The 121,356-nt window shown below is 42.1% G+C and overlaps 1 protein-coding gene, 1 long non-coding RNA gene and 4 other non-coding genes across 15 annotated transcripts; 2 read left to right on the forward strand and 4 right to left on the reverse strand.

The window, feature by feature from the left end:
* Positions 1-7,964: 7,964 nt before the first annotated feature.
* LOC128576134 (uncharacterized) lies at positions 7,965-8,384 on the reverse strand. The gene is made up of 2 exons (XR_008377250.1): positions 8,351-8,384; positions 7,965-8,239 (listed from the first exon to the last, which is right to left on the reverse strand). It is a non-coding gene; the product is annotated as an uncharacterized LOC128576134 (long non-coding RNA).
* Positions 8,385-25,207: 16,823 nt separating this feature from the next.
* On the reverse strand, positions 25,208-93,973 carry UBE2K (ubiquitin conjugating enzyme E2 K). 10 transcript variants are annotated; one of them, XM_053578156.1, is made up of 8 exons: positions 93,712-93,936; positions 64,390-64,517; positions 58,069-58,162; positions 53,385-53,443; positions 43,598-43,680; positions 33,215-33,314; positions 27,751-27,879; positions 25,208-26,696 (listed from the first exon to the last, which is right to left on the reverse strand). In XM_053578156.1, the coding sequence occupies exons 2-8, from the start codon at positions 64,504-64,506 to the stop codon at positions 26,622-26,624; spliced, it is 657 nt and encodes a 218-aa protein (XP_053434131.1). In that variant the 5' UTR covers positions 64,507-64,517; positions 93,712-93,936; the 3' UTR covers positions 25,208-26,621. The 10 variants fall into 10 exon arrangements, with proteins under 10 accessions (XP_053434131.1, XP_053434130.1, XP_053434133.1 ...); XM_053578155.1 differs by having other exon boundaries at positions 93,624-93,936; XM_053578158.1 differs by lacking the exon at positions 27,751-27,879 and having other exon boundaries at positions 93,624-93,973.
* LOC128576197 (U6 spliceosomal RNA) lies at positions 34,895-35,001 on the reverse strand. Its single transcript, XR_008377301.1, has one exon. It is a non-coding gene; the product is annotated as a U6 spliceosomal RNA (small nuclear RNA).
* A 4,695-nt stretch (positions 93,974-98,668) lies between the features above and the next one.
* LOC128576201 (U6 spliceosomal RNA) lies at positions 98,669-98,776 on the reverse strand. The gene has a single exon (XR_008377305.1). It is a non-coding gene; the product is annotated as a U6 spliceosomal RNA (small nuclear RNA).
* Positions 98,777-106,524: 7,748 nt separating this feature from the next.
* LOC128576181 (U6 spliceosomal RNA) lies at positions 106,525-106,631 on the forward strand. Its single transcript, XR_008377286.1, has one exon. It is a non-coding gene; the product is annotated as a U6 spliceosomal RNA (small nuclear RNA).
* A 1,381-nt stretch (positions 106,632-108,012) lies between these two features.
* LOC128576161 (small nucleolar RNA U13) lies at positions 108,013-108,113 on the forward strand. Its single transcript, XR_008377272.1, has one exon. It is a non-coding gene; the product is annotated as a small nucleolar RNA U13 (small nucleolar RNA).
* Positions 108,114-121,356: the final 13,243 nt, after the last annotated feature.

The following is a 121,356-nucleotide window of genomic DNA, read 5'->3' on the forward strand; positions in this document are numbered from 1 at the left end:
AGAGATTTTGTTACCCTTGGTAGAGTGCCATGGTGTCACAGCTCACAGCAACCTCAACTCTTGGGCTCAAGCAATTCTCTTGCCTCAGCCTCCCAAGTAGCTGGGACTGCAGGAGCCCACCACAACACCAGGATATTTTTAGAGATGGGTCTTGAACTTACTCAGGCTGGTCTCAAACCTGTAAGCTCAGACAATGCACCTGCCTCAGCCTCCCAGAGTGCTAGGATTGCAGGCGTGAGCCACTGCGCCCAGCTATGACGGCATCTTGAGCTGACAAGACCTTAGCTGAGGACATCTGAAATGAAGCGGAAGGCAAGGTTTTAGGGACTCCTTGTCCACTGCCAGAGATTAGTATGAAAACATAGAAGGAATTCAGGGAGGAAGCACTTCTTAGGACTGGCGAAGTCTGTCTTATTAATTGCATTTTTTTAGAACAAGTCAAAACCACATTTAAAGTCTTGTTCTTTGAGTTGCTAACAGCACAGTGTGTCTAACTTCCAGTTTCCCTGGATTTCTCATATTAGACTGAGGATGCTGGCTGGTGTAGAGCAGGGGTGTCCAACCTACTGGAGTCCACCAACTACATGCGGATTTTGTGAGTATTTTTCTTTTTCTTCTTCTTTTTTGCTTATCTGTGGTGTCAGATATCATAAAAAGTGGGGGCCCACGTCAGTCTAATTAAATGGAATGAGATTGGCTCTTCTCCGTGCCATGGTTATGCACTGTGCACCGCACACCAGCTCCAGTGTCTGTTGGTGTATCACTGTGCCTACTGCAGGTCACAGAGAATTTATGGCAATGTCCCCACTCTACCCTCAGCTTTCAACCTCTGCACATCTCCACCCTCTCCCAGGCTGTTGCCCTGTGCTTGTTAGCCCAATAGGTAAGTTTTCTGCAGTCTGGGTTTGTGTCCCAGGTCTAAGGGATGGGGTTTGCTTACGATCCTGACTCTCCCCCAGCAGTGTGGTCTGCCCCTACCCTAAAGTATAGGGATTTTTTTCTTTTCCCCCCAGCTACCTCTGGCCTTGCCCTGTGTGCTGGGTACAGGGTCACTCTCTTTCCCCAGCAACTATGGCCTCTGTGCAGAGTCCAGGCAGCAGCTGCTCACCTCCAGGGCCTGCACACTCTGGTCTCCACCCGTAGCAAGTCTTTTCCATGCCTGTTACCCTATTGAAAACAACCCTTTCTTTCTGTCTTTTTTTGGGGGGGAGGGTGAGGGACAGAGTGTCACTCTGTCATCCTAGGTAGAATGCCCTGGCATCATACCTTACAACCTTAAACTCCGGGGCTCAAGGGATCCTCTTGCCTCAGCCTGCTGAGTAGCAGCTGGGACTACAGGTGCCCGCCAAAAACCTAGCTAGTTTTTTTCTATGTTTAGTAGAGATGGGGTCTAGCTCTTGCTCAGGCTCGTCTCCAACTCCTGAGCTCAAGTGATCCACCCTCCTCGGCCTCCCAGAGGCCCAGAGGATTACAGGTGTGAGCCACCTCGCCCAGCCTGAAAACAATCCTTTGTGGTGAAGTGTTGGTTCAAAGCAAGGTGAATTTGGAATCAATGTAGGTAAATTATAGTAGTGATATTGTCAACCACTGTATCATGACCAGTTGCAGAAATGGGGATTGTGGCAATGAACTATAGTTTCTTTTTGTATGTTTAAAGTATTATGTTTAGGGCGGCACCCGTAGCTCGGTAGGTAGGGCGCCAGCCACATACACTGAGGCTGGTGGGTTCAAACCAGGCCTGTGCCAGCTAAAAACAACAATGACAACTGCAACAAAAAAATAGCCAGGCGTTGTGGTGGGCGCCTGTAGTCCCAGCTACTTGGGAGGCGGAGGCAAGAGAATCACTTAAGCCCAAGAGTTTGAGGTTGTGTGATGCCACGGCACTCTACTGAGAGTGACAAAGTGAGACTCTGTCTCAAAAAATAATAATAATAATAATAATAAAATGAAAATAAAGTAACATGTTTTCATGTTTTAGAAATAAATACAAAATTTAAAACATAATTATATATTTGAAACTATAGTCCACTTTCTGGACAAATATTCTGGAGTGTTTTTTATGTAGTATGTTTTGCAGTTAGCATTTCATTTTAGTCCACAGGTTACACAATATCTGGACAGGATCAGCGTATAAGAGAAACAGACATTGTCCAGAAATCCTAGAGCTGGACATGGTGGGATGGTACTTCAGTTCACCCGGTGGAGAGGTTGTGAGCACACTGGGATGGATAACAATTACATGCTTGTATAGATAGTCCCATTTGGTCTTGATTCTCTATTCTCTTCTCCCTGGCCTTAACACAACTATTTTACCATTAATTTATTTTACCTAGCTTTAAAACATGCCTCAGATCTTTTCTGACAGTTGTCAAGGAATAACTAAAAAAATAATCATTGGAAGGAGGTGGAGTAGAAGTAGATCCTTAATGAAAAAGACAATATAGTATAAGCAGAGCTGTTTTATATGTAATTCACTTTCTCTTTTTCTTTTTTTTGAGACAGAGCCTCAAGCTGTAGCCCTGGGTAGAGTGCTGTGGTATCACAGCTCACAGCAACCTCCAACTCCTGGGCTGAAGCAAGTCTCCTGCCTCTGCCTCCCAAGTAGCTGGGACTACAGGTGCCCACCACAACGCCCAGCTATTTTTTTGGTTGCAGCCGTCATTGTTGTTTGGCGGGCCCAGGCTGGATTCAAACCTGCCAGCTCAGGTGTATGTGGCTGGTGCCTTAGCCGCTTGAGCCACAGGCACCGAGCCTGCAGCCTTATTTATAACAACAAAATGTACAGATGATTCAAATATCCAATAAAAAGGAAGCATAAGTATATCAAGATGTAATAATATTGTGCTTTCTTTCCCAAATCTAGCTGATCATCAGAATCCTTTGGGGGAACTTTTATAAAAATACAAGTTTCTGGGCCAGGTGTGGGGGCTCACACCTGTAATCCTAGCACTCTGGGAGGCCAAAGCAGGAGGATTGCTTGAGGCCAGGAGGTGGAGACCACCATGAACAAGGGCTAGACCTCCCCCTACATAGACACTCCCATCCATTACTAGTCAGGTGTGGTGTTGACCCTTGCCTACAGTCCTAGCTACTCAAGAGGCTGAGACAGGAATTGCTTGAGCCTAGGAGTTTGAGGTTGCTGTGAGCTGTGGCACCCCAGCACTCTACTAAGGGCAGCAAAGTGAGCCTCTGTTGTCTCAAAAATAAAAAAAAAAGACCTCAGGGAAGAGCACTCCAAGCTAATGGAAGGACCTGAATCTGTAACAAGCCTGGCGTTTGACAAATAGCAAGAGGCCAGTATGTCCAATGTAGAACGAGCAAGGGGGAGCAAACGAGATGAGGCCAGAAGGTAGTCAAGAACAGAGGACAGTAAAGATACGTAAGGTCTTGTGTCTGCAATAAGGAACACGGACTTCCTTCTAAATGTATCTAAAAGCTGGCTCAGTGCCCGAAGCACAGTGGTTATGGCGCTGGCCACATACACTGAGGCTGGCAAGTTCAAACCTGGCCCGGGCAAGCTAAACAATAATGACAACTACAACAACAACAACAAAATATATAGCCAGGCGTTGTGGCAGGCACCTATAGTCCCAGCTACTTGGGAGGCTGAGCTACATGCTGTGAGCTACGATACCATGGCACTCAATGGAGGGCGACATAGTGAGATTCTGTCTCAAAAACTAATTATAATAAACAAATTTATAGCTAAAAGCCATTTTCAGCAGGCAACTACCATTAAAATACATTTTTTTATTAAATTATATATATACATAATTTACCATTAAAATATAAATATATATATCTGGCTGCTATGTGGCAGATGGACTGTTGGAGTTTAAGGAAATAGAGACCCCTGGCTTGGCGCCCATAGCACAGTGGTTGCGGCGCCAGCTACATGCACCGAGGCTGGCGTGTTCCAGCCTGGCCCTGGCCAGCTAAACAACAATGACAACTGCAACAAGAAAACAGCTGGGTGTTGTGGCAGGTACCTGTAGTCCCAGCTACTTGGGAGGTTGAGGCAAGAGAATCACTTAAGCCCAAGAGTTTGTGGTTGCTGTGAGCTGTGATACCACGGTACTCTACTGAGGGCGACATAGTGAGACTATCTCAAAAAAAAAAAAGAAAGGAAAGGAAAGAAATAGAGACACCTATATAAAGTATAGTTTGTTGTCAAACTAAATGTGACAGTGGCTTGCTTAGGGAAGTAGCAGACACAGGAAATAGAAACCAGAACCAGAATATATTTTGAAGGTTGAGTTAATAAAAGTAGCTGATGAATGGGGCAATAGAGAAAGGAATACAGGATGACTTTGGGGTTTTCACCTGAGCAACTGAATATTTTGGTACCATTGAACTACCTAAGCAAAGACGGAAGAAAAACAGGTGTAGGTGGTGGTAGAGGGGGAATAAGGCATCTATTTCTATTTATTTATTTACTTTTTTTGTTTGTTTTTGGCCGGGGTTGTTTGAGCCACAGGCACCGCCCTATTTATTTACTTATTTATTTATTTGAGACAGAGTCTTACTTTGTCACCCTTAGTAGAGTGCTGTGGCATCACAGCTCACAGCAACCTCCAACTCTTGGACTTAAGCAATTCTCTTGCCTTAGCCTCCCGAGTAGCTGGGACTACAGGCGCCTGCCACAACACCTGACTATTTTTAAAAACATCATCTCACTCTTGCTCAGGCTGATCTCAAACTCATGAGCTCAGGCAATCCGCCCACCTGGGCCTCCCAGAGTGCTAGGATTACAGGCATGAGCCACTGTGCGCGGCCCTAATTTAACATTTTTTATAGAGACCAGATCTCACTATGTTCCCCAGGCTGGTCTCAAATGATTGGCCTCAAGCAATCCTTCCACCTCAGCCTCCCAAAATGCTGAGATTACAGGTGTGAGACACAGCACCCTGCCCTTGTTCTCTCTTTAACGTGAAGATATTTTAGGCTGAAGTTTTAAAAAGAGCAAATGAATAATATAGGAGGAAGAGATGGATTAAATAAAAGAGCAAAGTCTTTGACTAGATGAGAAGGAAGAGACAGTCTATGACAACAAATGCACACAGGCAAGTGCATTTGATGAAATATTTGCTCTTTGCTTCAGTTTCTTAGTAATGTAAGAAATTAGTTCATTAAGTGGGGGATTAGAAGAAACCACTGGAGGTTAGAGGCAAGAGAGTTCAAGAATGAAATGATCAGGAAGACAAAGATTGAAGCTAATTGCAAAAGGTCCACTTGAGAATAGCGACTTTCATGACTCACGTGTGTAATCCTAGCACTCTGGGAGGCTAAGGTGGATGGACTGTTGGAGCGCATGAGTTCAAGACTAACCTGTGCAAGAGCCAGATCCTGTCTCAAAAAAAAAAAGCTGAGTGTTGTGGCACATATCTGTAGTTCCAGTTATTGGGGAGGCTGAGGCAAGAGAATCTCTTGAGGAAAGTGCCTGTGGCTCAAAGGAGTAGGGCACCGGCCCCATATGCCAGAGGTGGTGGATTCAAACCCAGCCCTGGCCAAAAACTGCAAAAAAAAAAAAAAAAGAGAATCTCTTGAGCCCAAGAGTTTGAGGTTGCTGTGAGCCATGACATCATGGCACAAAGTGAGACTCTAAAAAAAAAAAGCGAGAAAGGTGACTTTCACTTTCCAGTGGAACTATTCAGCACAACTGTGCTTTTCTCTGGGTCAGTTCTGCTATTTAGGTATAAAAGTTACTGTGCAAAGAACTGAGATATTGTTCTTGATTATTTTGGCGGGGGTGTTGGAGACATAGTCTCACTCCCACTCCTGGTAGAGTGCTGTGGCATCATCTCACAGCAACCTCAAACTCTTGGGCTTGAGCAATCTTCTTGCCTCAGCCTCCTGGGTAGCTCAACTACAGACGTGTGCCATAATGCCTAGCTAGTTTTTCTATTCTTAGTAGAGCCAGGGTATCATTTTTGCTCAGGCTGGTCTCAAGCTCCGGAGCCAAGGTGATCCACCTGCCTCAGGCTGCCAGAGTGCTAGTCTCCCATTTAGGTGGGACTACAGGTGCCTGCTGCAACGCCGGGCTATTTTTTTGGTTGTAGTTGTCATTTTGTTTGGCAGGTCCTGGCTGGATTCGAACCTGCCAGCTCCAGCATATGTGGCTGGCGCCCTAGTCACTGAGCTACTCACGCCAAGCCTGAATTTTATTTTATTTTATTTATTTCCACAAAAACTGAGTTTTAAAATATATGAGGCAAAAATAATAGATCTAGCCAGGTCCAGTGGCTGTTGCCCGTAATTCTAGCCTGAGGCAGGGTGATTGCTTGAGCTCGACAGTTCGAGACAAACCTGAGGAAGAAGGAGATCCCTGTCTATACCAAAAATAGAAAAATCAGGCAGCGCGCATAAGTCAGCCACATGCTCTGGGGCTGGTGGGCTCGAACCCAGCCTGGGCCTGTTAAAGAAAAAAAAAAATAGCCAGCCGTTGTGGCAGGCACCTGTAGTCCCAGCTACTTGGGAGGCTGAGGCAAGACAATAGCTTGAGCCCAAGAGTTTGAGGTTGCTGTGAGCTATGACACAACCGAACTCTACCAAGTGTAACAAAGTGAGACTTCTGTCTCAATAAAAATAAAAAAAATAGAAAAATTAGCCAGGCATAGTGCTGAGTGCCTGTGATCCCAGATACTTGGGAGGCTAAGGGAGAAGGATCTCTTGAACCTGGAGTCTGAGCGAGGCTGACATGATGGTAGTCTAGCCTGGGCAAGAGAGTAAGATGCTGGCTCAAGGAAAAAACAAAAAGAAAAAAAATCAATCTGAAAAAAATACTTAAGTCCACAATTATATTTGAAGATCTCAACACTATTTTCCACCTACTACTTCTGTCAATTCCTGAGCAAAAATTAAAAAGCATACTATTCTCTTTTTTTTTTTGAGACAGAGTCTCACTCTTGTTGCCCTTGATAGAGTGCTGTAGCGTCACAGCTCACAGCAACCTCAAACTCTCGGGCTCAAGTGATCCTGTTGCTTCAGCCTCCCAAGTAGCTGGGACTATATGCACCTGCCACACTGCTTGGCTATTTTTTTTTTTTTTTGGCCGGGGCTAGGTTTGAACCCACCACCTCCGGCATATGGGATCGGCACCCTACCCCTTTGAGCCACTGCTCTGCTTGGCTATTTTTTAAAGACGGGGTCTTCCTCGTGCTCACGCTGGTCTTGAACTCCTAAACTCAGGCAAACCACCAGCCTCTACCTCCCAAAGTGCTGGGATTAGAGGTGTGAGCCACCTGTAATTTAATTTAAAAATTAATTTAAAGAATTTATTTAATTTAGAAATTTAAAATTATTTTATGCTGATTAAAAGTATCATAACTGGAAAGATGGAGGCCTCGGCAGCGAGGGGTGTCATGGCCCTGCGTACGAGTATTAGTTGGCCCGTTGCTTTTGTTAGAAAAATTCCTGGGCGGCGCCTGTGGCTCAGTCGGTAAGGCGCCGGCCCCATATACCGAGGGTGGCGGGTTCAAACCCGGCCCCGGCCAAACTGCAACCAAAAAATAGCCGGGTGTTGTGGCGGGTGCCTGTAGTCCCAGCTACTCGGGAGGCTGAGGCAAGAGAATCGCTTAAGCCCAGGAGTTGGAGGTTGCTGTGAGCTGTGTGAGGCCACGGCACTCTACCGAGGGCCATAAAGTGAGACTCTGTCTCTACAAAAAAAAAAAAAAAAAAAAAAAAAAGAAAAATTCCTTGGGGGCGGCGCCTGTGGCTCAGTCAGTAAGGTGCTGGCCCCATATACCGAGGTTGGCAGGTTCAAACCTGGCCCCAGCCAAACTGCAACAAAAAAATAGCCGGGCGTTATGGCGGGCGCCTGTAGTCCCAGCTGCTCAGGAGGCTGAGGCAAAAGAATCGCTTAGGCCCAGGAGTTGGAGGTTGCTGTGAGCTGTGTGATGCCATGGCACTCTACCGAGGGCCATAAAGTGAGACTCTTGTCTCTACAAAAAAAAAAAAAAAGGAAAAGAAAAATTCCTTGGACTGCTGCATCGAATGAGCTGAGAGAACACTTCGCACAGTTTGGCCATATACGAAGGTGCTTTGTACTTTTTGACAAAGAGACTGGCTTTCACAGAGGTTTAGGTTGGGTTCAATTTTCTGCAGAGGAAGAACTTCAGAATGCACTACAACAGGAAAATCATATCATTGATGGAGTAAAGCTCCAGGTTCAAGCTAAAAGACCAAAAGTTTTGCCAGAGTACCAAACATCAGATGAAGAGAAAGATTAAGACTATTATACCTGGGCAGTGCCTGTGGCTCAAGGAGTAGGGCGCCAGTCCCAAGGAGTAGGTGGCGGGTTCAAACCTAGCCCTGGCCAAAAACCACAAAAAAAAAAAAAAGACTATTATACCTATAAATAAAGTTGACATAACTGAGAAAAAAAAAAAAAGTATCATAACTGCACCAGGCTCAGTTGCTCACACCTGTAATTCCAGTACTCTGGGAGGCCAAGGTAGGTAGATTGCTTAAGATCAGAAGTTTTTTTTTTCTTTTGGTTTTTTTGGCCAGGGCTGGGTTTGAACCCGCCACCTCTGGCATATGGGACCGGCGCCCTACTCCTTGAGCCACAGGCGCCGCCCAAGATCAGAAGTTTTTTTGTTTTTTGTGTGTTTTTTTTTTTGAGACAGAGTCTCACTTTGTTGCCCTCAGTAGAGTGCCGTAATGTTGTAGCTCACAGCAACTTCAAACTCTTGGGCTCAAGTGAGTCTCGTGCCTCAGCTTCCCAAGTAGCTAGGACTATAGGCACCCACCACGATGCCCAGCTTTTTTTTCTTTAGAGACAAGGTCTCACTCTGGCTCAGGTTGGTCTTGAACCTGTGAGCTCAGGCAATCCACCGCCTTGGCCTCCCACAGTGCTAGTATTACAGGCGTGAGCCACTTCGCCTGGCCAAGGTCAGGGGTTTGAGACCAGACTGAGCAGGAGCAGAGACCCGGTCTCTACTTAAAAATAGAAAAAAATATAGCTTGGCATTGTGGCAGGTGCCTGTTAGTCTCAGCTACTCAGGAGCCTGAGGCAAGAGGATTGCTTGAGCCCAAGAGTTTGAGGTTGCTGTAAGCTATGACTCCATGGCACTGGACCCAGGGTGACAGTGAAGCTCTGTCTTAAAAAAAAAAAAAAAGGCTTTTGACTGCTAAGCTTTTTCTGCATGATAATCATGCCCTGCTGGGATTGTTAAATATCCTCAATTTCAAGTTTTTAGCTTATTTCATTTACACGTGCTCACAGTAGCTCATTTCCTCCAGACTTACCCTTTCAATGGTTCAAAGCTGTCTAGATTTTGGCTAGGCCGTGGCCTGCTCCATATACAGGTGCAGTTCACACCCCTCCTGTTTGGTTTCTACTTTCCTGCACTGTGGAGGCTACCCTATTTTCTTCATCATTGTCAGGTTTATGTTTCATGCCCTTCTATTAACTGTGCTGTTATGAGAAATGAGGGACAAAGGCTTACCTGTTTTAGCTTTAATCAGAAGCTTGCACTAAATTGTTAATATGAGGGAAAAGGTAGAAAGAGGATGTTACAAGTGGTTTTGAAAATGTCACAACAGACAGCATAGGCCAGGGGTGTGGCTGTGACCTGGAATCCTACCAGAACTGAGGGAGGCTGAGGCAGGTGGATCCCTTGAGCTCAGGAGTTCGAGACCATTCTAGGAAAGAGTGAGATCCTGTCTAGGTGTTGTGACAGGGGTCTGTAGTCCCAGCTACTCGGGAGGCTGAGGCAAGAGGATTGTTTGAGCCCTAGAGTCTGAGGTTGCTGTAAGCTATGACACCACAGCATTCTACCCAGCGTGACAGAGTGAAACTGTCTTAAAAACAAACAACCAAACAAAAACAAAAAACCCCACACCAGGGCGGCACCCTGTGGGTGCCGGTCCCATATGCTGGAGGTGGCGGGTTCAAACCTAGCCCCGGCCAAAAAAAAAAAAAATCAAACAGGGTGGTGCCTGTGGCTCAGTCCGTAAGGTGCTGGCCCCATATGCCGAGGGTGGTGGGTTCGAGCCCGACCCCGGCCAAACTGCAACCAAAAAAATAGCCGGGCGTTGTAGCAGGCGCCTGTAGTCCCAGCTACCCCGGAGGCTGAGGCAAGAGAATCGCGTAAGCCCAGGAGTTGGAGGTTGCTGTGAGCTGTGTGACGCCACGGCACTCTACCGAGGGCCATAAAGTGGGACTCTGTCTCTACAAAAAACAAATAAACAAACAAAAACCCCACACCAGACAGGGTAACAAAATTGGAGCATGGATTTGGATGTCAGGAAGGTCTGAGTTACCCATCCATTGAGTCCTTGTCAGTTATTCATCTTGTTTCTTAAATTGTAGAATGAATATAATAAAAAAGCACTCCACTTGTTTTGAAGGATTCAGTTAGACAACATGTAATACTGGCTGGATGTAGTGGTTCACGCCTACAAACTTTAGAACGCCAAGGTAAGAGGATCACTTGAGGCTAGGAGTACAAGAACTGGCCTTGGCAACATAGCAAGATCCCATAAGCACAAAAATTTTTAAAGTAAGGTGGGCATAGTGATGCATACCTGTGGTCTCTGCTACTTAGGACACTGAGGTAGGAGGATCACTTCAGTGTAGAAACTTGAGGTTACAGAACACAATGAACTATGACTGCAGCATCACTGCACTCCAGCGTGACAGAGAAAGAATCTGTTTTTTAGTTTAAAAAAGAAAAAGGCCGGGTGCCTGTAATCCCAGCATTGCGGGAGGCTGAGGAGGGAGAATCGCTTGACCTCAGGAGTTCGTGACTCACCTGAGTGACAGTGAGACTCTGACTCATGAAAAAAATGGAAAAAACCCAGCCAGGCGCCGTGGAGAGCCTGTAATCCCAGCGGCTTCTGGAGGCTGAGGCAGCAGAGTGCCCGCAGCCCGAGGCTGAGGTTGCCGTGAGCTACCACGCCCACTGCACTCTGCTCAGGGGTATAGGGTGGGACCCTGTCTCAACAACAACAACAACAACAAAAAAAGGCAATTCTGAAAATGCCATCTGACATATAGCAAAAGCCCAGACAAATGGTCAACACATATGTGAAAAAATGCTCATTGTCCCTAATCATCAGAGAAATGCAAACCAGTATTAATTCCCATTCAGCTTGAAAAACCATAATGCAATGATGTTCCAGCTTTTTTTTTTTGTAGAGACAGAGTCTCACTTTATGGCCCTTGGTAGAGTGCCGTGGCCTCACACAGCTCACAGCAACCTCCAACTCCTGGGCTTAAGCGATTCTCCTGCCTCAGCCTCCCGAGTAGCTGGGACTACAGGCACCCACCACAATGCCTGGCTATTTTTTGGTTGCAGTTTGCCCGGGCCGGGTTTGAACCTGCCACCCTCGGTATATGAGGCCGGCACCCTACCGACTGAGCCACAGGTGCCGCCTGATGTTCCAGCTTTTTGCATTAAAAAAATTTTATATTCTCTATACTTCAAATATTTAATGTAAGTCATTATACTCAATATACAAAGTGTTATTTAAAGGCTCAGCACCTGTAGCTCAAGCAACTAAAGCACCAGACACTTACACCTGAGCTGGTGGGTTCAAATCCAGCCCGGGCCAGCCAAACAACAATGATGGCTGCAACCAAAAAATAGCTGGGCATTGTGGTGGGTACCTGTAGTCCCAGCTACTTGGGAGGTGGAGGCAGGAGAATCGCTTGAGCCCAGGAGTTGGAGGTTGCTGTGAGCTGTGATGCCACAGCACTCTACCCAGGACAATAGCTTGAGGCTCTGTCTCAAAAAAAAATAAAATAAAATAAAATAAAAATAAACTGTTATTTAAAGTATTCTGTACTATTTTTCCTGGCTACAATAGCTTATTTTTGAAGATAGTTATCTATTTTCAGGTTTTCTTCTACTTGTATTGAAGATCCTATTTTCACGTTGGTTATTAGCGTTGGGGACAATCTTTAAAAATATGATGATTCTCAAATTTGTTCATATCTTGAAGTTCACTTGGTAGGAACTCAGCCTTTTTTCTTTTTGAGACAGAGTCTCATTATGTCACCCTCCGCAGAGTGCTGTCGCATCACAGCTCACAGCAACCACAAACTTTTGCAATTCTCAAAACCACAAACTCAAGCAATTCTCTTGCCTCAGTCTCCCAAGTTGCTGGGACTACAGGTGCCCACAACAATCGGCTATTTTTTGTTGCAGTTGTCATGGTTCAGCAGGCCTGGACCAGTTTAAACCCACCTGCCTGTGTATGTGGTTGGCGCCCTAACCGCTGAGCTACAGGGGCCAAGCCAGAACTCAGCTTTTTCAATGAAAAATCTTCAAAGCTCTGAACCCCTTTGAAGGATTTTTTGTTTGTTTTCCGGACCATAGAGTATCCATAGGAAAGGATCTTCTCTATTCCTCCTCCCTGAGACTTAACTGTCAACACTGTAGAAACTAGGAGTCTACCAATATAATTAGTTGACTGACTTCTCTCAGTGTAAACAGTTTCACATCCTTAAAACAGCAATTTTCTTTCCATTTTAAGAGCATAGTATTAACTTAGTTTAATAGATTTAATACTATTGAAACTCCATTGAAATGACATTTAAAGGTAGAAATCTTTAAATGTAACCAGGCCCAAACCTAGGTTATTAGCTAACCTCTAAGTTAGTTAATACTAACCTAGCCAGATAGAAGGAATAGACTTTTAATTCATCTCCACTCCCAGTCCCCACACCACATCCCCACATTCTGCAGAGTCTGTTTCCAATTTCTAGTTTAAAGTTATAAGGAACAAATTAGATTGCTTCTAATCAGTACTTTTTTTTTTTCCTTTGGCGACATAGAGTCTCAAGCTGTCACCCTGGGTGGAGTGCCGTAGTGTCACAGCTCACAGCAATCTCAAACTCTTTCATTTTTCAATTTGGGAGGCCGAGGAAGGTGGTTTGCCTGAGCTCAGGAGTTCAAGACCAACATGAGTAAGAGCGAGATGCCATCTCTAAAAAATAGCCGGGCATTGTGGTGGGTGCCTGTAGTCCCAGCTACTCAGGAGACTGAGGCAAGTGAATCACTTGAGCCCAAGAGTTTGAGGTTACTGTGAGCTATGACACCATGGCACTCTACCAAGGGTGACAAAATACAACTCTCTCTGAAAAAAAAAAAAAAAATCCTAGCGATTTCTACCTTTAAATGTCATTTCAATGGGGTTTCAATAGTATTTAAACATTTGTAGTCTCCATCATGTTTTAATCAGAAGTCCATACACTTGGATAGGCACAGTGGCTCATGCCTGTAATCCTAACATTCTAGGAGGCCAAGGCAGGAGGATCTCTTGAGCTCAGGAGTTCCAGACCACCCTGAGCCAAGAGCAAAACCCTGTCTCTATTAAAAATAGAAAAACTAGCCCAGCATTGTGGCTTTGTGCCTGTAATCCTAGATACTCAGGAGGCTAAGGAGGATGGCTTGAGCCCAAGAGTTTGAAGTTGCTGTGGGGTAGGCTGATGCCATGGCACTCTAGCCTGGGCAACAGAGTTAAGACTTTATATATATATATATGAAGGGCTGGGCATGGTGGCTCACACCTATAATCCCAACACTTGGGAGGCAAGACCTCGTCTCTAAAAATAGCCAGACTCCTATACTCCCAGCTACTTGGGAGGCCAAGGCAAGAGGATTGCTCAAGCCCAAGAATTTGAGATTGCTGTGAGCTTTGACACCACAGCACTCTACTGAGGGCAAGAAAATGAGACTCTGTCTCAAAAAAAAAAAAAAATCCATGCACCATAATTTGTAATACAGAAAAACTGAAAACAATCTCATATCTATTAACACATATGGAAAATATGCTGACGCTATTCAATGGTCTCTGTAGAGTCATTCAAATGTTTATGTAAAGAATAAAGAATTATCATTGTTTTAAAAAGATGAATATATTTTATATATTAAACTAATACATTAATTATATAATTGTATTAATTATACAGTATTAGCACAATTGCATAGTAAATCAAAGGAAACAATACTCTAAAATATTAAAGTCAAGGAGGTACGGTTGGAGATTATTTTTTAAGTCTAATTTTCTTTTTTTTTTTTTTTCCTGCAGTTTTTGGCCAGGGCTGGGTTTGAACTGGCCACCTCTGGCATATGGGGCCGGTGCCTTACTCCGTTGAGCCACAAGTGCCACCCTAAGTCTAATTTTCTTGAAATGAACATATTACTAAAATTGCTTAGAGAAATACAGGCAAGCAATATAGCAGACAGAAAACCCAAGTTCTATGTCTGACAATGGCAGTCATTAATGTTATTTCTGGGCAAGTCAGTATCTCATTTTTTTTTTTTTTTTAATTTTTGCTGTTTTTTTTTTTTTCACACTTGTAACTTGACACCAAGGACCACAGTTTCAGATAAATATTAGTAGTATGAAAGCCAGGCCCAAATTGTGAGAACTGAAGAATAAAGAATAGGCTATGGAGTTGAGGGAAGAGAAGGAAATATAAGCATATGTAAACAGTGTAGGGGACAGAAATGCTAGAGGGAAGAACTTGAAAGCAAAAAAAAAAAAAAACCTAAATAAGAAATTGTGATTTTTGAAGGATTGAGCTGGTTGCCTCCTGCTGTAGTGGAGGGCACCCTCTTCTTCCTGGCTTTTGCATTTTTTTTTTGCAGTTTTTGGCCGGGGCTGGGTTTGAACCCTCCACCTCCAGCATATGGGGCTGGCACCCTACCTCTTTGAGCCACAGGCGCCACCCGGCTTTTGTATTTTTTTTTTTTGTAGAGACAGAGTCTCACTGTACCGCCCTCGGGTAGAGTGCCGTGGCGTCACACGGCTCACAGCAACCTCTAACTCTTGGGCTTACGCGATTCTCTTGTCTCAGCCTCCCGAGCAGCTGGGACTACAGGCGCCCACCACAACGCCCGGCTATTTTTTTATTGCAGTTTGGCCGGGGCTGGGTTTGAACCCGCCACCCTCGGCATATGGGGCCGGCGCCCTACTCACTGAGCCACAGGCGCCGCCCGGCTTTTGTATTTTTTATATCTGGAGATTCTATTTAGATACTTAAGTCTTTGCCTTTTTTTTTGTTTTTTGTAGAGACAGAGTTTCACTTTATGGCCCTCGGTAGAGTGCCGTGGCCTCACACAGCTCACAGCAACCTCCAACTCCTGGGCCTAAGCGATTCTCTTGCCTCGGCCTCCCGAGTAGCTGGGACTACAGGCGCCCGCCACAACGCCAAGCTAAGTCTTTGCCATTTTTTAAAAAATAGTCCAGCTCTTTAATTTTCCCTCCTACTTCTGTTTTTTTTTTTTTTGGCCGGGGCTGGGTTTGAACCTGCCACCTCCAGCATATGGGGCTGGCACCCTACCCACTTGACCACAAGTGCCGCCCTTCTCATTTTATTTTTATTTTTGGCTAGGGCTGGGTTTGAACCCGCCACCTCTGGCATATGGGACCGGCGCCCTACCCCTTTGAGCCACAGACGCTGCCCCCTCCTACTTCTCAATAGCATGCCTGTGGATCCAATATGTTCCTAAATCCTGCCTTGCTCTGAAGCATCTGATTCTAGGGACTCTTCACCAATATCTCTGACCTATGGGCCTGAGGAAAATATCCATCCTTGCAGATGTTTTCTACTGAGATGCCCCACACAGAGACTGCCTCTCCTCTTCCTTCTTCCAGAGAGCTGTTTACTCAGAACAGCTGATCTTCCACTAGTCCCAAAGTAAAACTACTAGAGAAGAGTGCAGTGATGAACAAAGATAAGGTCCAGGTCAATAAATACAAGACCAGAACCATGGTTTCTACTGCCCAGATGTGAGTACTAAATGACAGACTTGAGGGACAGAAACACCTTGGCCTCCAGTAGACACAAGAACTTTCCAACATCCCGAACCTCAGTTACAAACAGGCTAAGACCTGGTTCCAGAACCAGAGAATGAAATCTAAGAGATTGCAGAAAAACCATTGGCCAAAGAACAGCAACAGTATGACTCAGGCTCAGAAGGCCTGAGCACCCAAGGAATACCCAGGCCTCATGATTTGTATCACCAGGTGTGCCTGATGAACATATCTGGAGACATTCCAATGAGGAACAACCCTACCAGAATAACCAAACCTGGAATAGCCAAGTCTTGGAGCAACCATTTCTGGACCAGTCAGGCCTGGTGCACCCAAACCTAGAACTCTAAGGCCTGGACTGTGGAAAGGAACCTCTACCTACAGTTCCAGCAAAATTTTCTTGCCAATGATTTGGAAATTGTCTTGGAAGCTGCTGGAGAAAAACATAATGTAGCACAACACACCACTAAGTATTTTAGCTCCTCGCAAACCATGAATTCATTCCTCAACTACTCAATGATCATTCAGCCTGACGATGTGTGAAGATGGGTGTATTACTCATGTGGGCAGTGGCTGAATCCTTCTCATAGGATTTTTGTCATTTTAGAGCTAAGCATTCTGCCTCTATTCTGGTTCTCAGTGTGACTACTGACTGCATGATTGGAATCTAATTAAAGAGGTTCCAATCACCTTGGGTGCTACAGACAACAGGATAGCTATCTCTGGCTATAGATAAGTAGATATAATACTAGTTGGAATAGCTTTAGGATTTAGAATCTAACCACAAGAATGGTTAAGTAAAAAGTACAAAGGATGTAGAATATACACTATAACTAAGAAAATGCCAGGAAGGCTATGTTAACCAGTGTGATGAAAATATGTCAAATGGTCTATAAAACCAGTGTATGGTGCCCCATGATTGCATTAATGTACACAGCTATGATTTAATAATTTTTAAAAAGTACAAAGGTATGTGGATTATTCCCACTTTCTGGGATTGGGAGGCTCATTTGTTTTTCTTCTTACATTCTTAGTTGTGGCTGTATCCAAGGAATATGCCATATATCCATACGTTGTACCCACTCAGTGGGAAGCTACTGAATCCCTTTTCCCCTGCTTCTTAAATTTGAGATTTTTCTCTCTTGTGGATCTGTGATTGTTGACATCCTAGTTTGTTTTTTTTTTTTTTTGTAGAGACAGAGTCTCACTTTATGGCCCTCGGTAGAGTGCCGTGGCCTCACACAGCTCACAGCAACCTCCAACTCCTGGGCTTAAGCGATTCTCTTGCCTCAGCCTCCCGAGTAGCTGGGACTACAGGCGCCCGCCACAACGCCCAGCTATTTTTTGGTTGCAATTCAGCCGGTGGCAGATTTGAACCCGCCACCCTCGGTATATGGGGCCAGCGCCTTACCGACTGAGCCACAGGTGCCGCCCCAGTTTCTTTTTTTTTTTTTTGTAGGGACAGAGTCTCACTTTTATGGCCCTCGGTAGAGTGCCACGGCGTCACACAGCTCACAGCAACCTCCAACTCCTGGGCTTAAGCGATTCTCTTGCCTCAGCCTCCCAAGTAGCTGGGACTACAGGCGCCCGCCACAACGCCTGGCTATTTTTTTGTTGCAGTTTGGCCGGGGCTGGGTTTGAACCCGCCACCCTTGGCATGTGGGGCCGGTGCCCCACCCACTGAGCCACAGGCGCCGCCCTGTCCTCCTTTTCTTTCTTTTATAATTTCTCACCTGTCTCTTAATCTTACAATTACTACTATCCTAATATGGATGCCATAGCTCCCTTGTTCTACTCTACTCATGTTCCTTTCCTCTCAGTTCCAAAGCACTTTTACTTCAATGAAAGGGAGCCCCTTACCTATACATTCTTGCCTTGAAAGCCCCCATATTTTCTCAATGTTTTTGTACATTCATTACCACCCCTGCCCCAACTCGATTACTAAGTGACAATAAAGGCTGGGGATGAAAACAGGGAGTCACAGACCTAGGTATAATGAAGTAGAAATGTAATAAACGTACAAGGCCTAAGAGTTACTTGAAGAAGAATAAGCATATTACTCAGTGACCTGGAGATAACTTAATCAGAGGTGACGAAACTGAGACACTTGTTCTCTTAGCCGGGCATTGTGGCAGGCGCCTGTAGTTCCAGCTACTCAGGAGGCTGAGGCAAGAGAATTGCCTAAGCCCAGGAGTTGGAGGTTGCTGTGAGCTGTGATACTACAGCACTCTACAGAGGGCAACAAAGTGAGACCTGTCTCTAAAAAAAAAAAAAACCTGTTCTCAAACATATAACGTGTTCGTGTAATAAAAACATTTGTACCTGCCTAATATCCTGACATTAAAAAAATAAAACTGGGCGGCGCCTGTGGCTCAGTGAGTAGGGCGCCAGCCCCATATGCCGAGGGTGGTGGGTTCAAACCCAGCCCCTGCCAAACTGCAACAAAAAAATAGCTGGGCGTTGTGGCAGGCGCCTGTAGTCCCAGCTGCTCGGGAGGCTGAGGCAAGAGAATCGCGTAAGCCCAAGAGTTAGAGGTTGCTGTGAGCCGTGTGACGCCACGGCACTCTACCCGAGGGCGGTACAGTGAGACTCTGTCTCTACAAAAAAAAAAAAAATAAATAAAAATAAAACTGAAAAACTGTTCTCTGTAGATTACTTCTCTCTATATGGAACAGTATTAGAATGAGGAAGAGAATCACATAGGTTTTTCACTGCAAACTCTTACTGTTAATTTTTATTTATTTATTTTTTGAGACAGAGCCTCAAACTGTCGCCCTAGGTAGAGTGCCGTGGCATCACAGCTCACAGCAATCTCCAACTCCTGGGCTCAAGCGATTCTCCTGCCTCCACCTCCCAAGTAGCTGGGACTACAGGCGCCCGCCACAATGCCTGGCTATTTTTTGGTTGCAGCTGTCATTCCTTGGCAGGCCTGTGCTGGATTCAAACCCACCAGCTCAGGTGTACGTGGCTGGCACTTTAGCTGCTTAAGGCACAGGCACTGAGTCTTTACGACTGATTTTTAAGAAGAATGAACCACTTGGAAAAAAAATGTTTTTAAATGAATAAAAATCATTAAGAGCCAGGCACAGTGGCTTGGCCTGTACCCCTCCCGAGCACTCAGAGAGGCCGAGGAAAGTGGATTTGCTTGACATTAGGAATCTGAGACCAGCCTGAGAGCAAGAGCCCATCTCTACTAAAAATAGAAAAAACTAGCTGTGTGGGGTGGCACCTGTGGCTCAGTGAGTAGGGCGCCGGCCCCATATGCCAAGGGTGGTGGGTTCAAACCCGGCCCCGGCCAAACTGCAACAACAAAAAAATAGCCGGGCATTGTGGCGGGCGCCTGTAGTCCCAGCTGCTCGGGAGGCTGAGGCAAGAGAATCACATAAGCCCAAGAGCTGGAGGTTGCTGTGAGCCGTGTGACGCCACGGCACTCTACCGAGGGCGGTACAGTGAGACTCTGTCTCTACAAAAAAAAAAACCAAAACTAGCTGTGTGTGTTGTGTTGCTTGCCTGTAGTCCCAGCTACTCAGGAGGTTGAGGCAAGAGCATCTCTTGAGCATAAGAGTTTGAAGTTGTGGTGAGCTTTGAGGACTCCATGGTACCCTGCCCAGAGGGAAAGAGAGAGACTCTTTCTCAAAAAAAAAAAAAAGGAAGAAAAACATCAACCATACCATCTCACCAAGTAATAATCATGTTTCATTATAAAAATTTTGCCTTTTATCTGTTATGAACCTTAAAAAGGTTAAATTTCTTAATAATTTTCATGTTACTCACTGAAAAACTAATTCTCAGATGATCCAAATAAAACATGCACCAAATAGGGCGATGACTGAGGCTCAAAGGAGTAGGGCCCAGGCCCCACATTATCGGAGGTGTTGGGTTCAAACTGGGTCTGGGCCCCAGCCAAAAAAAACAAACAAACACCAAAAAACTGGAAAAACAAACATGCACCAAATAGGGCGGTGCCTGTGGCTCAGTGAGTAGGGTGCCAGCCCCACATACCAATGGTGGCGGGTTCAAACCCAGCCCTGGCCAAATTGCAACAAAAAAATAGCCAGGTGTTGTGGTGGGTCCCTTTAGTCCCAGCTACTCAGGAGGCTGAGACAAGAGAAGTGCCTAAGCCCAAGAGCTGGAGGTTGCTATGAGCTGTGACGCCATAGCACTCTACTGAGGGTGACAAAGTAAGACTCCGTCTCTTAAAACAACAACAACAAACAAACAAACAGAAGAAAAAACATGCACCCAATAAAACAAGTGTTAGCAGCCCTTTAAGTTTGATTATCCATTGCTAGGGCATGAGAGTTCACATGAATTCCACCTATTATCTTTTTTTTTTTTTGTAGAGACAGAGTCTCACTGTACCACCCTCTGGTAGAGTACCGTGGCATCACACAGCTCACAGCAACCTCTAACTCTTGGGCTTACGCGATTCTCTTGCCTCAGCCTCCCGAGCAGCTGGGACTACAGGCGCGCGCCCCAACGCCCGGCTATTTTTCTGTTGCAGTTTGGCCGGGACTGGGTCCAAACCCGCCACCCTCGGGGGGCCGGCGCCCTACTCACTGAGCCACAGGCACCGCCCCCACCTATTATCTTTGATTTTTAATACTTAAAGATCCATATGCTCACTTTAAGCAGCACATACACTAAAACTGGAATACAGAGATCAGCAATTAAAAAGAAAATTAACAAAAAATGTAGCAGTGATCAAAATTCTATCTCCAGGCATTAGAAAATTATAGGCCTGCTGTGAATTGGTTTTAAATACGCTAAAGACGCAGCTAGTTTTGCCATATAAAATAATTAGTACAAACATTGACAAAATAGCCTCTTCTACATCAGTATTAATGGAGGGTCATCCACAGATAACTCCCAGTCATTGTACCTAGGAAACAGACTTAACAGTCCCATCTCAGAAGTAAGGGGGACTGCCGTCACAGTTTTTTTTTTTTTGCCTATTTGTGTATGCAGAGCAACAAAACATACAAAAACAAAACATCAGTGGAGTCAGTCCCTGACTATCCCATCCAACTTTGGGATGTGATTTAACAAAGGATGGGTACGGGCAGCGCCTGTGGCTCAGTGAGTAGGGCGCCGGCCCCATATGCCGAGGGTGGTGGGTTCAAACCCAGCCCCGGCCAAACTGCAACAAAAAAATAGCCGGGCGTTGTGGCGGGCGCCTGTAGTCCCAGCTGCTCAGGAGGCTGAGGCAAGAGAATCGCGTAAGCCCGAGAGTTAGAGGTTGCTGTGAGCCGTGTGACGCCACGGCACTCTACCCGAGGGCGGTACAGTGAGACTCTGTCTCTACAAAAAAAAAAAAAAAAAAACAAAGGATGGGTACTTTGACATAAAGTTTACCTGGGATTTAGTGTTAAAATTATATTAATATCTGTAAAAATATATTAAGTACTTGTTATGGCTATGTCATTTGATCTGATCTTCACAAGTATGCTGGAAAGTACTAGGCAAATATTTTGCCTAGATGAAGAAATTGAGGCTTCTGAGTGAAAGCCAGAGATTTTGAGTGAAAGCCAGAATTAAAACCCAGGACTTTACAAAACTAAATTCAGAGTCCTATGTATTACTTTAAGTACTGACTAAATTACTCTTGATTTTGGGTTAGAATCGAATACTGCCCTATTTTTTTTTTTTTTTTAATTTTTTTTTGTAGAGACAGAGTCTCACTTTATGGCCCTCGGTAGAGTGCCGTGGCCTCACACAGCTCACAGCAACCTCCAACTCCTGGGCTTAAGCGATTCTCTTGCCTCAGCCTCCCGAGTAGCTGGGACCACAGGCGCCCGCCACAGCGCCCGGCTATTTTTTGGTTGCAGTTTGGCCGGGGCCAGGTTTGAACCCGCCACCCTGGGTATATGGGGCCGGCGCCCTACCTACTGAGCCACAGGCGCCGCCCGAATACTGCCCTATTTTCAAGTTAATAAATTTAATAAGAGCTAAACATGCTGGGTATGATGCGACTCACGCCTATAATCCTAGCATTCTAGGAGGCAGAGGTAGGCTGACTGCTTGAGCTTGGGAGTTTGAGATCAGTCTGAACAAGAGTGAGACCCTGGCTCCGCGCCTGTGGCTCAAGGGACTAAGGCGCCAGCCACATACACCTGAGCTGGTGGGTTCAAATCCAGCCCAGGCCCACCAAACAACGATGGCTGTAACCAGAAAATAGCCGGACGTTGTGGTGGGTGCCTGTGGTCCCAGCTACTTGGGAGGCAGGAGTTGGAGGTTGCTGCGAGCTGTGATACCACAGCACTCTACCCAGGGCGACAGCTTGAGGCTCTGTCTCAAAAAAAAAAAAAAAAGTGAGACCCTGTCTCTAACAACAAAAAAAAAAAAAAAGAAAGAAATTGTAATTGTAATTTCAATCTTTTTAAATTCAAAGACCTGATATAATTTACTGTATTTATCATCATATGCCCATCACTACAAAATCTGTCAAGGAGAAATATCTACCTAGTTCTTTTTCATTTTAAAAATAATACGATGACTTAACTGCTTGTCCAGAGAGGAGTACCCAGAAATAAGATATAAACCATTTTCAGGGGAAAACATGCATGAATTTATTTTTAAGAATTCCCAATAAGGGGGGGAAAATTCAACATCTTTAAAAATGTGTTTATTTTTTAAAAAATCAGTTGTATACAAAAGTGTTCTGTAGTTTTTAATTCTCAAGACAAATACCCAACCCTCCACCCACAGCCCACCCTGCTTCAGTGGTACTTCTGGCAACCCACCCGAATTTCCCTTACAGGAAGTTAACGGCTCAGAATAGACCCTCCTACAGAATTTATCATCACTAAAAGATTGTTTAGAATAGAGATCTAGAGAATCTAACAAGCAAGGTTCCCTATAATGGCAGTAGACTTCCAGCAGACACCACAAGAAAGCACCATCAATTGCTGAAAGCTAAAAAATAGATATAATTTTCAATAATATTTCATTTTCTATTGGAAAAGTCTTTAAATTACATTAAATAAGTCTCTTTTTCCCCCCAATGAAATAGTCTAGCTTTTATTATGATGCCTGTAAAAAGTAGGTAACAGCAAGCAGTTAACAGCACAGTGCAATGATTTCTATCCACTCACCCTTAGAACCAAACTACACAAACTGTGCCACACCTGATTATATATAGCAGCATGGTTGAAATAACCAAGCAAAAGGTGACACATTCATAACTTACGGTTAGGTGACGATCCCATATTTATGAGTGTAGATCAGTCCAATAAAGCAGTAACAGAACAGACAGAAAAAGGGAGCTGCTAACACTCCTCTACTCCTATGCCACAAGATTTTTGCTCTGTATTGCAAACAGTGCAAATAGAACCTGTGATATAATATATAGACAATGAAGAAAAGTCACTCTTGGGAATAAAGGCTATTTATCCAGTAAAGACTTCAAGTTGCCTTCTTCCCAGTGATAGCAACTTGTTGATGGCAAGCATTTATTTTTCAATGGTACTAAAAGAATAGAAATGCAATTTTTTAAATCAATGGTTTGTACCTGCAACTGAAATTCCTTGAACTAGAAAAAGTGATTAATACAACATCATTTTGTAAAAGACCAAGAAATAAAGTTAATTGTAAACAGATGGCTTCCATCTTGGCATCTAAACATTGTTTCCATTTATGTACAAGAAGGTATAACTGGCTCCAGTTCTTTCCTCCCTCAATCTATCTTAAATCTCGAAAACAATAACAAAAATGCTTAATTTTCCATTTTGTTACATAGGATTGTGAAAACATTATCATACTCTTACTGCAGAGCTTTAAAAACTCAAATCAGGCATATACTTATAGCCAAGAACTGTTTTTCACATTGTTGAACTTATTAAATGGCCCGAACAGTAACACAGTAAGCTGCACACTATACTGCATAAATCATCAAAATCCATTTTAACTGCCAATTCTTACAGATACTTAAAATAATTATTTTGCATAGTTTTAAATGCCACCAACAATCACAAATGTGAAATACTTCCAGAAAAGAAAAAAAAATCATTCTTTTCATTTCATAGATTACTCTCCTCAAAAGCAAAATACTCAGACTCCAAATATTTATGTATCTTTGAACATGCTATGTGTTTAAGAAACCATAGTCACAATTCTAAACGTTTTGGGGATCCAACTCAGAGCATCTAAATTAATACCAAGCTCCTTAAATATTTATATACTACTGTATACTTATTTGGATCACTAACTGCTATTCATTTGCTCATTCATTCAGTAATCTGTACTGAAATACTATACAGCTAATTATTTCTTCTTTTAAAAGTTAGGCACATATTTAGAAAATAGGCCTGATTATAATAAAATGGGATTTCACTATATTTTTTTCAAACATAATTTTGAGGCTTTAAAAACTGACAAACCCTAAAACATTGAGAACTACAAAAATAATCTCCACCAGGGTACTTTTCCCCCTAGGTTTAAACATTTTCCAAACACATTTAAGACTGAAGGAAAAAATTCATAGGTCTTTGAATTCCTGTTTGGGGAACTAAACCTGCAGAGAAGTGAAAAGCAAGAACAAGCAAAAACCCAAAAAAAACAGGACAGTTGGAAATATACCAGAAAGGATAAAAAGGTCATCACATTATGTAGATGAGGTAAACACATTTTTATAATGAAGAATCCATTATGAAGAACCTCTCAAACCAAATACAAACATTTACTTTCCAATTTTCTGGGCATTGGGGATCCTGAACTGTAGTTAGATGGGTAGATACCCTATGATAATCTACATAAAAATCAAAGCAAGATATAGCTGCCTCCAAGAGCAAAGTATGTAATGTTTGACCTTTAGTAACCTCTGAGCTCTCCCTCTCCTTTGTCTAACTACGGGATAATTAAACATATCCTGATAACATAGACAAAAAATAAACTGGGCAGATGTGTTTGATATTTTTAAAAATTCAAATATTATACTAATATTTCCAAGCCACCTTCCTCTAAGAAATAATGAATTCTAACCAAAAATGGATAAAAACTGTCCACACTTTCACACAATCCCACCTTACTGCAAAATATAAAGGAAAGTTAAAGAGTTTCAAATACTTAAAATAAATAAAGAAAAATCTTGTCTCCTTTGGCATCTTTAGGAAATAAACTATAGCAATAAAAGTAAGTGACTGTAAAAAGACTTATGCTGAAGTCAACAGTGGGGGGGGGACATAGAAACTTGTGTTTAGGACGCAATAGTATCAACTACAAGAGTTAACTATTAATTAGAAAAGCCTTAGAAATTTTGGAAGAACCTTCACATCTTTAATATTACAACATATTTAATAATGGTTCTTTTATTGCTTCTAGTATCAAGATTATTGAGAAGTCAAAAGAAGTTATGCTGATTTTATGTTCAAAAATTATTTTCCAAATACTTAATGATAATTTAAGATAAATAACACTTGAAGAAAGCAAAACTTTTATAATGACTTTCAATATACAGCCTTACTTTAATTCAGTCTGATTCCATTACATTTTTATTTTGCATTGGTCCTGAAAATGTAAAAAGAATTGTATTTCTATGTATAGTATAGAACTGCCTGCATAAATCCACTTCAACCTTCATAAAATGGTCACATTAGTGTTTGAGCTTGCAAACTAGTAATTTTCAAACTTATGAACTTAGAATGAAATGTAACTTTAATACAAATAGAAAGTCTGACTATGTACAAGAGAAGGTAAAGTTTTCAATTCTCATATTATCAGAAACATCATAAAGAAAGCTAAATTTATAACACACTTCTATTCCTATGTGCATTTGAAGTATGTACAGTAAAACACCAACACAGCTTTCATGTGTCAATACAGGGAAGTGCAAGCCAGAGTGACTCTTAAAGTATCCAACAAAGCAATCCCTACAAAGCCCAAAATTAGGCTAAACACGACTGGAAACAGTTGATTGTATCCTTATCAGTTCTCAAAGAAAAATTTCATCAGTTTAAAAATGTCAAATTCACTGAAAAACTAAGTTGGGTTCTTTCAGTAAGTTTGGTTATAGCAAAACATCAACTATTTACTGTTCTTGCAAGAGAAATAAAATTGGCAGCTCCATTTTTACATGATTATTACTTACATAAGGAAAACTTCTAAGAGTGTTTGAAAAACTGTGACAAAACATTTCAAACCTATGACCTAAAAATGGAGCAAGGGATACTGTCCCTCGGCACGTTTCCCTACCAAATACAAAGAAATTTACCATTAGAGTATCAGCTGTGTGCGGTAAGGGGGGGAAAAACAGATAAGGTGTCCCAGTCTATTGACAAGGACGAAAAGGCTCTGAATAGGTCACCATCTTCAATTCTGGATAAATTTCATATTCAAGAATTCTCAAATGCTTAAAATGGTGGTCTTTTCAGCTACCCATCCTAAGAAGTCAAGTACAAGCATGCAAGTAAATTCACAGGCACAAAGGATCCATGTTAAAAACAGTTAAGGTAGCTGTGATGCAACACCAACAATTTGAATGGCCCTGCCACACTCAAAATATTATCTTAATTATTCAACAAAATCCTGAAGCAAACTCTTGCTAGTCTTGGTACACTGTTAAACATTAAAGTAGCATGTTTTTCCATGGTTTTAGCTTAGCTCAAAGAATTTTTACACTATCAAGTAAGAAAAAAAATTAAAGTATTTCCCCTTTTTAAATTTACACAGACGTTTAATTAGCTTTATTTACAGAGCAGGGATTTTTCTTTTCAGTCTCCAATGGTGGCTAGATAACATTGTTAGGCAAGAATGCCAGTTTAAAAGAAATTTATGCAGAATCCTAAAAATAACAGATGTTGGTGCTCCTCAAGAAGAGGCAAGCTTGACTATATCAGCAGCTCTCTTTTTATGCCTCAGTTACTCAGAAGCAATTCTGTTGCAGTCTCTACATCCCATGATTTTGAAGACAAGGCCACTATTACTGCATTCTGTAAAGAAAAGGGGACAAAAAAATTCAAATCTCAAGGACACATTTAAGAAATACTGAAACACTCACTGTTCTTTATATCAAGAAGTCACACTTTGTTTCTATTCTTTAAGTTGCCTTTTATTTGCACTGCATATAAAGCTTCTAAAAATCAACAACTGAAATCAGCAAAAGGAAAAAAAGAATGACTGACTTTAATCACTCATTTTTTTTTTTTTTTTTTTTTTTTGTAGAGACAGAGTCTCACCCTATGGCCCTCGGTAGAGTGCCGTGGCCTCACACAGCTCACAGCAACCTCCAATTCCCGGGCTTAAGCGATTCTCTTGCCTCAGCCTCCGGAGTAGTTAATCACTCATTTTAATAACAGAACTTATTTAACAAAATTAGATTTTCTTTTCTTTCTTTCTTTCTTTTTTTTTTCTGAGACAGAGTCTCAACTTTGTTGCCCTCGGTAGAGTGCCGTGGCATTACAGCTCAAAGCAACCTCTAACTCTTGGGCTTAAGAGATTCTCTTGCCTCAGCCTCCCGAGTGGCTGGGACTATAGGTGCCCGCCACAATACCTGGCTATTTTTGGTTGCAGTTGCCACTGCTATTTTAGCTGGCTGGGGCTGGGTTCGAACCTGCCACCCTCAGTATATGGGGATGGTGCCCTACCCACTGAACCACGGGCACCACCCTAGATTTTCTTCTTTCTTTTTCTTTAAAGAGAGAGAGTCTCACTTTATCGCCCTCAGCACAGTGCCGTGGCATCACAGCTCACAGCAACCTCAAACTCTTGGGGCTAAATGATTCTCCTGCCTTAGCCTCCTAAGTAACTGGGACTATGGGCGCCTGCCACAATGCCCGGCTATTTTTTTGTTGCAGTTGTAACTGTTGTTTAGCTGGCCCAGGCCAGCTTCAAACCCTCTAGCCTCAGTGCATATGGCTGGCGCTGTGACCACTGTGCTACGGGCACCAAGCCTTTCTTTTATTTTCTAAACCATTTTTGTCAGCCAAGGATTTGCAGCAATAAATCCATCAACATATCAAAATCAACATACCCTTATGTACTTACCCTATCAAAGCCCATAGCACATAGGTTTTCTATTTTTTTGGTGTATTCTGGACTAGAAACTGGTGCTCCAGCATACACATGTGCCCAAAGTCGAGCTGTCTGTTTGAACATTTCGGGATTTTGTTTGTACTATATGAGGGGGAAAAATGGATTGACATGACAATTCAGTTATTATATTTGATATGGTATCTCAGCTCTTAATTGTGTTAAGACCCTACTTTTCCCGAATAAAACAAATTCACATTTAAAATGTGATTCCCTTTCCATTTGAGATACACTATGTCACTATTAAAAACTATTTAAACTGAAGCTTTGATTCACAAATTGTGTTGACAAAAACAAAACAAAACCCAAAGCCAATTAACATTAATCCGCTTTAATCTCCGAATTCAACAAATTTAATTAGCAAAAAACTAAGTGAAGCAAGGTATCACAGGTGTTCTAAACTCTATAGCATCAAACATACAACTAATCACAGAATTATAAAGTTTGTGAAATTGTATGGAAATTAGCTAATAGATGTGACCATCTTTTGTATTAACTATAACTCAGGCTAGAATACAGCTAGATTTTCTTGTTTTGTTAGAGCTGTAAAACTGTACATTGATTAAAGGAAATTCCACGCCCAAAGTCCTAACTTATAACATGTTGTGAGAAGATTATGAACTCAGAGTATTTTTAAGAGTTAAGACTTCCCATATGCATTGGAAAGAGGTAAAATTTATTCTCAAAATACTCTTGGACCATGATTACTTATTGAAGCAAAGTATAAATTAACAATAACTCTTTATCTTAATGTTTCTTTCCTTTCTTTTGAGAGTGTCTCACTACACCGCTCTCGGCAGAGTGCTACGGCATCACAGCTCACACCAACCTCAAACTCTTGGGCTTAAGCAATTCTCTTGCCTCAGTCTCCCAAGTAGCTGGGACTACAGGCGCCTGCCACAACGCCCAGGTATTTTTTTGTTATAGTTGTCACTGTTGTTTGGCTGGCTCAGGCCAGCTTCAAACCCACCAGCCTGGGGGTGCATGGCCTGCACCCTAACCACCCTACAGGCGCCAAGCCTTAATGTTTCTTTTCTAAAGTACTTTATACTGAGTTATTTTAAGACAGATAGCATCTATTACATACTAAAATAATAAACCTAGTTTCTACCATTAATTCATAACAAGGAAATAAGTCAATTTTTTTCAGATAGAGTGTCACTTTGTCATTCTCAGTAGAGTGCTGTTGCATCATAGCTCACAGCAACCTCAAACTCTTGGGTTCAAGAGATTCTCTTGTCTCGGCCTCCCTAGTAGCTGGGTCTATAGCCGTCCACAACCCCCAGCTATTTTTAGAGATGGAGTCTTGCAGTTGCTCAGGGTGGTCTCGAACTCCTGAGCTCAGGCAATCTATTTGTCTTAGCCTCCCAGAGGGCTAGGATTATAGGTGTGAGCCACTGCACCTAGCCCGCCTATTTTTTAAAATTTCAGATTAATATAAGGTTACATACAATTAGGTTACATTGTTTTCATTTGCTAGGTAAAGTCCAAGTTGGAGTTGAGCCCTTCACCCAGGAGGTGTGCCAAATACCCCTACAATGTGCCCATTAGGTGAAAGCTTACTAAATGCCCTCCCTTCTTCCCCTTTCTCCCCTCCCACTTCTTGAATTTATTTGTGTTTTTCTCCCATGTGGGCATGTAGTTGTTCATCTACTAGTTTGTAGATACTAGTACTGAGTACATTGGATGCTTGCTTTTCCATTCTTATGATACAGTAAGTCAAATTATTAAAGCTAAAAGAAACTATTTTTTTTTGACCGGGGCCAGGTTTGAACCTGCTACTTCCGGTATATGAGGCCTGTACCCTACTCCTTGAGCCACAGGCATTGCCCTAAAAGAAACTTTTGAGTCCAACCTCTACTTATGAAGTTTAGACTAAACAAAAAAAAAAAAAAAAACTGAAGTTGGAGCTCAGCTAGGCATGGTGGCTCACACCAGTAATCCTAGTACTTTGGAGGCCAAGATGGGTGGATTGTCTGAGCTCAGGAATTTGAGACCAGCCCGAGCAAGAGGGCCTGTCTATAAAAAACAGCTGGACGCTGTGGCAGAGCCTATAGTCCCAGCTATTTGGGAGGCTGAGACAAGAGGATTCCTTGACCCCAAGTTTTCAGTAGCTGAACTATAATGCCATGGCACTCTACCAACAGTGACAAAGTGATATTCTGTCTCAAAAACAAACAAAAAAAAAGGTGGAACTCAAGCCATGCTTTTAACAAACAAATATGAACAGGCTAGATGCCTACAGCCCAGTGGCTAGGGCATGAGCCACATACACCGGGGATGGAGGGTTTAAACCCAGCTCAGGCCTGTCAAACAACAATGGCAACTACAACAAAAAAATATCTGGGCGTTGTGGCGAGGGTCAGGAGTGGTAGCAGAGAGGAGGATGCCTGTAGTCTCAGCTACTAGGGAGGCTGAGGCAAAAGAACTGCACTTAAGCCCAAGAGTTTGAGTTTGCTATGAGCTGTGATGCCAAGGCATGCTACTGAGGGCCACATAGTGAGACTGTCTCAAACAAACAAACAAATGTGAGTAAACCACATATATAAAACACGAAAAAACCTAGTTTAATTCCAAGCACCTAAAACAAGAAGTAAATGGATCTTCAAGGTAAAGAAAGAAGAGCAGTTTCCCAGATGAGACAATGGGTAAATTAAAACCTTACAAGACAAGGGCAGCGCCTGTGGCTCAAAGAGGTACGGCGCCGGCCCCATATGCCAGAGGTGATGGGTTCAAACCCAGCCCTGGCCAAAAACTGCAAACCCCCCCAAAAAAACAAAAAACCTTACAAAATAAAGAAATATGCTAAAAGGAAAAGTTTTCTAAGGTAGAGGAAATCAGACAGATTAGATAAAATGACATGTACAAATGGATGCAATGATTGAAAAGGCACACATTTGAAGAAAACAAGAACATAGTAAATGAAGCTCGGTTTCTGGACAGTTCAAACCATAGAGAAACTCTGAAAACTGAAGAAATCTGAAATCAAGTAGACGATAGTGGAACTATCAAAATTTTTAGTAGTAAACTAATATTTGCACTTTATAAAACTAATACCAATGTTGAAGATGAGGGAGGGAAGGAAGAAAGAGGCTGAGAAGGGCAGTGCCTGTGGCTCAGTGAGTAGGGCGCCGGCCCCATATGCCAATGGTGGCGGGTTCAAACCCAGCCCCGGCCAAACTGCAACAAAAAAATAGCCGGGCGTTGTGGCGGGCACCTGTGGTCCCAGCTGCTTGGGAGGCTGAGGCAGGAGAATCGCGTAAGCCCAAGAGTTAGAGGTTGCTGTGAGCCGTGTGACGCCACGGCACTGTACCCGAGGGCAGTACAGTGTCTCTACAAAAAAAGAAAAAAAAGAAAAGAAAAGAAAGAGGCTGAGAAAGGGAGATCTATTGGAGCAGTTAAAATGAGAAAGTTTTTAAAAAGTGAGGCTTGGGCGGGCAGCGCCTGTGGCTCAAAGGGGTAGGGCGCCCAGCGCCTGTGGCTCAAAGGGATAGGGCGCCAGCCCCATATGCCGGAGGTGGTAGGTTCAAACCCAGCCCTGGCCAAAAACTGCAAAAAAAAAAAAAAGTGAGGCTTGGGCATGGTGACTCACACCTGTATTCCTAACACTTTGGGAGACCACAGCAGGAGGATCCCTTGAGCTAGCAAGTTCTGAGACCAGCCTGAGCAAGAGCAAGACTCTACTAAAAATAGAAAAATTAGCCAGACATCATGGCAGCTGCCTGTATCCCAGCTGCTTGGGTGGCAGAGGCAGGAGCTAGCTGACACCATGGCACTTTAGTCTAGGCAACAGTGAGTCTTGGTCTCAAAAAAAAAAAAAGACCTATAGTAATCAGTGTTAAGTATGTAAACATAGTGACAAGAGATACTAGGAATGATACCAACATAAGACAAGGAGACACAGAGAACCCCAAAGGCTGTGACTCACATATTTTACTAAACTGGTGATGGTATCAAAGAAAGACGGACAAGTCTGAAGGATTTGAGATTATGCATTCAGTTTTGGCAATGCAGTGCTAAAGTATCCAAGAAACACTCATGCAGACCTATGAGGCAGCTGGGCACCCATAGCTCAGTGGTTAGGGCACTAGCCACTTGCTCCGGGGTGGTGGGTTTGAACCCAGCCCAGGCCTGCTAAGCACAAAAAAATAGCCGGGCGATGTGCCCAAGGGTGGGGTGGTGCCTGTAGTCTCAGAATCGCTTGAGGTTGAAATTGCTGTGTGCTATATGATGGCATGGTACTCCACCAAGGGTGACAAATTGAGACTCTGTCTGCCCCACACACACACACAAAAGAAGTGGTAAAATCATTATAATCATCCACTTTAAAGCATATAAAGGAAAATAAAGGTAATAAGGTCAAAATAGAGGAATGACATTTAAAGATGAGGAGGAAGAAAATAAATAATTGTAGAAATAAGAAGGACCAACTATAAAGACAACAAGAGAAAAAGGTAGTATGTAAGACGTCAAGGGAAGCAAAAATTTCTATGTTTAAAAAAAAAGTATGTTCACTAAATCTTAATGGCTTAGAGTAGATGTTGGCCAGTCTCATCACAACTATTCGACTCTACCACTAAAGATGAAGAGCAAAGTAAACAAATGGGTGTGGCTGTGTTCCAATAAATATTATTTAAAAAACCAGCCAGTCTGGTTTTGTAATTTGCTAATCCCTAGCCTTACAGTGATCAAAGATCAGAATTGAAAAGTACTTATTCCATTCAACAAACTCCAAGATCACTGGAAACTTTACAATGCTATGTCAGTGCCATGGCAGTGATTAAAATTATGACCAAGAAGACATCATCACTAAATTGAGAATAGATAAAGCCTTGGAAGTGGCTCATGCCTACAATCCCAGCACTTGGGAGGCCGAGGCAGGTGGTTTGCCTGAGCTCCTAGGTTTAAGACCAGCCTGAGCCAGAGCAAGAGCAAGACCTCGTCTCTAAAAATAGCCAGGTGTTGTGGCAGGCACTTATAGTCCCAGCTACAGAGGCTGAGGCAAAATAATTGTTTGAGTCCAAGAGTTTGAGTGGCACTCTACCAAGGGTGACAAAGTCAGACTCCGTCTCAAAAAAAAAAAAAAAAGTTGAGGATGGACAGATGGCTACACACAGGATAAAACAAGTGCAGTAAAGTGTTAATCACAGAATAGGTGATAGTTATAAGGGGGTTTACTGAGCAATTGTTTTGACTTTGTGTGTTGAAAATTTTCACATCAAGAAAACATCTACCACATACCCCATTAAAAATTAATAGTTTTCAATATTGTATATGACAAAATAATCTTACCATAAGAAAAAAAAAACTTCCAAATTTAGTTTCAACAGAGTATGCTCATTTGTTAATATCACAAATTGCTAAAGTGGTTAGAGAATCATATAGTGTAAGGAAAATCTTTTAGAAGCAGCCATCTTACCTGATTTGCTACTACTGCATCTTGTGGATCATCTGGTTCTGCAGCTGCCAATAGGGCTTGCAATGACAATAACACCGTGCGGAGAGTCATTGCTGCCGCCCTAAAAGTCAAATTATGAAAATACCCTGGTTAAGATGGCTCTGCATGGCAAAATCAAAGTGAGTCTTTTCTGAATAAAATTTAGAATTTTATCTTAATTATGTAGTTTATAGAAATTTATAATTACATACATGCCTATAATTGTCTCATTTAATTTACAATTAGCCAATTTCTCCTCCCCCTCCCGCCTTTTTTTTGGGCACCGGAATCTCATTCTGTTGCCCAGGCCAGAGTGCCATGACATCTTGCTAGCTCAGAGCAATCCTGGATTCGAGCAATATTCCTACCTCAGCCTCCCGAGTAGCTGAGACTACAGGAAATCAGCCACAATACCCACCTAATTTTTTCCATCTTTAATAGAAATAAAGTCTTGCTCTTGCTCAGGCTAGAGCCAATTTCCCTCCTTCCTTCCTTTCTTTTTTTGATACAAGAGTCTTACTTTGTCGCCCCTGTTAAGAGTGCTGTGGCTTCACAGTTCATAGCAACCTCAAATTCTTGGGCTTAAGCAATTCTCTTGCCTCAGCCCCCCAAGTAGCTGGGACTACAGGCACCCGCCACAACACCCAGCTATTTTTCGGTTGCAGCCGTCATTGTTCTTTGACGGGCCCAGACTGGATTCGAACCCACCAGCTCAGGTGTATGTGGCTGGCGCCTTAGCCGCTTGAGCCACAGGCGCTGAGCCTACACAAGTTATTTTCAATCAACAGTTGTAACATCTTTAATATGAATAATATTCTTTCAGGGCAGGAGTCAAACCAAAAAGCCAAATTCAGGCCAGGCAAGGTGGCTTATGCCTATAATCCTAGCACTCTAGGAGGCTGAGGCAGGTGGACTGCCTGAGCTCTTGGGTTTGAGACCAGCCTTAGTAAAAGTGTGACCCCATCTCTTAAAAACAGCTAGGGATTGTGGTGGGTGCCTGTAGTCCCAGCTACTTGGGAAGCTGAGGAAAAAGAATCACTTGAGTCCAAGAATTTGAGGTTGCTGTGAGCTGTGATGCCACAGTATTCTACTAAGACCAACAAAGTGAGACTCTGTCTCAAAATAAAAAAAAAAGAAGAAAAAGAAAAAGCGAAATTCAATCCTGATATATTCATTTTTATCTATCCATTATCACAGTATCAATGGGGAAATTCTTTATTAAAAGTACCCTAGGCTTGGTGCTTGTAGCAAAGTGACTAGGGCACCAGCCACATACACTAGAGCTGGCGGGTTCGAATCCAGCCCAGGCGTGCCAAACAACAATGACAACTACAACCAAAAAACAGCCAGATGTTGTGGTGGGCACCTGTAGTCCCAGCTACTTGGGAGGCTGAAGCAAGAATCGCTTAAGCCCAGGAGTTGGAGGTTGCTGTGAGCTGTGACCCCTCAGCACTCTACCAAGGGAGACATAGTGAGACTCTGTTGCAAGAAAAAGAAAAAAAAAAGTACCTTATTCTAATTTATTTGATCATTTGTATAATTTCTTTTTTTAAAAAATTAATCTAGATATAGGTACCTTATAAATATTTAGATCAATAGCATTGTGTTAAATCAAGTGAGTACAGCAGTCTGAATAAATCCTTCTGTTACAAAAACAGCCAAAAAAATATGAAACACTTCATGGATCTGTGTGTCATCCTTGCATAGGAGCCATGCTAATTTTCTCTGTATTGTTCCAGTTTTAGTATATGTGCTTCTGAAGTGAGCAGTTTGTGTAATTTTAAAGAGAATGTTTAAAGACAACATATGTAACAAAAGCTGTCTAGATGATGTATCTGCGTATAGCTGACTTAAACCATGAAAAACAACAACAGGGATAAAACGGCAAAATATAACACAAAAGGAATATAAAACAATTAAATTAATTTGATAAACTTTGTAAGTAACCTAATTTTAAAAATCCACAGGATTTCTTTAAACAAACTCTCAAAAGTCACACAACTTTTTTTTGTTGTTGTTGCAGTTTGGCTGAGGCCAGGTTTGAACCTGCCATCCTTGGTATGTGGGGTTGGTGCCCTACTCACTGAGCAACAGGCACTGCCCAGCACACAACTTTTTTTTTTTTTTTGCAGTTTTTGGCCGGGGCTGGGTTTGAACCCACCACCTACAGCTTATGGGGCCAGCTCCCTACTCCTTTGAGCCACAGGTGCCACCCAAGTCACTCAACTTTTAATAAAATTATTTCTTTTACGGAAATACACCTGAATAGTGAAGATAAATTTTTCACTCTAAGTATTCATACAAAACTATTATTAAACTCACAGTAATTAATTTAACTTGCAATAAAAACACGAATGCAGCTAGTGAATGATGCCCCATGAATATATCAATGTACACAGCTATGATTTAATAAAAAAATAGTCAAAAAAATGAATGAAAAAAAAAACAACAAAAACACAAATGCATATATAACCTGGGTAAGTCCTTCATACATTCACACGAGCTTCTACATATCTCAACAGAATAATAAACACTTTTCTAAAGAACTGTTAATCTCTCAAAAGAATGAAGTTGGCTAGGCACAGTGGCTCACACTTGTAATCCCAGCACTTTGAGAGATGGAAGTAGAATGATCACTTGAGTCTAGAAATTTGGAGGATACTGTAAGCTCTGAACACATTGCTGTACACTAGCCTGGGCAACAGAGTGAGACCCCATTATCACAAAAAAATAGAAAAAAAGAAAAAAAAGAATGAAGCTGGGATCATTGGATCCTTATGTAAAAATCAGCTAAAAATGGATCAAAAATTTAAATGTAAGAGCTAAAAAAACTGAAGACAAGATATAAGTAATGCTTCATGACATTAGATTTGACAATGATTTCTTGGATATAAGATAAAAAGTATTGGACACAAAAGAAAAAATAAGGACAATTGTACCATACTACACCAGTAATTTCTTTCTTTCTTTTTTTTTTTTTTTGTAGAGACAGAGTCTCATTTTATCGCCCTCGGTAGAGTGCCATGGCCTCACACAGCTCACAGCAACCTCCAACTCCTGGGCTTAAGCGATTCTCTTGCCTCAGCCTCCCGAGCAGCTGGGACTACAGGCGCCTGCCACAACACCTGGCTATTTTTTGGTTGCAGTTTGGCCGGGGCTAGGTTTGAACCCACCACCCTCAGTATACGGGGCCGGCGCATTACCGACTGAGCCATAGGCGCCGCCCTACACCAGTAATTTCTATGTAAGCAGACATGGTGGCACACACCTATAGTCCTAGCCACTTAGGAAGCTGAGGTGGGAGGATTGATTGCTATGCCCGTGAGTTTGAGGCCAGCCTGGCCAAGAATAAGATCCTTTCTCTTAAAATACAAAAACAACAAAAGGACAAAATAGAATGAAAAAGCAACCCACAGAATAGCAGAAAATATTTACAAATCATGTATCTAATAAGGGATTAATATCTAAAATATATAAGGAACTCCTACAACTCAACAACAAAAAAACCCAATTAAAAAAATGGACAAGGGTCTGGGCTGGGCGGCTTACACCTATAATCGCGGCACTTTGGGTGGCCAAAGGGAGAGGATTACTTGAGATCAGGAATGCAAGACCAGCCTAAACAATACAACGACACCCTATCTCTACAAAAGATTAAAATATCAGCCCAGTGTGATAGTATACACCTATAGTTCCAGCTACTCAGGAGGCTGAAACAGGGTGACTGAGCCCAAGAGTTTGAGGTTACAGTGACCTATGATGACACTCGTACACTCTAAACTGGGCTATAGAGCAGGACCCTATCTCTCCTCCTCAAAAAAATGGACTTCAACAGGCATTTCTTCAAAAAAAGACATACAACAGGCCAATAAGCATATGCTCAACATCACTCATCATTCGGGAAATGCAAATCAAAACAATCTCATTATCTCATTTATGAGATAATTTCTCATATCCAGGAGGATGGCTACTAACAAAAGGTTGTTAAGCAGAATTATTCAGCCAAAAGGTGGAAGCAATCTAAGTTTCCACTGAAGGATGAATGGATAAACAAAATGTTTACTTTTGGGGTATGTATATGCATAAATTCTCTCTTTTTTTTTCCCGCAGTTTTTGGCTGGGGCTGGGTTTGAACCCGCCACCTCCAGCATATGGGGCTGGTGCTCTACTCCTTTGAGCCACAGGCACCGCTCTATAAATTCGTTTTTTTTTTTTTTTTTTTTTGAGACAGAGCCGCAAGCTGTCACCCTGGGTAGAGTGCTGTGGCATCACAGCTCATAGCAACTTCCAACTCCTGGGCTCAAGCGATTCTCCTCCCTCCACCTCCCAAGTAGCTGGGATCACAGGCGCCCACCACAACGCCTGGCTATTTTTTGGTCACAGCTGTCACTGTTGTTTGGCGGGCCCAGGCTGGATTCGAACCCGCCAGCTCAGGTGTATATGGCTGGCACCTTAGCCGCCTGAATCACAGGCGCGGAGCCCCTATAAATTGTTACTGTAAATACTTTCCATCTCCTCTATTTGCAGGGTCTTTCTATTATAAAGACACTTGCAAACTATAGACGTGTAGGGTTACTACAGAAAGAATTAGAAACTTAGGACCTGATTGTATGTATCAGGTTGAATGTATTAGAAAGGACAGCCTACCATTGAAATTGTAAAAAGAAAAAAATCTGGGGGTGGCTCCTGTGGCTCAGTGAGTAGGGCATCGGCCTCATATACCGAGAGTGGCGGGTTCGAACCCAGCCCCGGCCAAAGTGCAACAAAAAAATAGCCAGGCATTGTGGCAGACTCCTGTACTCCTAGCTACCTAAAATAAATAAATAAATAAATAAATGGCTTAAACCTATTAAAACAACACCTAAGAGGCAAGTAGGAATATGAAATTTCAAAATGTGTTAACTGATTTTTTTATTAATTTGTAGATAATATGAATAAATCAGTAACTCATAAATTCATATTGAGTAAATTACTTCTGTTTGTCTTAAATTGATAAAACATAGTTTATATGGGTACTTAAATATTCATTCACAAGAATTCAACGGGGCTCTAATACATAGAATAATCATGTGAATTACCCATTCTGCTAACTTTTTATTTATTTATTTATTTAATTTTTTTTTTTTGTAGAGACAGAGTCTGACTTTATGGCCCTCGGTAGAGTGCCATGGCATCACACAGCTCACAGCAACCTCCAACTCCTGGACCTAAGCGATTCTCTTGGCTCAGCCTCCCGAGTAGCTGGGACTACAGGCGCCCGCCACAACGCCCAGCTATTTTTTGGTTGCAGTTCAGCCAGGGCCGGGCTTGAACCCGCCACCCTCGGCATATGGGGCCAGCGCCTTACCGACTGAGCCACAGGCGCCACCCCTGCTAACTTTTTAAAAAGTATCTTCCATGGCTCGATGCCTGTGGCTCAAGGAGCTAAAGCACCAGCCACATACACCTGAGCAGGCTTGCCAAACAACAATGACGGCTGCAACCAAAACAAACAAATAAAAAAAATAGCCGGGCATTGTGGCGGGTGCCTGTAGTCCCAGCTACTTGGGAGGCGGAGGCAGGAGAATCGCTTGAGCCCAGGAGTTGGAGAGTTGGAGGTTGCTGTGAGGCCACAGCAGTCTACCCAGGGCAACAGCTTGAGGCTCTGTCTCAAAAAAAAAAAAATATATATATATATATATATCTATCTTCTACCAGATCATCAGTAAGTAATCCATGCTCATTCAAAACACTAAATGCTATTTTATGAGAATGGCAGCTTTTTAATTTTTTTCTTTTCAAGACAGGGTCTCACTATATTACCCAGGCTGGAAGTCAATGGCTATTCACAGGCATGATCCCCTTACTGATTAGTACGGGAATTCTGATGTGCTGTTTCCAATGTGGGCCAGTTCACCCCTCCTTAGGCAACCTGGTGGTCCCCTGATCTTGGGAGGTCACTACATTGATAAGCTTAGTGCAGACCTAACTGGCATAGTGCACTACAGCTGAGAACAGGGCTCAAGTGACCCTCCTGCTCTAACCGCCAGCAGCTGGAACTACGGGCATGCACTACCATAAGCAATGGTTTCTTCATTAACATATAAACGGAGTAAAATGCTACACAGCTGGGTTAATTTTTACATATGTGTACTCATGTCAACACCGCTCCATCAAAATATAGACCACTTCTAGACTCCCATATCTAGAATTACAGACACATGCTACCATGACTGATTAATTTTTTAAATTTAATTTTTGTAGAGATGGGGTTTTACTATGTTGTCTAGGCTGATCTTGAACTGGCTTTAAGCTGTCTTCCTCCCACAGTGCTAGAATTACAGGTATGAGCCACTTTATGTAAGTCTTTTGACAGTTAGCAAAGGCATTCATTTCTCTTGGATATATTCCTAGTAGGGAAGCTGCTAGGCCACACTGAAGATGTTGAGCTTTGCTAGATATTACTGATCTTAAGTCACTAAAACTCTTGGGCTTAAGCAATTCTCTTGCCTCAGCCTCCTGAGTAGCTGGGACTACAGGTGCCTACCACAATGCCTGGCTATTTTTTGGTTGCAGTTGTCATTGTTGTTTAGCAGGCCTGGGCCAGGCTCGAACCTGCCAGCCTCGGTGTACATGGCTGAGCTGTGGGTGCCGAGCCTGTAGTGGTGTCTAACTGATTTTAATCTGCCTTTCCCTGGTGGCTGTTTTACTGGGCTTATTCTGGTTACCTAGTCTTCTGAAAATAGACATTCTCTCTAATGCCACGTGTCTTTTGAAAAGGCAGTATCAATGAGTGAAATTTTTACAAGTTGTCATTTTCTTCCCCAGGTAAACAGACACTTTTAGTTATAATAAGTATCAGTGAAAAAAAAACACCAGAAAACAGTTTCCACATAGGGTAGTTTTGAAACTACTTTAATTAAAATTAAGATGTTAAATAAAGATTAATCACCACCCCACATGCATTAATAAAAGACCAAGATCAGGGTGGCGCCTGTGGCTCAAGGAGTAGAGCGCCGGTCCCATATGCCGGAGGTGGCAGGTTCAAACCTAGCCCCAGCCAAAAACCACAAAAAAAAAAAAAAAAAAACCCCAAGATCAATCAGTTATTTTGTAGCATACTTGCCCCAAATTATTCAATATTTATGTAATTCATCTTTCCTAAGATTACTAGCCTGTATTTTTCTCTATCAAATTCCATTTCTGAAAGCTAAACATATATATCCACTAAATGTCAATTATACTTTAGTAAAGCTGATGGGAGGGAGAGATCAATCTATAGGTATCCAGTCTCACCTGCTTTATCTGATGTATCTTTGATTTTTAAAACATCTTTTTAAAAATTTCAATAAAAAATAAAAATTTCAGGGTGGAGCCTGTGGCTCAAAGGAGTAGGGCACTGGCCCCACATACTGGAGGTGGTGGGTTCAAACCTGGCCCTGGCCAAAAACTGCAAAAATAAAATAAAATAAAATAAAAATAAAAATTTCGGGCGGCACCTGCAGCTCAGTGGATAGGGCGCCAGCCCCATATACCAGGGGTGGTGGGTTCAAACCCAGCTCCAGCCAAATTGCAAAAAAAAAAAATAGCTGGATGATGTGGCGGGCGCCTGTAGTCCCAGCTACTCAGGAGGCTGAAGCAAGAGAATCGCCTAAGCCCAGGAGCTGGAGGTTGCTGTGAGCTGTGTGACACCACAGTACTCTACTGAAGGCAATAAAGCGAGACTCTGTCTCTACACCCCCCCCAAAATAAATAAATAAATAAAATAAAAAATCTTTAGAGGTACAAATGTTTTTTGTTTTTTTTTTTTTTTGTTACATGGATGATTTGTACAGTAGTGGAGTCAGTCAGGGCTTTTAGTGTCATCCAAATGGTATGTACACTGTACCCCAGAAGTAATTTTTGATCTCTCACCTCCCCCCAATATTTTAAAATACTTTTAATTGTATAAATATGAAAAAATACTATTTGCCTGCCATAGAAAATGGGGATAGTTGATTAAAAACAAAGTTTTGGTACAAAAATTCAAGCTCTCTTCATGTATGTATCGATCTTTGAATTAGCTATAGAGATGTGATTACAGGTAATCGTACTGCCGTGTTAACTCTGAGCACAAAGAGAATTCATCAAGAGTTTTTGATCTTCAAGATTTGTTTCTAAGATTCTCATTCTGGGTGTTGAGAATAGCCTGAGCAGGCAAAGCCAGAAGCAGGGAGGCAGGCTAATGCAATCATCCAGGCAAGAGGTGGTAATGAAGTCATAGATAAGATTTTGTAGGTTTCACCAACAGATTTGTAGACAGGGTACAGAGTACCAGAGAAAGAAGAACCAAGAATCATGAGGTTTTTGCCTGAGTAAATGCAAGGACAAAGGTGTCAATAACACAGAAGGGGAAGACTATATGAAGAAGATGTAGATTTTAGGTTAGGAGTTTATCAATTTAGTTTTCGAAATATTTGAGATGTTCTTAACATTCAAGTAAAGGTGTTAAGCAGGTAGCAGCATAGGAGTATCAAGTTCAGGAAGGATAAATTTGTTAATTTGAAGCATATTATGAAGTTATGGAATCAGATGAACTCACCTAGTAAGTGAATGTAGAAAGGAGCAGAGACCCAAGAATTATCCCCAAGGCATTCTAATACACAAAGAACTGGAAGATATGGGAGGAACTAGCTAAGTAGTATGAAAATGAGCAAAGGAAGGGGAAAACAGAAAAAACAAAGTTCTGCAAGCCAAGTGAAAAAAGTAAAAGTGTCTCTATTATTGGAAATATGTATTCATATCACTGAGTCATAGAGCTAACAGGGGCCTTGAAGATAACTTCATAGATAAAAAGCCCAGAAGTTCAACAAATTGGCAAAAGGCACAAGTCAAAAGAGAGATCACAGAAGATAAAAGTCTAGTCCACACTGTTCAATGTTTGACAGTATGGAATTCAGATCAAGAAACTATATCCCTAAAAAGATAGAATTTACTCAGGCTTGCTTATTAGAATGGAAAAAGAAAAGAAAACCTGAACTCTGGTCTGTTCATCCAGTTGCCAAGTAAATTAAATTTCCCATACACTAAATGTTACTATTACTATTTCATCTTTTTCTGTTAATTTTCCTTTCTTAAGAAATCAAAGACATAGCTTAAAAATGCAGTACCAACAATAATATATAATTTTTAGAAGACGTGGTAACCAGAACAAGCCCAATAAACACAGTCTTGGCTCCAGGAATTCTTATCAATTGTTACTCTATTGTCTCCTATTATTCCTTCTCTTGCAAAAGAGTAAAATCAGAGGAAAAGGTCAGAACATACACTGACTGAATCTTTCCAAATTTTATTGTAGTTTCCCATACCAATGTCATTTTATACTTGTCTTAATTTTCCCAATCAAAAAATCATGTGTTGGGCAGTGCCCGTAGCTTAGTGGGTAGGGTGCCAGCCACATACACAGAGGTTGGCGGGTTTGAACTCAGCCCAGCCCAGATAAAACGACAACTATAACAAAAAAAATAACTGGGCACTGTGGTGGGCGCCTGTAGTCTCAGCTACTCGGGAGGCTGAGTCATGAGAATGGCTAAAAGCCCGAAAGTTGGAGGTTGCTTGTGACCTGTGATGCCACAGCACTCTACTGAGGGCGATACAGCAACTCTGTCTAAAAAGAAAAAAATCATGTGCTAAATAAATAACATCAATCTCTGACTACACTAACATTATCATCTTTATCACTATCTCTATTCTATGAGAATTACATAAAACAACTAATTTAATCCCCTCAACCCTATGAGGTAGGTATAAGCCCATTTTATTTTATTTTTTTATTTTTTAAGCCCACTTTACAGATGAGGAAAGGCACACAAACTTTGTTCATGACCACACAGCTTACAAAACAGCAAAGCCAAGATTTGAATCTGATGGCTCCAGACTATGCTACTAAAATAAAATCAGACAAACCAAGTGTAAAGTGCTACGTAAATGAACATATCACCTACAAGATTCTCTTCCTTGGAATTGAGAACCTTAACTGTGCTCAATTAATATAACTTTTAACAAAATTGTTATATTCCATCTGAGCAGGGGATCACTACTTACTTACTTTTTAAAATCTTTCACAAATACCTTCCTAAGATAGCAAAGAATCAAGTTTACCAAAATAATAAATGAAATCTAAGGTTTTTCTAAATATAAAGCTAGTATCTGACATTACCTAACAAGTCTCTATTTAAAAATAGACTGTGATCTCAACAACATATTTTCAATTCTGTACTTAAAGAGATTTTACAAAGTTACTGCCCAAATAAAATAAAGTATAAAATATATTGTGAGGTAGTCACACATTTAACACTCTTACAATCTTGGTAGTCAAGGAGAGAAGGTGAATTCAAAATCTCTTACCATTGATCTTTCAGGATATCCAAACAAATAGCCCCTGTGACGGAACTAATATTAGGATGCCATATTTTAGTGATAAACCGGACCTAGAATATAAAGCACACTTGAGTTTTTAAGTAACAGAGATGAAGCATGTATAGTTTAAGTAGAACTACAAGAACATGAAATCCTGAATTAAGAAAATAAATCTGTATTTGTATTACATCATTTTGCCAGTGTAAATGGGTGGAGAAGAGAAAGCAGTCAATAAGCTGAATGATGTCATATATAGTCTTTTTAACCTTTTAATAAATGTTCCACCCTTAAACAAACCAAATAATTACTAAGAGTTTATAATTTACCTAGCATAATGCTTTGAGAAATATAACAAAGCCTAAAATCCATTTGGGTAAATAAGATAGTACAAAAAAAAATCAAAATAGCAATAGTAAGTGGCACCTTTCTTAGCATCAGGCAGAGTGCAGAATAGGTTTCAAGGAAAAAGTAAGCAAAATCAACGCATGGAAGCACAAAGTAGTAAGTGGCCATAGTAATTTTTGTGTAGAAATTCTTGAATTCTTTTTAAAAAATAATTCAACAAATATTGGAAGGCCTATTAATATGTGCCAGGCACTGAAGAGACAGAGGCTTAGAGAAACTTAAACCTAAAATCAAAAGCTAGTTAACAGAGCAAAATCTAATGCAAACTCATACAATTTGATTCTAGATTCCTTTTTTTTTTTTTTTAAGACAGAGCCTTGCTCTGTCACTCAAGCTTAAGTGCAGTGGCATGATCATAGGTCACTGTAACCTTAACTCCTAGAATCAAGCAGTCTTCGCACCCCAGACTCCCAAGCAGGTAGGACTATAGGTGCGTGTCACCACACCTGGGTAACTTATTTTCTGTAGACATGGAGTCTTACTAGGCTCAAACAATCCTCCTTTATTGCCTCCCAAAGTACCAGGGGATTACAGGCATTAGGCACCACACCTAGTCATATTCTAACTCCTACCATCTCACTGTCTTTGCATGGAAAATTAATAAACCAACAAGTGAAAATGATAACTCTATCATTTCATGAAATGAAATCAAGTTCATCAGCTCTTACTCATGAGCTTCTAGAGAACCATTATTATTACTATTATTATCGACACATATGGCAGTGACCACCTAAGCCCAAATTCTTTCACACCCTAATAGATTAATTACCATGTGCCAGGTCAAATATGACAGTAATATAGGGTTCATATAAAACAAATAGTTCTTTATGAAAGATATTAACGGCAAAATTCACATCTAGGCAGAATATTTTTTTTTTCTTTTAGAGACAGAGTCTCACTTTATTGCCCTCGGTAGAGTGATGTGGTGTCACAGCCCACAGCAACCTCCAAGTCCTGGGCTTAGGTGATTCTCTTGCCTCAGCCTCCTGAGTAACTGGAAATACAGGTGCCCGCCACAATGCCCAGCTATTTTTTGTTGCAGTTTGGCCAGGGCTGAGTTCGAACCCACCACCCTCAGTATATGGGACCAGCACCCTACCCACTGAGCCACAGGCGCCACCCAGGCAGAATATTTCTTATCCCAAATTCCTAAAACCAAAATGCTCCAATGAGTGAAATTTGAGCATCATATCCATACTCAAGAAGTCTGAGATTTTGGAACATTTCTGATTTTAGATTTTCAGATTAGAACAGTCAACCTATATTTACCATTCACTGAGTTTAATGGATAAAGATATAACTCCAATCACCACATTTTGTAACTTTAAAGTGGTTCATTATTTTCTTTTCTTTTTTTTTTGTAGAGACAGAGTTTCACTTTATGGCCCTCAGTAGAGTGCCATGGCATCACACAGCTCACAGCAACCTCCAGCTCCTGGGCTTAAGAGATTCTCTTGCCTCAGCCTCCCGAGTAGCTGGGACTACAGGTGCCCACCACAACACCCGGCTATTTTTTTGTTGCAGTTTGGCAGGGGCCTGGTTTGAACCCGCCACCCTCGGTACATGGGGCTGGCGCCTTACCAACTGAGCCAGAGGCGCCGCCCGTGGTTCATTATTTTCAACAAGATTTGAAAACAAAATTGAAACTACTACTGAAGATGTCAGAAGGATTATGGCTTAGCCAAGTGATGAGGATGTGTGAACTGTATCTTGCTTTTGAAAGAAGGGTCGGGGCGGCGCCTGTGGCTCAGTCGGTAAGGCACCGGCCCCATATGCAGAGGGTGGCAGGTTCAAACCCAGCCCCGGCCAAACTACAACCAAAAAATAGCCGGGCGTTGTGGCGGGCGCCTGTAGTCCCAGCTGCTCAGGAGGCTGAGGCAAGAGAATCGCTTAAGCCCAGGAGTTGAAGGTTGCTGTGAGTTGTGTGAGGCCACGGCACTCTACCGAGGGCCATAAAGTGAGACTCTGTCTCTACAAAAAAAAAAAAAAGAAACTTCCTTCGGGCGGCGCCTGTGGCTCAAGGAGTAGGGCGCTGGTCCCATATGCCAGAGGTGGCGGGTTCAAACCCAGCCCCAGCCAAAAAAAGAAATTAATAAATAAATAAATAAACTTTAAAAAAAAAGAAAACATCATTTAAAAAAAAAAAAAAAAAGAAAGAAGGGTCTTCTGGCCAATGTAGTGGCTCACGACTGTCATCCCAGTACTTTGGGAGGCCAAAGTAGGACAGGATCTCTATGAAACACAATCTCTGCAAAAAAGTTTTTAAAAATTAGCTAGGGATGGGCGGCGCCTGTGGCTCAGTGAGTGGGGTGCCAGCCCCATATGCCGAGGGTGGTGGGTTCAAACCCAGCCCCGGCCAAACTGCAACAACAAAAAAATAGCCGGGCGTTGTGGCGGGCACCTGTAGTCCCAGCTGCTCGGGAGGCTGAGGCAAGAGAATCACATAAGCCTAAGAGCTGGAGGTTGCTGTGAGCCGTATGATGCCACGGCACTCTACCGAGGGCAGTAAAGTGAGACTCTGTCTCTACAAAAAAAAAAGTTAGCTAGGGATGATGGTGTCCACCTGCAGTCTTTGCTACTCAAAGGCTAAGGCAGGAGTACTGCTTGAGCCCAAGAGTTTGAGGTACAGTGAGCTATGATCCTGGGCTGCACAGTGAGACTTCATCTCTACAAAAAAATGAAAACCTTGCCAGATGCAGTGGCTCACACCTGTAATCCTAGTACTCTGGGAGGCAGAGGCAGGTGGATTGCCTGAGCTCATAGGCTCGAGGCCAGCCTGAGCCAGAGTGAGATCTCGTCTCTAAAAATAGCTGGGCATTGTGCTGGTTGCCTGTAGTCCCAGCTACTTGGGAGGTTGAGGCAAGAGAATCGCTTGAGCCCAAGAGTTGGAGGTTGCTGTGAGCTGTGACACCCGAGCATTCCACCAAGAGCAACAAAACAAAAAAAATTAAAACCTTAGCCTGGCATGGTGGCACATCCCTGGATAGTCCCAGCTTCTCAGCTACTGGGAAGCCGGAGGGGGGAGGATCACCTGAGCCTAGGAGTTACGAGGTTGCAGTGAGCTATGCCTGAACCATTGCACTCTATTCTAGCCTGGGCTACAGAGTGAGACCTGTTACTAAAAGAGGGGAGGGGAGGCTTTTATACATAATTCTCTGTGAATAAATATGTAGAACTAGGGAAATGGGAAATGCCAAACCAAGGACATTATTAAACTAATTCTTTCTTTGTGCCATAATTTATAATTAGGAATAATCTTGATACTGAAGATGTTTCAATTAAGAAACTAATCTTTAATCTTCTTCATTATCCACCAGTACAGATGTAAGTAACTGGTTTTCCTTCGTTCCTTTTGAGATAGAGTCTCATTATGTTGCCCTTTGTAGAGTGCCAGGGTGTCACAGCTCAACCTCAAACTCTTGGGCTCAAGAGATTCTCTTGCCTCAGCCTCCCAAGTAGCTGGGACTACAGGCGCCCACCACAACGCCCGGCTATTTCTTTTGGAGGCAGGATCTTGCTCTGGCTCAGGCTGGTCTCAAACCTGTGAGCTCAGGCAATCCACCTGCCTTGACACCCACCAATGTGCTAGGATTACAGGTGTGAGCCACCATGCCTGGCCCAAGTAACTGCTTTATAAGCAGTTTTTGTGTGGTCTCCTACTCTTTTATCTCTTCTGTCTTTCTTCCTTCAAGCTCTTTATCATCAACCTCCTCCTTTCATAGGATTTTTCACTTCTTTCTCAAGCCTTAATTTTACCAATTAGTACCCACATGTATACCCAAAGACTGCCCTATTATTTTATATCCAACTCGCATCCCCTGTATTCTACCATTTTTTCCTATAGTTTTACTAACACTGTACTATATTGACAAAATGCAGAACCAAGAGGGATGATAAGAGGAAGTAACAATATAAGGGCCACTTACACGAGTCACATTTAACTCTCGTTATAAAACATATATGGGATGGTTACAGTACTACAATGCTTATTAATAAATAATAATTCAAGACTCCTTATTTTCACATATAAAATACTAGCCCTTTCCGAGAACTTCAGAACACTTGCTAGCTTTCCAAGTACTCAAAGAACAAAAACAAAAACCTGAACCCTATGTACACGGTAGATACTAAAAGTTCTCAGACAGAAATAAAGGGGACTTTTCTTAATTATCAACACTGATACATCATCAGTATTCTTGTCTCCTTCTATAGGATGCATTCTACATTTCATTCATTCTTCAGCTTAACAAACACGTTAGCTCCTATTTCATGGTATATCTGAGTTCCTATTTCCACGAGAAACTTCCAGTTTTAAGATTAGAATTCAAGGATATTATACTATTAAACCAGTTACAACTCATCATACAAAAGAAAATGTTATTTTATTTTTATGTGTGTAGAGATGGGCATCTCATTAAAGATTTTTAGCATTAGAATTTATATGAAAAACATAAGTGTAAATGTATACATATAAAAGTCTAACACCAAGGAAAGTTCACAACTGTATCTCCAATAGGACAAATCATTGAGTTAGCATTTCACTACTGTAACTCTGTGTTTAGAAGTAAACCTCTGACGTGTTAAAATAAATCTAAGTTTTAAATCTTTTCTCAAATTTTAACAGTATTAACAGTAGTATAAGAGAATACAACCAGGCAATTTTGACATTTTTATGTCATAATAAAACTTAAAATTAAACTTTAGTCCAAACACATGTGAACACTAATTCAGCAAGAAATACACAAAAATATTCCCTATTCTTTCCACTGTATTTACCAATCAGTAAAAATACAGATCAATATAGTTCATTTCTAGAACATATTAATTCATTAGTTCATTAGCATTATTATTTCATTAACATTACTACAACAGCTTAAGGCCATAAATGGGATCCATGCCATATTTAAAAGAATATAAAGTTACAACTATGATGAATTGGTTAAAGCCACAGGGAAACAAACTTGGGTTTACTAAACGAAGACCTTTCTAAATCTCAAAGCTACCTCTAAATGGAATGACTGGAATTAGGATAGTACTGCTCTCAGGGACAACAAACATGAGGTAGTATCAAACACATCAGACACACTTTAGTTCTTACATATTTGAGCCTATTTTTCTCATGCTATTAAAAAGGGTGGGGCTGGTCGGGTGTAGTGTAATCCTAGCATGTTGGAAGGCTGAGGCCAGGAGCTTGAGACCAGCCTGGCCAACAGCAAGACCTTGTCTCTAAAAATAATTTTAAAATTGGTGATACGTGGTGGTGCACATCTGTAGTCACAGTAACTCAGGAGGCTGAGGCAGGAGGATCACTTGAGCCCAGGTGTCTGAGGTTGCAGTGAGCATTGCTCACTGGATGCCACTGCACAACTTGGGCAACAGAGCAAGATCCTGTCTCCAAAAAAGGAAGGTAGGGGTGAGAAGGTGAGGATGAGTTTAATAAAACGCTTATTTCAAGGATTAAAGAAAATAATAGGTCAAATTGCCTAAAACAGAGCCATCACTAGGCAATTACTTTGGAGCTGTTAAAGGTTACAGAAGCAACACCTTTACTGAGACATAAGTCACTCAAAGTGTACAACTTACTTTTTTTTTTTGAGACAGGGTCTCACTATGTTGCCCTCAGTAGAGTGCCGTAACACCACAGCTCAAAGCAACCTCAAACTCTTGGGCTTAAGTGATTCTCTTGCCTCAGCCTCCCAAGTAGCTGGGACTACAGGTGCCCACCACAACACCCAGCTATTTTTTGTTAACAGTTGTCATTGTTGTTTAGGTTGCCCAGGCTAGGTTCGAACCCGCCAGCCTGGTGTATGTGGCTGGAGCTGTAACCTCTGTGCTACAGGCGCTGAGCCAAAAGTGTACAACTTCTTAATTTCTAGAATATTCACAGACTTGTGCAACCAGCACCGCAATCTACTTTTCATTCTCTTTTTTTTTTCTTTGAGACAAGAGTTTCACTTTGTTGCCCTAGGTCTCACTCTTACTCAGGCTGCTCTCAAACCCGTGATCTCAGGCAATCTACCTACCTTGGCCTCCCAGAGTGTGATTACAGGTGTGAACCTTACGCCCAGTCTCACAATCTAATTTTTTTTTTTTTTTTTGCAGTTTTTGGCCGGGGCTGGGTTTAAACCCATCACCTCCGGCATAAGGGGCCGGTGTCCTACTCCTTTGAGCCACAGGTGCTGCCCTCACAATCTAATTTTTTACTATTTTATCAAATCCAAAGAAACCCTGGATGAATTGAAGTAACTTCATCATTACCTCATCTATGCATATTTATTGTATCTTTCTTCTAACGGCCTTATGTTTTTGTACTTTTCTGGTAATAATATGCAGTTTATGAGTTTATGAGGGTTCTGTGGACACCCACCATACTTTTTCATGATCTGTAGATGACAACTGAAATACTTTATCTAGAAATCTTCACTTTATAAATTTGTGATGAATCCAATCTGTACAAATCAGAAACTCCATACTTTTGTCACAGTCTAAGAGTGTATGTGAGGGCTTTTGAACTGCTGAGGGCAAAAATCTTTGCGATAGGTGTAGTGACTGTTCTCTTTGGAGGTAGTGTCCACTAATGTTCAGCCTGAACTTTCCCAATGAGAGGAAAAACTCTGGGTTCTTTCATTTAGCGTATTTTCAAGGTTCACATATGTCGTAGCATTTATCGGTACTTCATTCTTTTTATAACCAAATGATATTTCATTATGCGAACACACCACAATTTGGCAGCATTTTTTGGTTGGTTCTACTTTTAGATTATTATGAATAGTGCTGGTATAATCATCTGTGTACAAGTTACTATTTGGACAAATGTTTTCACTTTCACTGAGTAGATACCTAGAAATGGACTGCTGAGTCACATGACAACTCTATGTTAAGCATTTTGACCAATACATTGCCACCAGCAACATATGAGAATTTCAATTTGAGAAAATTTAAGTGTCAGTGCTACTGTATTTTGAAATGTTGCTACAAAGGGAAGCAAAGAAGTTACTTTGCTAGTTGACACTAAGTGTTTACTATGTGCCAGGTACTTCTAAGTATTATATTTCATTAAGTCTCAAGTGTTAAGGACAGGTGCAGTGGCTCATGCCTGTAATCTAGAACTCTGGGAGGCTGAGGCAGGTGGATTGCCTGAGCTCAGGAGTTCAAGACCAGCCTGAGCTAGAGTGAGACCCCGTCTCTAAAAAAAATAGCCATGCATTGTGGTGGGCACCTGTAGTCCCAGCTGGTTGGGAGGCTGAGGCAAGAGGATCACTTGAGCCCAAGAGTTTGAGGTTGCTGTGAGTTATGACACCATGGCACTCTACCCAGGGCAACAAAGAAGACTGGTCTGGGAAAGTATATGAAATTCTTAGCACAAATGATAGCTGCTATTATCATTATTTAATAGTAAAAATACCATGCTTGAGAGCAGTCCCTCTATAACACTTCCTTCTCTCATCATGTTTCCATTAAAAAAAAAAAAAATCCATCAATAGCTGAAACAAAATATGGTATATACATATAATGGATATTATTTACCCTTAAAAACAAATTCTGATACATGCTACAACATGAATGAACCTTAATAACATAAGGCTAAGTAAAATAACCCAGACACAACATAACAATATATTGTATGATTCCACTTATACAAATGAGGTACCCAAGATAGTCAAATTGATAGGAAGAGAAAAACAACAGTTGTTACCAGAAGCTGGAACAGGGAGTAGTAGGGGAGATATGGCCTAATGAGTACAGAGTTTCAGTTTGCAAAAATGAAAATGTTCCAGAGATAGACAGTGGTACCGGTTGCACGATAATGTGAGTATATCTAATCCCACTGGACCATAAACCTAAAAATGGTTAAAATGGTAAACTTTATGTGTTGTATATTTTACCACATACACACACAAAATTAACCAGATTTATCAGAAAATAGATGTACATAAGCAACAGAATAATAGGCACCCCATACTGGTAGGTGATCCAAATTCACCCTGGAACTTCCATCACTGTATCTATTCTTAAATGGGAACATATAGGAACACTCTCTGAGTGAGTGCTATCACATGCTCAAAGGACACTATACTATTAGGAGACACAGATAATACACAGGTATATAAGACAAGGTTCTTGCCTCAAGAGTACAAAAGCTAATGAAAGATACATACCCGAAATAATACATGTAATGGTATTATATTTGTGTTGGTACTACATAAATTCTACAAAATGCTCTTGAGAGAGCAGAGGGAGAAATACTTGATGGGCACAGCTTAGTAGAGAAAGTGGTACTTTAGCCAGACCTCAAAAGAAAACTAGAATTTGAAATAACAGGGACAAAGATTCAAGTAAAAATGATAGCAAGTGTGAAAGAGTAAGTACGATCTACAAATAGCAAATATCTAGGCTGGAAAATGAGATCCAAATTGTGAGTGGAGTTGGTAGAAGATCAGAGTGGAAAAGAAGACTGGAGTCAGGTATTAGAAGGTTTTAAATACCAAGCTAAGGAGTTTAGACTTTATTAATGGTAAAGAAAAGAAACACGACCAAAACTGCATTTATGAAGATTTATAAAATAGCAGTGCCAAGAAAAGAGTAGAGCAAAGATGGAAGGCTGATTAAATAATGGGCAAAATAGGGAAGTAATAAAGATGAATGCCTCAACTAAAGTACTGATGATAGCAAAAATAGACATAAAGGTGGTTCAGTCAAAAAAGTTGTGGTGGGGTCCCTCTGTTGTACATGACCTTAGGGTATTCTTTATTTATTTTATTTTTTTTTTTTTTGTGGTTTTTGGCCGGGACTGGGTTTGAACCCGCCACCTCTGGCATATGGGACCGGCGCCCTATTCCTTGAGCCACAGGCGCCGCCCTGACCTTAGGGTAGTCTATTCCCTCTTTTGACATTCATCACAGTTGTAATTCCTTGTTCATTATTTTTTTCCATGCTATAAATGTCGCTCAATAAAAGCAGTGAAAGTATTGTCTCTGTTATTGCTATAGTCCTTGGCGTGTAATTGTTGAATGAATTCAGAATACATTCTTCCCCCAAATATGTCTTTGAGTCAAGTAAGAACCTCTCTCTATGTGCAAAAGGGCTCTCTAAATTTGGGGACACTGTAAGTTTTTCCAGACCTAGTATATGAGCCATTGTCAGATGCACATCCTATTGCAGTGTAGAACCATTACTGGCTGCCTTTGAGTAAGCTTGCTTTCCTTCTAAATTCAGAAGCAAGCCATCTGCCATTACCTAAAATCTTGTCCACATCACATTTACAAATCCTAAAGCTGTAACTTTAATAAGCCATAACATATATGTTAATTAGATGATCCAAGAAATACAAAATACTTTAAAAGTTCATGCACAAAAATAATTACAATACCTTAGGAGGATTAAATGGATATGTTTCAGGTATCTTTATCTCTAGTTGATATCTTCCTCCTAAAAGGGGGGGAGGAACAGAAAGTTAAGTAAAAATGCTGCTTACCTCAACTATGTGAACCCAAATATACTGACAGAACTTTTCAAAATATCTATTATTTTATATTTAATTATAACAAATTCATTTCAAAACTGAAACCTAAAAAGAAAATAATCAAAAGCACTAATACTTAGATTGTTTAAAACATGTATCTATTTTATATAACTATATTGGTTTATCAATCAGTAATAGGGCTAGAAGATGAATACATTAAATCTATAGACAATCCAATGCTAAAGATTTCATTAGAACAATTAATGAACGTAGTTTCCATCTCATCTCCTTCTGTTTTCTTTATTCCACCCTGCTAAAAGTAGCTAAACAACAGAAAAACTGTTCAGGGGGAAAAAAAAGAAAAAAGGCAGGAAGTTATGAAGGCATATACGATACAAAGGATAGAGATTATGCCATAAACTAAAAATTCTATTTCCAGCTGGTTCTCTCAAATGCAAAAATGTCCCAATCTTTTAACTTGTGCCTAAATTAAATGTGAACATTTCCTGTTAAAATTTTACAACAAAATTCAAAAGATGAGTATAAAGACAAGAGACTATTCTCTTCCTTTGATCTGGTATACAAAATAAAAAACTTTACTAAGGAAATGTTCTACCCAGTAATATACAAACAGAAGGCACCATGCTGTTTTGCTTTGACCTTACCTTGAGCAACTAGCAGCATTAAATAGGTATGGGGGGGGAGGGGCGCTATCTAGTTTCCTATAACCCGAGGATAACAGCTTCTTAGGAAACTCTAGTCTTGCACTGGTTGAGAGGCTGGATTCCAATCCTAATCCTAACAAACCTTTTAATTCTAAGAATTTATAACCCATTAACAGAATACTATTACAAAATATACCAAATAAACCTATGCTACTGAAATATTTACATATGAAACTATGACTAAGATTTTGCTTCAAAATAATCACAGGATAGATAAGATCAAAGAATGGCCATGGGTTGATAGTTATCAACACTGGCTGATAAGTACCTGGAGGTTTCATTATTTTATTCTTCTCTTGCATGTATATCTGAAATTCTCCATAATAAAAAGTTAAATAAAATAAAAATTGTGTGCTAAGAGCATTATTAACTTCAAAATTATATATGCTTAGCTCTTGAAACAAGTACTATATTCTGGATTCTATCAAATCCACTTCCTCCATTGTTATGAATTATGACTGTAGAATAATAAAAGCATTTCACTTGGTACCATTTTCTTCTAGCTCTTTTTTATTCCAATGCTTCTCTTTGTGCTAATTCTTTTTAATAAGATCTCACATAACTAATCACAGAAAATATAATGGCAGTGAAATATTTTTTAAAAAGTAGTCACAACAAAAGAAAAAAAAGATAGGCAATAGAAGGGTACCTGAGAAAATATTGTGAAGGTAACTATTTATGTTTAGAATCATAAAGTCTAGCTTCAAATATAGCTTTAATAAATTTGGCTTGAGTAATACATGGGCTCTTCTTCCTTCCTAAGAATCTCTCCCCGCCCCCCCCATTAAATTCATATTACCATTTCTTTAACCTGTCTGTAAAAAGTTCTTTCTTCCTGAATATTCAAAATAATCTCTTAGGAGCAGTGTGAAAGCCTAGAAATCTAATAACGCTAGACTTTAGTCTCCAAAATGTTATTTCTACTACACATAACACATTATATGCTCTGTCTTGCATTATTACCTGACAACTCTGAATATTTAAATACTACATCAACTATACCATTATCTGATCAGAGTAATACAACTAAATGATTTTTATGATGACTACATTATTCATATCTCATAATAACTTACACCATATAACATTTGGTTTTTCAAGAACAGCTTTTAATATTAAAAACTGATAATCTTTAAATTTAACTCAAGCCAAAGGGGAGATGGGGGAAAGGTGAGAATTTGTAATCTATCAGCAATAATCCCCAAATTTAAGAGAATTTTTAGGCAAAAAGGCTCAAGAACTGAATTTTCCTTTGCTAATTGTTAAGGCAAAGGAAGTTTTAAAAATTAAGTAGTATGTGTAATATGGCGATTATTCCATGGGTCTCTCTTTTGTTGAGAAAGTCTCACTTCGTCACCGTTGGCAGAGTGCCATGGTGTCACAGCTCACAGCAACCGCAAACTCCTGGGCTCAACTGATCCTCCTGCCTCAGCTTCCCAAGTAGCTGGTACTACAGGTGTCCTCCATGCCCAGCATTTTTTGCTTAGGCTGCTCTTGAACTCCAGAACTCAAGCAATGCAACTCAGTCCTAGCCTCCCAGAGTGCTAGGATTACCAGCACGAGCCACCTCACCCAGCCCCAAGGGTATCTACTTCTCAACTGGATTACTTTTAACATTACATAAAATGAACTATTTATACTATCATTAAATACTGAGGCAGTCAACAGTCCATATGTAAACTTTTGCCTTAGTTTTTAAGTTCAGATTTTAAAAACTCAAAAATTAGCTAGCTTCCTGCAATAAATGTTATCAAATTAATTACCTATGTTCTTATTTCAAGAAGCATCTAAGTTTATGTCCTTGAATGGTGCTTTTTATAAATAAAATGGATACTTATCTTTAATAGTTTCATGATAAAAATAAAATTTAAGTTAATCTACCTCAAATATATATTAAAAAATCTAATCTTATCAAAATATTACCTTGTTTGGTAGAGTAGCAGCAATAAACAAATGATCAAACTTATCTCTAACCAACAAGAATATGGCACATGTATATCTTAATTATTCTACAAATAAGCATACATTTCCAGTTTTCAAAAATTTATCCACTAAGAGTTGCCAAGAAGGTAACAAATTTTCTACTTATCTACTTAGCTATTTAGCTCAGGAAGTGCTTTATTATAAAACTCAACTTGCTGGCAGAGCTCTATAAAAGCATTAGCATTATTCTATGCTAACTGTCCTACTGTCATTTAAAAATGCATCAAAACAACCTTAAAAATAATTTGCAAATAATTTAATGTCTACCTTCAATAAAGTATTACATTATTACATAAAACATCTCTTAAAACAAGAACTTGATTTTTATATAACTAAAGGTCTCATCTACATTTAATGATTGTCAAAAGGACTAAATGAAAAAGCATCCATGAAAGCACCCAGACCAAGCCTAGCATATAGGAACACTCAATAAACATTACAAAAAATTAAATGATTATCTAGAAATGGCTCATATAAACTATACAAAAAAAACAGAATTTTATCATTTAAGAAATGGTGCAATGTGCTATAGATATTCTAGAGTATTTAAAAATTGAGTGAAAACAAAAATATTCAAGACTATTAGATTTTTCTAAAATTTGCGGGTTAATTGTTGATTACAATTATAAAACCATTCAAAGTAGTTAGGACCACAACCTCCAATATTCAGTCAATCTCTATTTACAGAAAGTAATCGAAAGCATAAAAGGCTTTCAAATCTAAGGTCATTAAGTCAAATCCCAGCCGTGCCACCTAGAGATTTGACCTCAGACAAGTTACTTAAAACTTGTGAGATTAAGTTTATCTTATAAAACAGTGATTACTGTACTTACCTTGAAGATTTGTTGTAGGAATTAAATGAGAAAAATACATGTAAAACTCTTACAAGTGTTACATATTCTGCTACACACTTTCTATTAAACGAATACATGAATCTCTATTATAAGTTATGTTATGTAACACAAATTTATAATAATATTCATTAATGAAGATTTGCCTAATAAGAAAGTAAGACTCTATAAAGCTTCTTTCTGTATCTTACCACCTAATCTGTGGTCTAAAGTAGCTACAGACTTAATTTACGAACACTAAGTTAAACAAAGCTGCCTCCTTTCTATGTCTTCGAATGACCATTAAAGGTTTCCTGAATGAAGGAAATTAATAGTCATACACAGCCTGTATGAAGACATATAAGTGAATGAAATGCTTAATGACAAACATGGCAGAGGAGCTTTTAAAAACAAAAACAGGGTGGCGCCTGTAGCTCAAGCGGCTAAGGTGCCAGCCACATACACCAGAGTTGGCAGGTTCAAATCCAGCTGGGCCTGCCAAACAATGACAACTACAACCAAAAAATAGCCGGGCGTTGTGGCGGGTGCCTGTAGTCCCAGCTACTTGGGAGGTTGCGAGAATTGCTTGAGCCCAGGAGTTGGAGGTTGCTGTGAGCTATGATGCCACAGCACTCTACCCAGGGCGATAGCTTGAGGCTCTGTCTAAAACAAAAACAAAAAAAAAAAAAAAAAAAAAAAATTTTATCAGTCAAATTTAAGGCAAGGTTTGTTACAGATACCATATGAAGGGTAACTAAAAGTCTATAGTCCTTACAAGTTTGAGACTTGAAATGCCAGATACTTTATTGTTAAAATCTAACTTATATAACCTGCAACTTGCCTCTGCTCAATTTATTTTGGGGGAAAGAATAAGCTAAATTCAGAAGAAAAATCAGTCTATATAACTATGTAAATTTATTTAAAATTTCTATGCCATCTAAGCCAAATGAAGTTACTTTCCACATAGTTTATAGATGGTTAAGATTATTCTGATTTAATATTTCAGCCAAGTTCCAATACGTACAATATTTTGATACAGAAAAAAGTACTTGCCTTCATATGGTGTGTCTGGAGGTCCTGCTATTTCTCCTCTTAATTCTGTAAAATTCTCATCTACAAGATCTACTTTAATTTGATTTTTGCTCGTCTTAAAAATAAACAGAAAATAAATGTTAGTTATGTCAGCAAGAAAAAAAAGCTTATTTTAATGTATTACCTATAAAAAATTTTGAAGCCCCCCTCTTTCATAAGCTTGATTATCTACTCTAGTAAAAATATTGGTCTGTGCTTTTCTAGGACTGATTTAGCTAGTTTTAAGAAAATTTAAAACTAAGAAATCTCAAGACCTCATTTTTTAAATGAAATAACATCACTTTGAATTATAATACAATGGTTTGTTGACTTTCTAGGAATATTAGAGAAAAATAGTAGACAATCTATTTTGTATTTGTCAACTCCATGTATATTAGGTCCAAAGTGATAAAATATACTCATCAGTAGATGAATGCTAAGATATCATACGCCTAGGACACATGGATTCTGCTTGTGTAAATGGAAAATCAGGGTCACTAAAAGCCACAAGCGCTCAACTAATCATACAACTCTGTAAGTTAAGTGATCGAAATATGATACCATCCACCAGACAGTGAATTGAGGTATCCAATTCTTTCCATAGAAATTCCCGAAGACTAAATGCCTCACTACAATTTTCTTATGACTTTTCCAATCTGTTTTTCTGCTTAGTTTACTTCACTGACAACCATCTACTTTCCAAAACAGAGTTCTACTCTACGTTTATATACATCTATGTATTTTGTACTTTATACTTCTCAACAATACTTTCCTATCTTTAACATTACTTGAGTCTCCATCTTGTGACAACCCATTCTCAGAGTCATAGTAACCTTAAATGATTCCGAAAACCGTCCAGTAGGATTTACATTAATGTTCTACAAGTTCCTGACTACAAAGGGGCTCTCCACTCACATTTCCAGACCTATACTATAAATATAATAAATCTCTCAATTTGTTTAAACCTAAATCCCTGAAATACAAGTTAAACAATAAATAATAAAGTTATTTCTTTTGGTAAGATTCTATATTTTTACGTAATTGACAGATCAATTAGGAAGAAAGCCTCACTCAAGATTTCAAGAGTAAAATTTTTTGCTTTTGGCCCATCTTCTTAAAATTGATTACTAGATGGAACAGGGTAAGAATTATTGTTTTAGGGCTTTTGGCTTCTTCCCTCCACCCCCAATAAAAGACACCATCTTTTTACTCTTTTTCTATATTAAATATTTTTTGCACAGAATGTTCAGTATAGAGACAAAATGTAACTTAAAACTCACATTTTTAAAATTTCACATGACTCTTAATCTTATCTTTTAATAAGAATATAGGATTAAAAACTTATGTTCACAGATTAAAAAAACATTCTAATTAATATTGGTTTATTTCATAATTTCTTATGTTTGAATTTCGTATCTTTCTAAAAATATTTTTATTCAACAATGAAATTTAATTATAAATATGCATAATGAGAAACGTCTTCCTATGCGCCCTAAAAAAATCATTAACAATCTTGGTATTTGTGGTAGAGGAGAAAACATACATTTTAGTAACAGTAAAAATATTTTGCCCAGTATACACGTGAATGAATATGTTAAAAAGAAAACTGGAGGCATCCAACGTTCACTGACCAATTAAAGAAACCCTAAGTACAACTAGACTTCCATTCCTCCTACAAAAACTTCTAAATAAAATAAAAGTAATCCGATCTTACAAATCATCAATCCTTTCAAAGAACTACATAGCTTCTCACAGTTACCCCCTCTAAAAAGAAGTATGTAAATAACCCTGAAATGTTAGGATACTAAGGACCTTATTAAAAATGTGAGGGGGAGATAAAGATCAAAAAAGCTGCCTTTTTGAGACTGCCCCAAGTCCCTGGTTAGCAAAATACGAAATACTAATTTTCATACCTTCTTATTTCTGTTCACATCACCCCCAAAATATACTTCAGAGAAAAATGAATTCTTTTCTCAGTCTACAGAAAAAACACTCTTTTAAGTGTATGACACATTTACTAAACCAGCTCAAGAAAATACCATCATCATGATGAATCCCATTAAAAAGGAACATTCTACATAGTCAAAATTTAATCTGCAGATAACGAAAGATAAAAAGAAAATGAGAGCGCCGCCTGTGGCTCAGTGAGCAGGGTGCCAGCCCCATATATGGAGGTAGCAGGTTCAAATCTGGTCCCAGGCAAAAAAAGAAAGAAAGAAAATGACGGCAGCGCCTGTGGCTCAGTGGGTAGGGCACTGGCCCCATATACCGAGAGTGGTGGGTTCAAACCCGGCCCTGGCCAAACTGCAACAAAAAATAGCTAGGCGTTGTGGCGGGCGCCTGTGGTTCTAGCTACTCAGGAGGCTGAGGCAAGAGAATCGCCTAAGCCCAGTAGTTGGAGGTTGCTGAGAGCTCTGTGACGCCACAGCACTCTATTGAGGACGATAAAGTAAAGACTCTGTCTCTACAAAAAAAAAAAAAAAAAAGAAAAGAAAAGAAAGAAAGGAAAAGAAAATGAAAAGTTAAAGATTTTTCACAGTTCTATTTTTTCATGAAGCAATTATCCTCTATACCACCGCACAGTTTGATTCAAACAGCCAGTTATTTCACAATCCAAAATTGCAATCCTACTGTTTCCAGGGGCAATGCCTGTGGCTCAGCGGGTAGGGCACCGGCCCCATATACCGAGGATGGCAGGTTCGAACTCAGCCTTGGCCAGCTAAAACAGCAGTGACAACTGCAACAAAAAATAGCTGTGCATTGTGGTCGGTGCCTATAGTCCCAGCTACTCAGGAGGCTGAAGTAAGAGAATCACCTAAGCCCAAGAGTTGGAGGTAGCTGTGAGCTGTGACGTCAAGCACTCTACCGAGGGCAACAAAGTAAGACTCTGTCTCAAAAAAAAAAATAAATAAATAAATAAAAGAAAAAAAAATTCCAACACCAGGGCTGGGCGAGGTGGCTCACGCTTGTACTCCTAGCACTCCAGGAAGCTGAGACTATAGATTGCCTGAGGGTGAGACCCCCATCTCTAAAAATAAGCTGGTGGTGTGACGGGCACCTGTAGTCCCAGCTACTTGGGAGGCTGAGGCAAGACAATCACTTGAGCCTAAGAGTTTGAGGTTGCTGTGAGCTGTGACACCACCACAGTCTATGAAGGGTGACAAAAAGTGAGACTGTTTCAAAATAAATAAATAAATAAAATCCCAACATCAGGAATAATAAGAAAGAAATGGAAAATAGTAAAAAAAATGACAATATTGGAAAAGGCAGAACTTTGGAGTAGACGCATTCTGAATCCTAGCTGTCAATTACTTGTGGTATTCAATCAGATACATCACTTAACATCTCTCAATTTTATTACTGTAAAATGAGATTTATTTGAGAATTAAAAAGTCTCCAGATAGACATGGCATAGTTCCTCTTTCCCTAACAACAATAACTTCAAAACCTTTGATTTCAAAGCTCTTTTTTATAAAATTAATTTCACAGTTCCGCTTCCAGTTTAAGAATGGATATGTAATTTCTAAAAATAAATACTAAAATAATGTGTTATTCACTTTAACGACCGCGACCACCAAGGGGGCTGAAGCTTCTGGGCAAAACTTTTTTTTTTTTTTTTTTGAGACAGAGTCTCATTATGTTGCCCTCAGTAGGATGCCACAGCATCACAGCTCACAGCAACCTCAAAATCTTGGGGTTAAGAGATTCTCTTGCCTCAGCCTCCCAAGTAGCTGGTTCGACAGGAGCCCACCACAACAACAGGCTGTATTTTTGTTGTTGTTGTTGTTGTAGTTGTCATTGTCGTTTAGCAGGCCCAGCCAAGTTCAAACCTGAAAGCCCTGGTGTATGTGGCTGTCGCCCCAACCACCAAGCTATAGGCGGCTGAGCCTCTGGGTGAAATCTTGAAGAAACTGTGTTATCACTGCACTGCTTTTGTGAGGACAGCCACAAAGCTGCTTTTCTATACTTTCTGCCCACCAACTCAGCAAAAAACACACAAGGGAGCTTCTCACAGTCTTCTTTTTCTAATACTCCCTGAGGGCTCAAAGGCATTGCTAAGGCAAAAAAAGATGATAATGAATAAAAGGAACTGCTCCCAGAAAACAATTTTTAAATAAACTATTTTATTAAGATATAGCTGGCACGGGGGTCTCATGCCTGTAATCTCAACACTGCGGGAGGCTGAGGCGGAAGAACTGCATGAGCTCAGGAGTTCAAGACTTGCCTGAGCAAGAGTGAGACCCCACTCATAAAAAAAATGAAAAACCCATGGCTCAGCGCCTGTAGCTCAGCGGCTAGGGCGACAGCCACATACACCAGAGCTGGTGGGTTTGAATCCAGCCCGGGCCTGCCATAACAACAATGACAACTACAACCAAAAAATAGCCGGGTGTTGTGGCAGGTGCCTATAGTCTCAGCTACTTGGGAGGCTGAGCCAAGAGAATCGCTTAAGCCCAAGAGTTTAAGGGTACTATGAGCTGTGATGCCATAGCACTCTGCCGAGGGCAACAAAGTAAGACTCTGTCTCTCCCCCCCGCCAAAAAAAAAAAGTGGGGGCGGGGGGAACAGCTGTGCGAGCACCTGTAATCCCAGCGGCTTCAGGAGGCCGAGTCTGAGGTTGCAGTGAGCTATGACACCATTGCACTCTGCTCGGGGCACAGGGTGGGACCCTGGCTCAAAAAAAAAAAGATAGCATACATAAACCATGTAAAATAGCATACAATATTGAAGGTAATATGGATGAGGTTAAAAATGAACATTTTTATCAACCAGCAACAAGGCAGAATTTAAAGCAGTACTAATAGATTTGCAAGGCTATGGCTCTCAGTGAAATGATACAGTCATCACAATCATCATAAAAATTCTTTCAAATAATTACTGGGGTTCATAATAAGCCAGAAAGTGATGTCAGTTTTAGTGAACAAAAACCAAGTCCTTGCCCACTTGGAGCTTACATTCTAAGGGGGAATACTAAAAATTGAAAGATCTTGTCATATAAGCCCTACGTGCAAAGTACATTATTGCTTAACTTATTTAAAACTTACTAGGTATATGGGGCAGCACCTGTGACTCAAAGGAGTAGGGTGCCAGCCCCATATGCTGGAGATGGCGGGTTCAAACCCAGCCCCGGCCAAAAACAAACTAAAAAAAAACTTACTAGGTATAGGCCAGGTGCACTAACTCACGCCTGTAATCCTAGCACTCTGGGAAGGCGAGGCAGGTGGATTCCTTAAGCTCAGGAGTTTGAGACCAGCTTGAGCAAAGCAAGACCCCTTCTCTACTAAAAAACAGAAAAAATAGCTGGGTATTGTGGCGGGCACCTATAGTCTCAGCTACTTGGGAGGCTGGGGCAAGAGGAATGTTCAAACCCAAGAGTTTGAGGCTGCTATGAGCTATATGCCACAGCACTTTACCCACGGAGACACAGTGAGACTGTCTCAAAAACAAAACAAAACAAAACTTACTAACTATATGACCTTGAGCAAGTTAACTAACCACTCTATATCTCAGTTTCATCCTCTGTCAACTGAGGAGTGTTTGTTTGTTTGACAGAGTCTTACTCTGTCGCCCAGACTAGAATGCCCTGGCTTCAGCCTAGCTCACAGCAACCTCAAACTTCTGGGCTCAAGTGATCCTCCTGCTTCAGCCTCCCAAGTTGCTGGGACTACAAGCATGAACCAGCACCACTCATGGCCAATTTTCTTTTCTATTTTTAGTAGAGACAGGGTGTCACTCTTTCTTATCTCGAACTCTTGCTGTCTCTATGCTGGTCTCGAACTCTTGAACTCAAGGGATCTACCTGCTTCGGCCTCCCGGAGTGCTAGTATTAAAAGAGTGAGCCACTGCACCCAACCTCATTATCATCAAAATATATAACTCTCCACAATCTTCCAGAAAACAGAAGCAGAAAATACTTCCCTAACTCATTCTATGAAGCCATCATTACCCTAATACCAAAAGCAAAGATATCAGTAAAGGAAAACTGACAACCAATATATCTCATGAACTTCAGATGCAAAAGCCCTCAACAAAATATTAGCAAATCAAATCCAACAATATATAAAAAGAAATATATGCCACAACCAAGTGGGATTTATTCCACATACACAAGTGTGGTTCAACAGTCAAAATCAACTATTATATAGCATCACTAAAATAAATGAGCACTAACTAAACATTCAGAAGCATTAATATGTAAAGGAAAAACAGGACAAAGATATTTATACTATGATTATGACATAAAATATTTTTAGAATGATAAAAATCAGAAAGGAAATGGAGGTGGGGCCCAGTGGTTCACACCTGTAAGCCTAGCACTCTGGGAGGCTGAGGTGGATGAATTGCTTGAGCTCCCGGATTCGAGACCAGCCTGAGGCAGAGTGAGACCCCATCTCGGTAAACCCATGTACTGGATACCATTCTTCACCAGACTGCGAGCATTGCAGACCAAGTCAAATGAGAAGGGGGTTGCAGGCAAAAAACTTGTAGCAGTGAATAAAAGGAAAAAGCCTGTTGGTGTTAAGAAGCAAAAAGGCCTCTGGTGGGGAAAGAAGGCTACCTCTACCAAGAAACCAGCAGCTGAAAAGAAGCCAGCAGAGAAGAAGCCTGCTGCCTAAATTCTTAAATTTGTTTATTCCATAAAGGTCAAACCATTAAATAAAGACCTGATTAAAGAGGAGGAAAAAGGAAGTCAATTCCAACCAGAGCCACTATCTACATGGAATTTACATGTTCTCCCCACGTTTTGTGGGTTTTCTTCAAGTACTCAGGTTTTTCTCTACATTCCAAAGATGTGCACGTTAGGTTAAATGGCATGTCTAAATTATCCCAGCATTAGTGAGTGAGTGTGTGTGTATGTGGGGTGGTGGTGGTGTGAGTGTGCCCTGTGATAGAATGGCATCCTGTACAGGGTAAATTCTTGTCTTGGACCCTTTACTGCTAGGACAGGCTCTAGGCATCTGCAACCCTGAACTGCAACAAGAGGGTTGGAAAATGAATGAATACAAGTTACTGTTAAATAAAAATTCATTATGTGATAATCATACAGAAACATAACAATAAACGATGTGGTATGAAAATGGTCAGCAAACCTTCCATATTTGTTTCTGTTTTTGAACTGTGTGGTAGTAAAATTGTCAAAATTTTTACTTTGCAAACATTTATTCCTTGACCCACCCACTACCATGACCACTGTCATTGACTTAATGGTGAGAATATGATGAAATGGCCTGCCTCAAACACTGCCAATGCTAACATAATAATGTACACAAGCTTCCTAGAAAGTCTTTTGGCCATAAGAGTATTAGAAGTTTAGATACTATGACCTAGTAATTTTTCTTAGGAATCTATTTTAGGGAAATATACTCATATTAAAAATTATTATATAAGCTAGGCATAGCTGAACACACCTATAATCTCAGCTACTTGGCAGGCTGAGGTGAGAGGATCTCTTGAGCCCATGAGTTCAAGATCAGCCTGGACAACAAAGCAAGACCCTGCTCTTAAAAAAAATTATGTAAAGACATTCCACTCAGAATTATACAGTACAGTGGGACAATAATGAAACAAGTTATAAATATTCAACAACAAATAAGTCAGGTAATACAGCTATTAAAATAGAACATTTGATGCCACAAAGAAAACACAAGCTTAAGCTATGTTAAAAGAACAAAAGGATACAAAATAGTATACATGTAGGATCCTGATTTTGTAAAAAGAAAAAAGTATACTGATACCACTATTTGGTTGGTGAGAGATTATAGTTTACATTAGTCTTTTTGTACATTTCTTCTAGATTTTCATAAAAGAGGAAGAAGATAAGGACTGGCTATATTCCTGATAAATATTAATAAACTCTAAACTCTTTTCTTCATGGTCATCACCAAATTCTCCAAAATCAATTTCAAGCTTCTCATGTTCCCAACCTCCTTGGATAAATTTCACTTCCTTTAGTACTCAAAACCCAGCAGTTAGCTATCTTTATCGAAATATGACTACTCTTTCTATCAATCACTTCCAATGTTGGCTTTCTCTCTTCCCTTCTTAGATTCCATGGGCATTTATTATTATCACCCTATTGCAAAATATTCCTGACACTCTTGATGGTACCTTGATGGTTCTTCCTTCATGGTATTCATGTGGCAATAGCCAAGGCTAGTTAAACTTACTTCCCATTAATTAAAAAAAAAAATCATCTTTTCTGTGCCTACCCCCATCCAACATTGTTGGAGAAAAACACAATCATTAATTGGTTTCATGTTAAAGAGAGACCACAAATCCCAAATGGAAACTTAACATTGCCCTAAGTGACTCTACCCCTATTAAAGATTAATCCCACCACTTAGGCTGTGATTACCATTTAAGGACTCCGCACTGTCTCTAGTAATCTAACAACAACAACAAAAAAAGATTTTCCAATTCTAGCATAATCAATTTATTCTGTCCATCAACACATAAACATACTCTAACATCACCCAAAATTTTCTGAAAGGATCCCTTTAATCATCTGCTCCAGTTATGGCCTCTCTTCTCTGCTCTTCTGCCAAAGCAAAACTCCTTAATACAACAGAATGAACCATAGACGCCACTTTCTCATCTCATAATTCTTCCTGCAATCCACTCCCATCAGACTTCCATTTTCACCATTCCAATAAGAATACTCCTGTCAAGGTCACCAAGAATTATCACATTACAGATTCAATGGTCATTTTTCCCATTCAGCAGCAGGACAAAGTTGACCATTTCCTTCTTAAAGTCTTCTCTTGGCTTCAAACAGCATACACTTCTGGTTTTCTAAGGCATCATTAGTAACTCACTCTCCTTATCCTCTGTCAATTTGCCTGGGACCAGAATAAAAACCATGACTTTGTCCTAGAACTCCTTCCTCTCTGGCCAAATTCTCCTAGTCACCCAGTCTGGCCTTTAGGCATGGCTCTCTAAAAATATGATGCCCAAATCTTCTCCAGATCTGACCTCCCAGGCTCATATATTCAATCACTTACTTATTTCCCCACCTTAAAATCTAACAAAGACCCATATTAGTTGCTAAAGACAAACACCTAAGTGTTTTGTAACTGATCAGCAAGCTCTGGTTAACTCCACTTTAAAAGACATCCCAAATACTTTTACTTCACTTCAGCTCCCTATTCAACTCTAGCCCAAGCTACAATCATCTCTTGCTGAGGCTACCTGAAGAGCTTTCCTAAATGATCTTCCCGAGTTCATTTTTGCCCCTCTACTCCCTAACACAGCAAGTTGCCTACCAATTTCCTTTCTCCTTCCTTACTAGAGAAGTCCTAATTATAGCTGAGCACAATGGGGAGCAATATGCTCAGATAAAAAACATATCCTAGCCTTCTTTAAACCAAGAGAAGGCTACTATACGGTCCTGGTTAAAAATAAAAAAATAAAAAACACAAAAGTCCCAGAAGGGCTTCTGAGAACGCCCTTTAAAAGGGATAAACTAAGCTGGCATATACCTTATGCCTTTGCCTGGACTTCTGGCAGCCATTTTGAGAGTCTGAGGACAAGGGTAACATCCCTAAAAACAGTAAACTGAAAGTCAGAAGTAGTCTATTAACACTGTGAAGTCCCCTACCTAGCTACCCTGAAATACTTTTCCTATTTGTTTAAATCACTACTTCGTTTCTTTTGTTACATCCAGCCAAACTCAACCCCCAATTCCTTTATCCTTTTCTCTCACATCTTTAGTATAAATTCATTCTCCACACAGCAATCAAAATGGTCTCTTAAAAACATAAATCTTGGGGCTCGGGACCCGTGGCTCAAGCGACTAAGGCACTAGCCACATACACCTGAGCTGGCGGGTTCGAATCCAGCCTGGGCCTGCCAAACAACGACAGCTGTAACCAAAAAAAAAAAGTAGCCGGGCGTTGTGGTGGGCGCCTGTAGTCCCAGCTACTTGGGAGGCGGAGGAGAATCGCTTAAGCCCAAGAGTTGGAGGTTGCTGTGAGCTGTGATGCCACAGCACTCTACCCAGGGCGACAGCTTGAGGCTCTGTCTCAAAAAAAAACCCAAAAAACAAAAAACCATAAACCTTGGGCCCGGCGTGGTGCCTCACACCTGTAATCCTAGCAATTGGGAGGCCAAGGAAGGTGTATTGCCTGAGCTCACAATTTGAGACCAGCCTGAGCCAGAACAAGACCTTGTCTCTAAAAATAGTGGGGCACTGTGGCAGGCACCTGTAATCCCAGCCACTCAAGTAGCTGAAGCAACAGAATCTCCTGAGCCCAAGAGTTTGAGGTTGCTGTGAGCTAACACACCACAGCACTCTACAGAGGATGACAGTGAGACTCTATCCCCACCCCCAAAAAAAAGATCAGGCAAGAGGACTGCGTGAGCTATGATGCCACAGCATTTTACCAAGGGCAATAGCTTAAGAGTCTGCCTCAAAAAACAAACAAACCCATAACTCTTGTCCTTTCCTTTAAAGCCTCCAATTGTTTTCAGGGTCACTTAAAATCCAAACTCCCTACCCTGAGCTTAGAAAGTTTTAAGTGATCTAACTCTCTTCTACACCTTAACTTTCTTTTTTTTTTTTTTTTAACTGAGTCTCAACCTGTCACCCTGGGTAGAGTGTCATAGCTCACAGCAACGTCAAACTCTTGAGCTTAAGCGATTCTCTTCCCTCAGCCTCCCAAGTAGCTGGGATTACAGGCACCTACCACAACATCTGGCTAGTTTTTAGTAGAGACTAGGTCTTGCTCTTGCTCTTGCTCAGGCTAGTCTCAAACTCCTGAGCTCAAGCAATCCACCTTCATCGCCCTCCCAGAGTGCTAGGATTATAGATGTGAGCCACTATACCCAGCATATTATCTTCATCTTTCACCATTCTCTTCTTTTATCCACAATACATTTTAGTTGCTTACATATGGGAAACTCATTCCTACTTTAGAATCTTTACATTAATCTTTTCCTCTGATTTGGAATGTTCTTCCCCTACAGACATGGCTTCTCAGATCTCAGTCTAAAACCCTAGGAAGAGATCTTTTCTGTCCACCTAAGGAAAAGTAATCAATCGATTTTATCTATATATTATTGTATGGCTCAGCGTCGGTAGCTCAAGCGGCTAGGGCGCCAGCCACAAACATGGGAGCTGACGGGTTCGAATCCCACCAAGCAACGATGACAACTACAAGCAAAAAACTGCCGGGCACTGTCGCAGGCGCCTGTAGTCCCAGCTACTTGGGAGACTGAGGCAAGAGAATCGCTTAAGCCCAAGAGTTTGAGGTTGCTGTGAGTTTTGACACCACAGGACTCTACTCAGGGAGACAGCTTGAGAGACTCTCTCAAAATAATAATAATCATAGTATTTTTTTATTTCTCTGCATTGCATTTATCATTTTTCTGTTTCTCCTTCCTGCTTGCTGTTATATTCCCAGCACATATCATGGTGTCCAACATAAAGTGAGTCTTTAAGTATTCATTACATAATAAAGATCCCTTAGCATTGATGATACAAAGATGGATAAGCCATGATACCTATCCTTGAGAGGCTCAAAGTCTAGTAAGGGAAGACAGCTTTAAACAATTAAAAAAAAACTAAAAATGAAAGAGTTGGTGTTAAAGTCACATGAGAATAATATTCAAAGTTCTTTAACACCATAAAACAAATAAACAAAAAAAAAAAACCCTTCTAACATGTCGTATATGGGCCAGATACAGTGCTCATGCCTACAACCTCAGCACTTTGGTAAGCTAAGGCAGGAAGATCACTAGTGCCTCAGAGTTCAAGTATGCAGTGAGCTATGACCATGCCATTATTCCAGCCTGAGAATAATGCCTGAACAACACTGCAGGACACTGTCTCTAATAAAAATAAAAATAGGGTGGCGCCTGTGGCTCAGTGAGTAGGGCGCTGGCCCCATATACCGAGGGTGGTGGATTCAAAACCAGCCCTGGCCAAACTGCAACAAAAAAATAGCCTGGTGTTATGGCAGGCGCCTGTAGTCCCAGCTGCTCAGGAGGCTGAGGCAAGAGAATCCCATAAGCCCAGAAGTTGAAGATTGGTATGAGCCGTGTGATGTCATGGCACTCTACCCGAGGGTGATACAGTGAGACTCTGTCTCTACAAAAAGAAAGAAAGAAAAATAAATAAATAAATAAATAAATATGTGCATATAGATAATAAATAGAAAAAACAATGGAAGGAAATACCAAAATTAAAACATATTTCTCCGTATGTCTGAAATATTTCATAGACAAAAAAAAAATTTTTTTTTTTTTTGAGACAGAGCCTCACTTTGCTCTCTTCAGTAGAGTTCTGTGGCATCAAAGCTCACAGCAACCTCAAATTCTTTTTTTTTTTTTTTTTTTGTGGTTTTTGGCCGGGGCTGGGTTTGAACCCGCCACCTCTGGCATATGGGACCAGCGCCCTACTCCTTGAGCCACAGGCGCCGCCCCAGCAACCTCAAATTCTTGGGTTCAAGTGATACTCTTGTCTGAGCTCATGGGTTCAAGACCAGCCTGAACAAAAGCAAGACCCCATCTCCAAAAATAGCCGGGCACTACGGTGGGCACCTGTAGTCCCAGCTACTTGGGAGGCTGAGGCAAGAGAAACTCTTGAGCCCAAGAGTTTGAGGTTGCTGCGAGCTATGATGCCACAGCACTCAACCAGTGACAAAGTGAGACTCTGTCTCAAAAAGATAAATAAATAAAATAAAGATGGGGTCTTGCACTGGTCAGGCTGATTTCGATGAACTCCTGAGCTCAGGCAATCCACCTGCCTTGGCCTCCCAGAGTGCTAGGATTACAGGCAAGAGCTACCGCACCCAGCTCCCCAAGATTTTTTTAATTAATTAATTTTTTTTTTTTTTTTTGAGACAAAGTCTCATTTTGTTGCCTCAGTAGAGTGCTATGGCATCATAGCTCACAGCAACCTCAAACTCTTGGGCTCAAGAGATTCTCTTGCCTCAGCCTCCCAAGTAGCTGGGACTACAGGGCACCCACCACAAACCCTGGCTATTTTTAGAGTCAGGGTGGTGCTCTCAAGCTGGTCTTGAACCTGTGAGTTCAGGCAATTCATCCACGGTGGAAGCACAGTGCTAGGATTATAGGTGTGAGCCACTGTTCCTGGCCCCCATCAACATTTTTTTTGAAGAATTCTCTCTTGCTTGGTGCCAGTAGTTCAGTGGCTAGGGCGCCAGCCACATGCATGGGGCTGGAGGGTTCAAACCTGGCCCAGGCCTGCCAAATAAGGACAACTACAACAACAAAAAAAAAAAATAGCTGGGTGTTGTGGCAGGCACCTGTAGTCCCAGCTACGTGGGAGGGTGAGGCAAGTGAATCCCTTAAGCCCAAGAGTTTGAGGTTGCTGTGAGCTGTGACACCATAGCACTCTACTGAGGGCAACATAGTGAAACTGTCTCAAAAAAAAAAAAAAGAAAGAATTCTCTGTTATAGATTTTACTATAATATGGTTCCTAATATTTTCCAAAATTCTAAAGTAAACATTTGTTACTTTTATTTTCAGAGAAACTATTTATTTAAAAGGGAAGAGCAATGAAATGGTTTTCTATTTTCCTTAAATAATGATTATTAGCTACCTGTATACCTCACATAAGTACTGATCATCCTAATGTATGATGTTAATTCCAACTTACCCTCCAAAAATCAATTTAAGGGCTATTCCAAGGAACACTTCCCCTGAGGTTAGACTTCCCCAACCCAACCCACTGCTCCCCATCCTTAAACTCAACAAACACATTTATAATTAGCTGTTCAGTGTCTCACTGACTTCCTGAGCCATAATTTATCCCATCACAAAAAGGGTATCTATTTTATTAACACGTAAGGTGGCATTCAGTAAATACCTGGTGTATAAATAAAAAAGGAAACCATATATACTAATTAGGTATCTCTTGAGATCTTCAAAAGAGAAAACTACAAAATAAAGCAGAAAGGATTCCCTTTCCACCATCTTGCTTCCCAGTCTTCATTTCAATTCAGGACTCAGCTATAATATCAACGTTTACATGGAACAGAGAACCACCTGGGAACAATCTTTATCAACAAATTCAATTCCTCCTAGTCCCCGTAGCAGGATAAAACTTTTTTTGTGATTGAAGTTGAGCTCCCTAGAGCTTAAGAAAAACCTTAAATGTCTCCTGCTTAGGCAATGTGCTTAGCAATGGGAAATGTTAAGATGTGCCCTCAATGATTCACACAGCAACTATCAGCAGATACAAAAACCTAACAAAGTAAACACCCAAAATTTCATCCATATACCCAAGGATACTCTGCACATACCACTCACCTGTAGGCCTAATTACTTAGAAGGCTGAAGAGCAAGGTTACGATGAGCTAGGACCACCCACTGCACTTCAGCCTGGGCCACATAACAAGGGTCTGTCATGCGCAAAAAAAAAAAAAAAAAAAAAAGGCTGGGCGCAGTAGCTCACGACTGTAATCCTAGAACTCTGGGAGTCCAAAGCCGGAGAAATGCTTGAGTTCAGAAATTCCAGACCAGCCTGAACAAGAGCAAGAGCAAGATCCCATCTCTAAAAACAACAGCCAGGCATTGTGGTGGGTGCCTATAGTTCCAGCTACTTGGGAGGCCGAGACAAAAGGATCACTTGAGCTCAAGAGTTTAAGGTTGCAGTGAGCTATGACACGACAGCACTCCACCAAGGGCGACAAAGTGAGACTCTCAAAAAAAAAAAAAAAAGGAGGGCGGCGCCTGTGGCTCAGTTGGTAGGGCGCGGACCCCATAAACCGAGGGTGGCGGGTTCAAACCTGGCCCCGGCTGAACTGCAACCAAAAAATAGCTGGGTGTTGTGGCGGGCGCCTGTAGTCCCAGCTACTCGGGAGGCTGAGGCAACAGAATCACTTAAGCCCAGGAGTTGGAGGTTGCTGTGAGCTGTGTGATGCCACGGCACTCTACCGAGGGCCATAAAATGAGACTCTGTCTCTACAAAAAAAAAAAAGGAAGAAAGGTTTATAAGGGGTGACATTTAAGGATAATTAATACTAATTAAGTTTCAAAAAGGAAAGAAAAGCCAAATGCAGTTGTCACACCTATAATCCCACCACTTTGGGAGACCAAGGCAGGAAGATCACTTGAGACCAGTCTCTTAAAAAAATAGAAAAATTAGCCTGGCATGGAGGCACACACCTGCAGTCTCAGCTACTTGGGAGGCTGAGGCAAGAGGACCAACCACCTGAGCCCAAGAGTTGGAAGGTCGCAGTGAGCTATGATGATGCCACCATACTCTAGCCAGGGCAACACAGGAAGACCCTGTCCCAAGAAAAAAAAAGAAAGACAAAGAAAAGAGTAAGGGCTTAGTCCAGACAGAACTAAACAGCAAACAATTTTATACTGCTAAAAGTTTGAGGGAAAGTGAGAATATGAGGTATACATAGGTATACAAGTGTACAGATTAGGAAAGGTAAGTGATAACAACAGTACAATACACAACAGGCAATAGAGAACCTAAAAGAAACGACAACATAAGATCATATTGTAAAAATTAAATCTAGTGGGTGGCGCCTATGGCTCAGTTACTAGAGTGCCAGCCCCATATACCAAGAGTGGCGGGTTCAAACCCAGTCCCAGTCAACTGCAACAAAAAATAGCCGGGCGTTGTGGCAGATGCCTGTAGGCTGAGGCAAGAGAATCACCTAAGCCCAAGAGCTGGAGATTGCTGTGAGCTGTGTGACGCCACAGCACTCTACCGTGGGTGACGAAGTGAAACTCTTGTCTCTAAAAAATAAATAAATTAAAATTAAAATTAAATCTAGTGGCATGGTACCACAAGGGTTTAACAGAGAGGCTGGGAGAGACTGAAGGCAGAAAAATAAGTGTAACAAATGATTTTAATACAAATAGTCTGAGGTATAAAAATCAGACTTAAACAAAAAGATTTTAGGGGCTGGGCACAGTGGCCCATGCCTGAAATCCTAGCACTTGGGAGGCCAAAGCGGGTAGACTGCCTGAGCTCATGGTTCAAGACCAGCCTGAGCCAGAGTGAGACCCTGTTTCTACAAATAGCTGGACATTGTGGTAGGCGCCTGTAACCCCAGCTACTTGGGAGGCAAAGGCAAGAGAATCACTGGAGCCCAAGAGTTTGAGGTTACTGTGAGCTATGAGAACATGGCACTCTACTGAGGGTAAGAGAGAGACTCTGTCTAAAAAATAAAATAAAATAAAAGATTTTAGAGATAAAATGACAATGGAGGGTGGAATCACTGATAACGTTTTATAAAGGGTAGTAACAGAGTTCAAAGAAAAATCAGAACAGTATCAGAGCAACCAAAATAGGATAGTTTAAGATGGAAATGGAAATGTTAAAGAAAGATGTACAACATGGATGATTGCTGAGAAGTTATTCTGTATGTGACAACTGGGAAGATACTAGTAATGTCTGAGTGAATAGTTTCAATGACAAGGTAGAGAGAGAGGCCTGAGAACAGAAGTTAAAAGAATCAATTCATTTTTTTTGTTTGTTTTTTTAGCTGTCCGGGGCCAGGTTCAAACCCAACAGCCCTGGTACATGTGGTGGGCGCCCTACCCACTGAGCTACGAACACCGCCCAGAATCAATTCATTTTTAAGAACCAAAAAAACACATCATAAGGAAAGATATAATTTGATTACTTCAAAATTGAACTTCTATAAGACAAGACATAGGACAAACTTAAGTAAAACAAGGCAGTCATAAAAGGACAAATACTGTATGATAGAGTAGTAAAATTCATAAAGTAGAATGGTTTTTTACCAGGAGCTGGGTGACAGAGGGAGTAGAGAATTAGTGTTAATGGGTAGAGCATCAATTTTACAAGATGAAAGAGTTCTGGAGATGGATGGTGGCGATGGCTACACAACAATGTGAATGTACTTAATGCCAATCAACTGTACACTCTAAAATGGTTAAGATGGCAAATTTTATGTTATGTGTGTTCAACCACAATTTCAATAAAAAGAAGATAAAACAGTTAAGACAAGGCGGTGCCCATAGCTTAGTGGGTAGGGCACAGGCCACATACACAGAGGCTGGCAGGTTCGAACCCAGCCCAGGCCTGCTAAACAACCATGACAACTGCAAAAACAACAGCAACAAAAAATAGCCAGGTGTTGTGGCGGGCACCTGTAGAGCCAGCTACTCAGGAGACTGAGGCAAGAGAATTGCTTAAGGCCAAGATTAAGAGGTTGCTGTGAGCTGTGACAGCACAGCACTCTATTGAGGGCGACACAATGAGACTGTCTCAAAAAAAAAAAAGGCTCGGCGCCTGCAGCTCAAGCAGCTAAGGTACCAGTCACATACACCAGAGCTGGTGGGTTCAAATCTAGCCCGGGCCTGCCAAACAACAATGACTACTACAACAAAAAAAAAAAATAGCCAGGGAAGGGGTGGAGGGTAGGAAGGGGCAGCTCCTGTGGCTCAGGGAGTAGGGCACCAACCCCATATACCAAGGGTGGCTGGTTCTAACCCAGCACTGGCCAAACTGCAACAAAAAATAGTCAGGCGTTGTGGTGGGTACCTACAGTCCCAGCTACTTGGGAGGCTGAGGCAAGAATATCACCTAAACCTAAGAGCTGGAGATTGCTGTTAGCTGTGATGCCACAGCACTCTATCCAGGCTGATAGATTGAGGCTCTTTTTCAAAAAAAAAAAAAAAAGTTAAGACAAAATTAAAAATCAAAATACATAATGAAAGAATTATATGAATAAAAATCTCTACAAATAAGAAAAAAAAATACATACCAACCAATTTTTTACAAAATGGCGTAAAGAATGTAAACACTTAGGGCAGCACCTGTGGCTCAACGGAGTAGGGTGCCGGGCTCCATATGCTGGAGGTAGTGGGTTCAAACCCAGCCCAGGCCAAAAAAAAAAAAAAAAAAACTGCAAGAATGTAGATACTTAAACAAAATAACACAATAAATTCAAAATTATGCCAGTATCTCTACTGACAAGGGAAATAAAAATTAAAATAAGCTACCATTTCACATCCATGTAGAGGCAAATATCTAAGTCGTACAAAATCAATTCACCAGAATTCTTTTATATACTGTTAGTGGCAGTGTAAATTGATATGATCATGTGGAGAACAGTGCTAAGCAGTATCTAGTCATACAGAAACTGAAAATATACTCAGATCCTGCAATTCTACTTCCTAGAAAACCTCTTATACGGCCCCTAAAAACATTTAAAATTATGTTCAATACATATTTTTACAATAGCTAAAAGTCGGAATTAAATGCCATAAATAGTATAATAAAATTTTCAAACTGCAAAGTGGAATACAATGTAATTTAAAGAACTAGCACTACACATATTATCACACATAATTTTTTTTTTAAGACAGAGTTGTACTTTGTCACCCTCAGTAGAGTGCCATCTTAGCTCACAGCAACCTCAAACTCTTGGGCTCAAGGTATCCTCTTGCCTCAGCCTCCCTCCCAAGTAGCTGGGAACACAGGCACTGGCCACAACAACCGGTTATTTTTTTTTTTTAAGAGACAGGGTCTCACTGTTGCTCAGGCAGATTTTGGAACTAGTGAGCTCAAGCAAACTACCTGCCTCGGTCTCCCAGTCACACATAAATCTTTAAACATAATGCTAAGAGTCTACTCAGAATGCTGAGGCAGGAGGATTGCTAAACTGCTGTAAGCTAGACTTGAGGCCCAGACATTCTAGCCCAGGCAACAGATCAAGACTCTGTTTCAAACAAAACAAATAACTAAAATAAAATAAAAAAAATAAGGGTGGTGCCTGTGGCTCAAAGGAGTAGGGTGCCGGCCCCATATACCAGAGGTGGTGGGTTCAAACCCAGCCCCGGCCGAAAACTGAAATAAAATAAAATAAAAATACTGAGAGAAAAAGTTTCTAATTTGCATTTCTTTTTTTTTTCCCTGCAGTTTTTGGCCGGGGCTGAGTTTGAACCCACCACCTCATGCATATGGAGCCGGTGCCCTACCCCTTTTAGCCATAGGCACCGCCCCGAGAGAAAAAGTTTCTAAAAGAGATGGAGTATTATAATCACCTGTAAAAAAATTTTTTAAAGCTTTACAAAAGCAGTAAAATGTGTTTTTATGGGAAGACATTATGCTATTAATAGCTTATAAAACATGAAAGAGAACAACAGTCACAGAGTGGTTACTCCTAAAAAGGAAGAAAAATAGAACAGAGGAAAAAGTTATAAAATGAGCTTCACCTCTGTGTTTTATTTTATTTGAAAGAGGAAGGGTAACCGAGTATGAGAAGATTTAAATCGATTAAATAGGAACCACAGGCTCGACGCCTATTATAGCTCAAGCAGCTAGGGAGCCAGCCACATACACTAAGGCTGACGGGTTTGAATCCAACCTCGGCCTGCCAAACAATGACAACTAAACCAAAAAATAGCCGGGTGTTGTGGAGAGTGCCTGTAGTCCCAGCTACTTGGGATGTGGAGGCAAGAAAATCGCTTAAGCCCAAGAATTTGAGGTTGCTGTGAGCTGTGATGCCCATAGCACTCTACCAAAGGTGACAAAGTGAGACTCTATCTCAAAAAAATAAATAAATAATAAATAGGAACCACAGACAAAAAGGTGTTCAGGTATTATTTTTTAACTGCTAAGCACAAAATATTTCATAATTTAAAAAAAAATCTTTAAAAATAATGTGTAGATGCCAGTCAACTCCCAGCTACTTGGGAGGCTGAGGTAAGAGAATTACTTAAGCCCAAGAGTTTGAGGTTGCTCTTGGGCTGTGTCGACACAGCGCTCTACCGAGGGCGACAAACTAAGACTCTGTCTCTAAAAACAACAACAACAGTTAATAATAATGGGTAGACTGCTTGGCACAGTGACTCACGCCTGTAATCCTAGCACTCTGGGAGGCCAAAGTAGCAGGATTGCCTGAACTCTTGAGTTCAAGATCAGCCTGAGCTAGAGCAAAACCCCATCTCTAAAACCAGCCAAGTGTTGTGAAGGGTGCCTATGGTCCCAGCTACTAGGGAGGCTGAGGCAAAAGAATCACTGGAGCCCAAGAGTTTGAGGTTGCCATGAGTTGTGACGCCAGAGCAATCTACGGAGGGCAACAAACTGAGACTCTGCCTCAAAAAAAAAAAAGTGTATAGAGGCTGGGCATGGTGGCGTTGGGAGGCTGAGGAGGGAGGACTGCTTGAGGCCAAGAGTACCAGATCAGGCTGAGCAAAAGCGAGACCACATCTTTACAAAAAACAGAAAAACTAGCCTGGTGGTGTGGCACACACTTGTAGTCCCAGCCACTTGGAAGAATGAGGTAACAGGATGGTTCAAGCCCAGGAGTTTCAAGTTACAGTGAGCTATGATAATACCACTGCACTCTAATCCAGGAGACAGAGTAAGACCCTTTATCAAAAAAAAGGAGCAGCACCTGTGGCTCAAAGGAGTAGGGGGCCAGCCCCATATGCTGAAGGTGGTGGGTTCAAACCCAACCCTGGCCAAAAACTGCAAAAAAAAAAAAAAAGTAATAAATAAGAAAATAAGAATGTGTAGGGAATAAGTAGCAGATATGAGTATAAGCTACTCTCTCAACCATAATTTTTTTTTTTTTTTTTGTAGAGACAGAGTCTCACTTTATCACCCTTGGTAGAGTGCCGTGGCGTCACACGGCTCACAGCAACCTCCAACTCCTAGGCTTAGGCGATTCTCTTGCCTCAGCCTCCCAAGTAGCTGGGATTACAGGCGCCCGCCACAACGCCCGGCTATTTTTTTGTTGCAGTTTGGCCGGGGCCGGGTTTGAACCCACCACCCTCGGCATGTGGGGCCGGCGCCCTACCCGCTGAGCCACAGGCGCCGCCCTCTCAACCATAATTAATCAGTAATGTTTGGGAGGCAGGGACCTGATTTCAAACTCTATTCCACCAAGTTACTTGATACGAGGTTAATTTCTTCACAGCTACAACTTTCAGATCTAAGAACAAGAATAACATCAATTTCATAAAACTGCCATACACAGTAGAACCTTTTAAGTTGAACACCCGAGAGACTATAACAAACTGGTCAACATAGAGAGGTGGAAGTAGGCCAATTGCACTGATACATTACTTGTGGTGCATGCATATTTGGTCTATGAAAATTAGGTCAACTTAAGGAGGTGATCGACTACGGAGGTTCTACTGTGTAGTATAAAATGTCAATAGGCTTTCAACTACAGGTAGTAATTACTCTAACTATACAGTAAAAGCAAAAACTAAAGAGAAAAACAGTATTGAATGAAATAAAGTTCTCCCACTCTTTCAGAACTACAAAAGAAAATCACATGGATGTAAAATGCAACCAGCTACTTTCTAGCTTCCAAAACCCAATTCTGAAAAGAGATTTACAAAGGAATCCAAGGTTACATACCATAGAATTAGAATCTGAATTCCTTGGTCTAGTTCCAGGATGCCAGAGCAATGTCAAGAAATCAAAAACAGGCTCAGTGCCCATAGCTCAGTGGTTAGGGCACCAGCCACATAAGCTGGGACAGGCAGGTTCAAACCCGGTCCGGGACTGCTAAACAACAATGACAACTACAACAACAAAAAAATAGCCAGGCGTTGTGGCAGGCACCTGTAGTCCCAGCTACTCAGAAGGCTGAGGCAAAAGGATCACTTAAGCCCAAGAGTTTGAGGTTGCTGTGAGATGAGACACTACTGATTGTGACAAAGTGAGACTGTCTCAAAAAAAAAAAAAAGAAAGAAAAATGAAAAATAACCTAAACTCTGTGTTAATAAAAATTTACATTTTATTTTATTGAGACAGAGCCTTAAGCTGTGGCCCTGGGTAGAGCGTGAAGACGTCACAGCTTACAGCAAACTCTAACTCTTGGGCTTAAGCAATTCTCTTGCCTCAGCTTCTGAAGTAGCTGGGACTGCAGGCACCCCCCACAATGCCCGGCCATTTTCTGATTGTAGTTGTCATTGTTGCTTGGCAGGCGAGGGTTGGATTCAAATCTGCCAGCTCCAGTGTATGTGGCAGCACCCTAGCCGCTGAGCTACAGGCACCGAGCCGAAAATCTATATTTTAATACAAACTTTTCTCCAATTTATAACTGTCTCCTAAAAAAAGATTAACTAACACCTTGAGAAAAAGGCCCACTTATACTCCTTTGTATAGTCCTTTTCCTTATCTGTAGGAGAAACATTTCAAGACCCTCAGTGGATGCCTGAAACCATGGACAGTACGGAGCACCATGTATACTATGTCTTCTCCTATACAAACATACTTATGATAAGTAAGGCACAATAAGAGTAACAACAACAGTAATAATATAGTGTAATAAAAGTTATGTGAATGTGCTGTCTCTCTCAAAATATCTTATTGTACTATGCTCACCTGTTTTCAGAGCACAGCTGACCTCAGGTAAATGGAACAACAAAAAGCAAAACTATGGACAAGGAAGGACTACTTGGCCACCAGCCCCACTGGTTGTATAGATGACAAAGAAACACTGTCAGAATTACTATACCCCTCATCATATGTCATTTCCTGAGGCAAATTCACATAAAGCAATTACCAAAAACCACTAAAGGAAACATTTATGATCCAAGAATAGCAAGCAAAACAAAATATGAAAACATAGCTAATTTTGACATTGAACAGCTATCCATTTACCCAACTTTTGGTGTTTTTTTTTTTTTTTTTTTTTTTTGGAGACAAAGTCTCACTTTGTTGCCCTCAGTAGAGTACTATGGCATCACAGCTCAACCTCAAACTCTTAGGCTCAATCTATTGTCTTGCCTCAGCCTCCCAAGTAGCTGGGACTATAAGCACCAGCCACAACACCTGGCTATTTTTAGAGACAAGGTCTTGCTCTTGCTCAAGCTGTTCTTGAACCCGTAAGCTCAGGCAATCCACCTGCCTCAGCCCCCCAGAGTGCTAGGATTATAAACGTAAGCCACCTCACCTGGCCACGTTTTACTAAACTTTTAAATAAGGTCCTAAGCATTGCTCTAATCACTATAAAGAGTCGCCTAATCTTCCCACATTTTATAGTAAAGACAGAAAATTGAAATATAGTCAGTACTTCAGGTATTAAGTAGAAAAGCCAGGACTCAAAGAAAATCTAATTCCAGGGTGGCTCCTGTGACTCAAAGGGGCAGGGTGCCGGCCCCATATGCTAGAGGTGGTGGGTTCAAACCCAGCCCTGGCCACAAACCGCAAAAAAAAAAGAAAGAAAATCTAATTCCAAAACCCAGACTGCTAAGCGCTAAGTGAAATTTACTGTATTACCCTTTAGGAGTTAAATATCTATTTCCTGGCAAGTTTAAATTTTCACTCTAAGAGGAAAAAAGGAAGATACACTTAAACAATATTAAATTATCATTCCTTTTGTATATACAGCTCTGTTAGCATTCAGCAAAGTACTATTTATGATAAAAAAAAAAGTTCCAAAACACAACTACTATAGCTGGAGTAGAATGGTATGCAAAAAGCCTAGGTTCACCCACCGTTAACCATTTCTGTGTGGCTGAGTAATAATCAACCTCTTTGAGCTTCCGTTTCCTGATCTTACAGATGACAGAGAAGCTTGGCTTAGATGTAAGGTTTCTTTTAGCACTAACATTCAATGCATTTTAGCACATTTTCTAAGACTCCATTTTATTTTCATTTTTTATTTTTTTGAGACAGAGCCTCGAGACAGACCCTCAAGCTGTCGCCCTAGGTAGAGTGCTATGGCATCATAGCTGACAGCAACCTCCAACTCCTGGGCTCAAGTGATTCTCCTGCCTCCGCCTCCCAAGTAGCTGGGACTACAGGCGCCCGCCACAACGCCCAGCTATTATTTGTTGTTGTTGTTGTATTGTCACTGTTGGGCCCGGGCTGGACTCGAACGCGCCAGCTCAAGTGTATGTGGCTGGCGCCTTAGCCGCTTGAGCCACAGGCACTGAGCCTCCATTATATTATTTAACAAAGATTTAAAAAAGCATCTTTTGAAAACCTTTAAAATTATATCTTTTGGGCGGCGCCTGTGGCTCAGTGAGTAGGGCGCCGGCCCCATATGCCGAGGATGGCGGGTTCAAACCCGGCCCCGGCCAAACTGCAACAAAAAAATAGCCGGGCGTTCTGGCGGGTGCCTGTAGTCCCAGCTGCTCGGGAGGCTGAGGCAAGAGAATCGCAGAACCCCAAGAGTTAGAGGTTGCTGTGAGCTGTGTGACGCCACGGCACTCTACCCCAGGGCGGTACAGTGAGACTCTGTCTCTACAAAAAAAAAAAAATAATAAAAAAAAAAAAAATTATATCTTTTATTCAAATATACTCAAAACTAATCTCTGCTACTGGAAGTTAGGAAAATAACTAGAAAACAAAGGAGGTTCTTGGCTCGTGTCTATAATCCTAACACTCTGGGAGGCTAAGGCGGGTTCCTGAGCTCATAGGTTTGAGACCAATCGGAGCCAGAGGTAGACTTCATCTCTAAAAAAAAATAGCCGGGCTCATTAACTTAACGGTCTGAGGAAAAAGAAAAAAAAAATAGCTGGGCCTTGTGGCGGACGCTTGTAGTCCCAGCTACTTGGGAGGCTGAGGCAAGAGAATCGCTTGAGCCCAAGAGTTTGAGGTCGCTGTGAGCTGTGACCCCATGACACTTGACCAGGGGGGTCAAAGTGAGACTGTCTCCAAAAAAAAGAAAGAAAGAAAGAAAGGAAGGAAGGAGGTTCTTATCCAGTCATGATAGCTCTTACCTGTAATCCAAGCACTATAGGAGGCTAAGGCAGGAGGTTCTTTTTTTTTTTTTTTTTTGTGGTTTTTGGCTGGGGCTGGGTTTGAACCCACCACCCGGCATATGGGACCGGCGCCCTACTCCTTGAGCCACAGGCTCCGCCCAAGGCAGGAGGTTCTTACGATTGCTTGTAATGGTCTGTTTTTTGATGTGAGTGCTATCTCCACAACTATAAATATGTTGGAGTATGTAAGAGCTGTCCAACTTTGTGAGAGCTGTTCAACTTTCTGTCTTTTTTTGTGGGTTTTTTTTTGACACACAGTCTCATGCTGTCGCCCTAGGTAGACTGCCATGGCGTCACAGCCACAGCTCACAGCAACCTCCAACTCTTGGGCTTAAGCAATTCTCTTTCGTCAGCCTCCCAAGTACCTAGGACTACAGGCGCCCGCCACAATGCCCAGCTATTATTTTTGTTGTTGTTGTTGCATTGTCGTTGTTTGGCAGGCCCCGGCTGAATTCGAACCCACTAGCTCTGGTGTATGTGGCTAGTGCTCTAGCTGCCCAAGCCATCTTTCTGTTCTTAACACATAAATGTGTTTGTTTTTTTGAGACAGAGTCTCATAATTATGTCACCCTGGGTAGAGTGCCATGGCCTCACAGCTTTTAGCAATCTCCAACTCTTGGGCTTAAGCAATTCTCTTGCCTCAGCCTCCCACTAGCTGGGACTACAGGCGCTCACCACAATGTCTGGCTATTTTTCTGTTATTATCGTCATTGTTGTTTAGCAGGCCCTGGCAAGGTTGGAACCCACCAGCCCTGGGTCATGTGGCCAGCTCCCTAACCACTGAGCTATGGGTGCTGAGCCATGTAAATGTGTTTAACTAATTTTATCAATAATCTCTCTGCTCCCTAGTTCCAACTCAGGGTTCTACAGAAAAGATCATTTACTTATACATTTAAATATTCTTATAATTCCTTTGAGACTGCCTCCTGAAATTTGAGATCTTAACTTTTTTTTAGCACCCAACTCAAGAACCTGACTCCATACACATACCCTCAAAACTCCCACAGCATTTAACGTATTTTGGCATGTATAATGCACACTTTTACCCAGTTTCTTTTTTTTTTTTAGGAAAATAAGGGTAGGCATTACACGTGCATAGTGCTAATTCCATATCTATGATTTTTTTTTTTTTGAGATGGATTCTCACATTGTTGCCTCAATAGAGTGCTGTGGCATCACAGCTCACAACCACCTCAAACTCTTGGGCTTGAGCGATTCTCTTGTCACAGCCTCCCAAGTAGCTGGGACTACAGGTGCCTGCCACAATACCTGGCTATTTTTTGCAATTGTCATCATTGTTTAGTTGGCCTGGGCTGGGTTCAAACCCGACAGTCTCAGTGTATGTGGCCAGCACCCTACCCACTGAACTATGGGTGCCTCCCATATCAATGTATGTTTTTAATCATTTTATGCATGCTTATGTGTTAAGAGTATACCCCTAGAACAGTGGTTCTCAGCCCTCCTAATGCTGTGGCCCTTTAATACAGTTCCTGGGGTCACGACCCACAGGTTGAGAACCGCTGCCCTAGAAAGTAGTATCTGTATGCAAAATAATAGCCTGGAATGTGGTAATCAGTTTTGTTAAACTTGTGAGAAACTTCCAACAAAAGCATTTTTGGCCAATGAACAGTGACGTATTTCTCTGTGTGTATTTGAGGTGGGAGCTAACTGATACAAGCCATTTTTTTTTTTTTTTTTTTTTTTTGGCCGGGGCTGGGTTTGAACCCGCCACCTCTGGCATATGGGACCAGCGCTCTACCCCTTGAGCCACAGGTGTCGCCCTGATACAAGCCATTTTTATAATAAATATTTTTGGAAAATGTCAAAACAGTTTTTGTTTACTGTAAGCTTTAAGCTAACAGTTTTTGGGGTTTTGTTTATGTTTTGGGGGGGAACAAAGTTTCTTACTCTGTCGCCCTGGGTAGAATTCCATGGCCTCATAGCTCACAGCAACCTCAAACTCTGGGGTTTGAGCCATCCTCTTGCCTCAGCCTCCTAAGTAGCTGGGATGACAGGCACCTGCCACAATGCTGGGCTAGTTTTTCTATTTTAGTAAAGACAGGATCTCACTTTGCTATGGCTGGTCTGGAACTCCTGAGCTCATACAACCCACCCATCTTAACCTCCCAGAGTGCGAGGATTACAGGCATGAGCTAGGCCAAAGCTAACAGCTATTAAATACACTAAAGAACTGGGCACGGTGGCTCACACTTATAATCCTAGCACTCTGGGAGGCCAAGGAGGGTGGACTGCCTTGAGCTCACAAGTTTGAGACCAGCCTAAGCAAGAAGATCAAGACCCTGTTTCTAAAAATAGCCAGGCGTTGTAGCAGGTGCCTGCAGTCCCAGCTACTCAGGAAGCTGAGGCAAGAGAATGGCTTGAGCCCAAGGGTTTGAGGTTGCTGTGAGCTATGACACCAGGGCCCTCTAGCACTCTGAGGGTGACAGAGTGACAGTCTCAAAAAAAAAAAAAATGCTAAACAGGATGATAAAAGAGCTGCCGAAAGACACTTTAAACCTCCTCCTACAAAGACTATTACCAGATCGTGAAGGAAATAAGAATAAAAGCTTCTTAAGATGCCAAGACAAAAGAGGGCAATGTGAGTGAAACTTCCAAAGCAGTCAGAGATGGAGCAGGAGGAGAAGACCTGGATTCCAGAGCAGCGTCAAACTGGGATCTCTGTTTTGACCAAGAAACAAGGAGAGGGTAAAAGGACTGCGTGCGCACACACACCCACACAAACAGATGATTTCTCAGGGACACCTAAATGGTGCTTTAACCTTATGAAGAAGGTTTGAGCATGGGGACATGAATAAAACTTGCCCCCAAACTACCAGCAGCCTATGAAAATCAAGCTTTGGAATTTCATTCTTGAGTCATCAATCTTCAAAAGACTTGTAACTATGACCTATCCCAAATCGACAATATGGATAAGGTCCCACTCACATTTCATATGCCATCCAACAGAACTGTGGACGTCAAAGGAGCAATTACAGTAGCTGCTAACACTAAGTGGACATGAGACTTTTTTTTATAAGACAGTCTCACATTGTCTCCATCTATCATAGTTCAGAGCAACCTCAAACTCTTGGCCTCAAGCGATTCTCCTGTCTCAGACTCCCAAGTAGCTGGGAATACAGGCACCTGCCACAAAGCCCAACTATTTTTAGACACGGGGTCTCACTCTATCTCAGGCTGGTCTTGAACTCCTGAGCTCAGGCAATCTACCCACCTAGGCCTCCCAGAGTGCTAGGATTACAGGTGTGAGCCACCTCGCCTGGCCAGAAAACACACTTCACTGTTGTTCTAGACTATTGTGCAGACAGGACAAAACTACTACCTATGATCATCTTAAAAAGAAAAATGTTACCAAAAGAAAAGATTCGAAGTGGAGTTATTACCCATGTGCCTGAAAAAGGATGGATGAATGAAGAAGGCATGAAAATCTGGTTTAACAAAGTCTGATGAAGGCCTGGAGGATTACCTAAAACACCAGCTTTGCTTATTTTCCGTCACTTCAAAGCCTGTGTCATACAAAGTGCAAAAGCAATCAGAGCAGACTTGAAAACCCAACTTGCTGTAACTGTTGGGCTAACCAGCCAACTGCAAACTCTTGATGTGTCAGTAAACAAGCCATTTAAGGTCCTAATGAGGAAAAGAGTGGACATCATGGATGCAGTCAGCTGGTAATGATTTAAAACCTACAAGCAGAATCAAGAAAGCATCCATCGGGCTTGGCGGTGCCTGTGGCTCAGTCAGTAAGGCGCCGGCCCCATATACCGAGGGTGGCGGGTTCAAACCCGGCCCCGGCTGAACTGCAACCAAAAAATAGCCGGACGTTGTGGCAGGAGTTTGTAGTCCCAGCTACTCGGGAGGCTGAGGCAAGAGAATTGCTTAAGCCCAGGAGTTGGAGGTTGCTGTGAGCTGTATGATGCCATGGCACTCTACCAAGGGCCATAAAGTGAAACTCTTGTCTCTACAAAAAAAAAAAAAAAAGCAAGCATCCATCACCCAGGTTTGTGATTAGATCCTAATACCATGGAATAGTGTCAAGAAGGAAGTGGCTGTGAAATCATTTTAAAAATGAGGCATCTTGGGCGGCACCTGTGGCTCAGTGAGTAGGGCACTGGCCCCTTATACCCAGAGTGGCAGGTTCAAACCTGACCCCGGCCAAACTGCAACAAAAGAAATAGCTGGTCATTGTGGCGGGCGTATGTAGTCCCAGCTACTCAGGAGGCTGAGGCAAGAGAATAGCCTAAGCCCAGAAGTTGGAGGCTGCTGTGAGTTGTGACGCCACAGTATTCTACCGAGAGCAATAAAATGACACTCTGTCCCTTAAAAAAAAGAAGAGAGACAGCAGGGGAGACTTCCAACTTGGGTCTTCCTCTTTGCCAGAAGCTCTGATGCTTGTTGCTTTTTCTCTATTCCTTTCTGTCTAATAAAATCCAATCTTACCACTGAGGGAAAAAAATGAGGCATCAGCAATGCCATGGGTTAAACTGAGGGTGAGGAAATTTACTATGATAAGGAAAGTGACTCCTCTGAAGACACGGGTAATGTAGAAATTATAGAAGATACTTTTATTTTTTTGAGACAAAGTCTCACTATGTCATCTTCAGTAGAGTGTCATGGCATCACAGCTCACAGCAACCTCCAACTCCTGGGCTTAAGCGATTCTCTTGCCTCAGCCTCCCAAGTAGCTGGGACTACAAACTCCTGCCACAACACCGGCTCTTTTTTTCGTTGCAGTTGTCATTGCTGTTTTTAGCTGTCCTGGGCCGGGTTCAAAACCACCAGCCTCGGTGCATGTGGCCAGTGCCCGACCCACTGAGCTATGGGTGCCACCTAAATGACTTTTTTTTTTTTGAGACTGAGCCTCAAGCTGTCACCCTGGGTAGAGTGCTATGGCATCACAGCTCACAGCAACCTCTAATTCCTGGCCTCAAGCGATTCTCCTGCCTCCACCTCCCAAGTAGCTGAGACTACAGGAAACCGCCACAACGCCCAGCTATTTTTTGGTTGCAGCCATCATTGTTGTTTGGCAGGCCCAGGCTGGATTAGAGTCCACCAGCTCAGGTATATGTGGCTGGCACCTTAGCCGCTTGAGCCACAGGCGCCGAACCCTAAATGGTACTTTTTTTTTGAGACTGAGTCTCACTTTGTTGCCTTGGGTAGAGTGCTCTGGCGTCATAACTCACAACCACCTCAGACTCTTGGGCTCAAGCGATTCTCTTGCCTTAGCCTCCCAAGTAGCTGGGACTATAGGCACCTGTCACAACGCCTATTTCTGTTTTAGAGACGAGGTCTCTCTCTGACTTAGGGCAGTCTCAAACTTGTAAACTCAGGCAATCCCCCTTCCACTTGGGCCTCCCAGAGTGCTAAGATTACAGGCATAAGCCACCACACCCGGCCAACATACTTACAATATTGACAGTCGCAAAGAGCTCTTGGCCTTCTATGATGCAGAAATATCTCATAAATTTGCTATCAGTACATAAAATTCCTTGTACCATGTTTCTGTTCTTATTTTGTAATTATCTGTTACATAAAATACCACACTGTTAAATGCTAAAATTCCTTTATAATACAAAAAACAAGTATTTAAATGTGAACAAATAAAAATTTTAATTAAAAATTTACAATAGGCTCGGCACCCGCAGCATAGTGGTTACGGTGCCAGCCACATACACCGAGGCCGGCGAATTCAAACCCAGCTCGGGCCAGCTAGACAACAATGACAACTGCAACCAAAAAACAGCTGAGTGTTATGGCAAGTGCCTATAGTCCCAGCTACTTGGGAGGCTGAGGCCAGAGAATTGCTTAAGCCCAGGAGTTGGAGGTTGCTGTGAGCCATGATGTCACAGCACTCTACCCAGGACGACATAGTGAGCCTCTGTCTCAAAAAAGTATATATATGGCTCGGTGCCTGTAATTCAGCGGCTAGGGTGCTAGCCACGTACACCAGCTATTTTTTGGTTGCAGCCATCATTGTTGTTTGGCAGGCCCAGGCTGGATTAGAGTCCACCAGCTCAGGTATATGTGGCTGGCACCTTAGCCGCTTGAGCCACAGGCGCCGAACCCTAAATGGTTCGAATGGCGGGTTCAAATCCAGGCCAGGCCTGCCAAACAACGACAACTACAACCAAAAAATAGCCAGGCCTTGTGGTGGACATCTGTAGCCTCAGCTACTTGGGAGGGCTGAGACAAGAGAATCGCTTAAGCCCAAGAGTTGGAGGTTGCTGTGAGCTGTGACACCACAGCACTCTACCCAGGGCGACAGCTTGAGATTCTATCCCAAAATAAACAAATAAATATAAAATAAAAAGGCTCAGTGGCTAGGGCACCATCCACATACACTGGAGCTGGAGGGTTTGAATCCAGCCCAGGCCTGCCAAACAATGACAACTACAACCAAAAAATAGTCAGGTGTTGTGGCGGGCGCCTGTAGTCCCAGCTACTTGGGAGCTGAGGCAAGAGAATCGCTGAAGTCCAAGAGTTTGAGGTTGCTGTGAGCTGTGACACCACAGCACTCTACCCAGGGCAACATAATGAGACTCTGTCTCAAATAAATAAATAAAATAAAATAAAATAATTAAAATAAAAGATTTTTGTTGTTGTTGCAGTTGTCACTACTGTTTGGCAGGTCGGGGCCAGGTTCAAACCCACCAGCCTTGGTGTATGTGGCTGGCACCCTAACCACTGAGCTATGGGCATTGAACCAAAATAAAAGATTTTTTCTCTAGCAGTTTGGTCCAAAAAACATGTATGCATGATACATGGGAGCACATTATACATGGCAAAATATGGTACTCTGCACCTAGCACTTTGATCTATCCTTTTATTACCTTTTTTTGTTTTGTTTTTTAAGTCAGAGTCTCAAGCTGTCGCCCTGGGTAGTGCCGTGCGTCATAGTTCACAGCAACCTCAAACCGTTGGGCTTAAGTGATTCTCTTGCCTCAGCCTCCCAAGTAGCTAGGACTACAGGCGCCTGCCACAATGCTTGGCTATTTTTTTTTTTTTTGGTAGAGACAGAGTCTCACTGTACCAGCCTCACGTAGAGTGCCATGATGTCACACGGCTCACAGCAACTTCTAACTCTTGGGCTTACACGATTCTCTTGCCTCAGCCTACTGAGCAGCTGGGACTACAGACGCCCGCCATAATGACCAGCTATTTTTTTGTTGCAGTTTGGCTGGGGCTGGGTTTGAACCCACCACCCTCAGTATATGGGGCTGGCGCCCTACTCACTGAGCCACAGGGCCTGGCTATTTTTTTGTTGTAGTTGTTGTTCAGTAGGCCTGCAGCAGGTTCAAACCTGCCTGCCTCTGTGTATGTGGCCGGCCACTGGCCACTGACCACTAAGCTATGGGCACTGAGCCATCTTATCTATCCTTTATTTGTCCAACCTCTCCAACCAGGTAAGTCTTAAGAAGCTGTATCGATACGTTCAATAACGGCTTACTGGAAAATAAGAGTATAATTTACACTTCTGGGCTCCCCTAGTATATCACCCCTTTGGGGAGCCCAGAAGCATCTAACGCTATGCCCAATGGACAGAGACTAACAGTAAAGTAATACAAGAAATACAAGGCCAGGCGCAGTGGCTCACACCTGTAATCCTAACACTCTGGGAAGCTGAGGTGGGTGGACTGACTGAGTTTATGAGTTCCTAGACTAGCCTGAGCAAAAGTGAGATCCCTGTCACTAAAAATAGCCAGGTGTTGTGGTGGGCACCTGTAGTTCCAGCTACTCCGTAGCCTGAGGCAAGAAGATTGCTTGAGCCCAAGAGTTTGAGGTTGTGGTGAGCTATGAGGCTATGACACTCTACTGAGGGTGACAAAGTGAGAGATCCTATCTCAAAAAAAAAAAAAAAAAGAAAGAAAGAAAAAGAAATGCACCACCGAACAATATTACTTGCTTTTGACTTCCCCCCCAATCTATAAACTTTCTTTACTCAACCCAAACCAGAACTCAGTGAGGCATACTATTTATGTAAGTTACACACATAACCTACACCAAAAAACACCTTTCTACTGTTAAAAAAATTGTTCAAATTCTTGATACATTCATCTTTGATAAGGAATTTTGCGATTTTCTTTAAATCAAAAGGTAGAAAAAATTTTTTTTTCTTTTTTTTTTTGTAGAGACAGAGTCTCACTGTACTGCCCTGGGTAGAGTGCCATGATGTCACACGGCTCACAGCAACCTCCAGCTCTTGGGCTTACACAATTCTCTTGCCTCAGCCTCCCGAGCACCTGGGACTACAGGTGCCCGCCACAATGCCTGGTTCTTTGTCGGTTGTAGTTGTCGTTGTTTGGCAGGTCCAACAGCCCACCAGCTCTGATCGGGTATATGTGGCTGGAGCCCTACCTGCTGTGCTACAAGCACCGAGCCCACAATAGTAGTTTTTACGAAAAGTTTACAACACAAACTTAAACATTCTTTATGATATACCAGAAAAAATTATTAAAGTGTAGTTACCATATAAACAAACTGGAGGTATCATATAGCATAAGATAAGAAGCAAAAGGATATACATTGATTTAAGCACATTTTATTCATTGAGGTTCAAATTTTTTAATTTTAAAAAATATAAAAATATGCGGCTAAGGCACCAGCCACATACACCTGAGCTGGGGGGTTTGAATTCAGACTGGGCCCACCAAACAACAATGAGTGCTGCAACCAAAAAATAGCTGGGCAATGTGGTGGTGCCAATAGTCCCAGCTACTTGGGAGGCAGAGGCAGGAGACTCGCTTGAGTCCAGGAATTGGAGGTTGCTGTGAGCTGTGATGCCACAGCACTCTACCCAGGGCAATAGCTTGAGGCTCTGTCTCAAAAAATATATATACATATATATTTTTTAAATATATATATATTTATAAGTGGATTATGTTGATTACTTACATATTTATAAAATATATATATATATATATATATATTTTTTTTTTTTTTGGCATGTAGATGCCAGGCATGGTGGTTCACATCTGTAATTACAGGACTTTGGGAAGCAGGAGGATTGCTTGAGGCCAGGAGTTCAAGATCAGCCTGGGCAACAAAGCAAGATCCCCATCTCTAGAAAAAAATGAACAACAACAACAAAATTAGCTAGGCAGAGTGGTGTATACCTTTTTGTCCCAGTGACTAAAGAGGCTGGAATGGGAAGATTACTTGAGCCCAAGAGTTCAAGGCTACAGTGAGCTATGATTGTGGCACTGCATTCCAGCCTGAGTGACAGAGTTAAGACCCTGTCTCTTAAAATTAAAATAAAAATATTACGCATGTTGAAATGCAAGTAAATCTTTAAGTTAATTATAGGTAACCCTTATTTCAATGAGTTTAAACTAACAATTAGATTGTGTTTAAATCCTTTACCTGGTAATACAAACCAGGCTCAATTATTTTTAAATAATTAAAAACATGCCTATCCTTGGCAAGAAATGACAGTGTGGTACAATATAAATACAAGCAGATCTAGATCCAAATTCCAAAGCTGTATGTTTGCAGACAAGCAATTTCATTTCTCTGAATCTCTATTTTCTTATGTCAGATAAAGGAAATTTAATCCAAAAACCTATTCTTTGAATTAAAAAAAGCATAGCATTGATGTATAAAGAAATGACACTAAGAGCCATACTACAAATGGCAGTTAGTTAACAGTAGCAATAACTGAGAGTAAATAATACAACCTAAGAAAAACATACAAATTATGGTTTTATATTCTCACAACAATTCACTTTTGTAATTCAACTCGTAACTATGAAATGTACTTTAAATCAATTCTCCTTACCTGCCTTATCTAAATAAATGTGGCCTGCATTACTGTATATACATTCTGCAGGAAGAACAACTGCAGATAATTTTTTGAAAATGTCAGGATAAACCTATTCACTTAATAAGGAGATCTAATAATGTAGTAATAATCTGGCAAAATCACACATTTTTTAATAGGTCTTCTTCTCAAAAGTAAGGATCAAGTTAACTATGAAGGACATCATAATGAAATTTCATGGCACAACACGAGTCACAGAGGCATTGTCTTAGGAGAGACTCTGAACTGTAACTTGTAAACAGTATTTTAAAATAAGCTACCCGTACACCCATTATTTTTTACTAAGTAAAAATATTTAAATGCCTTTAATACACCAAACAATTTGTCTTTGCCTACTGAAAAACCTTTAGATGTCAATTTTAAAAAGGCCTAGAAATTGGGGCGGGGGATAAGTGGAAAGAAGATAATGAACTAATTTGGAATTAATTTCCTATCTCAGGTGAAAATTGCTTATCCCTCCTAAGATAGTATCCCATTGTGTCTCCCCTTGTCTCCCAACCCCCAATTAGGAGGAAGTAACTCTGTCCTCCTTTCATCAACACCTAAGGACTCATCGCTCCTTCCCTAAGAAAGGGACAGTAGAGGCCTGACAAGCGGTCAGGCACAATACCCTTAAAGTGCGGGCCTTCGAACAGCACAGCTCTCCGGATCCAGTTACCACCTTTCCCCTTCCCCTTCCCCCAACCCAGTTCCCGGGTTTTCTCAGGCTCGGCCTGCTCCCTCCCCACCCCACGGCCACAATTCCAGCTGCTGCCACCTCGGGCCTCTCTCCCAAGCTCCCGTCTCGCCAAGAAGTGTCCCCCTGCCTCTCAGCCCCCAAACCGCGTTCCTCCCCAGAGCCCCCGCCCGCGAGCCCGGCTGTCCCAGGGCCCCGGGAGGAGGAGGGGAAGGCTGCTGCTTCCCAACAGGCACAAGGGCGGCCGCCCGGGGACCCCCGCGGCTCTCGGGGTCGCCGCCTGCAGGGCCCGCCCGCCCCGGGCTGGGGTGGGGAACGTCTGGGAGTTCATTTCTGACCTCCTCGCTCTTCAGCACCTCCTTGAACTCCCTCTTGATTCGCTGCACCGCGATGTTGGCCATGTCTCCGCCCGCAGCTGATTCGTACCCGCCTCCTCCGCCACCGCTACGACCACCGCCGCCGCCGCCACCTCTTCCTCCACCGCCTCCTCCCTTGGCGATTCAGACCCAAGCACACGAACACTGCCACTGCCACCCCGGCCGCCGCGTTGTCCTCAGTGTGGAATCACCTCCGCGCCCGGCCACCAAAATGGCGCCGGGTCCGCGCATGCGCACGAGGTTGACCCGGCCGGGCGGCGCAGCCGCTCCCGTTGTAGCCCCCGTACGCCTCAGCCTCCAGCCGGCGCCGCGCCGCGCCGCGCGTCTCAGCTGGAGCTGCGGCCGCGTGGCTCCGCCCTGTCGGCGTCTGGGGCCGGGAGGGTGCGGCTCCGGAGCTGGCCAGCCCTGCCCTGCCCTGGGGTCGTCTCCTGTGCCCCCCTCTTACTTAAAACCGTGTGCTGCGGTCTTGGCTTCCAAGCCGTGGCCTCTGACCAAAGGCTCCAGCCCAGTTTGATGGATTCGCGGGCCGGACTCGACCCGAGCTCCGCCCTGACTCAGCTAGACCCTTAGCGTGCCTTCTGTGTCTAGATGGTGGAATCGGCATCCTAGAACTCAGCCCGGCCCATTTTTGGTTGGTATAGCCCCAGAAAAATCCATTGCAGTTTTGTTTTGTTTTTTTTTGAAACAGAGTCTTATTATGTCGCCCTCGGTAGAGCGCTGTGGCGTCACAGCTCACAGCAACCTCACAACTCTTGGGCTTAAGCTATTCTCTGGCCTCAGCCTCCCAAGTAGCTGGGCCTACAGGTGCCCACCACAACGCCCGGCTATTTCGTTGTTGTTGTTGTTGCAGTCATTGTTGTTTAGCTGAGCCGGGCCAGGCTCGAACCCGCCAGCTTCGGTGCATGTGGCTGGTGCCTTAGTTGTTTTTGTCTCATAACCATTGTACCACTAGTGTGCCCATCATCACAGGTGATGGCAATTATTAAATTGAGGATGGTTATTATTGGATCCCATTGTGTGTACCTGACATAGGTACTCCACGAAGTGTGGGTTTACAGGCCAGGTGTTGGTTTTTGACCTATTTAGAAAAAAAAAAAAATACCAAGCCCTGGAACTAAAACCTTGGTTTTTAAACTTGAATGTGCATCAGAATCCGTGGAGAGCTTGTTAAACAGATTACTGGGACCAATCCTAGAGTTTGAGATGGACCCAAGACTTGGAATTTCTAACAATCTCCAGGGAGTTCCTGCTGCTACTAGAGGTGGTTCAGGGACTACATATGACAACCACAGAACCAAGGCATGTGAAAATTCATATGTATAAATTAAAGTGAAAGTTGGAAAACTAGAAGCTCTTTGGGAGGCAGGACGCAGTGGTTCACGCCTGTAATCCTAGCGCTCTGGGAGGCTGAGGGAGGATTGCTTGAGCTCAAGAGTTGGAGACCAACCTGAGCCAGAGCCAGACCTCCTCTCTACTAAAAATAGAAAAATTAGCGGGCGTTGTGGCCGGCCCCTGTAGTCCCAGCTACCTGGGAGGCGGGAAGAAGATAACTCAAACCCAAGAGTTTGAAGTTACTGTGAGCTATTATGCCATGGCACTCTACCCAGGGCGGCAGAGCAAGACTGTCTCAAGAAAAAAAAAAAAAAGAAAGAAAGTTAGAAAGCTCCTTGGGAAAATGGGGCAGCAGAAGGTCGACTTTGGTTCTAGTAGGCACTCAATAAATATTGAGTCAAGAGTAAAATGTTTTAAGTGAAAGTAAGTAAAATGTTTTAAAATGAAATTAAGTGTAAAAGGTAATTTGAACATGATTACTAGGATTTACAATAAGTAATATGGTTTTGATGTTAAGAGGCACTTTGGATAGAATTGCACAGTCTCCAGCTGCTGGGCCTGTTAGGAACCCAGTGGCACAGCAGGAGACAAGGGGCAAGCCAGCCAGCCTAAGGTGCATCTGTATTTACAGCCACTCCCTATTTCTCCCATCAAGCCTGAGCTCCACCTCCTGTCAGATCAGCAGTGGCATTAGATTCTGTAGGAGCACTAACCTCTCTGTAAACTCCGCATGGGATGGATCTAGGTTGCAGGCTCCTTATGAGACTCTAATGCAGGTGTCCTCAAACTGCGGACCGCGGGCCACATGAAGCGGTGTGAATTGTATTTGTTCCTGTTTTGTTTTTTATTTCAAATTAAGATGTGCAGTGTGCATAGGAATTTGTTCATAGTTTGTTTGTTTTTAACTATAGTCCGGCCCTCCGACGGTCAGGGACAGTGAATTGGCCCCCTGTTTAAAAAGTTTGAGGACGCCTGCTCTAATGCCTGATGATCTGAGGCAGATGAACTAATTATAGAAATAAAGTGCACAGGACGGCGCCTGTGGCTCAGCGGGTAGGGCGCCGGTCCCATATGCCGGAGGTGGCGGGTTCAAACGCAGCCCTGGCCAAAAAAAAAGAAATAAAGTGCACAATAAATGTAATACGCTTGAATCATCCAGAAACTATCTCTCCAGCCCCTAGTTCATGGAAAGTTTGTCCTCATTGAAAGCAGTCCCTATTGCCAAAAAGTTTGGGGACCACTGGACTAGAACATTTTGGGATAAATAATAAGTGTTATTTTAGAAGTTTAGATTTCATCTACTTCCCTCGCCTAATCAGCCAGAAAAGAAATTTTTTTTTTTTTTTTTGAGACAGAATCTCACTTTGTCACCCTGGGTAGAGTGCCATAGTGTCATAGCTCACAGCAACCTCAACCTCTTGGGTTCAAGTGATCCTCTTGCCTCAGCCTCCTGAGTAGCTGGGACTACAGGTGCCCACTACATGCCTAGATATTTTTTAGAGACAGGGGCTTGCTTTTGCTCAGGCTGGTCTCCAACTCCTGAGCTGAAAGCAATCCACCCACCCAGAGTGCTAAAATTACAGGCACGAGCTACCTCACCTAGCTAGAAAAATGTATTATAAATATATCACAAGTATACAGTCTTAGAAAAAGTGACCAAATTGTGACATCAATAAGAGAAATAGCCACTGGAGGTGAATCATTCAGTGGAGGCACAAAGCAGAAGGGAATTTTTTTTTTATGCTTATATGGAATGTAGAGGGAAATGTCTTGAATTTTTGCCCCAGGGAACTAAAGGGGAATTTTTTTTTTTTTTTTTGAGACAAAGTCTCACTATGCTGCCCTGGGTAGTGCCGTGGCATTACAGCTCACAACAACCTCTAACTCTTGGGCTTAAGCAATTCTATTGCCTCAACCTCCCGAGTAGCTGGGACTACAGGCGCCCACCACAATGCCCAGCTATTTTTCTTTTGTTGCAGTTGTCATTATTGTTTAGCTGGCCTGGGTTGGGTTCAAACCCACCAGCCTCGGTGCATGTGGCTGGCACTGTAACCACTGTGCGACTGGCGCTGAGCCTAGAGGAGAATTTTTTAATTCCAGTTCTCTCTCATGCCAGCTCTCTTGGCCAGCCTTTGTTTCCTCATCTGTGAAATAAGGAAACTGTATTAGATGATCTCTTTCAAGTTTAAAAAGATCAGAATTTTGAAATATTCTCTCAAAAATTTCCGTATGTGAACATAAATTATATAAACCCTTCTAGCAGAGCCCTCTAGCGGTCCTAAAAGGAGTCAACCATATACATAGGTCATGATAACCTAAATCATATAATACAATATGTAATGCAGATCATAGATGGTGGTGGTTTTGTTTTTTTCTGAGACAGAGTCACACTATGTCGCCCTTGGTGGAGTGCCATGGGGTCACAGCTCACAGCAACCTCAAACTCTTGGGCTTAAGCCATTCTCTGGGCTCAGCCTCCCAAGTAGCTGGGACTACAGGCGCCCACCACAACGCCCGGCTACTTTTTTGTTGCATTTGTCGTTGTTTAGCTGGCCCAGGCTGGGTTCCAACCTGCCAGCCTGGGTGTATTGGCCAGCGTCCTACCCACTGACCTACGGGCGCTGCCCCAGATCATAAGTTCTTCGGTATTATGATTTAGTCATGATTAGCTCCATTAGCTAACTAATTAAATAAATGTTTATTGACTGCCTACTATGTGCCAAACATAAGCTAAGCCTAGAGGCATGTCAGTGAACAAGAGATAAAAATCCCTGGAATTGGCCTACTTGCCTACTTGCCCTAGCAATGGAGGCCCGTTCTCTGTGGCAAATGTATTTTTCTTTGTAAATTTTCTTACTCTGTAATCCTGTCTTTCTCCTCCTCCTTTGTTTCACACTTGCCTTAAAAAAAATCCTTAGATGGGGTGGCACCTGTGGCTCAAGGAGTAGGGCGCCGTCCCATATGCGGGAGGTGGCAGGTTCAAACCCAGCCCCAGCCAAAAACAAACCACAAAAAAAAAAAAAAAAATCCCTAGAGGCTCGGTGCTGTGGCTCAAGTGGCTAAGGCACCAGCAACATACACCTGAGCTGGCAGGTTCGAATCCAGCCCAGACCGCCAAACAACAATGACGGTTGCAACCAAAAAATAGCCAGGTGTTGTGGCGGGCGCCTGTAGTCCCAGCTACTGGAGGTAGAGTTGGAGGTTGCTGTGAGCTATGATGCCAAAGCACTCTACCCAGGGTGACAGCTTGAGGCTCTGTCTCAAAAAAAAAAAAAAATCCCTAAAATTATGAGATATACATTCTAGGATGGATGGGGAGAATTAATCTCAAACTAGGGACTATAGACACTTAGAGAATCCCCGAGATGTTTTCCGGGGTTGACCTGCAATGTCCAAATTTGTCATAATGATACTAAGAAATTATTTTCCTTATTCTGTGTTGGAATTTGCACCAAGGCTAATATCGTTAAAAGCTTTTCCCATACCTTCTAGAGTTTTTTATCATTTCATTTCTTAGGTTTAAATCTTTTATCCAAGATGAGTTAATTTTTGTAAGTGGTAAGAGGTGTGAGTCCAGTTTTAGTCTTTTACATGTGACTAACAAGTTCTCCTAGCACTGTTTATTAAATAGGGATTCTTTTTCTAAGTGTATGCTTTGTTTGGTTTATCAAAGAAAAAATACGGAATGCTTCATGAATTTGCATGTCATCCTTGCACAGGGGACCATGCTAATCTTTTCTATATCATTCCAATTTTAGTATATGTGCTGCCAAAGGATACACAACTCAGCTGTGTTCTATTAAGGTATTAAAGAGACTTTGTTTTGAAAAATAATTACTTTTCACTAAAGATATAATATTTATGTTAGCATGTAATGGTTTTTTTATACTTATACATTAGTAACTATTTCAATAATTTTTAAGTTTTTGTTTCTAATACAACATTCATAGATATGGCCCACATACAAAGGATCTTGGGAATCTTCAATATTTTTGAAGAGCGTTAAGGTATTCTGTATTACATAGGAGGCTTAGATCTAAAACATCACACAGAATATGTAATTTCCACAAACATGTATGTGACAGTTGTGAAATTGCTTTTACGTTGAATGGAGAAAAGTTCATCATGTAATTCTTCTAATGTCTCCAGAGTTTTGAGGTTTTGATTCCAATTTTTAAAAATGTTGTAAGGCATACTAGTGCTTTGACAACAATTTGAAATGAGAAAGTTTTCTTTTCTGTAGATTGTGGTAGTTACTATTACACGTCTTCAGATTCAAATTTCCTGTTCTTCTAAATGTAGAAGAATTTTTTTCTTGCAGCCCTTTTCTAAACTTGTATTTTGCCAGCTTTTTGAGACTCTTTTTTTTCCTTGTTTCTCAGCACTGCCTATTCTCATATAACTCTTTTTGAAATACATAGTACTTATCTCTAAGTTTGTTGTTGTTGTTGTTTGCTTTCCCTGAGCAGAGAAATGTAGAGAGCAGTATTTAGATATACAGTTTAATTTCTCTTTTGCTTTTTTTTTTTTTGCCAGGGCTGGGTTTGAACCCGCCACCTCCGGCATATGGGACCAGCGCCCTACTCCTTGAGCCACAGGTGCCACCCTTCTCTTTTGTTTTTTGAGACGAAGTCTCACTACATCGCCCTTAGTAGATCGTCATGGAGTCACAGCTCACTGCAACCTCAAACTCTTGGGCTTCAGTGATTCTCTTCCCTTAGCCTCCCAAGTAGCTAGGACTACAGGTGCCCGCCACAACACCCAGCTATTTTGTTGTTGTTGTTGTGTTGCAGTTGTCATTGTTGTTTTAGTTGGCCAGGGTTGGGTTCAAACCCACCAGTCTTAGGAGGTAGCTGGCGCCCTACCCACTGAGCTACGGGTGCTGCCCCACAGTTTAATTTCTAAACTTAGCAACTGGCCAGTGAGAACAACAGTATTGATTGTAATGCACTCTATATTATTCCAAAATTAGAAAATAGATCAGAACCCCTACCATTGTGGCTTTCGGAATATCTTCAGCATGGAGTGGAAAGTTGTTTCCCTAGCAGAGAATAGGCTTCCTTACCTTAGGTTAAACAGATTTCATTCAGGCACAGAGTTTCTTCAGGTGGGAGCTTTTTTCAGGGCAGGACCTCATAATTCCACTCTGTCAAAGGATACACAGCTACAAGTGGGAATGGCTAGTAGGGCCTTCCCACGTAGCACATGTAAGTGCAAACATACAATGTTTGTCCTTTTCTGACTGGCTTATAATGTTATGGGGGGTTGTCCATGTTGAAACATGTATCAGAATTTCCTTCCTTTCTAAAGCTGAATAATATTCTGCTGTACATATATACCACATTTTGTTCATCCAGTCATACATCCACCTTTTGGCTTGTTAACTGAAGAGAATAATGAGGTTCATAAGTTGAAGGAGAACTTTTTTTCCCTAGCAGCCTATGGGTGGCCATTCTAATAGGCTAGAAAGCGGAGACCAGACCAGAAGCCAAGAACACATGCTTCAAGGAGGGGCAATGGGAACAGGAATTTATACTGAGCAGGATGGCTAAATGTACATATTTAACAAGCTATAGGAAGAGTCATAAATATTTATGGAAGGAGAAATATGCACCTATATAATTAAGATTTATGCCACTTTATAGAATTTGTGTACAGAAAATGGCTGCCATCTGGTGTCAAAAGGTGACGCAAAGGACACGAAAACCCTCTCTGCCCCTGCTCTATAGACTGGGTAAAACTACTCTGTGGTTGGTAGTCTCTTTTCAGGTCTGTATCAAAGACTGGTATATGGTTATCCCCTTTTAAAAAAAAAAAAAAAAAACCTTCTGAAAAAAAAAGAAAAGAAAACCTTCTGGCTCAGCGCCTGTGGCTCAGCAGATAGGGCGCCAGTTACATACACTGGAACTGGTGGGTTCGAATCCAGCCTAGGGCTGCCAAACAACAATGACAACAATAACCAAAAAATAGCCAAGTATTGTGGCAGGTGCCTGTAGTCCCAGCTACTTGGGGGGCTGAGGCAAAAGAATCACTTAAGCCCAGGAGTTTGAGGTTGCTGTGAGCTTTGATGCCACGGCAATCTCCCCGGGGCGACAGCTTGAGACTCTGTCTCAAAAAAACAAAACAAAATAAAACCTCTGGCCATTACCAAAGGAGGGCGTATAAAGAGTAAGTTTGGGCTCAGCACCTGTGGTTCAAGTGGCTAAGGCACCAGCCACGTACACCTGAACTGGCAGGTTCAAATCCAGCCCGGGCCTGCCAAACAACAATGACGGCTGCAACCAAAAAATAGCCAGGCGTTGTGGCGGGCACCTATAGTCCCCAGCTACTTGGGAGGTGGAGGCAGGAGTCTCGCTTGAGCCCAGGAGTTGGAGGTTGCTGTGAGCTGTGATGCCATGGCACTCTACCCAGGGTGACAGCTTGAGGCTTTGTCTCAAAAAAAAAAAAAAAGTAAGTTTGGTCTCCTGTCCTGTCATGGCTGAGAACTCAGTTTTAAGGTTTCTCTGGGGTCCTGTCAAAAAGGGGGACCATTTAGTCAGTAGGGGACTTAGGATTTTCATTTAGATCACAGGCTATTGTAAATAATGCTACTATGAACATTAGGGCACAAATATCTGTGAGTCTCTGCTTTCCATTCTTTTGAGTATATACCCAGAAATGAAATCGCTAGATAATTTGGTAATTCCTTTTTGTGTGTGATTTTTGGCCGGGGCTGGGTTTGAACCCGCCACCTCTGGCATATGGGACCAGCGCCCTACTCCTTGAGCCACAGGCGCCGCCTGGTAATTCTTTTTTGGAATTATTTAGAAACCAGATCTAATTCTGTCACCCAGACTGGAGTACAGTGGCGTGGGCATATGTCAATTCTTTGGGGTGTATACTTAGAAGGGAAGTAGCTGAATAGTTTGGTAACTCATTTTTGGAATTATTTAAAAACCAGGTCTCAACTCACTCTGGCTGGAGTACAGTGGCACGATGATAGGTCACTACTCAAGCAATCCTCCTGTCTTGGCCTCCAAGAGTGCTAAGATTACAACCATGAGCCACTGTGCCCAGCCAGGACTGTGGTTTTCTTTTTTCTTTTCTTTTCTTTTCTTTTCTTTTTTGAGACAGAGTCTTACTCTGTTGCCCTGGGTAGAGTACCATGGTGTCATAGCTCACAACAACCTCAAACTCTTGGGCTCAAGTGATTCTCTTGCTTCAGCCTCCAAGTAGCTGAGACTACAGGCGCCTGTCAAAACACCCAATTATTTAAGCAATTCACCTGTGTCAGCCTCCTAAAGTGCTAGGATTTTAGGTGTAAGCCACCATACCCAGCCACTATTCTGTTTTTATACAACAGTTATTTTTTTCAAACACATATACTAAGCATTACATTAAGTTACTTCTTGGATTAGCTTGTTTAGATCTTTTGGAATCTACATTCTATCGTTCAGCTTTTTACCTATAAATCACTTCCCATTTTGTATTATCTGCAAAGTTCATAAGCATGCTTCCTCCATGCTGTTTTCATGCTAAGACATTCATAAAAATGTTTATCAGTAAAAAAACCAAGGAGGGCTTTGATAAACTGCTAGAAACTTCTATTTTAACCCTTGCATAAATAATCTCAGTTTTCAGGCTGGGCATGTTGGCTCATGCCTGTAATCCTAGCACTTTGGGAAGTTGACGCAGGTGAATTGCTTGAGTTCAGGAGTTTGAGACTAGCCTGAGCAAGAGCGAAAAAACTAGCTGGATGTTGTGCTGGGTGCTTGTAGTCCCAGCTACTTGGGAGGCTGAGGCAAGAGAATTGTTTAAGCCCAAGAGTTTCAGGTTGCTGTGACTTGTGACACCATGGCACTCTATGGAGGGCAACACAGTAAGACTCTGTCTCAAAAAAAAAAAAAAAGAAAAATTTCTGAGGTATTAGTATTAGTATTCTTTTTTTTTTTTTTTTTTTTTTTTTTTTTTAATTTGGCCGGGGCTGGGTTTGAACCCGCCACCTCCGGCATATGGGACCGGCACCCTACCCGCTGAGCCACAGGCGCCGCCCTAGTATTAGTATTCTAATTTTTACTGTGGGAGATGAATTAAGGCTCTGTAGAACATACACAAGTGTGGTCTGGTTTTAGCTAACCACATGTTCAGTTTTCCAAATATGGTTGGCTATCTGCTGTTTTACTGACTGGCAAGGAAGCAGAAATAAAAGTATTCATAGCGAAGTTTAGAGAAAATGGTGGCTTTTGGGGTTTTATGCTTGTTTTTCTTTCTCTGAAGGAATTAGAGGTGAAGGAGATGATGTCAATTCCTAGGGAAGGGGATTTTTTTTTTTGGGGGGAGGGGATTTTTATGAAGTTTGTGCTGAGTCACATATAATATAAGCCCTATTATTTATCAATGCCTATAGAGGTAGGATTTTTTGTTGCTTCGTTGTTTTGTAATAGGATTATGTGTGAAATTGGTCCCAAGGAAGATCCTAGATGAGGGCAGAGCTAACCCAAAGAAGCTCAGTTATGTGACAGGCTTAGAGAATTTAGTGTCCAAGTCTCACTTTTGGCAAATGATTGGATCAGAATTGGAATTCAGCCTCATCTGACTTCAAGGCCTGGGCCCTACCCTGTGAGAGTTAGACTGGGGAGAATAGGAACCTATCAGAAAGGAAGAAAGCTCCATTTAGATCCACTCATTTTTTTCAGTGAATTCATGCTGTGCCTTGTTTTTGCCACTTTCCTAAAGATTCACAAACCATTTGTCTAATTATCTATTCCAGAATTTTGCCAAGGAAAAATGTGCTCCCAGTCTTATAGTTTCTTCTTTTAGAAAACAAGGACATTTGTCCACCTTCAGTTTTCTGGCCCCTCTCCTATTCCCAGAAAAGTTACCACCACATTTCAAGTTCTTTCAGTAAACCAGAGAAGTGAAGCTGTGTGAAGGAGCTGGATGCTCTTGTTACTTGCTCACTGGCTTGGACTCAAATTCCCTCTTTACCAGCTCACTGGCTTGGACTCAAATTCCCTCTTTACCATGTAGGTCCTACTCCTTCTTTTTTTTTTTTTTTTGTAGAGACAGAGTTTCACTTTATGGCCCTCGGTAGAGTGCCGTGGCGTCACACAGCTCACTTCAACCTCCAACTCCTAGGCCTAAGCAATTCTCTTGCCTCAGCCTCCCGAGTAGCTGGGACTACAGGCACCCACCACAGCGCCCGGCTATTTTTTGGTTGCAGTTCAGCCGGGGCCGGGTTTGAACCCGCCACCCTCGGCATATGGGGCCGGCACCTTACCAACTGAGCCACAGGCGCCGCCCGGTCCTACTCCTTCTAATTGGAGGGTAATTCTCTTGATGGAAAATGGAAGCAAAGTAAGAGCTGATTAATTCTGCTTTTTCCTTCATCATCTGTTTCATTATGCCTTCTGTTCCTTGTTCTTCTTGCTTAGAACATCAACTTTCTTGACATTGCCTTACATATTAGTGTGGGCAAAAACTTTTATTATAAGTTAGCATTATGGGACTAATGCATCACAGATAATTTATACAAAATCTTGCTTTTAATAACATTTTCACCGGGCTCAGGGCCCGTAGCACAGTGATTACGGCACCAGCCATGTACACCAAGGCTGGCAGGTTTGAACCTGGCCTGGGCCAGCTAAACAACAATGACAACTCCAAGAAAAAAATAGCCAGGCATTGTGATGGGCGTCTGTAGTCCCAGCTACTTGGGAGGCTGAGGCAAGAGAATTGCTTAAGCCCAAGAGTTTGAGGTTGCTGTGAGCTGTGATGCCATAGCACTCTACCAAGGGCAACTTAGTGAGACTCTTGTCTCAAAAAAAAATTTGTTTTTACCTAAACCAAAGCATTTTTATTTTTTTTTATTTATTTATTTTTTTTTTGTAGAGACAGAGTCTCACTGTACCGCCCTCGGGTAGAGTGCCGTGGCGTCACACGGCTCACAGCAACCTCTAACTCTTGGGCTTACGCGATTCTCTTGCCTCAGCCTCCCGAGCAGCTGGGACTACAGGCGCCCGCCACAACACCCGGCTATTTTTTTGTTGCAGTTTGGCCGGGTCTGGGTTTGAACCCGCCACCCTCGGCATATGGGGCCGGCGCCCTACTCACTGAGCCACAGGCGCCGCCCAACCAAAGCATTTTTATAGCTGTTCTCTTAGGGAACAGATAATAACTACCATTCACAAAGTATCCTATTTATAATATTTTCTCCAAAATGTAGTTTCAGGAAGTAATTCAACTACTTTATGGTTAAAATAGAGGCCTATTGGTTGGGCATGGTGGCTCATGTCTATAATCCTAGCACTGTGGAAGGCAGAAGGAATGGATTGCCTAAGCTCAGGAGTTTGAGACCAGCCAGAGCAAGCATGAGACCCCATCTCTACTAAAAATAGAAAAACCAGCTGGTGGGCGGCGCCTGTGGCTCAGTCGGTAAGGCGCCAGCCCCATACACCGAGGGTGACGGGTTCAAACCCGGCCCCGGCCAAACTGCAACCAAAAAATAGCCGGCGTTGTGGCGGGCGCCTGTAGTCCCAGCTACTCGGGAGGCTGAGGCAAGAGAATCACTTAAGCCCTGGAGTTGGAGGTTGCTGTGAGCTGTGTGAAGCCACGGCACTCTACCGAGGGCCATAAAGTGAGACTCTGTCTCTAAAAAAAGAAAAAAAAAGAAAAACCAGCTGGTGGGTGGTGCCTGTGGCTCAGTGAGTAGAGCGCCAGCCCCATATACCGAGGGTGGTGGGTTCAAACACAGCCCCAGCTGAACTGCAACCAAAACATAGCTGGGTGTTCTGAGGGGTGCCCGTAGTCCCAGCTGCTCGGGAGGCTGAGGCAGGAGAATCGCGGAAGCCCAAGAGCTAGAGGTTGCTGTGAGTCCTGTGACATCATGGCACTCTACTGAAGGCAGTAAAGTGAGACTCTGTCTCTACAAAAAAAGAAAGAAAAACCAGCTGGTTGTGGTGTCGGGTGCCTATAGTCCCAGCTACTTGGGAGACCGAGGCAAGAGGAACCCTTGACCCAAGGGTTTGAGGTTATGGTGAGCTATGATGCCATGGTACTCTACCCAGGGCGACAGAGTGAGACAGAGTCTTACTCTGTTGCCCAGACTAGAACACCATGGTCTCAGCCTAGCTCACAACAACATCAAACTCTTGGATTCAAAGGACTGTCCTGCTTCAGCCTCTCAAGTAGCTGGGACTATAGGCACCTACCGCAATGCCCGGCTCATTTTTCTATTTTTAGTAGAGATAGGGTCTTTCTTCTTCAGGCTGGTCTCAAACTCCTGAGCTCAAGGGATCCACCTTCTTCAGCCTCCCAGGATGCTGGGACAACAGGCTTTAGCCACCATGCCTGGTGAAAGAGGCTTTTTAAAATGGTAGGAACGGGGATGGTGCCTGTGGCTCAAGGAGTAGGGTGCTGGTCCCATATGCCGGAGGTGGTAGGTTCAAACCCAGCCCTGGCCAAAAACCACACACACACAAAAAAAAAAATGGTAGGAACGGAAAGCAAGTTCCATCTCTTATAAAGTACAAAATGACAGTGCTGGAAAAAAGTGCTCGCTTTGGCAACACATATACTAAAATTGGAACGATACAGAGAAGATTAGCATGGCCCCTGCGCAAGAATGACACGCAAATTTGTGAAGCGTTCCATATTTTTTCGGGAAGCTGAGGCAGGAGAATCGCGGAAGCCCTGGAGCTAGAGGTTGCTGTGAGTCCTGTGACATCATGGCACTCTACCGAAGGCGGTAAAGTAAGACTCTGTCTCTACAAAAAAAAAAAAAAAAGATAGTGCTGGAAAAAGAAGAGATAGAAGGTTAACAATGGAAGTTTTATATAGACCATTTCTCCCCTTCCAAGTTAGTCATTGTCTCTGAGGAGGTAAACTAGCCTTATATTTTAATGCTTGATTTGAATTTCCATGTATTTGGGCGGCGTCTGTGGCTCAAAGGAGTAGGGTACTGGTCCCATATGTGGAAGGTGATGAGTTCAAACCCAGCCCTGGACAAAAACCACAAAAAAAAAAAAAAAAAAGTAAAAAAAAAGTGAATTGTGAATTTCCATGTATTTTCTTCTTTTTTTTGTAGAGACAGAGTCTCACTGTACCGCCCTCGGGTAGAGTGCCGTGGCGTCACACGGCTCACAGCAACCTCTAACTCTTGGGCTTACGCGATTCTCTTGCCTCAGCCTCCCGAGCAGCTGGGACTACAGGTGCCCGCCACAACGCCCGGCTACATGTATTTTCTATTTAAAAAAAGATATTTGTATCATTTTGTATTTTTCTGAATAGCTAAAAAGAAACCCTCTTCAACGTGAATAGTTAAATTCTATGTTCAGTTGCTTCATTTATATGATTTTGAACCTTAAAAGAGGTGACTCAGAGCTGACTCTGGCGGGCATCTTAGAGTTCAGCCACTACAAAGTTTGTGATTGACATGTTCCATGATTCATCTCTTTTCTGCCCTTTCTAAGTTCTCTTTATGTGACAGGATTTTTGGTTCAGTTCCATTAATTGTTCCCGAACAGGTCTGTTCTTTGCATTGGATTACATCTGTGGGTCAGTCTCTGCCTTTAAGGCACTCATAGACTAGTTGCGAAGACAGCTGTGTTGATAAATAATACACGTACAATAGTATTTTATGAAACAACTGAAATATGTGTAAGTGTATGAAATAGAGCAGAACAGGATATTCTCACTATGAGGTTCAGGAAAGTGTCCCTGAGCACCAGCAAGTGCTGCAGTCACTAAATGTAAAGGAATTTGAACTTTGACCTGTATTCCAGAGGGTTTTGATTTTGAAAACGACATGGTCAGTGCAAGATCTTACAAACCTGGCAGCAACACAGAGGATGTGGAGGACTTGAATCTAGACAGAGTGACCAATTAAGGAATTATTGTAGGTTGGGCGAGGTGGCTCATACCTGTAATTCTAGCACTCTGGGAGGCCAAAGTGGGTGGATTGCCTGAGCTCAGGAGTTCAAAACCAGCCTGAGCAAGAGTGAGACCACATCTCTACTAAAAATAGAAAAACTAGTTGGGGATCCTTTTGTAGTTCATAACCATAATAATTGGGTTTTCATGCGCATGCGTTAGATGTGCCTCCCACAAATCTTGTGACGTTGGCACATTACCCGTCTGATATGAAAAGAAAAAAACAAAACTAATTGGGGGTTGTGACAGGCACCTGTACTCCCAGTTACTCAGGAGGCTGAGGCAAAAGGATCTCTTGAGCCTAAGAGTTTGAGGTTGCAGGGCGGCCCCTGTGGCTCAAAGGAATAGGGCGCCAGCCCCATATCCCGGAGGTGGTGGGTTCAAACCCAGCCCCGGCCAAAAATGCAAAAAAAAAAAAAAAAACCTCTACGATGGGCGGCGCCTGTGGCTCAAGGAGTAGGGCACCAGTCCCATATGCCGTAGGTGGCAGGTTCAAACCCAGCCCCGGCCAAAAATCACAAAAAAAAAAGAGTTTGAGGTTGCTGTGAACCACGATGCCATGGCATTTTACCCAGGGCACAGAGTGAGACTCTGTGTCAAAAAAATACCAAAAAAAAAAAAAAAAAAAAAAAACCAAAAAAAAAACAACGGAATTATTGTAGTAGTCTAGACCCTAATCTAAGCATTGAAACTGAAAAAGAGAGAATGCCAACATTTATGCTGATTTGAAGGTCACATTAACAGGACTAGTGATAGTTTGGACATGGAAAAGAGAGCTGGTGAGATGATGTGGTAGTTAATTTTATATCTCAATTTGATAGGCTAAGGATACCCAGTAAGCTGGTAAACATTATTTCTGTATGTGTCTGTGAGGATATATATATTTCTTTCGTTGGTATGCCTATAATTGTCCTGCTGGCACCCTAGAGTGGACACACTCTACTTTGAATGTCAACATTGGATCCTGGGGACAGTTGAGAATAGTAGAAAACAAACACTCTACCAAAGATTTGAGATAAGATGCTCCTAGTATCAGGTCTACATTCCAGATAGGAATAAGGGTAAGGGTGAAAGACAAAAGAAAATATGGTAAATCAGTTTGTTGCCATCCTATTGGCAAAGAAGAATATGTTAATGGATAATGGGTAGACAATTTGGAATCTCTACCAGCAACCCTACCAGTTGGGATCTTAGAAGTCATTTAGTCCACAGTCCTTTTGAAAATCTTAAGACTGGGGCGGTGCCTGTGGCTCAAGGAGTAGGGCACCAGAGGTGCCGGAGGTGGCGGGTTCAAACCCAGCCCCGGCCAAAAACCACAAAAAACAAAAAAAAGAAAATGGTAAGACTGGCTTGGCGCCTGTGGTTCAAGTGGCTAAGGCTCCAGTCACACACAGCTGAGCTGGCAGGTTCGAATCCAACCTGTGGCCCGCCAAACAACAATGACAGCTGCAACCAAAAAATAGTCAGGAGTGGGTGGTGCCTGTGGCTTAAAGGGTAGGGCACCAGCCCCATATTCTGGAGGTAGTGGGTTCAAACCCAGCCCCAGCCAAAAACTGCAAAAAAAAAAAAAAAAAAAAAATAGCCAGGTGTTGTGGCGGGTGCCTGTAATCCCAGCTACTTGGGAGGCTGAGGCAAGAGAATTGTTTAAGCCTAGGAGTTGGAGGTTGCTGTGAGCTATGATGCCACAGCACTCTATCCAGGGTGACAGCTTGAGGCTCTGTCTCAAAAAAAAAAAAAGAAAGAAAAAAGAAAATGTTAAAACTGAGGCCTGGAGATGTTAACTACTTTGCCACCAGTTATATAGCTTGTTAATGATAACAAACTGGAATAGAATGATTATGATTTTTAAGTCATAGCCTCTCTCCACCAATTCCTAATTGTGCAACTTTGGGATAAGTTATTTAACCTCTCTACCTCTCAGTTTCTTCATCTCTAAAATGATAATAATCTTACTTCAACTGATTGTTCTGAGAATTAAATGTGTAAACACATATCTAGTCCCTAAGAGATTATTGGTGCTCAATAAACATTATCCCCATATTATAGTATTTTATTTTATTTATGTATTTATTTTTGGTGGTTTTTGGCCAGGGCTGGGTTTGAATCTGTCACCTCCAGCGTATGGGACTGGCTCCCTACCCCTTTGAGCCACAGGCACCACCTTATTTATTTATTTATTTATTTTTGTAGAGACAGAGTCTCATTTTACTGCCCTCGGTAGAGTGCCATGATGTCACAGGACTCACAGCAACCTCCAGCTCTTGGGCTTCCGCGATTCTCCTGCCTCAGCCTCCCAAGCAGCTGGGACTACAGGCCCCTGCCACAACACCCGGCTATTTTTTGGTTGCAGTTCAGCCGGGGCTGGGTTTGAACCCTCCACCCTCGGTATATGGGGCCAGCGCCCTACTCACTGAGCCACAGGCACCACCCCTTAGTTATTTATTTTTTAAAAAATGTAATTTTTAGAAATTAGTCCTGTGGGTTGGGCATGGTGGCTCATGCCTATAATCCCAGCACTTAAGGAGGCCAAGGCAGGCAATTGCCTGAGTTCGAGACCAGCCTGAGCTAGAGTGAGACCCCATCTCTAAAATAGCCAGGTGTTGTGGCAGGTGCCTGTAGTCCCAGCTACTCAGAAGGCTGAGGCACGAGAATGATTCAGCCAAAGAGTTTGAGGTTGTGGTGAGCTATTAACCATGGCACTCTACAGAGGGTGACAAAGTGAAATTCTTTGTCTCAAAAAATGAAAAATTAAAAATTAGGCTTGGGTGGCGCCTGTGGCTCAATGGAGTAGGGCGCTGGCCCCCTATGCCGGAAGTGGCGGGTTCAAAGCCAGCCCTGGCCAGAAAAACTGCAAAAAAAAAAATTAGGCTCGGGGCCTATAGCTCAGTGAGTAGGGCACTGGCCATATACACTGAGGCTGGCAGGTTCAAGCCTGGCCCGGGCCTGCTAAACAACAATGACAACTGCAACAAAAAAATAGCCAGGCGTTGTGACAGGCATCTATAGTCCCAGCTACTTGGGATGCTGATGCAAGAGAATCGCTTCAGCCCAAGAGTTTGAAGTTGTTGTGACCTATGACTCCACGGCACTCTAACCAGGGCGACATGGTGAGACTCTATCTCAAAAAAAAAAAAAATTTTTTTTTTAATTAAAATTATGGCTCGGTGCCTGTGGCTCAAGCGGCTAAGGCGCTAGCTACATACACCTGAGCTGGCAGGTTCAAATCCAGCCCGGGTCCACCAAACAACAATGGCGGCTGCAACCAAAAAATAGCCGAGCATGGGCGGCGCCTGTGGCTCAGTCGGTAGGGTGCCGGGCCCATATAACAAGGGTGGCGGGTTCAAACCCGGCCCCGGCTGAACTGCAACCAAAAAATAGCTGGGCGTTGTGGCGGGCACCTATAGTCCCAGCTACTCGGGAGGCTGAGGCAAGAGAATCACTTAAGCCCAGGAGTTGGAGGTTGCTGTGAGCTGTGTGATGCCACGGCACTCTACCCAGGGCCATAAAGTGAGACTCTGTCTCTACAAAAAAAAAAATAGCCGAGCTTTGTGGCAGGCGCCTGTAGTCCCAGCTACTTGGGAGGTGGAGGCAGGAGAATCACTTGAGCCCAGGAGTTGGAGGTTGCTGTGAGCTGTGATGCTACAGCACTCTACCCAGGTCAACAGCTTGAGGCTCTGTCCCAAATAATAAAAATAAAAATAAAAAAATTAAATTAAAATTAAAAAAAATAGAGTCTTGCTCTGTCACCCAGGCTGAAGTGCAGTGGCATGATCATAGCTTACTCCAGCAGGGCTTGAGTGATCTTCCTATTTCTGCCTCCCAAAATGCCCAACTAATTTTTTTGTCTTTTGTAGAAACAGGGTCTCACTATGTTGCCCGGCCTGGTCTTTAACTCCTAAACTCAAGCAACGCTACCACCTTGGCCTCCTAGAGTGCTGAGATTACAGCTGTGAGTCACCACATCCAGCTAGCTCATTTTTTCATAATAGACAACTAGTCAGAATCCATTTCAAGGAATGCGTAGACAAACCCACAAGAGGCTGGGAAATACTCAGCTACGGCTAAATTCTTATATCTGATAAGTCTCTTAAGGAGTATATTTACTTCTGTGAGAGTATTATTCTCCAGAAAAAGATGACAAGTTCTAGTATAGGAGAAATAAAAGTGACTCAGAGGCCCGGCACAGTGGTTCACAGCTGTAATTTTACCACTCTGGGAGACTGTGGCAGGTAGATCGCTGAGCTCTCAAGTTTGAGACCAGCCTGAGCAAGAATGAGACCCCCCTCCCCCTTCTCTACTAAAATTAGAAAAACTAGCCAGGCATTGTGGCAGGTGCCTGTAGTCCCAGTTACTCGGGGGTGCTGAGGCAAGTGGATCACTTGAGCCCAAGAGATGGAGGTTGCTGTGAGTTATGATGATGCCACGGCATCCTACCTAAGGCAAAAGAATGAGACTCTGTCTCAAAAAAAAAAGAGGTGACTCAGGAGTAGTAAAACCAAACAAAGATTTGTCTCCATACCACTCATGAAAGGGTGAGGGATGGAAAGTTTGAGCAACCTTTCCATAACATTTCTTTTTTTTTTTTTTTTTTTTGTGGTTTTTGGCCGAGGCTGGGTTTGAACCCACCACCTCCAGCATATGGGACTGGCGCCCTATCCCTTTGAGCCACAGGCGCCGCCCCCCATAACATTTCTTGTTCATGCTATTGCCCTGCAACACGCAGCTCTTGCAATTCATTTTTTTTTTTTTTTGTAGAGACAGAGTCTCACTTTATGGCCCTTGGTAGAGTGCCGTGGCATCACACAGCTCACAGCAACCTCCAACTCCTGGGCTTAAGCGATTCTCTTGCCTCAGCCTCCCGAGTAGCTGGGACTACAGGTGCCTGCCACAACGCCTGGCTATTTTTTTCTTTGTTTTTTTTTTTTTTTTAATTAAGTTTTTTGGTTTTTTTTTTTTAATTTTTTTTATTGTTGCAGTTTGGCCAGGGTTGGGTTTGAACTCACCACCCTCAGTATACGGGGCCAGCACCCTACTCACTGAGCCACAGGCACTAACCTCTTGCAATTCTTTATGTATGACGTCACTCTGGTGGGCTGGGCAACTTTATGAATCATATTTTTGTGATCCGTCTTCTCACTGGTTGGTGATTGATGGCAGCTGGGTAGAATATATTCCTCTAACCCTAATGTAAGTTTTGTCTAAGTGCTAACATCAACTCACCAATGCAAATCAAAACCACCATGAGATATCACTTAACTCCAATGAAAATGGCTTTTATCAAAAAGTCCCCAAACAACAAATGCCAGCATGGATGCAGAAAGATAGGAACACTCACAAACTGTTGGTAGGAGTGTTACAACCTCTATGGAAAGTAGTATGGAGACACTTCAAAGACCTAAAATCATTCAATCCAGAAATCCCATTACTGGGTATTTATCCAAAGGAAAAACATTTTATTAAAAAGACAACTGTACTCAAACATTTATAGCAGCACAATTTACAACTGCAAAGTTATGGAAACAACCCAAGTTCCCATCAATTCATGAGTAGATTAATAAAATGTGGTATATGTATACCATGGAATATTATTCAGCCATAAAAAATGGTGAAGTAGGGGCTGTGCCTATGGCTCAGTCAGTAGGGCGCCAGCCCCATATACTGAGGGTGGCGGGTTCAAACCCGGCCCCGGCCAAACTGCAACCAAAAAATAGCCAGGCATTGTGGCGGGCGCCTGTAGTCCCAGCTACTCGGGAGGCTGAGGCAAGAGAATCGCTTAAGCCCAGGAGTTGGAGGTTGCTGTGAGCTGTGTGAGGCCACGGCACTCTACCGAGGGCCTTAAAGTGAGACTCTGTCTCTACAAAAAAAAAAAAAAAAAAAAAGGTGAAGTAATACCTTTTGTATTAAACTGGATGGAACTAGAGCCCATTCTTCTAAATGAAGCATCATAAGAATGGAAAAACAAATACCACATGTACTTATCATGAAATTGGAACTAATCCATCAACACTTATAGCCAGACACGGGGGCTCACACCTGTAATCTTAGCACTCTGGGAGGCTGAGGCAGGTGGATCACCTAAGCTCAGGAGTTTGAGACCACCCTGAGCAAGAGTGAGACCCTTTCTCTACTAAAAAATAGAAAAAAACAACCAGGTGTTGTGGCAGGTACCTGTAGTACCAGCTACTTGGGAGGCTGAGGCAAGAAAACTGCTTGAACCCAAGAGTTTGAGGTTGCTCTGAGCTATGATGCCATGGTACTGTACCCAGAGCTACAGAGTGAGACTGTCTCAAAAAAAAATCAACACTTATGTGCACATAGGTAATAATACTCACCAAAAATCAAGCAGGTAGAAGAGGAGATGGAGAAATTCACACTTACATCATTGTCTGGGTAATGGGCACACTTAAAACTTTGACTCAAATAGTACAAAAGCAACTTATGTAACATTTGTACCCTGGTAATAATCTGAAATAATTTTTTTTAAACTTCACCATTAAATTAGTGTTTTATAATTCTGGCTTTTCCCCCTCAAAATGGAGATAATAGTGGAATACATACATTTAATAAATAAGGCAGGAGAACTACAAAAATATTTTTTCTAAAAAATATTATTTTACTTTTCAGATGAATGAAAATGGTGCAAATACAAAATATTGCAAACACTAGAAGGCACTATTTCTCTACAGAGGCAGAAAATGAATATAACACAAATTTCTTGTTATGCTAAACTTCTCTTGCTCAATTGCTATTCAAGACATGGAACAAAAACTGCTGTATGATAAATTAAAAAATACACATTTTTACAATATACTAAGCAGTGTAAAGAAAAAGGAAAAAGAGGATTAGTGAGATAAAGGAGATTGAAAAAATGTAAATCCAGTAAAAAGAAGACAAAAAAGCTACAAAAAATGATAAAGGAGAAAAAGAGAAAATGAGAAGAAAATGAGGTCAAAGCAAACTTTGTTTTTTTTTGTAGAGACAGAGTCTCACTGGTACCGCCCCTGGATAGAGTGCTATGGCGTCACACAGCTCACAGCAACCTCCAGCTCTTGAGCTTATGTGATTCTCTTGCTTCAGCCTCCCGAGCAGCTGGGACTACAGGCGCCCGCCACAACGCCCGGCTATTAAAGCAAACTTTTTCTATACATCATAATACATGGGAACTGTTTTCCATGTCATAGTGCTTTCGTCATTGCTCTGGGAGGCGGAGGCAGGTGGATTGCCTTAACTCAGGGGTTCAAGACCAGCCTGAGCAAGAGCAAGACCCCAACTCTACTAAAAATAGAAAAATCAGTTGGGTGTTGTGGTGGGTATCTGTAGTCCCAGCTACTCAGGAGGCTGAGGCAGGAGGATCGCTTGAATCCAGGAGTTTGAGGTTGTTGTATGATGCCATAGCACTAGCACTCTATCAAGGGCGACAAAGTGACACTCTTTCTAAAAAAGAAAAAAAAGAAAAAGAAAATGCTAAGTTATAATTAATCGGTGGTTTTTCTAGGTCTGCATTACGTTCCCTTCCCACTCATCTCTTTCATCCTATTCTCTGGACTGCACCTTACAGGGAGGATACTGGGTATAAATCAGGATCCATAATGAAGTAAGACAGGATGAGAGATTTAGAGTTACCATGGAAATGCAAAACCTGTTTTGATAGTATTGGCTGGTAGAAAGGAAAGTAGGAAACTGTCCTACTTATTCCCCCCTAAATGGCTGCATCCAAACACTTACTTGGGTGCGACTGGGAATTAAGAGAACTAGACTGCCCTGGGCTATTTAACTAGAGACTTTTTTTGGTAACTTATGGAATTTTAGATTTCACAATAGCTCATAGCTTATTTCCTATTTCTCTTTCTCCCTTATTCTCTGAAGGAATGTCTTCTGCTCTTTTTTTTTTTTTTTTGTAGAGACAGAGTCTCACTTTATTGCCCTCAGTAGAGTGCTGTAGCATCACAGCTCACAGCAAGCTCCAACTCCTGGGCTTAGGCAATTCTCTTGCCTCAGCCTCCTGAGTAGCTGGGACTAGAGGCGCCCGCCACAATGCCCGGCTATTTTTTTGTTGCAATTTGGCTGGGGCCGGGTTTGAACCCACCACCCTTGGTATATGGGGCCGGCGCCCTACACACTGAGCCACAGGTGCCGCCCCCTTCAGCCCTTTTTTTTTCTTTTCTTTTTTTTTTTTTTTTGACAGAGTCTCACACCCTTCTGTCTACCTGGGAGTGTAGTGGCATGATCACAACTCACTGCAGCCTCAAACTCTCAAACTCCTGGGTTCAAGTGACTCTTTCACCTCAGCATTCCCAGTAGCTGGGACTGCGGGTGCACACCACCACACATAGCTACCTTTTTTAATTTTTATTATTATTATTATTTTTTGTAGAGACAGAGTCTCACTGTACCGCCCTCGGGTAGAGTGCCGTGGCGTCACACGGCTCACAGCAACCTCTAACTTTTGGGTTTACGTGATTATCTTGCCTCAGCCTCCCGAGCAGCTGGAACTACAGGCGCCCGCCACAACGCCCAGCTATTTTTTTGTTGCAGTTTGGCCGGGGCTGGGTTTGAACCCGCCACCCTCGGCATATGGGGCCGGAGCACTACTCACTGAGCCACAGGCACCGCCTTAATTTTTATTATTTATTTGAGATGGAGTCTCACTCATTCTGCTGCCTAGGCAAGAGTATCTTGGCATTAGCCCAGCTCACAGCAACCTCCAACTCCTGGGTTCAACCTCCTGCCTCAACCTCCTGAGTATCTGGGACTATAAGCATGCACCACAACACCTGGTTAGTTTTCTCTATTTTTTGTAGAGATGGGGTCTCAGTCTTGCTCAGACTGGTCTCAAACTTGTGAGCTCCAGCAATCCACATGCTTTGCCCTCCCAGAGTGCTTGGTGTGAGCCACCTCGCCCTGCCTATTTTTTGTAGAGATGAAGTCTCACTATGTTGTTCAGGCTGGTCTCAAACTCTTCAGCTCAAGTGATCCTCCTGCCACAGCCTCCCAAAGTGCTGGAATTACAGGCATGAGCCAGCTGACCTGGCCCCTCTGTACATTTTCATTCTCGACAGTTAAAGGAAACCAAGGGCAGGTAGCAGAAAATTGGCTGCTCAGGATTTGATATAGGTTTAAAGAGGAATCCTGTGGTTGACTTGTATTAGTTCATCCTTATTGATCAACTTAGGAAAGAAAACAGAGTTAAAACCACAGTCCTGGCTCGGTGCCTATAGCTCAGCAGCTAGGGCACCAGCCACATACACCAGAACTGGAGGGTTCAAACCCGACCGGGCCTGCCAAACAACAATGACAACTACAATAAAAAAAATAGCTGGGTATTGTGACAGGCACCTATAGTCCCAGCTACTTGGGAGGCTGAGGCAAGTGAATCACCTAAGGCTAAGAGTTTGAGGTTGCTATGAGCTGTGATGCCATAGCACTCTACCGAGGGCAATAGTGAGACTCAGTTTCAAAAAAAAAAAAAAGAAAAGAAAAGAAAACCACAGTCCTGGCTGGGCACAGTGGCTCATGGTTGTAATCCTAGCACTCTTGGAGGCCAAGACAGGAGGATTGCTTGAGCTCAGGAGATTGAGACCAGCCTGGATAAGAGTAAGACCCTGTCTCTATCAAAAATAGAAAAAATTGGGTGGCACCTGTGGCTCAACGGAGTAGGGCGCTGGCCCCATATGCTGGACATGGCGGGTTCAAACCCATTCCCGGCCAAAAACTGCAAAAAAAGAAAAAAATAGCTGAGCGTTTTGTAGGCACCTGTAGTCCCAGTTATTCAGGAGGCTGAGGCAGGAGGATACCTTGCAACCAAGAGTTTGAGGTTGCTGTGAGCTGTGATGAGGCCACAGCACTCTACCCAAGGTGACAGAGACTCTATTTCAAAAACAAAAAAGAAAGAAAGAAAGAAAATCACAGACCTGTCCAAATCAAATATTTGTCTTGTAGCTGTATTTCAGAATACTGAGAATTCAAAGAGCCCAGGCAATCATGGTTTGAGACACTAAGGAAATTTTGCTAACTGTGGTTTGAGGGCAAGGAAGTCAAAGTGGCTCATGTCAGGAATTGAGCTTTAGATTGCAGGTTAAAACACTCAGCCGAGACAATGTCTCAATAATCTATCCTCTGTTTATCAAGCTATGACCCCTAAATCATATCTTACATTTCTTTTGTCTTATTCACTTTTATACTGACCATGTGTGGCATGTAGAAGATAATTAATAAATTGGAGTTGAATGAATGAACATGAAAACATTCTCCTTGAATTAGACATTCAGGCTATCAATAATTTTTTCTGATGTTTAGCCCTTGCGTTTGTCAAACCACATTCACAACCACTTTCTTACCTCTTATCACAAGTGTCTGAGCAGCAACATAAAATTGAAGCTTCTGCCAATCTCTGAGTTAGAAAGGAAACTTTAATAGTCAGCAATTTTGTGATGCCTTCAAGTTCCTTGAAGTAGTAAGAAATCATTGGGAATTTACTAACTCAGTGGGGTGTCTTGAATACAAAGAACATATTCTTTCTTCAGTATGAGTTTAGAGTACAGTATTGTCAAGAATCTATGTACAAATGACTTAATAAAAAAATAAATAAAAATAAAAAACATTAGTCCAGGCACAGAGGCTCACACATGTAATCCTAGCACTCTGGAAGGCCAAGGTGGGTGGATCATCTGAACTCAAGAGTTTGAGACCAGCCCAGACAAGAACAAGACCCTATCTCTACTAAAAATAGAAAAACTAGGCAGGCATTATGGCAGGTGCTTGTAGTCCCAGCTTCTAAGATAGGTGAGGCTGAGGACCTCTGAGCCCAACAGTTTGATGTTGCAGTGAGCTATCATGACACCACAGCACTCTAACCAGGGTGACAGAGTAAGACTCTGTCTCAAAAAAATAAAATAAAGGCTCTGCGCCTGTGGCTCAAGTGGCTAAGGCGCTAGCCACATACACCTGAGCTGGCGGGTTTGAATCCAGCCTGGACCTGCCAAACAACAATGATGGCTGCAACCAAAAGATAGCCGGGTATTGTGGCGGGCACCTGTAGTCCCAGCTACCTGGGAGGCAGAGGCAGGAGAATTGCTTGAGCCCAGGAGTTGGAGGTTGCTGTGGGCTGTGAAGTCACAGCACTCTACCCAGGGTGACAGCTTGAGGCTCTGTCTCAAAAAAAATAAAAAATAAATAAAATCAGGTTCCATAATTCAAAAGAGGAGGACATAGGGCATTCTGTGTGCAGCCTTTAAAAAAATTTTTTCACCTTGTTGCCCTTAGTAGAGTGCCATGATGTCATAGCTCACAGCAACCTCAGACTCTTGGGCTCAAGCTGTTCTCTTGCCTTAGCCTCCCAAGTAGCTGGGACTACACGCACCCTGCCACAACACCCAGCTATTTTTACAGACGAGGTCTTGCTCCAGCTCAGGCTAGTCTCGAACTCCTGAGCTAAGGCACTCCACCGGCCTTGGCCTCCCAAAGTGCCGGGATTATAGGAGTTAGCCACTGTGCCCAACCTCCTTTTAAAATTTTTTTGGTCCCCTTTTTACAATTTTTATTTATTTTTTATTTTTACTTTTTTTAGGCAGGGACCAAGGCTATGTCAGGGAAGGCAAGTCAGCGTCCTCCCTGGCCACTGTCCAGATGTCCCAGTCTGCTGCAAACGAAAGGCTGTCTTTTTGGTTTTTTTTGAAACAGAGTTTCAGAGACAAGAGTTTAAAGCCGTCTCCCCGGGTAGAGGGCTGTGGCACACAGCTCACAGCAACCTCAAACTCTTGGGCTTAAGCGATTCTCTTGGCTTTAGCCTCCCAAGTAGCTGGTACTATAGGCACCTTCCGCAAGGCCCAGCTATTTTTGTTGTTGTTGTTGTTGCAGTTCTCATTGTTGTTTAGCAGGCCTGGGCCAGGTTCTTACCCACTAGCCTTGGTGTATATAGCTGGCGTCCTACCCACTGAGTACAGGCACTGCCCTGTTTTTATTTTTAAAGACGAGTCTCACTCTATTGCCCTGCCTAGAGTACCATTGTGTCATAGCTCACAGCAACCTCAAACTCTTGGGCTTGAGCAACCCTCTTGCCTCAGCCTCTTGAGTAGCTGGAACTACAGGTGATGGCCACAATGCCTGGCTAGGTGTTTTTCTATTTATAGTAGAGACAGGGTCTTGATTATGTTCAAGTTGGTCTCGAACTCCTGAGCTCAAGGGGTCTTCCTGCCTCAGCCTCCCAGAGTGCTAAGATTACAAGTGTGAACCACTACACCAGCTGTCTGCAGCCTTTGTAAACTGGTTAATACTAGTCCATGGTCAGTGGCCTCTTATTAGAAAGGGATGCTTGGCTGGGTGAGGTGGCTTATGCCTATAATCCCAGAACTTGGGAGATAGAGGATAGTGGATTGCTTGAGCTCAGGAGTTCCTGACCAGCCTGAGCAAGAGCGAGACCCCGTCTCTAAAAAATAGCTAGGTATCGTGGTGGGCACCTGAAGTCCCAGCTACTTGGGAGGCTGAGGCAAGAGAATTGCTCAAACCCAAGAGTTTGAGGTTGCTGTGAGCTGTGATGCCAGTGCACTCTACCCAGGGCGACAAAGTGAAATTTTGTCTTAAAAAAAAAAGATCTGGCACATCAAAAAAGCTCAACTACTGCTGGCTACTAATGACTATTAAGTTTCACTTTAGCCTGTCCTTAATGATCTATCTACTCTGCTTGTAAGTACTTGGTGGACAGAGTCATCCATAATTTAAAGGCAGTTGTTGCTTTTGTGATTTCCAGTATTTGGGTGGAGAAATATTTATGAAACCCAAGTACTGTGTGTTCTATTCCTGTGTCATGTTTATTCAATCACTAAAAAACCACAGTGTCTGTCTTTGACCTTATATTACTCAGTAGTTCTATGATTTAATCGTTGAAAATGATATCTGGTCTTAAATTATGTTTCTAAGTAAAGTGCTTTCCAGTAGGAAAAGAGAACTCCACCCATATAGATCATTCCATTCAGAAACATTTGTCCTAGACTTTGTTCCCAGTTCAAATATAAATACTTAATTTAGGGGTTTTTTTGGGGACAGAGTCTCATACTATGTTGCCCTCGGTAGAGTTCCGTGGAGTCATAGCTCACAGCAACCTCAAACTCCTGGGCTTGAGCAATTCTCTTGCCTCAGCCTCCCAAGCAGCTGGAACTACAGGCGCCCACCAGCAATGCCTGGCTATTTTTTTGTCGCAGTTGTCACTGTTGTTTACCAGGCCCAACTGAGCTACAGTTGCCGCGCCTAAATACCTTATTTTCTATAATTTTAAGGTAAGACTGCTTTTACACTGTTCTTTTAAAATATTGCCAAATAGTGTCCCATTTTCATTCTTATTTGCTGGACCCAATTGATTTTATGCTTTCTGAAAACTTTTATCCTGACCCTAGTTAATTTATATTCAAAAACTGAAAATTCTTCCATGGGAGTTTTCTGTTTCCAACTTCTTCCCATT

The sequence above is a fragment of the Nycticebus coucang genome, chromosome 23 (assembly GCF_027406575.1).
Source record: "Nycticebus coucang isolate mNycCou1 chromosome 23, mNycCou1.pri, whole genome shotgun sequence".
Classification (NCBI taxonomy): domain Eukaryota; kingdom Metazoa; phylum Chordata; class Mammalia; order Primates; family Lorisidae; genus Nycticebus; species Nycticebus coucang.

What these genes read in the sequence shown, in the direction of transcription:
- UBE2K (XM_053578156.1), bottom strand. Translation starts at nt 64,506, where the DNA reads ATGGTATCCAGTACATGGGTTTACCGAGATGGGGTCTCACTCTGCCTC. An exon ending in ATCCATTTAATCCTCCTAAG is followed by an intron (nt 43,681 to 53,384) that starts GTATTGTAATTA and finishes TTTATATTCTAG; the next exon opens with GTCCGGTTTATCACTAAAAT. An exon ending in GTGCTATGGGCTTTGATAGG is followed by an intron (nt 26,697 to 27,750) that starts GTAAGTACATAA and finishes TTTTCTTTACAG; the next exon opens with AATGCAGTAATAGTGGCCTT.